The sequence below is a fragment of the Phallusia mammillata genome, chromosome 3 (genome assembly GCF_965637545.1).
Source record: "Phallusia mammillata chromosome 3, kaPhaMamm4.hap1.1, whole genome shotgun sequence".
Lineage (NCBI taxonomy): Eukaryota > Metazoa > Chordata > Ascidiacea > Phlebobranchia > Ascidiidae > Phallusia > Phallusia mammillata.
The window spans coordinates 27,822,624-27,952,017 of record NC_137254.1 but is presented as its reverse complement, the minus strand read 5'-3'; the positions used below and the strand labels follow the sequence as shown (position 1 = coordinate 27,952,017).

Sequence of the window (129,394 nt, the reverse complement as noted above, 5' to 3'; positions counted from 1 at the left end):
TTATCGCGCGGTGTTTTCGTTGCGTTGTGACGTGCTTGCGTTTCATTCTTTTTTCCTTTGTTTATCGTGCACTGTTCTAGTCGCATTCAGTGTTATTTACCCTGATGAAGACGACCTGTATAGGACGTCGAAACGTCGGAATAAAAATACTTTTGCCAGAAGAGCTCTATAGACTTGATACTATGCCTGGCAGCAACAGCTTATTTATTAAATTATTAACTCGGGCACAATAAGCTTAGCCGTACAGGTACAACTTTTGCTAGTTCGTAAAACTCGATAAATCCCAAAATACAGGTTCGTATAAACTATAAACCGATTCGAACCGACAACGTCTTTGTCTAACCCTGGTGTTATATCTGTTTTATTTTCATCCAATTTTAGTTGCTTTTGTCAGTATGCTACAAAACAAGAAAAAGTAATTTTAAACTTCTTGTTTTTCAGCGATCATGGAGGTTGTGGCCTTGTCTTTTTACACAGCGAACATTGATTTAGTTCCCGGGGTCAACTGGGGTTATTCATACATTCTTGGCTGGTGCGCAGTGGTCATGTGTGTCTTCCTTGCTATTGGTTCTGGATTTGTAATCAAAAGATTTCATGTGACTTCTTAATGTGACCGAAGAAAATTCCATGTCATATGATTCAGTTCTGCTATTTAGTTCAATGATAAAGTTTTTGAACGCTGATTTTATGATAACAGAAGACAAAAATGAAATAGATATGTTCCCGGTCTTCAAATAGTGTTATAATTCGGTTTTGGTTTGTTGTAAATTAAAGTTAATTTTGCAGCGTTTCACATTAAATCAACACAATGTTTCTGGCACATAAACGTTACCAGCTCGTAGTAATAATTCGAAATCAAATGTAGTATATAATTCCTTACGTTTTTCATAAAAAAATCTTTGCAATACGAATTTAAAATTTGTTTTTCGTTTCTTTTAAGATGTGTGAATAGATATTCAATTTGTCAATTAAAATTGCCGAAAAGACGTTGGGCGTGCCTTGATTGTATATATGCAATCTATGGAACATTTTAACACTCCAACGCCTTGTTAGCTATATAGTATGTATTTTTTCGGGCAATATTGCGCGGTTCTTGCATGTGTTTGTTAAACAAATTTGCGTTTCATTTCGATCCAAAGTGTAATTATTTATAAGTTCCAATTCCAATCTGTGATTTACGTGTTTGGTTTTCTCATGCTGTATTTTCAACAGTAGAATAATAAATATAATTTCGGTGATGAATAAATAAATAATGACATTTCTGACAGGTACAAGGATAAAAAATGAAAACGGAAAGATTGCTAAAAAGATAACCTGTTTCTTTTAAGATTGAAAATAGTAACCCAACAAGAAAGGTAATCGATTTGCAAACAATGTCCACAACATCACCGTTAGGGGTCGACAAAGCTCTAAGCAGGTTTCGTTTGGTTAACAGACAATTTCAGGGCAGGAACGTGGCCGAATGGCCTGGCGCGCCCGACCCAAATAGAGACTGAAAAACCTGATCGGGATTCGTCCCCGAGAGTGACCTTGTTCGAACCCCGTGAAAAAACAAAACAAAAAAACAGGCAATTTCAACCTAACACAAAATTTGTTGAACAACACGTCGATATTTTATTATTTTTGTCACAACGGTATATTTTTTTTGTCACAACGGTATAGTACATGTTTGTACTGATGATGACAACAGATATTGTCGAAACGTCTACACGATGTATTCTATATACACCACTACCTTGGCAGTAATGTTTATGATTAAACTACTTTTCAAGTCCGTGCATAGTGTTTCTAGGTATATGGCGTGTTTTGACAGTTTTTAAAACATTGTGTGTAATGCCGTAACATTAATACGTACAATTGTATTTCTAAATGTAATCTTTTGTCTCTGATTTATACATTTGCCACATATTAAGCGATAATATCCCAAACTCCTTAGACCAGTTACCCAGATTTTTGAATTTGTGCCTCAACGTTTGTTAAAAACTTTGTGTACTCAATACATTTTACAACATACATAAAGAATTTTACCAGTCCAAATGATTTCCAAGGGATTGTGACTAACTCAGAATGTGCAAACAATAGTAACACGCCCTCTGATCGTTCACAATGTAAACGGGGTACTTGTTAAATACACGGAGTCCGTTGGCGAAGTATCAGTTGAAAATTAATTTAGCCAAAGTTTTAAATTTTAAAAAATTTAAATTTCGTAAAACAAGTGATCAATGGGGAAGTCAATATTCCAAAGTTTTATTTCAAAACTTGCAGCGCATTTGAAAGTTGTAGGTAGAAACATTAAAATACGAACGTAGTCAAATCAATATCAAACTACAAACGCAAAAACAGACACAGCATAAAAAAAGTTTAACATTTACTTTTCTTTGTTCAATTAGGGATCTTTACAAACAATAGTTTTGTTGCCTATCAAAAAGAATCAGTATTAAATACAGGACAAAATGCAGAAAATTGCTTAGGTAGTTTTGACATTCTTTGCTTTTGTGGCCCTTGTGCTTGAAATAATATCTCTGGCAACGGCTGCCTGACTCGTGTCCTCAGTGGATTATATAGGATCATGGGAACATTGCAGTTTGGGCTATTGTTCATCGTTTATCGGAAGTAAGTATGTTGGTTTTGTTAACTTTCATAAAAATGCATGCTAGCTAAGGAATAGATCTTTTTATGGAATGTTGAACATTGTTACATTAACATATGACTACAAACAAAACGTGTTACACGAGCTTTTGAAAGAGCAAACCAAGTGATAACTTACCGAATAAAAGTGAGGTTCCCATTTACTCCCAAAAAGTATTTTCTCATGCACAATTCAAATGTAGTTTTTAGTTAATATTTCATAAACTTAGTTGTATTTTTTGATGGTATTAAAGTACTACAAAGTGGTCAACACGGTGGTCTTACATTTAAATACTTCAATCTCTTTCCATGTAGCTTCTTTGGACGTTTGGTTTCAATGGCCGACACGGATTTTTGCAATAATTTCCACCTTAGCATTGTTGGCGGCCGTAATCCACTGTCTGCGGATTTTGTTTCAAAATATTCCTCTTGATGGTTGGGCAACTGGAAGAGGATTGCCAGGGAGCTTTACTTCGGCAGGTAATGTGACAAAATTAAAGTTAACCTCAGCACAACAATAAAAAATAGAAACAGTTTCAACTCCGGAGAATGGGCCGACATCCATCCATAGACCTCGTGTAAAAATATACTAGTAAAAAGTGAACATACACACGTACAGGGATCAGCCCTTAAGCGTTTATGCAGACCAGCAATCACGGTATACCCATTTTTAAATCATAGTACGTTTTCTAGCCTGTATATTGTCTCATGGGAAATGCTTGTGTGACCGACTTGATTCGGTATAACGTCATTAATAGACCTGGCGTACTAAGATGGTATAAAATGCCATAGTACGTGCTTGGTTTGTTTCTATGATAGTGTAATTTGAAAGACTATCGATTGTGGTAAAATATGTCAATTTAATTAGATATAGGTTCGTATAAAGGTACGTCGATGTTTTTTTTATGTCAGAGGCATTAGCCTAAAAAAATTAACTTAGGTTTTACTATTTGAAAGGTTTAATAACTTGGCCTATAATACGCGATACAAATAGGCTTTCACCTGCGCCATTTAGATTTTAACGCCCCTGTGTTTGTAATAGATAAGTGTTGACGAACTTGGGTAAAATGGGTTTGTTTTCCACTTTGTTAGGCAGGTCCATGGCGCATGAAGTTTTAATAGCAGTTTAGATGACTAAAGATTACATGGTATTATTTTCACTTTCGCTCGATGCAGGAAGCGTCATACAGCTAAAACGAACGTAGTGCCTTTTGCTCGAAAACAACAAGTAACTTTGTTGTATTGTGTGCGGTCTACTAAATATTTCACGGGTTTTCTCGCAAGTGCGATAAAAAAATTGTACCTCAAACATTGATTAATCGGTTGGAGCGTAAATTAATCACGCTCATAAATGTTGTCATGCCATCAGACGGTTGTAACTTGAGTTGTGCCAACGAATACCATGGCACCTACTACTACACGGAAGTTAATATTTGACACAATACCTCGAATGTCTTATCAGTACAAATATTCTAGGTTGATCATTGGTGTTTAAAATTATATTTAAATACCGGACGTCCTTGCATGCTTTGAGACTATGGAGAAAATTCAAAACTTTAGCAGACAAATATTAATTTATTAACTCGGGCATACCAAGATTAACTGTTGCGAGTTCGTAAAAAAAATCACGAAATACAGGTTGGTATAAACTGGTTTGAACCAACTCGTGTGTTCAAGACATAAGTTTTAGTTTCATTTTTATTTATTTTTAGTTGCTTTTGTTAGTAGGCTACAAAACAAAAAAGTAACTTTAAACCTCTTGTTTTACAGCTAGTATGGCGATAGTGTCCTTGTGCTTTTACACTGCGAACATCGATCTAGTTACCGGAGTCACCTGGGGTTATTCCTACATTCTTGGCTGGTGTGCAGTGGTTATGTGTGTCTTCCTTGCCCTTAGTTCAGCATCTATAATTAAAATATTTCAAAATCAACGCAATGTTTCCGGCACATAAACGTCATCTGATCGTAGTAATTTAAAATCAAATGTAGTATACAATTCCTTACGATTTTCATAAAAAATTCTTTGCAATACGAATTTAAAATTTGTTTTTCGTTTCTTTTAAGATGTGGGAATAAATATTCAATTTGTCAATTAAAATTGCCGAAAAGACGTGCCTTGATTATATACTATATAAGTCGTTAATAGGTAAATCGTTGAACACCGAATGTTTGATGCAAATTCAAAAGGGCTACACTCAGTGGTGGAATTCATATTTTTTTGTCAACCGGTTCTATCACAAAAGTCATATTTTTCAGTCGGTTCTGTTACAAAAAGTCCATTGACAGTAACCAGTAATGCTAACCGATTCGCTGAACTCACAAAATTTAGCAACACGGTTCTATAGAACCGGTGCGAACCGACTGAATCCCACCACTGGTTGCACTCTTTTGGGTGGTTGAATTTAAAAACAAATTTAAACACAAATACAACCAACAATGAAACCTTTTGTACACTATAATGCAATGTTTGCTGTTTGCTGTATTTTTACGGGCAATACTGGGCTGTTATTGCATTTGTTTGTTAAACGATTTTGCGCCTAATTTTGTTCCAAAGTGTACTTGTTCAAATGTTCTAATGCCAATCTGTGATTTCCGTGTTTGTTTTTCTTATACTTTATTTTCAACAGTAAGATAATATAATTTCGCTGTTCAATAAAGAAATACTGACATTTCCGACAGGTATAGACATAAAAAAGAATAACGGAAAGATTTTTATGACGGTAACCTGTTTTTTCAAAGATTGAAAATAGTACCCTAACAATAAATGTAATCGATTTGCAAACAATTTCAACAACATTACCGTTAGGGGTCGATAAAGCTCTAAACAGGTGTAGTTTCGTTTGTGGCGAGTTATAACCTAACCCAACCATTCGTCGAATAACACGTCGATATTTTATTGAGTTGAGTTGAGTTTATTTCGCCGGTGATACAATCATAGCAGCACAATTGCGCTAAAATATTCACCAAGCCGGAAATAGCTGCGCAACGTTGGGACGTTATAAAGCGCGACAATTGGTGGAAAGATGATAAACGCGCTGTAGCTACACCGTTACTAAAGGCGTTATGTGGCAGGGACTCACATTATAGAGGGTGGGGTTGGCGCATTGGGATATCAAGACTGGGGCGGCAACGTTCGTGGGACCAGTCAAGTTGGGACCTAACAGCTAACCACCCGTGTTAGGGAACGAGGGTGGGGTTCAACAGGAAAAGAAACCAGCAAAAGAAACCCTGTTGGATAGTTTCCGGCGCCAGAAGCCAGGGTGCAACACAAACACAGTGACGATATAACGTGACAGTTGTACAACATAAAAAATAAAAATAAAAAAGGAAATAAAAACGCCACAAAAAAGTAATTAATTGAAAAAAAAATAAACAGATCAATGCGTCCATAGAATCGTGTGATTTGGAGTATGTAGGAGGATAGATATAGGAGCATTATTTTTATCACAACAGCATATGGCGTTTTTGACAGTTTTTGAAATACTGTGTGTAATGTCGTAACATGAATACGTGCAATACATTTCTAAATGTAATCTTTTGTCTCTGATTTGTACATTTGCCACATTTTAAGCAATAATATCCCAAATCCTTTAGTATCGTTTTGACCAATTACGGATATTTAAAAAAATAATTTTGCCCCAAAACTTTGCGTACTCAATGCATTTTACAATACACGACATACTAAAGAACTTTACCAGTCGAAACTGTTTCCAAGGGAACGGTGCCCAGGAATCGTAACTTAGAATGTGCAAACAATATTAACACGTCCTACGATCGTTCACAATGTAAACGGGGTACTTGTTAAATACTGAGTCCGTAGGCGAATTATGATCAGTTGAAAATTAATTCAGCCAACGACTTCAGGACATTTTTAAAGAAGCATCGTAATAAAAAAAATATTACTTCTAAGCTTAAGTTTATTTAAATTTGGTAAAACAATTGAATTTTACACATGTTTGCGTCATCGTAACTTTAAGTTTAAGGCGTTATTGTGGAAAGAATTGCAATATACAATCCAATTTCCCAAAGTTAGCAGCGATTTGAATATTATAGGTAGACACATTAAAATACGAACGTAGTCAAGTAAAATTGAAACTACAAACGCAGAAAGAGACCTAGCATATAAAAAAGTCTAACATTTACTTGAATTTGTTCAATCAAAGATCTTCTTAAACAACAGTTGTGTTGCCTATATTAAAAAGAATCAGAATTGAATACAAGACAGAATGCTGAATTGTGGTTTCAAAACTTTGACATTCTTTGCTTCCGTGGCTCTTCTGTTTGAAATAATATCCCTGACAACGGCTGTCTGGGTCTGGTCGCCACTTGACTCTAAAGGTTTATGGGAGTATTGCTTTGCTGGTTTTTGTTCATCGTTTATCGGAAGTAAGTATATTGGTTTTGTTAGATTTAAAAATGCAAGTAAAGGAATATTTTAATGGAATGTGTAACAATACTGCCGCACACGACTATGAATAAAACCTTTTACATTAGCTTGTAAACAAGTTTGAATGGAATGTAAACGTGCAGTTTCATGTAAATCATTTAATACAGAACAAACTAAGTCAAATCTTGCTACCTGCTTATTTTCTCCCAAAAATCTTTGATTTTGCATGAGTCAAGTTTATGCTTTTCGGTTATATTTTATACTTGTATTGTTAGTTGTAACTTTTTGATGTTTTCCTGTACCACAAAGTGGTCAACCTATTTGGTTATGGTGGACTTACAGTTAAATACAACAATTATACTTTTCTATGTAGCTTTCCAAGAAGAGTGGTTTCATTGGCCCACAAGGATATTTGCTATAATTGCCACCATATTACTGTTGATTGCCGTAATCCACTGTTTCCGGGTTTTGTTTCTAAATTATTCTCTGGATGCTTGGATTACTGCGAAAGGATTGCCAGGGAGCTTTGCTTTGGCAGGTATTAAAAATAAAAAGAGTTTCAACTTAGGACACTTGACCAACATCTGTCCATAGCTGTTGTAAAAAATATAAGCCTACTGGTTTAAAATGAACATACAAACACATTGGGATGGACCTTAAAGCTCATTTATATATCATATAGTACGTTTTCTAGCCTGTGCCTTAATTTATAGAAATGCTTGGGAGACAAGCTTGATTCGCTTAAAATACTAGTATAAAATACCACTGTAAACCATCACGTGGTCTTAAAGATTTTAGCTTGTGGTAAAAATGACAATTTAATTACATAAAAGTTTACATAAAGGCACGTAGATGTTTTTTAGATGTCAGAAGCATTTGCCGAAAAAACTTAAGTTTCGATGTTGAAAAGTTCAACAACTTGCTTTCTTATACGCCATGCAAATGGGCTTTTACCTGACATTCCGGTATCAACCTGTGTTTACCATAGATGACTGTTGCAGTGGTGGGATTCAATTTTTTTTTACAAAAGTTATATTTTTTAGCGGATTCTGTTACAAAAAGTCCATTGACAGTAATCAGTAATGCTAACTGGTTCGCTGATCTCATAAAATTTTGTGAGATGGTTCTATAAAACAGGTGCGAAACGGCTGAATCTCACTACTGGACTTTTGACGCTGTGTAATAAAGTGGGTGTTTGCTTTAACTTTGTTAGGCAAGTCTATGTCGCATGGAGGTTTAATAGTAGAATAAATGACATAAAGTCACTTGCTTTTAACTATATTTAAACTCAATGCAGTCAGCGTCGCATAGCAAAACCGGACGTAGTGCCTTAACCTCGAAAACAAACAGTGACATTGTTGAATTGTGTGTCGTCTACTAAATATTTTACGGGTTTTCTCGAAAATGAGAGTTTTGTAGGTCAAACATTGTTAAAGTAAATTGGCACTTTAATTGGTCACGCTCTGAATGTTTTCATGGCAACGGAACATAAAAAACTTGTATAGGACGTCGAAACGTCGATTGTTTACAATAAAACTGCTGGATGAGCAATACTTGGTCATAAAAACGTATGTTTTGCTATCGAAACCATGGCACCCATGCTATACGGAAGTTAATGTTAGACACAATACCTCGAATGTCTTATCAGTACAAATATTCTAGGATAATCATTTGTGTTCATAAGTATATTTAAATACCGGACGTCCATGCAAGATTCTAGACTATAGAGAAGTTTCAAAACTTTAGGTGACAGATATAAAATTATTACCTCAGGCCTTAACTGTTGCTAGTTGGTAAGAAATTTCGAGATACATGTTTGTAAAACTGGTTTGAACCGATCAAGTCCATATCGACTCATGGTCAAGTTTATAGAGCTCTTCTGGCAAATGTACTTTTATTCAGACGTTTCGACGTCCTATACAGGTCGTCATCATCAGGGTAAATAACACTGAATGCGACTAGGACGTCGAAACATGGAAATAAAAATACATTTTCCAGAAGAGATCTAAAAACTTGATAGTATGCCTGGTCGCAATAGCATATTTATCTACTCATGGTGTTCAACACATCTGTTCACTTTCATTTTTATTTAACTTCATTGAATTTTTGACAGTACAAGACAAAAAACGCAATCGTAAACTTCTTGTTTTTTCAGCTATCATGGAGATTATCGCCTTGTCCTTTTTCACATCAAACGTGGATCCAATTCTGGATATATTCTATGGGTATTCCTACATTCTTGGCTGGTTGTCAGCGGTTATGTGTATTTTCCTTGCAATTGGCTCTGGACTTACAAAACAAATTAACGCTATCCTCCCGCTCTAAAACATAATCACCTGCATAAGCTTGTGTTTTCTTACATAAATCAGCATGTAGTTTTTTACGTTATTCATAAATTTGAATTAATTTTTTTTGCAATACAAATTTAAAATCTGTATGCGATTTTTTTGTTTCAGTTGAAGATATATGCGAATAAATTTTTAATTTGTCAGTTAATATTGCCGAAAAGAAGCTTGAAGTGCCTTTATACTACATATGTCGTTAATAGGTACATCGTTAAACACCGAATGTTGTAATGAAAATTTAAATGGGCCACATCCTTTTCAGTGGTTGGATTTAAACACAAAAGTTAAACGGTCATAAAAACTTGTTTAAACGGCATTTATCTTCAAACATAAGCTCCACCATTTCTTCTAAATGGTAATAAAGTCGGCTCGCAACGACCGCCATGTTTTCGAGTTGATAAAAAATTAAACTAAAACCGTAGTAGAATCACAGCCCTAACAACACACTTAATTTTTATTGTGACAAATAAAACCTTCACCGTCCAACCTCAAAAGGATAATGTATACAAGCCTAGCAAACAGGCCGAGGTTGCTATGGGTTAAGGAACGATTAAACAAGTTAACGGTCTCACCACACGCAGAACGACTTACTAGAAATAATAAAATAATGTTTGTCGTACCTGACAAAAAGCGACTCACGATAACGAAGTTTTCCGACCGTCCTTGTGTCAAAGAAATGTGAATGTTACCTTTAACCCTTTTCTGGGTTTTAAATGTACAATTTTCAAAGTATAGTTAGCCAGGCCCATTAGATGGTGTTGTACCGAATCAACCGGTCGCCAATCATTCCCATATGGTAGGGCGTAGGCTAGAAAAACCAAGCCTGCGGTGAGATTCGAACCCACGACCGGAGTCTTTCCGAGACTCGCGCGTCTGTATGAACGGATCAAGGCTGACAACAGTTTTGATTTTAGGTTAACCTTAATTCTTCAATGCTTTGATAAATTTTGAAAGCCAAAAACAGTTCCACTGACTTTTAGTATGAAACAAAGTTTATAGAAACGCAAAGCCATTATACGTTCTTAAAAGAACCGATCGTATTGAGAACTTAAACAACAAATGATAGATGAATCAAACGAGATTCCCATGTTTATCTTTCTGTTAGCGCATCGCATTCGAACGTTGGCTCCGCTATACTTCCGTCTTTCGTGTGGTGCCAACGAAAAGGAACGCAAAAGTTATTTCCTCTACGGGCTGAGTAAGCCTTTACTGTGCTGCATTTTCAATACAAAGTCACATGAAAGATTTGAGTCATACGAAAATAACAATGCTTTGTTTGCGATGTGGAAATTATTCACTTACATTGGCGTGGAGGTATTAGGAGGTTTAACAGAATTTACCGAAAATGTACTTTGCAGATTCAAATTTATAAAAACACGACGTCATTCATCCTTATGAATTCAAGATAAACATATTTTCGCCTGTGCGGTCATGTAAAGATAAATGATTTCATGTTTTTATTAATTTGAATCAATAAGCATGGAAGATTTTAGTTTCAAGTTTAAATAACTTGTACATTGCAGTTAGCGAATACAAACGCTTTAGATCAGGGGTGGGCAACCTGCGGCCCTTCTTTAAAGGTTGTGCGGCCCGCAGAGACGCTTGGATTTCAAAAATACTGTCAAACGAGTCCCAATTATTACATATTTTTAAACTCATTAATGCGCCTGATGCTAGTTTTCTGCGACCTGGCAAAATGTGGCTGGAATCAAATACGAATTATACTTGTAGTTTAGCATATTTGGTAAGCAACAAAGCAAAATTACTTTGTGTTATACACAGGTGCGGCCCGCGATCCAACTTTGACATTTGTAATTGGCCCCACAGTAACAAAGGTTGCCCACCCCTGCTTTAGATGAACATTTAATGCATGAAGACTTGGATCCTGAACACAATCAAGGTTAAACATTGTGGTGTTCTGCGCAGTAGATGTCCTTTTTAAGTGGTCTGTCGCACTTTATACAGGGGAAGTTACGTAGAAGAAAATTTCTTTAAAACAATAACCGTGAAGTATTGAAAGGACCTGAGAAATCGAGCCATGTCAGAAAAGACTGAATACGTTCAGTCTGACAATAGCGTGCATTTTCGTACGAAACTCCCATCAACAACTCCAAGTTATATTTAGCAGTGTTCAGTAAAATAGAAAACAAACATTTAAAGCTGATTACGTGCTTGATAAGTAAACTGGACTTTAATTGTAAATCGACATTTTTAAAGACAGAAGTCCACGAAAGAAGCAAAAGTCATATTACGCATTCATAAAGCAAAGGAATTGAAAAGCATTTTTAGCCAAGCTGCAGTCACTATTATGCTTTTTTGTAGTTGTTTACTAAAACTCAGAATAAGGATTTTGGATTTTGTTGAACTGAAACTTTTCCCACAACCATCATGTTAAAAGCTGCCTTGGCATTATTGGCTGCCATTGGCCTTGGAGGCGTGATAATGAACGCTGTTTCCTTGGCAACAGTGCACTGGGTACAACTATCTGTGGATCCTTCCTTTTCTACTGGATTGTGGGAACGTTGTCAGCCCATCTGTCTGCATTACAAACAGAACGGTAGGTGGAATAGAATCTTTAATGAGACATGAATCCCATTTTTTATGGTTTAAAGAAAAGAAAGATTGCACTAACGCTGATGATCTGTCACTCTTCTAAAGCAATTTGATATGTTTAATAAGTAAAGACAGATCCGTCAGTCACCACCCTGTTATACAGGCTGATTCCTGTCGTCTGTTGTGGCATTTCCACTTACACTTGTTATAATTTTTGTAACACTTGTTATAATGTTATAAAGAACACACATCTGTAAATTTCTGAACCAGAGATATCGTTTTATGGCTATGTTAATCTTCATTGCAACTATTTCTATGTGCAGTGGCAGGCTACGTGTGGGCTACTCGTATGTTCATCATCGCTGCCCTTCTAGTAAAGTTCGTCGCTTGTTTGTGTGGGTTCGTGTCGGTCGTTGGGATGTCGATGGCGAGGATGTGCAAAGTCGCCTCCAATCTATTTCTTACAGCAGGTAGCCAACGCACATTATGATTTTTTACTGAATAAGTTAAGAAAGTTTACCCCAAGTCAAACATGGAAAGTTCTATGTAAACATTAGTTATGACTATTAAAGCCAGAAATCAAGGAAGGCTGTTCGGGTCTGGTTTAGAAAAAGTTGGAATAAAAGGGGCTTGATTCGGGACTGTTTTTACTATCAGTCTTATTTGTGCTGCAATTCTACTTTCATGCCTTATTTGGTCTTTGTTTTTGGAAAAAATATGGGTTTGGGCCCTCTTATAACTTGATTCTTATTCTTTCAATGTTATATTGTTTGGTGCACAAATTCCGAAATTTCTAGCTATAGTCAGTAGAAAATAGGCTATGTCAATTTTTTCCCAGCTTTTGATTTTATTGGACGTTTCATCAGGACAAACCAAATTTTCAAATAAAAAGTCAAACTTATTATAGTTATTTAGAATCAATTGATTGAGCAGTATCTGACCCTCTGACAGGCAACATACTTAACGACGATCACTGTTATTGTCCAAGTACAACTCTAAGTTTGGGCGTCATTGCTTGCCAGACCCATATACGCGTACAGTTAGCGCCTTTCCACCTGTGAAGTGGTTTGGGTGTTGGTTTTTAGCCTGTTGATGTTTTATCTTCATTTTATTGTTGCTTTTTTCTCGCTTTTACAGAACTGACGATGCCAATAGGCGAAATATATATTCTTAAACCTTTAACGACTGATTCTGTTTCTCTGGAAACCTGTTTCCATAATTAGTATTATAGTTATTGCAATTGTGCCACAGAGAAATTCTAAACTATGTTTTTTTATCAGCTCTGTTTCAACTTATTGGAATGGCCGTGTTTACGGGGGAGTACACAAAGACGGTGTTTGAAGATTGGGGTTATTCCTTCGCACTGAGCTGGGTCGTGGTGCCAATAGCGTTAATGCTTGGTGTATGCTACAGACTGGTGCATCAAAAAATCGCATAATGATAAAAACATTTCTGTGTGTTATGAGACCATTGCCTTTGTTTTAAGCTTACTTATTGTACAATAGCTTTGTTTCAAGCAGATACTGATACAGTATACATAATTTCCCCCCCATAATACATATTTCACCAATGGTTTCTGACATCGTCAGTATCTTCGACCGAATGCAAACAGGATAAATAATTGTAAATAATTGATGTTGTAACAGTATAGGTTGATTTCAATGCAATTTTGCTTAATTTTGACAGTATTTTACAAGAGACTACATTAGGTGGAATTCATGGCCGATATAGCCTAATATCTGTTTTTGTGCCATAAAACCGTTGTGTTGAATTGTTTTCAGATTTTTTTTTATTTCATGCTGTTGTATTATAAAATGCAACAAAGTGTGTATTTTCTTCATGCATTTCACTGCCAAAGTTGGCGTTTTTGCTCTTGCTATATATTGTAATAAACAAACCCATAAGTTTGTGATCATGTACAGCTAAAATTGAACAAAACAAAGCGAGCAAATTTGGCCAGGAAAATTCTTAACATCACAGTTCCGTCTTTACACGTTCCTGATGAGTCATGCTACGTGGATGACGTTTGCTGGAATTTTGGACCGTGGATTTCATAATGCGCTTGCGACGATTTCGAATTGAGAGTGGAAATTTTAATTTCGTTGACCAAGTCACCACACGATTAACGATCGCAACTGTCCAAGAATCTATGTCATCAGTGATCAAGTATATCAAAACACAAATTCAAAAGCTGAAGTTGAACAAATAACTGGGATTGAAAACAAATATAGGCTATGTTCCATATATCGCTTTATAACACAGTGTAGCTGCAGGGCGTTTAGCTAGCTAGTGTATCCACCAATTGTGCCAATCACTTTTTGGCGCTACATAACGTTTCTAAACGTTGCACAGATATTTCCGGCTTGGTGATTGTTTGGGTGCAACTGTGTTGCTATGTTTTCTTTCACCAAGCGAAATAAATTGAAAAACAAACATATTTAGTAACTGATTCTCTCATTTAAAGTAGATTTTCCATTCTCAGTAAGAAATATGTTCGAATGCATAAAGCTCGTTCAAAAGTGAGTTTTAGACAACTTCGTTATTTCACACGTAAGAAGCACAACTGGTCACGTGTGATAAAAATCGCGCCCCGTACTGCCAATGCATTGGACTCAAGTCATATGATCTCCCAGTTGCTTTACAATGGCTTTTGTGTTTGTTTCCGCGTCATTGTGTTTACGCTTGCAGGTTTTTAGGCATTTAACATCGGACAATGTTTAACTAATACGATAAAGGCGACTGTCGTTACTGAATGCATTTGTGGTTTAGTACAAAACAGAGAATTGTACAGCACCAAACGTTTGATGGTATGTGTTGTCAAGCTTTTGTGCAGTTTGTAACCTACCGATGGGTTAAGTTTAGTTGCAGATTGTGAACTTATTTGTACAAATATGAAATGTAGATGACATATGGCTTGCACATACGGTGACTAAACTACAAATAGTTCGCACTAAAAATTTATGAGTCATACAGTTACAGTTATTTCAGTCAGGGATTCTAATTAATCTGGAAAGTTTAAAGTTACACTTAATGTCAAAACTGATCAGCAGTTTTTGGGAAGATTTCTTATTGAATGGTATCGCTAAAATACTGGCCCGATAAGTCTTTAAACATGTACATCTTTAGAGCGAAACAGAAATCTGTATATAGATCCAATAGTTTCGGTGACATTGGTGAGGCCAGGGTTTTTTAAGTTTTTTTTTTTTTTTTTTTTTTTTTTTCACGGGGTTCGAACCCAGGACTCTCCCGGGGCCGAATCCCGATCAGGTTTTTTATGTCTGTATATGGGTCAGGCGCGCCGGACCATTCGGCCAAGTTTGGTTTGGGTGACCGCTAAGTAGTTTTAAGAGACCGCAAGTGTTTCATTTAAATACCAAAAAATAGCCATATTTGCTTAAACGAATTATTTATTAGGCTACTGGCAAATTTTGGGAAACCGCTGGAGAAATTTGGGGGACCGTTTCGGTCCCCCAAAACACCTTTAAAAAAACACTGCGTGAGGCTATAGCAAGAGTCCATACAGTTATTTCCATCAGGATTTTAGCAGAAAAAATCATGACCAATTGTGGCCGAAAACTGCATGCAAGTTGTTATGGTTTCGTTTGTGCGTGCTGACGTAACCGAAAACTTAAACCGAATAAAGTTATTGCGACTAAACGCACGAACATAAGAAGCAGTTCTCTCGAAAGACTTTCTTTTTAATGACATCACGAAAGTACTAACTCGACATGACTAGAAATCATACGTCCACTCTGAGCTTAGGTTTCAAAGTTAGCAAGTGTATGGTGGCCTATGAGTGCCACCTAAAAAACATGACATTAAAATAGAAAATTAACTTAAAATAGCGAAGTAATTTGAAAACTCAAATGAAAATTCAAATAAAATTGATTTGTGAATTAAAAGTGATTTTTATTTTCAAATCACTTTTCGTTTTACAAATCAATTTTATTTGAATTTTCATTTGAGTTTTCAAATTACTTCGCTATTTTAAGTTAATTTTCTATTTTAATGTCATGTTTTTTAGGTGGCACTCATAGGCCACCATACAAGTGTGATAGCTATATATATGGTTTTAGATGTAAGATATGCACTTAGTGGGTTCGTTTGGGTTTGCGGCTTTGTCAAATCCAGTACACTTACTGGGTTTGCAGGTTTATTTTTTGACACAGCTAATGTCAGTATAAAAGGTCACTAAAGCCAACACATAAAAAATATAAGTTTCAGTCATAAGCTTTTACATGCGGGGTGTTATGATAATTGACATGTCTATTCAATACTTATCCCAGGTGCTTTACAGTCAAACCGATAGTGTTGTAGCGTTGTAGGGTCAAATAACTAAAGGAACGTCGAAGCAATGCAACTGCTGGGGTTGTGTATTGGCAGTTTCGCCATTGCCAACTTGGCCCTCAGTTTAATTGCTTTGCTTACTCATGAATGGATAAAGTTTGCTGACAGTGGAGTTTTACAGCCATGCACAGGTGAGTTAGCAACCAAAAAAACTTTTACGCAACCAAAGCAATACTTTTAGCAGTCAGTTTTCCCTATTTATTTTTACCAGTTTGTTCTCATTATAATTGAACAAATGCCATAATAACTATCCGTTCATCATAACTGTTACAATGTAAATGGACTGCGACATTTGGAGTACCATTCCTTTTGATGTACATCTGAGATAACATATACCCTTTGTAAATTGAATGTGGCAATAATCACATCATGAATGTCTTAGTATTGCGGGCCACAACAAAAACTAATATTTATCCTATTCTGCTGATTTCATGGGCTAAGCTTAGTTGACAACGTTAAAGTCCCTACATTACCGTTTTTTAACTTGTTCTATCTTTTTGCGCAGAAAACCAAACTTACTGTACTGTGAAGGTACTGCTTGCGGGAGGGGCGGCGTTATTGGGTGTTGCAGTTTTGTGTTGTTTACTTTTTATGTGCAGTTACGCCATCACGCGGACAATGAAAGCTGCAGCATCTTCATTTGCCATAGCAGGTAAGCTTATGCGTTGATTTTGGGCCTTGATGTTCAAGGAGGTTATTTAAAATATGCTGTGTCCAAAACAATGGCTTCAATACTTTGTAACACAGAAAATTACCTATGTGTCGTTTTGTTAAATGTTGGCGCATAACTTACAGGGTCAAGGGCTAAAATATCCCAATAAACACTTCACAAGCAAGTTGCCGTATGCAGTGACTTATTTGTTTTGCAAATGCTGTTCATTACTGTTTAGGGGGATCTGAATAAGAAAAAAACTAAGCAAATAAACATAGACAGCAGTATACCATTAAGTTGAAACGCCTTCTCTGCGAAAATACATCAGTTTTACATTACCTATATACACTGATGCATGTCAGCTTAACCACGCATATTATCGACGGAAAACTTGCACACGTTGAATGCATAGTTACGCATCCCCAAGTTGTCTGTTAATGACACACCGGGGCAAACTTCATCAAGCCCTTGTCTTTACTGAAGCTTAAGTTGTAATATGACTGAAAAACCTAATACATTTCATTTTGGTGTTTTTTACAGCGCTTTGCCAAACAGTCGGAATGGCTGTTTATACCGCAAAAACTCACATATACGTTGGAAAGCCGGGGTATTCGTTTATTATTGGTTGGGTATCAATGGGTCTAAGTGTTCTTCTGGTGGTTGCTGCATCTCTGATTGCTCACAGGACTGACAAAATCGAGGCAAGTAAAGTCAAAGGAGTCGACAACCCAAATTACGTTTACGAAGTCAAGACGTGATTCTGTAAATCAAGTGTTGTGTTTTTTGTAGCCACTGTGATTATTCGCTCGCTGTGCAATTATTTTGTGATAAAGAGGGCTTTTATGATTTCATGCCACTTTTGTTGCTTGTATCTTCACATGCTCTTGAAAAACGATTTACTTCTGCTATATGATTACAAATCATGAGTAAAACTGACTACGTTGTTATCTTTGCTGGTTTAGCTGATGTTATTTTCGAATTTTAAAAAAATTAGTATTTAAGGATGTATCTCCTGAGAAGTAATAGTTAATGACAAACATTCTTCAACAGACAGACGTGTTCAGAATCACAAAAGAAGTGTAAAATCACAAAAGAAATGAATGATTCAAGGCAATAAATACTTTGAGCGGAAAATCAATACAAAGCATTCAAATTAGCAGAATTGGCGTATTGATATATAAGAGTACAAGTAGATTAATCAACACATGTCTCCACAAACAGTTACAAGTTAACGAAGAAATTTGTTTGCATTCGTTCCTGTCACCCCTTGAGCTGGATCAAAAACATTAATACTTGACGTTACATCATAAGCTCCCCTTCTTAACAGTTTTCTGGCTTGCCAATAGCGATAGAACATTACACCAGACATGCCAGCGATTACAACGGCAAGTACTATGGTAACAATGTATCCCGGATGTAAACCAGTATCGGCAGCGGGTGTAGGTTGGGACATGGAGCTTGTGGTATTCAAAGACGACATGGTGATGTTATCTGTGTTTGATTCCATTGATGTTATATTGGCAACACTTGGTGCCACGCTTGAAGTATGTGCAGACGCAGAATGTGCGATTATAGTGGAAATAAGTACACCGAAAGAGGATGCCTGGCTGGTTTCGATGTTAGATTGACCTTCAGTTGTTAAATCAACTTCGGTTTCAGATTGCACAGAAGTAGAAGAGACATCTTTTCCAGTCACTCCCTCTGTTATTTCGTCGGCATATGTACTTGGGTTCATGTCCGATTCAAAGACTGAAGTTTCTGTAACACGTGTGTATTCATCCTCATTTGCATAAGTCAAAGTAGTAGTGTCAGAAGCGTAATGTATATTTGAATATGTAGTTGCCCTAGCAGTGCCGTTGTCAGCCGCTAAGGTGTCAACTGTCCCTGCGTGTTTCTCAGTTCCAGGTGTCGTGTCGGTGTCAGCAAGGACGACAGGCATGTCAGTGTCAGAAGTTATTTCCTTTGCCACAGAAGTAGTTTCTTGATCAGAACCGGGTGCAGTTTCTGTTAAGCTCGGTATATTCGTCGAAACCATGTCCACAAAATCAGTATTCAAGTCATGGGTATAAACTGTTGCAGTGGTGCTTTCGAAATCCACCAAAGTGGAAGTTTTCTCTGTGGCAAGCCCATCAATGTCAGCCATTGTATTGGCTTCAGTTTCAGCCTCCAAAACAATCCCCAAACTTGTTGTGTTCGGGTTTACAGTTGCATCCTCTAATACTGATGCATTAGTTGCTTCAATTTTGTTGTCTTCCATTGCAGTTGTAGGTGGAGTTGCATTGTTTGTTTTTAGGTCTATCGCGGAGGCACTGGTTGCCACGTCGTTAAGGAAAGATACGCTTGGGTCCTCGACACTTACTGTAATAACACTGATGTCTGACTCAGTGGAGGAAACAGTGCGTTCATCCGCCATCGAATATGTTTCCGTATTTGCAGAAGAAGATATTATTGTAGAAGTAAGTTCCGCTGAAGAAACATCTTCCATACTTCCTGTAAATACCGAATCAGTAATTGATTTTGAATTTAAAACGGTAGCAGGTGCAATCGTATCTGTTACTACTTCCCCAAATGGTTCTGTAGTCATGTCAACAGCAAAGTCATCAACTCTGTCTCTTGTCATATTTTCACTAGTTGCAAAAACAGTCGCTCCTTCGCTAGTTGATGATACTGATTCATCCGTGGCTAAATCTGTTGCAACGACCATGGTGTTCTCGGTTGTAACACTTTCGGCTGAGTTTAAACTGGTGTCTGTAGTTGATGTTTCATCGGAAATTAAAATCTCTGGGTTTTCTGTTGTCATTATGCTTTCTACGTTTGTCACAGAAGATGCCCCTACCATTGGCGTTGCCGTATGGACTTCGGAAGTTATCGATTCAGTGACAGAAGTAACTGCAACAGAATCCATTGATGTAGAATCTTTCGTTTGGGTCAACGCTTCTTCGATTAAAGTTGCACAACTTGGATCACTACTTACTACATCCAATGAATCTATATCTAAAGCATCAGTATTTGTAACACCGCTTGTATGCGTTTCATCTGTTGGATAGTTTTCTGTATTTGTTATCGTGCCAACTGTATCCACACTCGCCGTAACCAGTGTTGTACCGCCATCTAGTAATGTTGTTTGTTCCTCAGAACCAACTGATACCTCTGCACGCATATTCGTGTTGGGAGTAAGCTCTTCTGCCATTGTGACAACATACCCTACAGTTTCGGGGTTTGAAGTGACCGTATCGGTTAAGCCAGACAAGCGTTCTGTGGTTAAGGATGCATCTTGTAAAGTACTTTGATTTTCTTCTGGTAAGATTGTTTTTACCAAACTTTCTGTGGTAATGTCAGTGGAAATTGTATCCGACGCATCTGTAGTCATTGTAACATCAGAGTCTTTAACTGTGATTGCAAATTCCCCTATACCAGTGGCTGCATATGTGCCTTCTGTTTCCTCAATCGTTGCTTTACTTTCGCTTTCAAAAATCGTTGTTGTAAACCCGCTTTCTTCTTCAACGTTCGCAGTAGCAACAGGCGGAATTTCGGTTATCTCGACCCGGTCTGCCGTAGAGTGACTTGTGTCTTCAATAGTTGTGAGTTCATTGTCAATGGGTGTGGTACTGAATGGTTCTGTACCACTGGACTCATTGTTAAAGGTTCCGTCACTTGTTTCGGGTGGGAAAGACATTAAAGAGGCATGGTCAACGACAGAGTGTTCACTTGTTGCTTCTACAATAATCAATGGTTCAATTGGGTTTGATGTGGCATTAAGTGTTGTACCTTCTGTTGTGCCGTCGTATAGTGTTGCAACAGAAACATGTTCAATCGATTCAGTGGCTGATGGTAGGTTAGTCGTCATACTATCAGTGTCACTTATCATGTCTATAGTGCTTGTGTCGTCCAAGGGTGTAGAATCTGACTGCATTATAACGGATTCTGTGGAAGAATCTTCAGTGTGTTCTGTATGGACGAAAGTCATTGATGTGGTTTCTTCCATTGCAGAAGAAGTTGTCATGGATTCGGAAAAAGTAATCGCTTCATCAGTTGTTGGTTCTATGGATCAAAAATGTTGTCTATTGTGTGTTGAAAGCAAATGCCAACTTTTAATTAAGTCAGAAACCAAATCCAAGCTTATGCCATAACTATCCGAAGCAAACTGATCTCAACCCCCAAAAACATGCATACAGATTTGAAATACTTCAACAAAGCCATCAAAAACTCGGACCAATAGTCATTTCATACCTGAATAGAATGCACTGCAATTTACACCGTCGCCAGTAAAGCCAGCTTGGCAACTACACTGATACGATCCGGGGGAGTTATTACACTGGGCATCCATGTGACAGTTATTGAGCGAGTCTTCTGAACATTCATCAACATCTAAGAAATGTAGAATATGGTGTTGACACGTTTAGTGGCAAATTTGGTGATTACTTGGAACTTACCAGTTACCACGAAGCTCGTATTCACCCCAGAGAAATGTTCAACTAGAATTTTCATGATGTCTTCCAGTGAAAGGCCGCCATAATCCGTAATGTTTATAGTAAGTGTGACAGGCTCTGAGAGCAAAAAAAACGTATCTTAGAAGCATTATTTCGCACCTTCAAGTTTTGCTAGTTTCCTACCTTCTGCTGTACAACCAGCCAGACACAAAGCCAAGGTCACTAACACCGTTACAAAAAGATAAAAACCTGGCATTCTCGACTGTCCCACTGTTCCGGTATATTGTAAAGACAGGTTCCTTATGTGTGTTGGTTTGTAGTGTTTGGACCGGAATCATTACGTTACAAGTAAACAATAAACTCTTGCTTCAGTTATTTTAAGGTGGGCGTCGTGTGACCAATCGATTATTAGTTTAGTGATGGTGCTCGGTGCGGATTAGATTGGTCAAAACAAATTACATGAATTCTACTTGAACAACATCAGTTTCAAGTCACTATATTAAATCCAACTCTTCAAGCCTTTTTCCACACTTGCTTCTGTTTCATAATGGAATCCTAGGTGTTATCACACATAACATAACGAATTGTGAGAGATCAACAAATCTCATCTTCAGTCAACAAATCAACTGTTGTAAACCAATAAATGTTTAATGTAGATCAGATGTTGGCTACTAAATTATCCAGGTACTTGCGTTTGAATGGTAACAGACACAAGTAAGCTGAATTATCGGGAGATTGAAATGAAAAATTCGTGCAGAATACCATGTTTTCTATTGGCATTAATCCTATTCTCTGATATGTTCCACTACATTCGGCTGCTTCAACTGCAGTAGTACAAGGGACAAACCGGTTGGAGCAAAATTAGATGTGCGCAGTTGGGTAACATACACTGATCCGCGAAGGTTTTTTTGTAAGCTGTATGAGCACGTCAAAATATTGGTCGTTGTACCATCCTCAAACCTCTGCTTCTCACTTTAGGCTTTCAGCATCTTGCAAATAAAAACCTGAACAGTACATTCTGCAATGTGATATAAAATTGAGCGAACGGCGGGTGAAAAGATGCAACGAACAAGCTGCTTGTTTATTGAAACGTGAAAAAATAGGGAGAGAAGCCAGAAGAGAAAAACACAAGTAGGCGAACGCACGGCAGCCAAGTGTAAGGCGAAACAACCGAACGCGGCCCGAACACTTTATCGCAGCTACCTGTTCATATACAACACACGGTGCTACGCCTAAATGACCCTATAGAAAACGCTTTGAAGATGAATTTTCCCCGGAGAGGGGGTGATTGTAAGGTAACTAACGATCCTCTCGTACAGAAACCAAACTTATTCATAAAGGCAGCACACACATATATATCCCGGGACTTTTACAATATACAGCTTTCTGTCAGGTTTTCGCTCTCTTGCGCCTCATGTGGCAGTGACGTGGCAGGTGGTTCCTCGCAGATGAACAGACAAGAGGAACTGTTGAAAAAGAACCACCTGAAAAATGCGAAGCAACTACTTTCTTCGGAACGTCATGACCAAAGGGACTTTGACGTTATCTTGGTGGTCTTTTGGACCCAAACTTGGCAGAACCACGGGACAGCCGGTCCACTGACTGGGCATCTCACCGTCCGAAATCAATACGGCGTCTTCGTCATCGCTGGCTACCGATTCTGTTTCACTACCAATGTCCGAATCTAAATCGCTGTAAAAATAGAAATCATCTTTCAGGTTAGGCTTGTGCCTTTTTGGCAGAGCGGCGGCGACCGGTGTGGGATTCGAACCCGCGATGTGTAGTTCGTCTTTGCGAGTTTGGGGATGCGCTTGACGCCGGTACGAATGCGACGACGATACGGATTCGTCGCTGTAGCGTTCTTCATCGCGCGAAAGCAACGACGAAGTACGCGGGCGTTTGCGCGTCGAACCGCTTTCGTGCTTGGACGAACCGCGGTGCCTCGGCGCGGTGTTAGTGTCCACGCTTGAGTGGTGACTAATGGGGCGGAACCGCGTCTCCGGTGATTCCCCATCGTGTTGCGGCCTTGGAGGTTGTACATCCGGGACTACGGGTTTCTTCATCAGCTCCTCGTAGTCAACGTCGTTAAGAGGAAAGTTGCGAGGCTCCCAGATCGGATGCCACTCGCCGCTTTGACGGGAGGACGAGGCTCCTTCGTCAGCGGACGATGCGTGTCGCTCACGGGGTGTCACGATGGCGGAAGGCGAAGTCGTCGTGCTGTCAAAACTCGGTGGTCGAAACTGGTCCGATGATGTTCGTCGAGTTCGGATGCCTAATTTCAACGAGATTTGTAGTTAAAATGCCGATAATTAAGAAATAAAACAGTTTTATTGCTCTAATAACAACTAGATAGACCAAGATAAGGTAGTCAAACGGTGTTCCACCAATAATATGTTAAACGACGCATAGGCAAATAGAAAACAATGTCTTTGACCACAAACTGAAAAATGTCAGCATAGTTCGGCAATAAATTTGTGTTGCAGTTACGTTTGTTCATTTAAGTTCTTCAAATAGCAGGGTGTCAAATACCCTACCAGCAAAAACGAGTAAAAAATGCAAGCAATTTGTTGTAATGTGTTAATAGTCGGGGCACGCAACGCAATAAGCCGATCGATAACACGGGGATTGCAGTTCGGACCCTTTCAGTACGTTCAACTTCATGACACATTGTTGGCCATTGGGTAACCCACCAGCTATCATTGACGGGTTAAGTTCTGGACTTCCAGGAGAGCTCGGATCCGGTGACGTCACGTGAGTCAATGGACTGGAACGAATCGACGGAGGAAAATGGAAAGAGTGGGCAGCGTCCGACAACATATTGGCCCGACTCATTGACCTAAAAAGGCGACAATTCAATAACAATTGGCGTTAGTTTGTATGCTGTCCAATACATACACATGTAGATATGATTTTCTGTACCTTGTGCCGTTCTTTTTGTTCATGCTCCATTCCATATAAGCCATGTACTTTTTCTTCTCCATAATCTCATAGTGATCATGCCTGACACGAAATTCAGCGTCGGTCAGTTCTTCAACGTCGCTGTTAGCTGCACAAGAACAATTAACTTTAATATTTAAGCTGGTTTTACATTGTTGTTTAGCAAAGTTTAACTGACACAATACAACCACTAAAATCTTACATGTCGCACCAAACAAAGCATAGCGTAGTACTTCAACATAACTGGCCAAAATGCATGCACAGATGATGTGTGTAAGTTTATATGGGCACACTACTGTAGTAATCCAAAGAAAAACTGAAATCCTACACACTTTCTTCTAATTGGCAATGTGCTGGTTTGTTAAATTAATGTTTTGTCTTAACCAGGTGCAGCAGTCCTTTGTGGCTTTTTTGGCGTTTCTACATTACTAGATTGAATGTGAGGCATGAAAGGTACACAGTTCTTTGAATAAAACGCTTTCGATTATACTGGTCATAAAACATTACATTCCACTATTTATGGCCAGAAAATAAACAACACCGGAATTTGGAAGATTAACCAGCATTTTACTGTGGATAAATATAGTGTGTAGTATTTACTAGTGTTTGGGGGAATACGGAGGACATAAACTTAAAATTTGAAACGTTTTGCAGCATGCTATGTGATGTAAGCCCAATGGGTCTGTACTAAAAATAGGTTTGTGACAGCTGTAGAATGGCTACGTAAGAAAAAACGTTAAACCGTGCCACGCGTTCCGGTCAGCTTGGCAAATAAGTGAGAAAATTTCGTTTTTAATATAATTTTACCCTTAATGCAATTCAAAAAGTAGAAAATGTGGTCGTTCCATGCAATTTTACCAAGCAAGCTGGATTAAAATACAGCACGTTGAAGGGCTAGCTGACTGGTACAGGATTTTATTTAGTGTTTGCAAATACAACATGAGCCAATAACGGCAGCATATTGCACGCGCACAGTGCTGGGAATATTAACTGCCGGATACAAGAGCGTGGGATGCTATATTACCTTTGCCCGATGAATCGGCCTGTTGTTTTTCGTCGGCGGCTGGTCTCCAACTAATAAAACAAAAAAAAAACACGGTTATGTAACGCAATTTTCATTTTAGGGTGGTTCTATATGCAGTGCTTGTAATACATGGAGAAATTCACCTTACGTAATGTAATAGCCTCATACACACATATTACGAAAAACATTTTTTAGGCGCCCCGTTGGCGCCCATAGAAAAATGTTTCTACTTGTATTGCACTTTGCACTGTACATATATGTTAAAGTTCAATACCTTTAAACCAAACAAAGAGTCACAGAGTTAGGACCAAATAAATGTGTGCGTTAATGAAAGTCGTTAAATGCGTTAATGAAAGCATGTAAGCTCCCCAAAGGGTATAAGGCAAGCGATCAAACTATATTAGTATTACAAACCTATACCCCTACCCCAATAGCCTTAACCGTCGGCAAATTATAAATTGCGCATGGAGTACATTTCTCACTTATTAAAACTTCGTTACCACGTGGCAACATGCGGTGCTTTGTACCACCCCGCAATTCACCATGCCGTCATACAAAGGTTTTATTGCCCACTTTGCGTTGTTCAAACAAGCGTAGTTGGCACTAGATGTGAAACTTCGGCCAAGCTACTACTGTTTCTGGGCGTTCACAGACAGAAAGTTTTTAATCCAAGGCCCTGCTTTAAAGGAGATAGAACAGCATAAAACAAGAGATGACGTTTTAGCATGATATGTCATTTCCACAACTTTACATGCGGTTATTGACGCCTGAAATGACCTTGCACAATTGTTAGCTTTAGTAGTGATTTTAACATTTTTCTTGTGGCCATTCCTTAACGCTATTGATTTTCGTAGGAATAGGTGTCCATATCCCAGGTTATGCCTTGAACAAAGAAACCGAATTTATGTAAAAACATACCCAGGTGTAAGTATTTCCTTGTACTGAAGCTTTTCAATTCGGGTTGTTGTTAATCCGTGTGGGATGACGATATTATTAATGTCGTATGCTTGGTCCGTCTGCCGTTTGCGTTTCAAGAAAGCCTGAAAAATTGCGCAATGTCATGGTGAAAACTCTGATTGATTGAATGTAAGCAGTAACCTACTGAAATCGAGCCTGATTGATTTTTAAAGGCTATTGTATTGACATACATAGTAACTACCATTGTATGAAGAGAACTATCGGCAAATGCATCGTAAGGCTAAAAAGAATAACAGTTGAAAGGGGAAAAATGTATTACAGATATACAGAACACGCAATACGCAACAAATCCAACTAGACATTCGTATGTAGTACTGCGTAACCACTAAAATTTCGTACTGCTTAACCACTAAAACACTAGCTCTAACACCATGTGAAGTTATCGTTAGTTGCGCAAGAAACAAAAAACAGTTGCTGATACTCCATGGTTCTATGCAAAAGCAGTAGAGATATGAAGGGTTTTACTAAAGAACGAAACGCTTTGTTTCAAAGCAGTCAAGGATTAGGTTGACAAACAAACGTGGTCTGACACGAAACTGGTTAAACGGGCGTTACGTCGAAGCGTAAACAAAGTCCTAGTCAAATTTCGCAAGCCTAGAGGCAAAAACAATTGACACTTTTTAATAGGCGACCCTGGTAGACGGCATAAACAAATGTGAAGATCGAAGTAAGCCGCAAACGCCTCTTTCCAAATCATACCATTGCGTTCAAACGAAGATAGCAATAGAAATAGTGGCTATTTTAACTGAACACTTTTTGCACACAATATTTGTCGGTATCGCTGGTGAAAGTTACTTTCAGGGTATGTCTGGCGACTTGTATCGAAGCTGCGTGTAGAAAATAGCCAATGTCCTCACAGATTTAGGACAGATTTAAGCAAGTAGTGTCCATGCTAGTGAGTGTTGTGATTAATGGCGCTTAATTATGAAACGTAGCGTGTCACGAAAATTAGGGGAAGTTGAAAAAATAAACAAACAAATTCGACTCCCGACAACAACGCTAAGGAACGGACCACATCTGCCTTTTAAAAACTTGGTAGCAGAAATACATACAACTGTTACTATAATCGCCAACTTAAACAGTAAATGGCATCATTTCTATGCAAACTTAGCATATCTAAGGCTAAAGCTGTGACCAAATTCGAAGCAAGGTATGGATTTTCGGCATACTTTGAAATATGATAAGCGGGCACATTGTAGGCCTGCGCAGTGCAAACTTTTTTGAAACCTTTACACAGCGTAATTTTGCCAAATGATTAGTGGTCAGAACGTTCTGCTGTTTTGCCTCAAGCAGATTCGCAATATTACGTGCATGACATACTCTTAACAATTGAATATGTCCATAGGATCAGATTCTGATTTGCAGGCGGTTTTCGAAATTTGGACCAGAGTCCACACAAAAAACAAGTCCGAAACCCGGCTAGAACACAAATTTGACAAAAAGCCCGAAAGTTAAGATTTACCAAGGGAAAATTACGATACAAATGCAGCCTTGGGTGATGTCGGGTCCGTTTAAAGTCCGTTTTTCCTAACTGATGCCCAAATCTTAAAAAAGTCAGACCCGACGTACAACTCTAGGTGGGGATTCAAATATTGTAAGTAACGTTAACCCTAATTCGAATTTATGCAAAGTCGCATCAATAATTCCAAGGATCACTGGCTTGCTGCAGTCCCTGTAAAAAGTCCTCACGCAACCTAAAACCAAGTCAGGTCAAAAAAATTAACCGTTCTGTAGTATTTTAACCATTACAGCACTCCACTGATAAAAGAAGCTCTTGTGGGCATGGTTTACTCATACGGTTGTAGTTTTTGTTGGTTTGCAAGAACGCTCAAGGCCCAAAATCATTTCATGATTTGGTCGAATATATACCTGTACTTGCAGGTTGGAATGGGTGTCTTGTGTCGGGGTATTCGCTCCACTACGTAACTGGAAATTCTCAAGATCCGAATCAACCGAATTCATCCTTTGTCTCTTGTGATAATCGGCCATTGTCTAAATAACAAAACGAACAATTACAGCAAAACAGATAATTGTACATAGTGTTGGTAACCAGAAAAAAATAATTTAACCAAATCAAAGTTATGCCTAGGAACACCATACACGGACTTGAAAAGTAATTTATTCACAACTGCCAAGGAACTGGTGTATATACGTCTACATGATGTGTTCTATATAACACAGCAGTTCCTTGGCAGTTATGTTTATGATTAAAGTTATGCCTATCTATGTAATTAGTTACCACATTGATTTTGGAGCTTGATTCGGGATAGCATGATGAAACTTTACAGTTTCTATGCTTACCTGAATGCTACCACGTCGCTTGTGGCTGTCAGCGGTAAAAGAATCGCCCGAACTCAGTCTCTGCATCGAGTTTACCGACTTGATTCTCTCCAAAACAACCGTAGCCGACCGCGACCTGGTCTTAATCTTTTCGGCCAGACTTTCAGCTTTGTTCTTCGAATTTTTACGTTTGTTCCTGAGTTAAGAGACAGGTCATTCAGACTGAGTTACTGAAAAGTCCTTATCAACGTAAAGAGAAAGGATATTTTGGCAAATGTGTTACGCGATGTATGGTTAAGTGGGTGTAACTAGAAATGTTATGTTACTGCGGTGGTAGGAGTTTTTCCACAGCGCGAAAAAGAAAAGAAGTTACGTAACCGAATCCGAATTTGCCAAAAAGACAAAAGGCTTGAATTTTTACATTTGTTGTTGTCGGTCAAATGCACTAAATTACCATGTTAACTATAAAGGGACAAATGGTTTTAATTCCCTAGTAACCCTATGCAATTCGTTGCATTGAAGGTTGTGATTTCAAATGAGGAAGAAATGTATGGATTAGCATATGCTGACGTGGAAGCAATTGAAAACCTCAGTCGCATTTATAACCAAAACAGCTGCTAGTGACGCGCATTCAATGAATAAGTAGGGGTTAGAATTTGGACATACCAAACTCATATTTAAAGTTCAGTGTACAACTATTGACTATATCTTGCTGTAAGTAGCGTTAGTAACGTACACCGAAAGGGGACAGAAACTGGAAAAATATATTTCCTAATCAATACGGTATGTCCGAGTCCGACATATGACGTTGGCAAATGCGCCGGGATTCTTGATCGGTTTTTAGTTCACGACAGTTAGTTGTTCTTTCCATACATATATAAGCTATTACTGCCAGGCTAATATCAAGTTGAAAGAGTTTATAGAGCAAAATACATTTGCCAGAAGTTCTTTCCATACGTTTGTGACAGTTACGACCACTATGATACCGTCCTGCTGTAAGTACCACCAAAAGGGAATAGTAATTGATGAGATACGTTTGATGTTAATTTATATCAATAGGTCTATATATAACACAAGCGGCAAATGCGCCGGAATTCTTTATTGGTTACTGGACTTACTTTTTCTCATGTCGTCTTTCGCGTTTCGTCATCTTTTCGTTGTACCACTTGTGACTGCTTTTCATAAACGACCCAAGTCGCAAGGACAGAGGTATATCTGCGTTAAACAAAACTCGCGTTAGTCATAAAATAGCAGGTTGACTCGTATACTAACTTTTTTTTTAATTCGTTGTCTGACACACGCATTGCAATCCAAATGGCAACGAAAATGCTGGGCCGTTAACGTAAATAGGTCACTTGTCAGAGAAAACAAGAAAGCAGGTTTGGATGTTGGTCATTTGTGCGTAATTTAAGTAGCCGTTTTAAGTTACACGAAAAAGAAAACATTGGAAGACAAGTCAGGTGCATTCAAGGTTACCACAAGATAACAGTAATGGTCATGTTTATGTAAACCAATTCCGAAGTCAAAGAAACATTGTAACACCCAAACAGTTAAAAAATCGTGTGTATGTTCTCTACGCTGGTAGGACATTTTATGAAAAGCAACCGTCAAAAACGGAAAAGTTTGTCCTTGCAACTTAACGCCCTTACCTTCTTCGGTTGAAAGCATCTTGTGGTACGAATGATCGTGTATTGCTGCCTTTGACTGAATGGAATCCTGAGCAATTTCCAGAGGCTTACCGTCACCGCGATGGAAAGGCGTTCGGCGTACAAAATCGTGGCCCATTAAGCGACTGTCGTTGCCCACTGTAGACGGAGCCAGCGACTGAGAAAGAAAAACAATTGTGACGTAAGCAGTGCGTCATAATAGCGTTCGGGTCGACCAGGCACACATCCTTTTCAGTCCATCAAGTGATTGCCCAGTGAAATTCTATTTTAAGCGCGACCAACATGTTGTATTGTAAATAGAATGGTTGGGAAAATACAACTGAAAACAAAGTTTGAAAGTTGTACATCCTCCTAGGGCAGTGGTTCTCAAACTTTTTTGACCGCGACCCAAATCTGAGTATTATGAATATCTCACGACCCAAGCCTTAAACATCAAAATATTTAAATATTATTATTAACGAGACGAACTGCAATTTCGAGGCCACGCCGTCGCCGCATAGGAGTCTGCACAGGTCTAAATGGCTGCAGGCTTAACGAGGTCGATTCGTTTGACAACACTGCATAAAAAAACACACATTGTGGCTTTGCAGCACCATGATCATTGATAGAAGTGAATCCCAAATCTAAAAAGCTTTCTTGTATGAATACTTACTCATCCTTAAACGCTTACTGTTACATCTCCACGTCTAGTTTCGCAAGATTACCTTGTCCTATTATTCCCCGTGCTATGACGTTACAATCGCTGTGCGAGTAACAGTAAAATTGGAAGGCCATTGTCGGTATGTTGTAATGATTGGTTCATTTAGTGTACAACGTGTCAAATGAGGTGACTTTACTACTACATTAAGAAAATTCGTTTATGTTTACTTAATACAGTAATAGTTCGTTTGGGCAGAATTGAATCACTGCAGCGCGACCCATTTTCACTGCAGCGCGACCCACCACTGTCCTAGGGTGCAACATTGAAAATCTCTTGTTGTAAAACCTTAAACAGCAAACACAGCCAACAAATTTTACTATGTAACCACATCAAACACATTCCTAGGAGAAGGTTAATTGTAAAATCAGTTTATTTGCTATTAAGAACAAAATGAGGCTAACAACGGTGTTAAAGGGACTTACCTTGCTAGAAGCTAGCAAAATGTCTCTGGCTTTTACCAACGGTCGAGACTTTACTGATTGACTTAGTGGTCGTGTTCTTGCTGCCACACATGTAGAGTCAACAGGCAATGAGCAAACTGGCATGGAATCCGTCTGAGACCTAAAACAAGAAATGCGTTGAGTTACGAATTGATGTATGTTGACAAACTGACTCTACACAAAAAAACATTGAAACAAGTATAATGTTTAACAACCGTAAAACCTGACAAATCAGTCACAGGAAAAATATGTCATAACTGAAATAGCAAGCTTTGCACATGCAATAGCTAATAAGAATTTGTGGTTTCATAGGTAAAGGTTATAAATTTTTACCTGCTAAATGTCTCTGTTGAGGGCATTGGAGATTGAGCACTCACAGATACAGGAGACAGATTGTCCAGTAAACTAAATAAAACAATAGACATTTTAACTAAACAAGTCACAACAAAATCACAAGGGCTAAACACCAGATATGAAGAACAGATAATGATCATACACCATAAATATATATTTGTAAACAGAGAAAGTAACACTAGTTACGCAAATAACAGTTTTTATTCACACTTGTGTGTTTCTATCAATTCACTTTGCTAAAGAAGTAAGAAATGAGGAAACCAAGTAGTCTTGAGATTTACAGCTCTTACATAAAACTATAAATCCCCTTGTGGGGTAAATTGCATAACCAGTAATAATCCCTTAATGTCAATGCTTGCAATTTGATCTCTTTTCCATCACAACAACCTTAACCTAGTATACACATAATAAAGAAATTGCTTAGGCAATAAAACATACTTAGTAGTTTGCTTATTAATGTTTTGCACCATCTTGCTAACACTACACGGTGATGAAGTTGCTGACGTCAGTTTCAAAGGAGTGTGGTTTGATTCCAAAGTAGAAGCCTGAAAAGTAAGTATTGACTTTGAAGTGGTTTTACACAATTTGTGTAACATAAAAGCTACATTGCTATTAGTTAAGTGTTGCTGTGCGCGAAAATTTTGCCTACCTCTTGGTTTCCTTCAACAAATGATGTTGATACTTGTTGATGACCAAGTAAAACTTCACCCTGTGTACAACATAATTGCACTAAACCTGGTAGCAACATAATAACCAACACTCATTTAAATGTAAAACTAATAATTCGGTAGCAAAAATACAACAAACAGTTATTTTCATATTGTACCAACAACAGTAAACAAAGTAAAAAAATATGCAAAAAAAATTAAGAAGACATTTAACATAATGCTTTGGGACAAAATCAAAATGTTTCAATTTCAAGCAATATCTTGACTGTGGTATAATAAATAGGGATGGTCCGAGCCGAGCCAGAACCCGAGTACTCGGGTGCTCGGCCGAGCAGTTGCACAATCTGACCCGAGCTGTAAATTTGCGTATTCATGCCCTGCTAACATATGTAACTAGTGTTCGAAATGGTTTCTATGAACAAAAACGAATGATTTTTCAAATATATTAGATGGTGGAAAAAACGCGTACTTCATGGGCATGTGCAGCTTGATACACCGCTGATGACGTAAGAAACCTTGTAGAGCTTAAACGTAGAAAGGGGATTTTTTGTGACGTCACAATGCACCGAGCGTGCTCGGCCGAGCACCGAGCATTAATGTAAGATGCTCGGTGCTCGACCAAACAGAACATTTGCAGTTTTGGCACATCCCTAATAATAAACTTAACATACCTTGCTTGATCGAAGTTGTCTATACAACTCGTTGTGGGAACGAATTTTAAACTCAAGATCAGACACTTGTGCTTGAAGCCAAGTCCATCGCTTAGCAACTGATAACCTTTGCTGTAACCAAACTTGTTGTGCAGATGGAGATCTAAAGGAAAAAGTAATATGCCACAACATGTATTGTTTTACCATTACACATTGCATTCATTTGGCCCCCAAAACATGACACAAAACAGTTGTCACAATTGCACAATGGCAGATTGTGGATCAGAAAAAGGTTAATTTTGTCACCATTTTAAAGGTTGCAAAATTTAATAAAGTGATGGGCTTCACACACTTTACAGGAAATATATACAGAAAATATATATATATATACCGGAAATAAAAAATCGTGCATGGATAACAAAAATATGCAATATCTTTACCTGCGTTTATGCTGGTCAGGCTGATGATGTTGGGTAGATTTGTGTTTTAATGTTTTACGACTGGGTATGTATCCTTCTCCAGACTTGTAAACACGTTCAGGTATATCTTCATCCGAACTGCTATCAGTAAGTTCTGGGTCAAAAGATGACTGCACAAAACGTACTTCTTTCCGCAATAATCCTAAAATTTGTGTAAAGAAAGGTAAATATATATCTCATTTCAAGGACAAACAAATGATAAAATGTATCTGCATAAAACCTTCAACAACATTGTATTTGCACATAGAGTAATATCAACATGTAACCCTTAGCTTAAATTGTAACATACCTGATTGTGACTCAGCAGTTTTATGGCACATTTGTTCAGATTTATCCAGGTGAGTGTTTAAACTGTCCACATGGTCATTGCCTGGTTTTGCATGTCCATCCAAACCATCAAAAGAATATTTCCGGTGGTGTTTCCGTCTTTGCAATTTTGCCCTCCAAAAAAACCTTGCTTGGTCTGACAACTGTCCAGGTTTTGTGTTTTTATTTGTTTTACTGTCACTGGTTTCAGTGGCCTTTGAATCACAGCATGTTGCCACTTCCTGTAACTGATTTCTTACTTTCACATTTACGGCAGCACACCTAATTTTATTTAAACGTGTTTGCAAAACCGTAAGGTCGTGCTTTTGGGTAGTGTACCGCCGTAGTACTTCTTTGAATTGCTGTGTTTGTGTTGCATGAATTTTATCCAAATTGGAAATCCTGCTTACAGAAACTTCTTCAGTTTCTTCAAAATTTAGGCTTTTGGCAGAAGAGGAAGACCTGCGCTTTGATTTTACAGAACCCTTTTGCGCACTGTTATCAATTGGCAAACCCTGTGCTCTAGTAAGAGATGCTGCTAGCTCATGCAGAGTGTTTGTTAGTTTTAACGGCAAATTTTGCATATGGTTACCAGTAATGAGACTTTGAGCCAAGCCTTGCATACCAGGCACACTGTTTAGATTTGAAGAAACCATGGAGTCTGGGTCAGTCAAACACGTCTCCTTTATATTCAAAGCTTCCAGTTCAGCGACATAAGCACTATTACACAAGCCATCACGAGAAGCAGCAGTACCAGATGAGTCACTGTTGATTCTTACAACAGAATCACATATATCGCTCAAGACACCCATGACATCCAGTACAGTCCCAGATGCAGTGGTCACATTAGTTTGTTCTTGGCATTGGGATACCAAGGGTTCGTTTGACACAGTGGGTAATAACCTCCCTGATGTTGAAGACAAGTTTGTATCTACTATATCTGTTGTACTTGTTGATGATATCACAGACAGCGGTTGTGTAGATGATTTAGTTTCACAAAGAGTACTATTTAAATTTATATCCATTTGAATACGATCCAAGTCTTCCAGATGTTTATTTTCCATATTATCCTGGTTTTCTAAAGACTTTTTATCTACTTCTTCAGATTTGTGGCAGTTTGTTATTAAACTGGCAGTCAAAGGTTTATGACAGACAGCTTTTAAAGAGTCTGTATTAAAGTCTGTTTTTGTCGAGGTAGTTTCTGGTATAGGTTGTCCAGTGGTTGGTGATGTTTGTCCTGTGTGAAATTTATCACTGTCCACCTGATGGTCAGAACGCCATCCATTTGACTTGTGAACTTCATGGGCAGAATCGCCACTTCCGTTAACCTCCTCAGATGTTACTAACTTTTTGGTGCTTTTACTTTGTATTGCCTTTTTTAAGTCTGAAATCGCAAAACAAAAATTAACTTTTAACATAATAACATAACATCAACTTAACAACAAACTATAACAATTTATTTATCAAAATTGCTCAACACCTAATACGTAGTCATACTAGTCACTTTATACACAAATGCTTCAACAAAAGCTATTGTTATTATCAGTGAAATAATCGAACATAAAGTACAGGAAGCCATTGTTACCTTGCTGTAGAATGGTTATTGAAGACACATAATCACCAGATCCTCCATTTGGTGGGAGTTCTAGCAAGCGATTTGACTGTACAACCTTGTTATCAATCGTATTCACATGGTTTGTGCATTCTTTCATTGGTTGGAGTTCATTTTCATCTTGACGTATCAATTTTGCTGCAGACTCAGCATCATCAATGCTGTGTCCCCCGTTCATCTAGATTGAAAGTGGTAATGATGAAACAAACAATGAACCATGTACTTATTAGATGCAACAAATCACCTTTGCAGTAACAATACCTGTTCATAAATGGTGTTGTTTTCAGTTATGTTAGTCTGTGGTGAATTTGGGGGAAGTTGAAGATACTTGATAGCAGCACTGTTGTTATCGTGGTTACTTGTGTGCAAGGCCGGAGCCATACTATCATCAAAACTTTTGTCCATTCGTCATATCACAAAACTAGCAGCATTTCCTGCATGTAAAAAAGCCAAGTGGAAAATGAAAGACAAACACTAAATTCAGAAACATCAGGGCCATTCAAAAATTTTAAACATCACTGATATTATCATGAAAAACAGTCTTAATCTTAGTATACATACCTGATAGTTTACCGAAGATTTGTCATGCCAAAAATGATTTTTGTTGTAAATAAATACTCAGTTGCGATACAGTTTCAGTTTTGTACAGTTTTTTTTAAAGTTGAGTGTAAAAATCTAACATTCTCATAGTTTCTGGAGAATAAAAAGATAATGTAAACACAACAAATAAATATTTTTTCACTGTTCAGTGGAACAACAATATTTTTTTCGTGAAACGATGCTGATGTATTTAGTTAAACATGCAGATTCTCCAGAAAAGGAAGTTAAAAATTCAAAACGGAATTTAGCAGCAGTATCACACAACATGGCTTCACACACACATGACAATTGCGACCTATATATATAGAGAGGGCAAATCTGAGCCCACACATTGAAAATAACAGCGTAATTTATCGGTAATTTCACGTTGATCTGCCTTAGAGGGTAATTGCAGCCTTCAGGACCGAGGCAATGGCACAATTTGCGCGGGTATTAAACGCAAGACAGAAAACGCACAACGCAAAGGAGGAATATATTGTATGAAGCATTTGCAACTCTATTAAGCCGCCTGACTAGTCAACATTAGAAAAAGCGGTTTGAAGTCTTTTTCGCACGTATGTGCCGAATGGCGATGATAATATGGTGTAACGCACATCACCGGCATAATGTTTATTTGAGGTGCACCCACTACACACAAATACGCTGACACGATAAACGCTTGAATAATTCAGCAATCTGATTCGCCAAGGACACCTGCAATGCGACATACGCACTCTATGTTGACCTTGAAACTCTCAAACCGTTAAGAGTGTTGAGCGCCATATGCAAAACAAGTCCCATCAAAGCGCCAAAAATGCCAAAGCGCAATGTAGGGAGTAAATCGACTTTCAAGCAGAAATGGTCATTGAGGTATATACTATAATGAGTGAGGACTGTCGCACACGCAAGCGTGGCGCAATACCATCAAGCCCTGCCTTTACAATCTTAAAGCATTCGCAACACGTGGTGAATACGATTGCTACTTGCTAGTTTCCAATTTTCTACAAGTCGGAAATAACTGGTTAGTTCAAGCTTGCAAAATGCACATCATTAGAACAAATTTTCGCATCTAACAACTCTAGATAATTCTCGACGAAAATGATTAACTGCTTGTAAATGAAAACAAGCTCTAATTGCAGCCTGACATTAAGCGCCCTGTGTTAGGTACAAACGATGCTTCCAAATTCAAGTTAACAGATAACTGGACTAAATTGGCATTTCCGGACAACACAAGCACATAAGGCTTGAACAAGTTCAGTCAGAAAAAGGTCGTTGAACTGTTTGTGTGTTTAGGTTTAGTTAGTTCATTACATACGAAGCCTGACCTAACAAGGTCTAACAAACACGTACGCATACGCATCATAAATTACTTTACATAACACTGGCTTTATTCCCCAAATACGCACATAGCTCCTCTAAAAAAGCACAACCATGACTATCAACATATAATTTATGCTTTCATGCAAATGAACCAAAACAACAAAGCAGCGTGCTTATACTAACGCCAGTTTTATTCCACTGTTTACCAATCGTTTTATCTATTATACTACCTGATGTCTTAGATTTTAGATCCAATTTATGAAGTACAACATCAATCTTATCATTATAAATAAACACTCATGTTCTCCGATCAGCCTGACTCAGCACAACACTACGAAAAGGATAAAAAGCACATGCTTATTGTTTGGAGTGACCTGTTGCATTAGCGCCCTCTCTCCGAGCGAGAGAGGTCACGTGATCAGCTCACTATGCGAGCCACGTCTCGTGCGGGCCAACACCCCGCGTCCACTCTACATTTTAGCCTCGTTTTGTCGATTTAGCACCTAAAACCACTGCAACTTTACCTCATTATCGTTAACAAATCAGAAAGTCTTCGAATGGCACCTAACAAACAACTACAACTTTGCTTTTAGCCTCAAAACTTCGAAGCAAAACGAACCCTTTCTGCGCGCACACCAGACAGTCCAATAATGGCGACATGAAAACGTTCGCAGCGAGACTGCCTGGTCCTCGTGATCTCACTCAAAGCGCGCCTCTGATTGGTCGGCGCCATTCTTTGTCTGATTTCACTCCCGAATATTTATTCGCAAATTCGCGCATTTTTAATGCAACTGTTGACGTTTGCTTGTAATAATGAGCTTGTATTACCACAATTCAAATTGGTTTAACATTATTTGTTATTTTAAAGCTATTTTGTATTAATATGAAAAAATATCGTTGAACAAAAGTTTGCGACGAGGGAGTGAAATCACCAGCATATCCACGGTTGGTGTGTTTTTGGCGGGTAGTGGGCTGTGAACAGTGTGAAGGAAATATGTATACCCAAATAAAACTTTAAATAACTACATGATAATGAAAAACATTAATAATATAAAAAAATAGCACTACTATCTTTTCATATTTTTTGCTTTTTTATTGTTCATGTAGTTTGTATAGCATTTAATTTTAAATGGATTTTATCTGGACACCTGAACCATATAAAATTTCCACATTCATCAACTTGATTTAGTTCAAATGCTAATCTCTGTATGAATAATACCAAAAGCACTATGATAACTAAACTTTATTTGATTTGTGTTTCTAATGATGTGAAGGGAAATAAAGTAACAACTTACACTATTCAAAGTATTCCATAATTGTCCCTATACTCAAACTGAGGGCTTTAAATTAGTTTTAGAAGCTGTTACATTAAAACATTCTCCAGTTTTATAGTTAAATACTTGTGCAGTTGTGAAATGTTTTCCTACTTTTATTCAAAAAAAGTTTGTTTGGTTACAAAACTTGGACCAGCCCATCTGCACCTAATATAACATAAAATTGGATACATGTTTCATGCAAATTTATTGCATCAGCATCACAAAAAATGAACAAATATAAAGTCTTGTTTTTTTGCAGCAAAGTGGGGAATATAATGCTTTTTAACATTTGATTACATATAAAATAGCAAAGTATTATTGTTTTACAGAATTTGTTGAAAAGTATTTTATTACACAAATAGAGTCATTTAACTTTGCAAATGAAATAATTACAGTTAAATTCATAAAATAAAAAGCTCTACAGTTTGCCATAATACAGATTATTGAATGTGCAAGTTGCTTGGAATTTTATTTCATCAAAAATGCATAGTACCAAGAAGAAATGCATAAAAGTTCGAACAAGAACAGTAATTTTGTTTTCTTGGCAATGAATGAATAGCACCACTGACGTAAAGAAGTCAAAGTAAAAATGCAACCTGTTTTTGCCAACTCTGTAGAATAAGGTAATATAATACTGTACAACATAAACTAAAGCAATAATGGTCACTTTCGGAATTTAAAAACAGTTAATCAGGTATCAGTCGGTCATCAACATATAGGGTGTGAATAATTCCAGATTTTCGGTTGCCACTTGATATTGCTTTGACATAACAGGAATGGTCACCCACTTCAAAGTGTGTTTCTGTCCCTTCGTCAGTAAATTCGCCCTGTGGGGTTTAGTAAATCAGATGACGAATTGTCCCAAAATGCACAAATACAGGCAAAAAGCACCACTTTAGTGTAAAACATTTACAATAAAACCTCTAAAGCAGAAGATGTTAATTTATTTCAAAAACAAAATGAAATCAAGCTGCAATGGAAGACAAATGTAGCAAACTTGTCCTATGAAAATATTTGACATGTGATGTCAAATTTGTGAAGGTGAAAAAGAAGTATACAAGTTTGTCAAGTTACAGATAAATTTTCTTCACAACCAAACAAAGGTAAAGGTATAAATCAGGGCTACTCAAATGGCTGACCGCGGTCCATATCCGGACCTTTGAGGTGTTCGATGTGGACCTTGACGGTCTTTTGATTACGGCAACATTTGTGTGTTAATTAACTAAACAATGCTATGTAGAGGCACTTTTTAAACTGGGGTCGGCATAACGATTGATCGGCAGTCTGCGAGGAGCCTAAAGTCCTGCCAAAATCTTATGTGAGTTCAGATTGTCCAACTATGATGAAAAAATGGTCGATTATTTCACTATACATTTAACAAAGCGGCGGTTGTTTGCACATAATTGTATCTGTGATTTAATAAACTGAATTTTAAATCATTACCTTACAAAGTAATCCTGTAAAAGCAGATAAAATGTATTCTTTATGACGTTGTACCAATACACTCTCACAAGGAATAAAATCACGTTTGGTGCATATCAGTTCAAGATTTCAATTTTGACAGCGATTGTCCACATTAGCTATAACCAAATAGGCTAAGACATGTTACATTTGCATATCTGACAGAAGTGTCCGGACCTTTGGTAATTTTTACCTTTTCTATCTGGACTTTTGACGAAACTAATTGAGTAGCCCTGGTATAAATAATTAAATACTAGTTTATATTCTTACTGCAGTTTCCATCTTTTCACCATTGCACCAAATGTCCATTGTATCTTTTTCTAAAAAGACATCAATAACAAAAATAATATGGACTATTAAATTGTGTTTTTTATTCTGTATTTACCCAAGACTATTCTTGTATCTCGACCACTCAGAACCAATGTCCAAGCCTTGCTGGTTTTGTTCTTGTTCTCAATAAACTTTTTTAAGCTTTTTCCCTGCACTTCTAGTGTGTATTCATATGCAAATCCACTACAGGCATCAATGTTTATGGTGCCTAAACATGTAGCAGTTACTAAAAGTTACAAATACAACTGCACAGTGCACATACCTTTAACTTTTTGTTTCCCAATTGCAAAATCTTCCTTTCCTACCAGTTTAAACATCCATTCCTTGCGAAATATTTCCTTAACGGAACATAATATCAGGATCAATAATGATTTATTTTATCCCTAATCCATTTATAAACATTTTACTTGGTCATCAACATATATTGCTCTTTTTCCTGTTGTGGTGCCATGTTCAAATTCCACTTTGTGCACTCCATCACTCAATGCTATTTCCCAAACAGCAACGAGATCAGGTAAAGGTTTTCGACTTGACATAATTATTGTTACCCGTTTGTCATTGTCATTATTAATTACAAGCAAAAAAACGACGCAAACTTCTTTTAAAAATGCGCTTGTGAAATCAAAACAAACTCTTCGTGCAGCGTCGCGTAACCAATAGCGAACTTTATCCTGCGTCTTTTTTCCTTGACTTCTCTTCAACCAGAGACTTCTCTTCAACCAGAGTAAAAAATAGGGTGAACAAGCATTGCCCGGCCAAGCAGTACATGTTAAATTGTTAACCCAATTCCAAAAACGTTTCTACGTCTACATTTTCGATTCTATAACTTGGCGTTTTAAACTAGTTTTTGTGAGAGTCACAACATTTTGTCCACCCATTCTCCTAAAAATGTGGCTTCTCAAAATTTGCCACTGGCTGTGTAAATTGAAATTCGTTGACACGAAAGCCCACAGGTTCCCACTGACTTTTCGCAATTTCAATTGTTGTACCGATCGACGCGATTTGTACTTCAACTAGCTTCCATATAACAACTACCATATAATCGGACATTCTACGTTCTGATTCCTTTTTTCTGACCAACAAAAGATCTTGTCACGCACGAAAAGAACACACAGCGGTAAGTATTTGTGGATTTATTTGCCATTATTGGCTTCTGTCGGACAACATAAGCCCTAGTTTTTATTATGGCGTGTTCTACTTCGCATAAAATGCAACACAATCGGAACAAAAACAAGAAAAAGGCCACTAAAACAAACTTCCAGAGATACAGTCGAAAATTTCTTTTCTGTACGCATAGTCTGAACCGGAGTTAAGAAGAGGTTGATTAGATGCTAACCACCGTGCGTACATGCAAACAAGCACTCCACAACCCAATACATCTTCCTGCAGTGTTCGGTTTTTGGTTTCTAACGCCACGATTTTTATGTCAAACTTATCCTTCATTAACTTTGTCATGAAGTCCTTCGCCATTTTGACAAGTACGTCGTTGATGTCTAATGACAACTGCATTGGGTCTAAATACATCAGCGTTCGTTTGACAACGTCAACAGCTAGAAGTATCCAGTGAGCTCCTGTTGGGTTCCATGGGACAAATATGTACTTTTTCCCATTAATGGTTTCATCCTGCCATAGCTCAGGCACGGCCATATCCTGTTGCAACAAACTCGAATGCTCCGAAGAGGCGTATAATACATGTTTGTACTCTTGACATAAGGACCATAGGTAGCTGTTAAGAACGTCGTCCACTAGCCACCCTTCCTTAAAGTTCTTATCCGAGAGCAAGACTAACTGTCGCTCTTCTAAATCAAGTTCAGGTTCAAGGCACTTTAATTGGACCAACGAGAGGTAGTGGGGGCCGTTTTTGAGCAGAAGTTGTTCCAATGAGTTCTGCGTTACTTGTTTTATACTCGGCGTAAACTGGGGTTGGAGATTGATCTGTAACTCTGTTGTTCCAATGCCTGACACGTTCTCCTCTACCGCGTAGGTTGCGGGAAAGCTTGAATTGTCCAAAGCCACTTGGTAGAACGGTTCAAGCACCGTTACCTCTTCAGTCGCTTCAACAGGCAAGTTAGGGTCTGACTTTGAAACCTCAAACAAGCTACTGCCTACAAGGTCGATATCTTCACTGTAGTCAGACGCATGGTGTATATCTTGAAGAATGCTTGTCAGTTCGTCGCGGGCTTTAACCAGGTCCGCTTCAGATGTTACACCTTGTATGTTATTTCGAATCCGATTTATAATGCCTGAAATTTGATTTCTTGGGTCAGGCCTTACAGCCTTGGCGCTCATTGCTATCTTCTGGTTGGCAATCTTTTCAACAACCAATGGGTCAAGTGTCATAAGAACTTTCATGTTTAAAGGTGTTTCATTCCCATCAAGTTTCTTGTCAATAAACGCTCTGAAATAATGATTGCGTATGACTTTCAGTGTGGGATGAAACCTTTTGTTTGACAAGGGTGGAGGTTTGGTGTCACGAAAAAGCTCATTGTTGACATAAGAAGATAATCGTTCTTTAATTTCCTGGGCTGAGAAAACCCCTTCATCAACTAAACTGTTAATTTTTGTGATTAAACGAGGGTCCACTGGTTGAGTTACTTCAACAGCCTAAAAAACATATGACATGCAAGTATTCTCTTGATTTTACAGATTTTTTTTAAATAAATGGACCTATCTCAAGGGTCTCAAAAGTATTATATATATATAAAACAAGTGAGTATTCATGTCAATTATATTAATTTTAACACATTTATACATTTATATAATTTAGCACATTAAAGATTATTTATTTGTTCTCTTACAATCATAAGACAATGAAAACAATTTTGGCTCAAAGTGGGAAATTTTGTTTCACAGCTAGGTTAGTATGTATACATACACTAACTTGCATTAAAGAGTATGTATGCAGATTAGTTTTAACTGCAGCACCAAAATTAAATACCTCTCCAACCACATGTCCTGAGTGGGCATTGCTTGATGGAAATGTTACCCAGCAACCATATTCTTTCAACAAGTTTGATTGGTTGCCATTGAGCAGTTCCCTCAACTTTTTACTCCCCTCAGTCTGCTTGGATTTTATCAGCTCATCAATCTGAATTTATTATTGGAATGAGTTTACAGGGATAAAAACAAGGACTTAAACATAGATAATTTGATGCGTTTTAGTATTGTACATACACAGAAGGTGAATTTACCTCATATTCGGGGTATGTCCATATCTCTAAAACACTTATACAAGCCCTGCAGTTTTTCTTAATTGATCCTTCAACCCTGAGGTATTTCCTTTTTCCACCATGGGTTAAAACCTGCAAAAGTTGTTTTATTTAAGTAGAGCACTTTTGTTTCTATTAATATCTGTTGTATATATACCCCATTCTTGAGGGATTTTCTTTTTTCCTTTCTTTCATAATCTCTATCACGACCATGCTGACATTCAAGTTTTGCACTTTGGTCAATAGTGAAGGGTATCCTGGTGTTTGGGTCCCATCGAATACGACTTCTGGTTGGATCTGTTATCAAAAGTTACCAAATTTAAGTACAAACAAATATTGTCATTGAAAATTTCACAGATAAAGATTCAAATTAAAAATCAATTTTGGAATTCTTTAGACCAGTGCTCCGCAACCGGTGTGCCGCAAGACATGCTGGGTGTGCCGCCACTTTTTGTTTTAAATTTGTTTTTGTGTATTTTAACATTATAGCAAATGATACAGTTCACAACACCAAACTAAAGCTACACTACTCACTACACATTCGTGTTTTATTACGTCATAATATACTTTACAGCGGCTTAATGCAGGGTCAGGTGTGGACCCATGAAGGTTTTTGTGCCGCCTGCGAACTAACTTTAGGTGTTTACCTCAAGTGGAATGCCCTGTCAGACCACTGATTTTAAGAAACAAACATTCTTTATCAGTAATGGCTAGAAATGGAAATAGTTTCTCCTATTAAAAATCAGCAATTCCAATTGTTGCGTCAAATTTTTCAATTGTTTCGGCGTGCCATTGTTTTTTTGTATGCCATTGTTTTCATACATAGTAGTTTATTGCACTTGGTATTTTTACTTTGCTACACCGCATTGTTTCTTGTTTATTGCATTACAAATGCTTTATGTACATTATATGGCACAAACGCACAACACTTTCAAGGACATAATATTTTTTGTTCATATTACTTTTACAAAAAAAGTTCCAATAGTACGGCCCTTTACCAACGTAAAAAAATGTTTTTGTCCCTCAAAGAAGTTTAAGACCCCTGGCTTAATGCTTTTTTAGGCTTTCAAAAATTCAAATCGAATTTTTTTGGTTCGGGTGTGCCGCCGAACATTTAAAGCATGTATGGTGTGACGTGCGTGAAAAAGGTTGCGGAGCACTGCTTTAGACAAACTATGACTGTGCACCAAAATGTCCAGTGGGGCAATAAAAAAAAAACAATCACAAAACAGTTGCAGTGGCATTTGCATTTACCATATTTGTGCCGAAACAGTTTGATAAACTTGGTGGATGTTGAAAGTTCAAACTCATTAATAGCTCTCTCAGCTTCTTCTTTTGAGACAAAATACTAGAAAACAAAAACTGGTTGTAAACTTTTCACATTAATAAAAGCTATGGAACATTTATTTGTAATACCTCCACAATATTTGCTGAAGGAGTTACTTTTTTCTCGGAACAAGTTTCCTCTTCAGGGCCACTGTCATATACTTCTATTGTAAGGGACATTTCAGATTTCGTAGTTGTGCGTTTTAAAACGTTTAATCCCTGGCTGATTGGAACCAATGTACTTCAGCGACAAAAAACGACATTTTACCACTGTTTAACAAATTTAACACACAAAAAAGCAAAGATAAGTTAATTTTGAACAAATATAATCATTCCTAAATGTTTTACGCTCTCACAATTATAAGTTCACGATGTATTTTGCAAAAATATTCTTGTCATACTGTACGGTGCAGCATGCGAAACTTGCAAACTCTGATGGTGCGGATGTCAACGAGCTTCCATGATGATTAGCAGCCCAAAGTAATCGATGATTGCTTGATAACCGCCATCGATTTTGGTTGACATGAAAGATAAGAGTAGAAATCTTGCAGTTTTTAATTTAAGCTGTTCACCAAAGTGTTGGATTTTGCTACTTTGAGGAAATACAATTAGATTTGGTGATTTGTAAACTATTATGATAAAAACTGTCAGCTAAACGAAAAGCTGAGCCAAACAGTTTTTTGCAACTGATCTATAGTTTTCGTATTTTAATTTTTTATAGGCTATGTTTACTCGGCAAATTGGCTTGATAGCCATCACATTGCCACCCAAGACTAAAGCTTAAAGGTTAGTCACAGAAACCCCGTAGAGACCAGCAGACCACCCAAGTTTTAATCCCCACTTGCTAATAGAGTAAATGTTTTTTCTTTGCACATGTGCTGCGACTCTATGCTAGCTAGGCCAAAGTTGATGTGAAAGTTACATATAATCTAAAAGCATGTTTTGATGGCATGTTTAAACCGAACTAGAAACGATAGGAAGCATTCAGAATATAGATTGTAAGGCCGAAAAGTTATAAAATACGTTTCTAGCTTTTGTCAGTATGCAAGTTTATTACCTATAAGCAATGGACTAGTTGGTTAATAGAACGAAGATTATTTTACTGGAAAATTTTCACGTTTTGTTGTATCTGTCATATGTCGTTGTTTAGTTTTATGTTTCAGTTTAGAACATTTGGCATCGTCAGCAAAGGCAATCACCGTATTAGTTACATTATGTTTGCAAATCGTCAAAATATCATAGCAGTTTTTTTCCACATTATTATTGACATGTGACAAAACACAGGCTAGTAAATTAGTCGGGTTAATTTTTTTACGGAAATGCATGTTTGTTCACCATGTTTCCGTCACGCTCTTTCCGCGGTCTACCACTGGAATGCTAATCAAGATCTTATCTCAAGCACGAAAAATTTCAGATTTCACTTCGCGTGAAGTTAAAAAAGTGGCACAGGCAACTCGTGCCCTGGGCATGATGTAAGATCATTGCGATTTTTACGGCATCGTTTTGTTGCATGTAAAAAGGTAGACGTGTTTTTTGAATTATAAAGCAGTCTTTTGAGTTCAGGCATCTTGCTAAAGCTTGATTATTGGATATTACGTTGGCTTGAAATTTAGTTACACATTACTTACATGTTGCACCCATTTGGCCGTTAGATTTTTCAAACATGACAGATAAGTATTTGGTTATTCGTTGCATAGAACTGTGGTTGTTTGGTTCGAATATTTTGAACACGAACTTAATGTCTGCATTTAAAACAGGCAGTCGCATACAAGTTTTGTCTTTCCCAGTAAAGCGAGTATTTTAATGATTACCCTTACTGCACGTTACTTTTCATATGATTGCTAAAATGCTAGTTGATTGTGTTTGTGTGTGTTTATTTTGTAAAAATTAGTGCAATGTATTTTTAATGAGTGTAACACGTTTTTCAGTTGACTCGTTCAGGTCGTACCTCGGAAAAATCAATGTATATAATTAACAGATTTGTCAGAACATAATCCCTTTAAGCTATGGACGATTGAAAAGGAGATTACTGGTTTTTCCATATAGGTGCTCATTATGTGTGTAACTTCGGACGAGTCGAAAGGTCATGTAAAAAGCAATTACGCTACATTTTAGCAGACGAAAGTATTGCTACAATAACACATATTAGTATATCAGGAATCTGTTGTATTTAGACGGTGTTGTATTTTGTAAAACAATGAAAATTTAATGCCATGTTTGTGTGTGCTATAGGTATTGTGTAAGGTTTTCCTAAGAAGAGGGTATAAGGTACAAATGATCGAAATAGGACGTTATGATATATATTTAAACCCTGTTTTACTCTTAACCGAAATATACAATTTACTCTTTTCGATTGTCGGTTTTACGGCTGGGTTATTCAGCCGTGTGCAGCAAACAAGAGCATGCAGCATGGTTTTCTTTAGTAGCATATTAGCGCTCAATGTTTGATATTTGCCGTGTTATACAAGTCCATTTTTTCTTTCGTTGTGGATGCATGCTTTCTAGCAGATCATAACCTTGGTTTAAACTTGACTGTAACAGAATAAGATTGTTTTTTTATGTTCATTAAGTATGTGTTTTAAATTTGTTTTGTTTTGAATAGTATAAGCCTGAAGCAAATCAGTCAATCCAAGATTGTAGATTGAGTGAGTAGTAAATTTGTAACAGTGGGAAAGTCCACCACATGAACAACATCAGTAACAGATACAGACTCAGACTTCCGGGGAGAAGAGACTGCTTAAGGCTGGAAGACGTACTCTGTGGCCTTTCGCGCAAACAAGCATGGAGAGTTGGCACCTCGAAATCGACTCTGTTTCTTTTCGTCTCCGTGCGGTTAGCATCAATTCTGTTCGTAAACGGATAGCTCGACTAATATCTGCGAGCACATCTTGATCTGAACGCCTTATTAGGGCCGCGTGTGATGATGATGACCGACTCTTAGAGCTGCGCACTGTTTACCGCTCCATAGCTGTACACAAGCGCTCAAGGCAATGCGTTTGTTTTGGGCAAGGCTTAATTCAGTCAAAGTCGCGCACGAACTGGCCACGCTGCACTAGATTACAGGAAAGAGAGTTCAGGCTTAATAAAGAGCCGACAAAGGACCTATCGGTCGCTCACCGGTCTTGTAGCGAATTAATGTTTAACTGCTACATCGTTCTCGTTGCGACGAAACATGAGCTTACAACAGAATCCCTTGTCAACGCCGTCACGACATTTGCCGCCTTCTATTAGTACTTTACTCATTTGGTATTGTCTTCGCATTGCGTCGAAGGGTCGCATTGCTTATTGTGAGTCGTGTGAACCCGACAGTAGCCTTCTGTCACCAGCCAAACGTAAGTAGCGAGTTCGTGTAAATGAGAAAAGTATTTTTCGGCAGTTGTGCTGTGCGCGTCGCATGCCTCCTTTCGCACAAGACGCCTTGCGCCCGCCGAGCAGTACGCTTTGCTTCTCCAGAAACGATTTCTCCGAAATGCAGGGTCAAGCGCAATGAGCGTTGGGAGCAGGAGTTTAGTTGTCCATTAGTAATCTGCGTTAGTGTGAGATTGCTAAGACGCAGCTAGTTAAGTAGTCAATAACAACATAGTTTGCATGGAGCTGTTTAGTGCCCGCTATGCCCTAGTGTATGTACAGTGAAGCTTTGTTATAACTTACGTATAGTGATAAGCAATCTCAGTGTTTTTTCTGCGAGGGAATATCTCTGGAGAGTTTTATATTGCAGTCAATACAACTTAGCTTGACGGATTACCTTCATATTACCAAAGTGAGAAACATGACATTGTCCGACTATTTGCTTTGTACTTTTGTGTGTCACTTCAGACTAAACCACACGGGATACTAGATAGGCTTATGAAACGTGCAAGTGCTTAGAAAGCGGTTGACGTGGTCATGCATTGCTTAGCTTGGCTCTCGGAACGCGCTGGGCCGGTAAACGAATCAAACGCGGCACTTGAGCTATTTTAACCTATTTGAGATCTTATACATGATGCGTGGCATAGTTTGGAGAAAGGAATCACATTGTCAACGCCTATCCTTATCACCGGCAAACATTGTGTATTTCTGTACAGGAGATTTATGTGTACAAATAAGTTGAATATTTGCATAGGACTGACTGTGCACATTTTCCTGTTGCTCAACATCAATTCTGGTATGTTGCTGCGTGAAACCAACAACGCAATGTCAACAACGGTGGCCTTGGTGGCTGTAGCGTTGATCCTCAGTGGCCAGTGTGTACGTTCCGGTGAAGGTAAGTCTAAAAGCGTCGTTCAATTGGTCGTAATGTCAATTACATTTGCAGAGAAATGCGGGCGCAATAAACACTAACTAACGGACTAATAGGACACCAAATATTCACCGATGTAATGACTGAATAGGCAAGACGACCTGCGTGTTGTAGATGTCACCAATCGCCGTGTTAAACAGTTTGAAGTGCTGTCTGTCAGCCGTATGCCCACAAAGCGTGTTAAGTTCATCCGAGTTTGTCCTAATGCTACTTAAACGTATTCCACCCAACCAAGTAGCCATATCTCTCCAATGACAGAAAATGTTACAACATTGCGTTTAACAACAAACACAATCAACACAGAGAATTTTTATGTTGGCTTACATGTATTTGCGATTGAAGTAAAGTAACATAAGCCTATCTGGAATTGAGGAGCAAAAACCGCAATGTTTAGTAACTTAAATCGTGTCGACAAGACTAATATCACCTGACTAGAACTTACGTCAAGGCTTTCCAGGTTACGCTGTGCGGTTTCGAAAGGCGTCAAGGTGTTTGGATTTTAATCAAATTAGCTACTTTAAAATGGTTATTTGGCTGTTGCAGTATAAAAACAAATCCTGGACCAAAGAGAAGGGCGCCCATGACGTTTTATAAAAGCATTTTGGAGTGCTATGCCGCAATAAGAATTCACTTCATCAAATGACATCATTAAGTGAATTTACGTTGTATAAGTTCATGCGTCAAGGCTGATTCAAGCTGGGACCACTGGCCTATACAAAACATAATTCAAATTAAATTCTCGAACTCCCATAAGAACGCTTTGTGGAAACAGTTCAGTGGTGTTTTGACGCAGTTAATTCGCGCTATCGACACCCGATGCCTGTCAGGAAGTTTTAAGACTTCTATCGTTATTGGCCTCGTCAAAATGAAGACTGACATGATAAGACCACCGTGTTAAACTTTCAGGCCCGATTCGACTGCCCAAAAACATGTTTTTCGTTGGAGCTGCCTCGGTGTGACGTGTGAGAATAATTCCCTCTGTCAATGTTAATAGCTCATGGGGATTGATTCGTTTGTTTATCTCAATTTAATTGAATACAGATCGCGTTGGTAAATTGATTATTTTCAAAATTGACCCTTATTGGCGAAACAGAACATATAATAAACTTATGCAGCTGCAATGTGTTTTGTGTATGACAAAAAACTGGAAAAGTCGTAATGAGCAAAATAATATGTAATTTTTAAAATTTCACAAACCAAAGCACTCATGTTGGAAAGGATTAGCTTTTTATTTAATTTTGTGCAAAGTTAGTAAGGAAAATAAACTGAAAAATCGCTTAATTAAACCGTGCTTGTCTTTGGCTGACTTGGAAAGTTCATAAAAATTCCATTTCGAATACAATCACAAACATTGGGACTTCACGCATTCCGGTCTCCTTAGTCACTGATCCGCCAACATACGCACACAAACTTTCAACATAAATTCTAGGCCCTACATTCATGCGTATGTCTTCACAGAGATGAGTGCCTACTTCGATGGAAGCCTCGGTTGTGCTAGTGATCCGAGTATGCCTGTCACGAGCTTCGACGCTGACAAGCCATGCGACCAGTCATTGAATTGTAGACACGGAGGCATCTGTTGGCGAAGCGAAGATAACGACACAACTGCCACGAGACGAAGGCATGCTTCAAGGATGGGCGTAGGTGAGGTGATAATACGACAAGTCTTTTGCAAGATAAAATATTTGTCACTTGTATAACTTACCAGTGAATTCAACATTAGCAGTGTTTGTAAGGTAAATAAAAACGCCGTAATATTTGCATTTGGTGTAACTCAAATCTTCAACGGTTAGACATTTTTTCTGCAAAGCCAGACGTAATGTTGAAAGTTCGTTGATTATGTAACACAACATGACATTTCAGCTTGATGCAACAAACGTCTTTACGCGGTAACACTGAACTTGTGTTAACACTTTGAAAAGGTTTAAACTTTACTTGTTGATCCAGAAAACGAGGTTTACACATCGCATGTTTGATGTTTCTACTCCATTCTACCCCTCAATAAAACGAAGTCCCGATATAGAACCAACCTCTGAAATATTTTTAAGTTTTTCTGAAGGTTTAAACCTAAATTTCGTTGTATAACTTACTGCGTGACAAAATTAATCAGTAAAGTTCTTAAAACCTAATGTATTTCCATCAAACCAATTGTCTGGACAATCTAAAACAAACGGCAAGTGTTTTATTAAACGTCATAGTGCAAGATGCGATATGTCTAAACACAACGATACTGCTATGACGATAACCCACAGGCGTGAATATTTATTAGTCATGGATCAAGACTTCCAAATAGTGATATTCGGGACCTCATTCAGTTTGTTCTTACTCCTAAACAATACATAGGTAATGGTTTTCGAAATTTCCAAGTACTATATACACACAACCTTTGGTGCAAATACCAGTTGGTCGAAAAATAGATTTGCTTCCTTTTTGGAAAGGACATAATAGTCCTTGCCGACGCCTGTGATGTTTACTTTGTTATTCAAGCATAGAGCGATCGTGGGAACTTTGAATTAAACGGAAATACGCCACCCATGCAGGCTTAAGCCTTATATTTTTAAAATTATGAATGTGAATTAGTCTGCTGTGTACATTCTCCTTTTAATGTTTTTTTTAAATCAAGTTAAGTCAGTGGGGCGTTTTCCAAAGACAATCGCTAAATTTATAAGTGTTCATTTTACGGTTTTGAAAACTGTAACAAAACGTAGTTATAAAAAGCATAGCGTATCGAAGTCCTACAACTCGTTTTTTCGGCTAGGCGACTTTATCATCAATCAGAAAACTGGCTATTACACTTTGCTTCACGCTTACCAACCCATCGGTTAAGATTTAGGACTGTTTATGCAAACATTTCAACCCTTTCTACTTGCGATCGTTGATGCCCATGGCAGGTGTTAGAACTTTGAGTATAATCAGTTTGAATTCTTGCTGTGGGCTAAAGCGTCGTCTTAAAGTTTCAACATTTAAGTTTGTGTCTGAATTTTAACAAATGCAAACAAATGGGATTTAAAACTTGTTTTCACGAACCGTACCTTCCTCAAAAAAAAATCGTAAAGTAAAGCAACGAAGCAATAATTTCGGCTACCAATCGGAAAACCATATTAAGTAATATCGTTCACTATTCAGGTTAAATGCTCTTATCACGTTCACTCCACAAACAAATCCACTTTACAGCAGGTGAATATACGAACTCCGGAAATGTGGTGTTACGCTGTGCACTGGTAAAAATACTACATGTCCTGTTAGTGGCAGTTTGTTTGTTGCTGTTGCGTTAAGTGATTCATGGCATCGGAACTTGCGAGACCACCAGAACTAATATGGGTTGAAATGGGTTTGGGCGTGATGCTATGCATAAAACAGTGTTGTTTGCCAAAATCTGTTTTTCTATTTGAATAAGGTCCAGAAAACACGGAAGTCAATAGTTCCACCATCTGTGCAATTACGTGACGGTCTGTCCCATTTCCGTGTATAGCCAAAAAATTGCAACATATTGTAAGAAATGTCCAACCAACTTGGTGCAGTTGAGTTTAGGGAATGCCTTGCGCGAGTCTTGCCAAATGTGAACTCGGCAATGTTTGTAACTGCTAAAGATTACTGGCAACTGCCCCTCTTGCGATAAGATATCGTCACAAGCCAAACCTTTTTTGTTTCTTTGCATATAATAGCTTTCAGTATTTGTTGTGGTGTTGCATTAGCGCTTTGCGTCCAAGGATACTGTGGCTCTCGCAGCCATTCAATGCATTTTAGTTTTCATTCAAAACAATTTCCATCTTCGTTTAATATAATTTATGTGGTTATTTGCTTCTCAGGTCTATTACTTTTCACCTAATACACCAAAGACCATGGAGTTCTAGCTGTAACAAACCTTAGTTATTAATACGCATTTTTATTATTAGGTATATGTTTTTTAAATGGTACTTTGCTGACCAAGGTGTTTTTTAATCTCTATTCTACCACTGTCTTTGGCACAGTTTTATTAAGTGACCATTTCTAGGCATGCATCTTAGTATTCATTATGTACTGATTTTGAGCGGGAACTGTGCTTCATTGTTAGCAACATCCTTATCCGAGATTTGCCACTAAAAATTGTACGGAATGACGCACGGCAATCAGCCTGTAATTTTCCCCAACCTGGCAAAAATACTATTGATTAAGAAATCTACTTTGGCGTCAGCAGGTGACGTTATAGTTTAAAAATCTTTGCCGGTGATGCCGCAGTTACGTACAAAATAATTAAAAACGTTGCACATTACGTCACGTAACAAGCCCTCAGGACTTTGAAGAACCTAATTAAGGATCTATTTTTGGGTTTGACATCCAAAGTTCCTGGGAGGCAAACGATCTATTTGATAGTAAACAACACGTAGCGAAAGATGTGCATTAGGTCCCTAGGAAATAATATACATCTAAAATTAAGATCACTTCCTTATTCAAATAGAATATATGAAGCATTATTAACATAGTTTACAGACAGATTAACATTAGGTTGGTCCCACGATCTTGATACTTAACACTTGAATGCTGTTGTTACAGAAACGTGCAGATGTACGATGCATTGCGACAGTCACCCAGTTCGTTCGCCAAGTGATCCTGAGTTGAGTTATGTGTGTGGGTCGGATGGGTCAACGTATCGAACTGAATGCCATCTTCGTTTGGCTGCATGCCGTTGTCAGACTGCAATAACTGTGCAGTGGTCTGGCTCCTGTGAAAAGGGTATGTTGTTTAAATCGAAACAAGCTGAAAACTAAAAATTAACTACGGATCATTTGCGCTAAACACGTGCCTTGTTCAATTTCGTGTCAATTGATGCAAAGCCAACTAAGTCCATGTTTTTAATTTGCAAAGCAATAACACGTTTCTTGATATTTTAAGTGCATGGGTAACGAGTGATTTTAAGGCAGTAAACAAGCCTCCTACAAGGGTGGGGTAAAAATTAACACTGCAAATATGCAAATAATGTCCCGATAACAATACCGTGGTGGCATCCAATATACTTAGGACAACTATACATGGACTGTTCCTAAGCATATTGGATGTCACCACGGTATTGATGTCAAGCTTAAACTGCGGAAAGTCCGTGTATAGTGTTCCTAAATGTCCCGATAATATGATAAAGTCATAAGATGGCCTGTGACTGGTTTAACATGTTTGTGCATTAGAGGGAGGCTCGTGGAAAGTGAACATAAGCCTTGTGAAGCACCCACAAAACATTATACGATTATCCGTAATCGTTTTTGCATTTGCGTCGCCTTTGGTTACTTCAAATTCGCATCAATATTTCATGCCTTACCGTTTGCCAAACCGCCGCTAAATGCCTTATTCACCATTAATTCGATTTCGCTTTCGAAATTCGATTCTTGCACTTTTGCTCCGACGCCGGGAAAAACGAGTTAAATTATTCCTTAACGGGCTTTGCTGCTGTAAACACGGAACGAATATTTTGCGAACAAACAGTGTTAAAATTTGTCATCATCTTAATAAACACCTTTAGTACCGAAGAGGGGACATTTGCTAGAACATTTCAATTTTTAAACAGTTGAGATTTCATCATTTTTACCGGTGGTCCTTTTACCTTTGTAAGAACGCAGTAAATCCATTTCGTTATTTTATTAAGCATTTTAAAACAAAATACTATCCAATCCCTAAAATCAAACCTCACGAAGATTTAATCGCATGGAATCACTGCTCCTTTAAAGTTATTTAATTGTACTTTACTTACTTTTAAACATATGCAAAAGTTTCCCAAAGTTTAGGTTCTGCTCTTAGCAAAGTACGAAATTTCACGTAACAAATTTAAAATAGTTTGTGATACGCAAATCGACAAAAAATAACCAATTTTTTTTTCTTGCAGGTCCGCGTTCGCCTCCGCGGGACCTCCCTGGGATTCCCCCTCGGTATGGGTCGGGTGACGGGGGTTCAGTTGATGACGTCTGTGTTGAGGGCGAGACTTGCTTGTACGGGGCGGTTTGTGATGCTGATGCCGAGGATGGGCCGTGCCTCTGCAAGCACGGTAAATGTTTTGTGTTGGTTAGATCGGTTCCGTTAAAGTAACAAACACGCACATAGACCTATACAAAGGCAGAGATAAGGTTCAAGCGGTCTGATTAAGCCTGGTTTGCACTTTTTTGTGTATATTCTGGTTATTTTCGGATTTAGTTTGTAACGAAGTCCATAATTTCAAAAAGTAAGCAGTTTTCAAATTGTATTTCATTTATTTGGAAAATGTATCATTTTTGAAAAGTATGTCGATCTATGAAGAGGCAAATAAGGCTAAAATTGTGCCCAAGAAACAAAATGCGCATTTACAAAACTTTACAACAGAGGGAGTAAGTGCCAAACAAAAATAATTGAAATTCACGCCTGCAATCACATTTAGCAAAAGTTTGGATCCCTTTTTAAATTAAGACCAACGCAGTACTGAATTCCCATTAAAACATAAAGTTAATCATTTTGCTATTTGGAATCATATCACCGGGGCGGTCGTTTTTGTCAGAATCGTTCTGAAAGTGATGTTAGCGGTATATCCGTTGATGTACTTCGGCGAACTGTTGTGGCATCGGTTTCACGTTAGTCCAACAAGCGGCCGGTCTTTGTCACGTTTATCTGCTGATACTTGGCTACATAATCCACGCAGGTTTTAATATCGCGGGTAATAACGTAATTAACCAAAAAAATTCGAGAAAGACATTGAAATTTTTCTAATGAGAATGACCTGCATTGACTTTGGCGTAAATGTATGTCTTGCATTCCAACATTTACTGCAGAGCGCTTGGAAATTTAACAGCAAAATGCTTTAACAATTTCGCATTTATTAATGGCCACAATACTGTAACTTGGAATCCACTTTGAACAAAAAAAATCTTACAGAGTCCAGACACGTTGGCTGTGAATACGTAATAAATATCATTGACATAGGTCTGAAATGCCAATACAAAAAATTCCAATCTGTTTCTAAGTCTTATTTTTTATTATGAGGAGAATCAAGGGTGCAAGAATTTTGTGTTAAACGTCTTGAACCATGTACATTTCTGACACGTTAAATTAATCCTTATAACACTTCTAAGTTTGGAACACTATATACGGATCTGTTCATAAGTTTAATGGTAAAAATAACGGCCCAAATAGACGTAAAAAGCGACATGCTTTATTGTTCAAACGTTTCGGCAAATGATGATCACTGATGATGGCATGAGCATTTGCCGAAACGTTTGAACAATAAAGCATGTCGCTTTTTACGTCTATTTGGGCCGTTATTTTTACCATTAAACTTCTAAGTTATTTTCTAATTCTCCGTAATGGTTTTATTGTAGATTGTCAAGGCACTCGTCCTTATACCGTATGCGGTACGGATCAGCAAAGCTATTACAACGAATGCTATCTGACAGAGGCAGCCTGCCAAGATCAGAAGGGTATCAAACTGGAACACGTGGGAGCGTGCCAGGATCAGCCAAAAGATTTAGCACTTCCAGGTTCGTATATTACTGTGTAACTGGTTATTTGGTGATTTAACCTAAAAGCATGAGTCAAGAGGAAAAGATACTTTTTGATATAGAGTACTAAGTTATGTAACTTTGGATCGGTACATCCAAATCGGTTCATAGTTTGTACAAAGTAAAGTAATCATCTCCGAAATAAAAGAAAATGATGCAGACACTTTGTTTTTAAAATATAAAAATATTGCCATGTTTTTGGTAGAAATCATTTAACAAATAAATAAGTTATTTTCGGAATTTTACATTAGGGCAGGGGTCGGCAACCTTTTAGGCGACGCGTGTCAACTTACTTTTTATTTCCATGTGTTAATGACCTCGCGTGCCAACGTTTTTGCTAAATAATAGTAGTTCGTGCCAGCAGATTTCCATAATAAAGAGAAAGCAGAGTGTTGTTTTCTATGTAAGGCTGAATTTTAAGTCAATGACATGTTAAAAACTGAAAACAAGCAGTGTAACAGTTTAAATTAGTACGTAAATATGAACACGCAAATCGGTTGGCGTGCCATGAAAAACCACCTCGCGAGCGAAACATGGCACGCGTGCCAGGGGTATTGCCGACCCCTGCATTAGGGTATGTCGCTTTTATTGACCGATTGGGCCAATATGTTGATCACTAAAGGCAAAATATACGCACTCTCAGTTTTTCGTCCGTTAAGCACTTCATTTTACTGTGCTCACATTTTGTTTTTCATTTTGTGGTGCCGACACGTTTTAAGGGCGAAACTGATGAACTCAGAGGTAAAATGAGACAAGTGTTTATTGGATGCTGCGAAATTCATTAGTAGCCCCGGGTGTAGCTCTTTCCGTGTTGTTTAAGTTCAAGTTGTTGACCCACAACCATCTTGGTGTTAGACCGTGGTAACATGCCCCAGGTTCAAGGCTATCTCATATTAATTTGGCGTTGTATTTCAAACACTTTAGGGGTTGACTTAAAATTTTAGTTTGCCTTGGATGCTGTTGACGCCGTTGAACCTTAAATATTGTAGGTTTACAGGCTTGTTTTCAAAATATATTGTTTAGATGTTATAAGGATAAAAGTTTTAGCCATTATGGATGTAATATATAGGTCAAGTTTCCCTTATTTACAAACAGAAGTGTTCTGTCAACTGATCTTAAGTGCTAACGTTATACCTTTTAACTTTCCATGAAAGCTATAATCTCAATAAAGCGAGTTTTCAGTGAAATCGACTTTGAGTATTTTGTTGTTTTAAATATTTTACTTTCAACATTCAATCAACTGAATTTGCTTCGTTAAAAAAATATGTGATCAGTGTACAGGTAATACGCCTATTAAATAAACAATGACAACTTTATAAACGAAAATTGAAATATTAACGCTTTATTCATTTTTTTGTAGCGTTTACTTTAATCAAACCTTTCACCTTCCACCTAAACGGAACGTCTAAATCAGCAAATCACGTGTAATTCTGACCGGAAAAACCAGGCCTTACCGCGAATAAATAAGCGCTTTGTCTGTTGGTTTTTAACGACAACTTCGTGACACATCACATCACACAAACATGGGCACGAGGTCCTTAGTCCCAACCGCATACCAGGTGTGCTTTGCCCTGGCATGCTTTACCGACAAGCAACCTGCGTACATCCAACATACAAGCTTATGTAGATATTGGCAACCGCCTTTATTCATGTCATGTTGATTGTATTGTTGTAAGATTCAAATCGAAGGATTGGCGCCACAGAAACGACTGACAAACGTTTACCCTATGCAGTGGTTTGTAACGTGGTCAAACTCGCCAAACCCGTATTGTGTTTTCCTATAGCTTTTTCCAAATCCAGTCTAAACTTCGTGTGCTTGGCACAACGACATGTAATGGCCTTACGCCGACACCGTTGTTTTAATTACTTTGAGACTAGTTTTACTTTGAATCATCTCGGTTTAGTGACTGTTCTCGGTTTAGTTTTGCATTTTTTTGCGTGACCTCAATGTTTTTGCGTAAAACCTGGTCAAGCAATCATCTTTTAGGCATTTGTTGTATGCAAACATAAAACGTATTTTAACATATTTGTCCCTATGTGGCACTCTAAAGCTATGAAATGACCCTGTGACTATAAACGCAAACATGTTTAAAAATATGTTTGAAAATTTCCAAACACCATTGAGTCGCTGCAGCCAAATCCAATACTTTGGGACATGATTTGCAAACACATTTTTTACGGGACTGGATATACAATGATCTGTACACTTGTCTTGGACCTCATTCTATTAACCTACCGGCATAAAATTGGCTGTGGAACTTTTACTTATTGCTGTTATTTTTTTAACAGGCCCTGGAGTCTTGGATAGAGTCTTGTACGGCTCCGGATCAGACACCGACGACACTGAGGTTTCAGGTAAACCGCCGTTATTCTTAGGTTTATTTACCGGCATGCTCCTCCTGCCGAATATGGCGCGCTCATTGGAGATAAACAAGGGCATTTCCTAGCGATTTTTTAAGCTGGCACGTGTGCGCACGGTACTGATGCCACGCAAGTAATGGTATTTAGTTAAGGCCGGAAATTTGGACTACGGTTATCGCAGTAAACAGTTCAAAGTGTCGCCGTATTTAGATGTGCCAATACTTCACAACGTTCACGGTCATAACAAGTAGAGGCCTTCCACGCAAATCGCAGCAATCTGGTCTATGTTTAGTTATTCCGTGTGTGATATGTTATCAGATGCAACGAATAAATAATTGCGGAGAAATGTTGCTCTTCACGGAAAGTAAATTATTGAAATAAAATTGTTTGACATAAATTGTTTCCACACCACGTATATACTTCTGAAACACGTGCATTACTGAGCGGATTAGGGCAAAAAGTAATGCGTAGCCGTGAAAGCCATTTGTTTTTATCAGAATTAAGTAGCTCTGTAAATTCTCTCGGACAATGTATCAAGAATAACTGGCATTATCAACAGTTTTTCAAATTGAATCGCGGTAAAAGACATTTTCTGCATCAGTATATCCTCCAAATTTCATTCGTTAAAACTCGTTTTTAATTTATATTTCTGCAAAATATTTCGCAGAGTCTCCGAGGAATCCGTGCGAGTACATCTTCTGTCTTCATGGAGCTTGCAGACCAATTGGAAACGACGATTTCGAGTGTTCGTGTGATGCTGTATGTGACGAAGGTTAGTTGATAGATATCTCACCAATCGTAACGGTTTTAGACCTTTGATGTTGGGTTTATAGTTGGAACGCCGGTTCAAAAATTTTTTGAAATCCTGCTGGGTTCGAGAAGTCAAGATAGAGATGTAAGTCGGCCTGTACCAGAAGAACAAGCCCGATAAAACGGCGCGATACCGAAATTTTGTTAAAATAAGGCCTGGCGAACTAGGCCCCATCGAAGTTTTTCGCAGAAACGTTTACGACATCTAGGTTAGCGATTGCAATGTTGTATAAGAATCGGTTTCAGGACGGACGTATTTATCCATTGAAATGTATAACTGCCACAGTTTGATATAGCTAGACCCGCGTTAAATAAGCATCAAGTTATGCAGAAGCCATTTTTAAGATAACATTATATAACCTAATGTTTTCACAATGTCTAACCCCTCATCGTAAACAAATCTACAATTTTATCTTAAAACACACAATTTAAACGTTGCTCCATACTTAGCGGTTCAAGAATACATTTTCCAAGTTGTGCAGTTATTTCAAAAACCACTGCCTTATAATTTACATCATCACTGCACCGGTGTGTTTACTAATGCAAACCCAACCAACTTGCTTAACACGCATCATTACCACCTATTCGCCTATATCATGCATCAGCCGCGATCTAACTTAAGATCTAGGGAGCTTGCTTGGACATAATCAGCCGTAAATATCAACTCAGCGTAGGTCATGGTTTTAAACAGCGGTAGAACACACCCTATGTGAGTTTACGTCCGTTGCCAACCGAAAGGTTGTACCATCTAAACAAATTCCTATGGTCGATTTATCACGCTGTAACTTGGTCTAGAAAATATGTCACCACCGCAAGATTTTGATCTGCGTTCATCAGGCTTACTCAGATTTATTAGCACCTGGTACCGAAGTTACAAGGTTTATGTAACAAAATACCGAAAAACGAAAACAAATCAATCTATAATAATAAATCAATAGGCTGTGCCCTTGGGGTAATATGCAACATTGTTACTTTATGTGTGATCGCACACAAATAACGATATTCAATTTGCGTTCTTGTCGACACGTCACAAAGTTGGTCACAGAAATGGTTAAAACCTGATCGGGATTCGTCCCTGGGAGTATCCTGGGTTCGAACCCCGTTAACGACAAAGGGCAATTTTCAGTTCTCGGACTGCCGCCTGATTGTCGAAAAATACAATAAAAACTGGTTTGAAATTTATCAAATGTACTGTAGTGTCAGTTGAGTTACTGAAATTGCGCACTTTAACGTTTAACCCAGTTTGACGTGACCTTTCACCCGGTGACCCTTCTTACAGTTTGGGTGGGTGATAGAAACTATATTACATGAGTGTATATTCAGTGCAAACATTGTGTACACCGATTGATTCTGTTTGGCCTACGGTTTTATACACTGGGTTCTGGATTATACTAGAGAACAGTAATCAGTTTAAAACAGCGGTTATGGGGGTTGGTTTCGCTCTTTATAATATGGCAGTTATCATTTCAATAGTTGGTACATTGCAATTGATTTGACTCTGATCATTTTGTAATTCTTGTTTACTTTTAAATTTGCAGCTGCGTATGCTCTTCAGCAAAACACGCTCTCCAGATTTGGAAAGTCATCCCTACAGGAGGTGTACAAAATAATGCCTGAACTCCAGTCGCGTTTATACGAGGACGAACAAATGAACCTTCTAGACCCGAGCGACGAGCCAACGACGACCACCGTTGCCACGACGACAAGGAATCCAAACACTAGGAGGCGCTTGCCACAACGGACGCCCAAGACCGACAAAATTTTTCGGATACAAATCGACTACATCGGGTTGGACAAGGCGCATTTTGGAAGAAACAGAAACCCGAGACCACAAGCTGATTGGACAAAAACCAACAGAAGAGGTCAAAGACAACGAAGTCGACCAAAGGTAAAATAAAATAGTCGATGATTTGAAATTTTGAAAATTATGTTGCTTGCCAAAATCAGTCGTTCTTAAGTTTAAAGAACATGAACATTGAATGCGTAGCATTTTTAGCTTTTTTAAGCTTGGAGTAATATCCTGAGTCTATAATGTCATCTTTATGGAGATGACATTGTTAATGTCTATATGTAACTTACTTTAAACGCGGAAATGAATCATTGTTACGAATAATTTTTTTTATATCATTGTTACCCAAATTTTTTTTTTTTTAATTATTGTTACCAATAAATTTTTTATACCTTTTTCTCTTCTATGTGTACGAATAAATATAGTAAGTTACCTATAATTCTGCGTTTAAATTCGATTTTTAATATAATTTGTTGTTCCAATGTCTTTTTGTTCTAACGTGTCAAACTTTGTACGCAGCGTCGAAGATCCAGAAGAGGTCGAAACCGTCGCCACAAGAGGTCAGCCTTGTTTTCTCCACCTCGACGACTCAATCTCATATCAGATGTGGTCTGTGGTTCAGACGGAAAAACCTACAAAGATGAGTGCCAGATGAAAGTCCACGCGTGTTACGAAAAGACAACGATCAAGGTTCGGGAAGTACTAGGGTTCTTAGCGGGTGGTCTGTTTTGGCATTTTAAGCAGAATGCTGCTATTTTTTGCAAGACCAAGATAGCATCAGACCTTTAGGAGTGATAATGAATCTCATTAGGCTTTTACTACGTTTAACACTTTTGCCAATGTTTCGACCTTTAGGGGGGCGCTGAGCTTTTTTTCGCTCTGTCTCATTCAGTAACGTAAAATAAGCGTACATTAGCTTTTGTGACCCTGATGGTAAACTCCATTACAAATCGCCCAAGCTTTTAAAACCAAAAATCAAGCCTGCTTATGCATTTAATAATAATAAAAACATAAAGCTTGTCCTACAGTGAAATCCATTTCTACAACTTCTACGCATGTTAAAAAAAGTAAGACACGATAGTGTGGCGCATCAGCAGTGCCGAAATGCTTCTTGGGATGTAAGATTGGTCAAGCCATTACACATAAAGTGTACAACCCAACTTGTAATTTTATATCGTCGTATTTTATAAATCAAGTCGTATTTTTGTAGGTTCGCAAAGTTGGTGTCTGTCCTCTGCTTTACAAGTTTACGGACCCAAATCGTAATTTATCTACAACTGCTAAACCGAGTACCACATCTTCGCCCACGGTGAGTTCTTACTTAATAATTGTTTTACTTTTGGTTTTGATGAGTTACAACACGATTTGGGCAAGAGATACTCGAACTCATGTAAAAATACCTAAAATGGTATCTGCCCAATGCCTGTTTACATGAACAAATTCAATCATTTAGTGGTTCTAAGCACACGACTTGGTGCCCAGCACACTGTGGCTCATGGCCTTTGTGGTGTAAAGTCCTTTGTGGGGTGTCAAGGGAGGGTTACAAAAACATTTTACGTGCATTTCAGTAATTTTGCTTTCTAATAAATTAAAAGGTACTTGTCGGTTTAAGAGTTTGTGTTTGGCGACTTAAGCGACCCTGAATGCTAAAAGTAGCCTACTGTTGTATTGCAATAATATTTAACAAACTTACAAACTCATGAAGCCATCGAAACAATTTACTAGACTTTATTATTACTTTCCAGGTTACGCCGTCAGTCTTTTCCTACGTGACCCTGTCAACAAAAGGCAAAGTTGTGTTGTCAAGCAAAACTACTGTTTCACCCACAACCGAAGCAAAAGAAAATATGGACGTCAGCTCGATTTGGGCGATCGAAAACCAACCACAAGCAATGAAGGAACCTTCCAAATCACCAAACCCTTTACAAAATACGAGCACCAGGAAAAAGACCACTACCACAACAACAGCTGTTGCATCAAAACCTGTTCCTAAAACTAGTAATAACTCCGTTGATCGACCGTCGGTGTTGGAAACGTTACGGAAACCTTGGGTGATCGTTCTTGCAGGTGTTCTACAAGTAACTTTGCTTGTTCTTGTGGGCAGTTTTCTTTATCGTAAGTTTGTGAGGCATTTGCGAAACAATAAGGACAAGAACAATTCGGATGACAAGTCTCCGAGCACTGAAGAGTCGGTTGCCTTTAAATCGTCGAATGCGAACTCGGAAGCATAAGTGTTTTTGTTGCTATTGTTTTATTTTGAGATTTTTGTTAAGTTATTTTCTTTTTGCTCGCGCCTGTTCGCTTGGTTCGAACGATATTGAGAAGTTCCCTGTAAACATCGCCTTTTTATACACTCTTTTATTGATTATGATTTGCGTTTGGAATATAATACTAAGGGGTTTAAATTGTGATTAAAACAAAGACCCAGAAAAACGTGTTAGAATGGTTACATTTTTACCACTAAAAGTCAACTAAAACTTTACAATTAGTTTTTGCCTCTATTCAGTGTCATATTACATCATTACTTTCGATAAAATCTTAGCATCCACTCCAGTTTAAAAGATAAAGCGGTAAAAAATATACACATCCGACGTCAAACTGGTGTTCCATTTTTATTACCTTGTTCGTATGTTAAGATGTTCTCTGTTGGTTACTAATGCTTTTTGAGATTTACCATCGCCTAGTGTTCCTCTTTCGTTGTTTTCTTGTGTTCCCGCGTCAGTGTATTTTCGTAACAATCGCCTTCCTAATACCGCGATATAATCCTAAAAAATCGCTTTTCTTAGATGTTACTTTTGCGCTGAAATGCCATGCGTTTTAAACATGGACGTGTAAAACCTTTATTAACATCGATATTCATTCCTGTTCGTATCATTCCAACGTCCGCTTTTAGTACTTATTGTTTTACAATGGTCCAAAATTATAAAAGTTTGGCTTTAGAAACCCAACTGCTGGCAAATATCATATGCTTGCTATAAAGCTTTTTAATTGTTTCTAATGTACTAGCGGTGTACTATCATTTGCGTTAGTAGATTTTATGTTTGAGTTTTATAAGTATGTTGTGTTATTTCAACAACGTTTAAACATTTTGTAGCAATCGTCTTGAGCAAACCGTGAGGAGTACGTAGTCCCTAACTTTAAACGACAGAAGTTTTATTATATCTTTTAACAAGGTTTTATATATCAATAAGGTATGATACAATTAATCATTTTAGTGACACACATGAAGCTGTAAGTTAGGGGAACGAAACCCAGAGACAATTTTTTGAGACTATTTATTCTTGTCAAATCATCTAAAATGTAGTATATTACAGATTTATTGTAACGTCCCGTGAACGCGCCCCGGTTACAGCGCGGAACGTCACACGAGGAGGGATTGAAACGCGATTCCTAAAGGTCTCCAACACGCAGTCCACACAGATAGGGTGTTTTGTAGATCTTATATTCAAACACTTTCAATGAAGAATGAAGAGGACGGTGGGAGGCGATAGAAACGATCGGAAACGAATAGGAAACGGTTTCTACATAAAGCATGACATTAACATTGCGCTTTAAATGTAGAAATATAACTCAAAGCTTACCAACTGTTATGGTAACCGGAAGAAAATATATAACATGGGCAATCCCAGAAATCACTGTCACACACCTAAATACACAATAAAGCATGAAACCACAATATGCCATTATGACGTCATACACAATGCTTACCAAGCTATGTAGAGCGACAGTGTGGAAAAGTCACGCTTCACGTGAATATCGTACAAGAACGCTGCGTAAACAAATACAACTTAAGCAACTTAAATAAACCCAACTACACGTACAGTACGACTATTAAAAAAGGGGAATGACATTTTAGGTCATTGCAGTTTAGGTCAAGTTCACAGCGGTTAGCAGTCATTATGGTAATTCACAATATTGAGTCATTAAACACATATACACAAAGTGACTCACCAGTAATCGTCAATAAACAGCTTTTTTACAACAACCGACGCAGCACCGTGCTTCACGGAAGTCAGCAACGAAAAGAACTAAACCACGTTGCGTTATCACCAGGGCTGCCAATGAGAATTTTAACAAAACCCAAGACTCACAGTAAAATAACCCAAGAATTTAAATGAAAACCCAAGATTGCAAAATGTAATTAGAAATTCAATTAATTAGTAAATTTACTCGTTTCATTGACAGTTTTTTGACAATTTACAGTCCCGAAATGCAACTTTACAAACAGGAAATGGTCAATGCAAGCAAAGGGAATATTATGTTCAATAAAATATGCAGCAATCGCCAGTTCACTCTTGGCTGTTTGACGATCACGGATCATCATCTGTTTTCTTTTTCATAAAATTAGTAATGTCTAGTCTACAGTATATTTTGCAGCATTAAAACTTCTGTGATGGTTAGCAGTTTTTATGTTTAACGAGCATTGGTTTATTTGCATTTTTAAGTGTATCGATGCTTTCACTGTATACTATCTAGAAAGAATTAGGGTCTAGAAAAGGGAGAAAATAAAAGAGATGATAAAATGGCCTAGTGCAGCTACCCGAAAAACTTTTCTCGTTAAAATAGTTGTTACATATATTTATTCCATCAATAGGACTCAAAACCCAAGAATTGCTATAATTTTCAAATTAAAACCCAAGAACCCAAGACGTCAAGTAAAAACCCAAGATCTTGGGGCAAAACCCAAGCTTTGGCAGCCCTGGTTATCACACAAAACTGGCAGTCGATTGTTACGTCACACAACGCACTAGGTTACAACACAAGTTGTACTAAGGAAATGCGGGAATCTATAGAAATCGGCAATTACTGGCAAATAAGATGTAACATTTATTATACCCTATATAATGGTAAAACCTGTATTTATCAGAAAGGTTACCTAATCTGTAACGTGAAGGTTTAAAATTGTCAGCAAAACCCTCAGTCAGGTCATATTTTAAACATGAGCTTTTAATATTTTTGTTAAAAATGTTTTATTTTTAGTCCCCCAGAGCTGCAGTTAAAGTATGATTTCTTCCCGCTGTTTCGGTCGTTAAGAAATGCGCGATACGAATGTCTTCTGTCAGGCAAAATTTTGGCCATGTCTCGTTCAGAACATTTATTGCTAATCTAATCTAAAACCAAACCATTAATAGAGTTGTCGCCATTAAAGTCGTAATCGTACTGTTTCGACGGGACCGTTTTGACAACCGAAATTGGTTGGGTTTGGTACTTTGATTTTATTGTTGTTTTTAACAAAACCTGTTGATAACCAATACTTTAATATTTGAAAATGTATTAAACTGGTTGTTGACTTGAAAACTAACTTCGTGTGCGTCCGTTTGACTTAAGTGGTTTGTTTTGTTAAAACTGGGTGGTTTTCCACTTGCCAACAATTACATGTGCTTGGGTAGCCATCCAACGGCACTCCAGTTTGTTGGGAGCAACAGGGTACAACCCCATGCATCACCTAGTTTGTGCGATGCCACAACTGGGCATACAGCACAGATGAAACTGGCTCACAATGGCCAAGCAACTGCTTGGGAACCACAGTGAAGTCGGCTCAGTGTCACAGTATCAATGTAAAAGCATGTGAGCCAATGAATGATAAGCTGCAGACAGTGCACACTGTTTCGACCTTTAAGGTCTCATCAGTGCAGCTGGGGACGAGAGATCGGCCGCTGCAGCTTATCATTTATTGGCTCACATGCTTTTACATGTGCTTGTTATTGTATAATATAATTGTAAACAAACAAATGTGGGCTAGTATATGCACTTTCATAGGATTTGAACCACATAGTTGGCATAATTTGGTCTATCCTTTTGTACAATATGACAATTAACCAATAATAAGGAATGAAACATTTATTTTTGCTACATAGTACTGTTAAACTAGGACACAACAATACATATACAGTTTGCATATTTTATTTCAAATACTTGACACATATAAGTTTGTTTATGTCTAATGAAATTACCACACATGAATTGAAATGATACTAAACAACTTAATAGACTAGTCCATACACTTTAGAGACATTAATACAAGGGAAATTTAACTTCAATACCCAGGTACTGAATTACTTTTGTTAATATTTTGTATTTTTCTAATAGGTTTTAAGTGCAAGCATGTCATTTATTTCAGAGATTTAAGACAAATTAGTATGTTGCATTTGCATATATACACAACCATTATGTTTAGAAGACTAAAGCCAGTCCAGAAAGTTTGGAAGTTCAAAGTCAGGGTTAGCAATCCTGTAGGATTTGCGACGCACTTCTTGTGTAATTGCCAGCCAAAACACACGAAGCAAAAATGGTTGTCCTCCAATTTTTGCAATGTCTAAAAAAGGATGCAATAAAATACAAAAAGAAATGGATGAATGGACTTTTAAAGAAGTTAGTGACATGTAAGTCAATTGTAATAATGGTACTTCATGTCAAAAGTGATACTGATATATATATATATATATATGTGTTGTTTTAAGAAAGATAGATGTAGGTAAATGGTTGTTGACAAATATTAAAATTGAAAGATTTTGTCGGGGCAGTTTTATGTTCAACAGCATGCATTTGTATAAACCTGTGGTAAAATGCTGCTTTTTTGAATCAAAAGAATATTATAACATTTTTTGGATCACATGTTCGCTTATTAAGTTCTTCAATATTTTGGGACAGATTAATCAACATCCCTCAGGCCATTACAAGCAAATTTGCATATTTTTAAACTCATATATACAAGCTTTATATAGGGAACAGAAAATCAAAACAACCTAGCTTTAAACTATTTTTTACTAGCTTTCATAAAACCAGCATTAATTGGAGAAATATTGTATAAATAAATGATACAACATTCTGTCACAATTACTACACCTTACATGACAATATACAGTATGTTTCAGTGCAGTAATAATGCCATGTTACCTGTGCATACATCTCCGTCCCCAACAAATCCTGAGTTGCACACACAAATGGATGTACCATTTGAAAAGGTGTAACAGTGACCATCTTCATGGCAGTAAAGACAAGGTTCAAAAACTGTATAAAAACAACATAGAAAAATTTAGGTTTACTAGGTTATGGCACAAGCTTGCTTTAAATGACAAACCAATAGTGGTTTTGTATTATAACTAAACCCAATTAATAGTACTGTGTGGTATTATTGTAATATTACAGACAAATCCAGGCATAAGCATACTGATTAATTAAATAAACTGTTTAATTGCATCGGGATAGGAATCCCAACCAAAGCCATTTCGTTTATAATATCCTCCAATTGATTGCTTATATAAGATTGGAAAATTGATTTGCAATGATCAGAATTTATAACCTGCACAGGGAAACCAGTTAAAAACATACTGGTTAATTAGCAGGAGGGTTGTGTGAACTCGCAAAATGTATTGTGTGCATGGTTAATTGAAAAACGGCTATTAGAGGATATGTAATTAACCAGATTTATCCTGCTACAGAGTTTTTTTTTAGTTGTAGGTACTGTGACAGTTTTAATTGTAGGTGCTGTAGACCAGTGCTCTTCAACCGGTGTGCACGGTGCACCCTAGTGTGCACCAAAATATGCACGGGGTGCAACAGTACGAAAAAAGGTATACAAGGGTCATCACAAACTTTTAATGAACCATTAATATTTGACTTTCAGAATATTAGAAAAAATATGTAGGTTTCAACTGATGTGTAAATGGACCTCTGTATTAAAAAAAAAATGTTGATACTTTCAGTGCAGCTGACGTATATGTACGTCAAGACGTTTTGCGCAGAGTGCGGATTGACATTAATTTAGGTCAAAAATTTTTGATAAAAAATGTGGCTGCCAGTTAATGTACGTCCAGGCCAATCAACCCGCTCCATTTTTCATCGCTTTTTACCTCAGTTTACCTTTTAGATAAACAGGGTGCATGAGTTCGTCACATCAACTTTAAGGGTTCACCAAACCAAAAAAGGTTGAAGAGCACTGCTGTAGACAGTTTGAAACAAAATAAACTATGGCATATAACTTTTTTATGTTTGCAAGTTACTGATGTTTTAGTTGACCTGCTTACAAAGCCCACTAAAAACCTTTTCATGACCTGTTAGCTTTGTGGCAACCCTTTATGGTTAAATGCACATGTATAAATTACGCAGGGGCAGCTATCTTTGCCCCATAGACGTATTTGGGAGCCATTGTGGCATTTAGCATTCGCCTTGAACGCATAACATAGTTGATTGAACTTCAATTTTGTGCAGCTCTGTGCGGACTTCAGACATGGTCTTACCTTGCACGCAAACCCCTTCCTCACGTACGTAGCCTTCTATACACTCGCAGTCGTGCGAACCTGGAGAATTGCGGCACACCTCGTTCTCAGGGCAAAAATAAGGTGTTTCACACTCGTCAATATCTGCAAGGTAAAGTTAACATAGTTTTGGGTGTATTTGTCATTATTGTTTACATGGTTTACATCTGTAAAGGTATCGGATAATGACTTTGTGTGTGTGCGTGATTGCCGAACAACAGTGAGTTGCGTAATTTCTAAAAACACATGCAGTGGAAAGTTTGTAAATGTCTGGATAACACTGTCTGAATACAGTTTACTGTGTTCATAAGTAGATGATTTTTATCAAACCACCCTTCAATTAAGCAAATTTGTCATTCAACCGGTGTGATGCTAAACAAAATGCTAACTTAGTTGTTTTTGAAGTACTTGCATTTTGCTGACGTTTCGCCTACCAGAACGGCAGAGCTACTGTAGAGCAATGACAGAAAATATTGCGAGCACACAGGCGTAAATGCGGCGGAATATGATATAGTAAAAACATACCGTCTGATTATTTTAGGTTGTTTTTAAGGCGTGAATTTAACATAGGAAGCAGCGTTGGTAGCGATGGCCCAAACAGAATTCAGTACCTGTACAAGTAGTGCCATCCCCAGTAAATCCGGAAGCGCAATCACAGCTATAATACCCAGGTGTATTGAAACAAATTGCATCGGAGTGACAAGCGGAAAGTGCTTCGCATTCATCGATATCTGAAATAGAACATAAAATGAACCCATAAGGCCCTAAAATCATGTGTTGATTTTTCTAAGATCATGCGGGAATGTTCTGGCATTTTTAGAGCCAGAAACCGTATAAACAGGGACGTTGTACGTTAAGAATAAAATGTCATAACAGGCAACAACAGAATCAGCCTAAGCTACATTTACTTTTCAAATATCAAAATATACTTGAAGGGCGGCATATAACGTTAAAATGCGTTTTTTTTTCATGAACAGTTTAATTAAACGCGACCCAGTTAAAACATGTAGTTTTCGAGATGTATTGCAAAAAAATATATAAACGTTTTGTCCACGCTACCCATGTGCGTGAATCTGTAGGCATTGATTCATAACCGGTACCGTTGTTAACATCCACTTTAAATCACCAGTCAGTTTTTGCTCCCTCTCCAGTAATTATTATTCCTTAACCCAAATGATTTAGTAACCCGCATTCCTAAAGCTATATTTCGCACCCCCTATGCTTATGAGCAGTTGTGGGATTCAATTTTTTTGTCAGCGGGTTCTACCACAAAAGTCGTATTTTTCAGCCGGTTCTGTTGCGAAAAGTCCATTGACAGTAACCAGTAATGCTAACCGGTTCGCCGATCTCATAAAATTTTGTAATACGGTTCTATAGAACCGGTGCGAACCGGCTGAATCCCACCACTGGTTATGAGCACCCAATCAGTAAAAAATGCCTAGCGATTTAATAGAGAACCTTCGCAATTGATTCCATCGCCTTCATATCCAGAATTGCATGCGCATTCGTAGCTTCCAATCGTGTTGCTGCATGTTGCATCATCGTGGCAGTTGTCCAACTCGAATTCACACTCATTGATATCTGTCAATTGTAATAACACATTAGTTAAGCTTTTTTTTTTATTTCTTTGTTAGATTCATTGCACATTTTTAGCGCGTAAAAAAGTTTCGCCATTGATGTCGATTTAGCAATTTAAAAAATTTAGATGTGTGGGCCTTCAAAGAGCGAAAAACGCATGTGGTTAAGTTCATTGTGGCCGTTTGTTTTTCACAGAAGATTTCTACAATACAAACCATGGTTTGGTAGATTATTCCCCGCTAAATGTAATTTTGTATGAGCTCTTAGTCTAAATCAGTCTTACACGCTTTCACCGGTTTAGAATTTTCTAAATATCCATGTGTGTTTACGACTGTCTCTCAGGACAATAAACAAAAGAGATGGTTCTACCATTGATCTTTCGCTATGTTAAGGTTGTCGTAAGGCCGTTTTGCCGTATTTGTACGTCAAAGAATCGTGCTCTTAAACTACATATTGGTTTTTGTTGTTGTTTCTACAAAAGGCACGCGCGTGTTCAGATAGTTGGTGGTTTGTGTTTTTTTAGCATCCAGAGCAAACAGTTTTTAAGGTTATAGCTACACTAGCTTCGCATCGATGAATCTGTATCAACGCGGCGATCGCCTGTCAGCCATTGTTACGGACACTCGCATGATCGCATGATATATTTCTCGCTTTTTTACTTTCTGGCATATACGACAAATTTTAATAAGATTCTTCACCGATATCTTTTCGGATGAAAAACAAATCAAGTGTCGTAAGTGCCCGATAAATTTAAATGTCCCTAGATAATTTACGTTATTGTCAAATGCACATGAGACGTAATTTAAGTTTACGCTTTACGTACATTTTTATTTGTAACATACCCTTACAAAACATAAAACTTGGTTGTGTTTTTATAATCAATTTGTATAAATGATTTTTAACTTTGCAATTCATACATTACTGTACGTGTTGTTTTAGGTTGTCAAAAAAAAAATTACCTGAACAATTGCTCCCATCTCCTGTATATCCTGGCTTGCATACACAGAAAGTTGCCCCGGAATCCAAGAAACAACCGGCATTTTCGTCACATACTGTCGACGTACATTCGTCGAAGGCTGCCAAGGTACAAATTACAAACTTTGTCGTTCACCACAATGCCGAAAATTTATTCAATGCAACATATGTGCTCGTGTAAAATAAAGAAGGCCGATACTTCCTTTTTATTTATGCCCATACTTACAAATTATACGTTTAAAACGGGACATTTTAAAACTCGCATTCAACGCAATCTACTTGTAAAAGTCTATTTTTAAACTCACATTCAACGCAGATCTACTTGTAAAGAAATTTTCTTTTTACATTACAACAACATAATCTTAGACATCCTTCATTGTTGATCTTGTATCATGCGTAACTTACGGCACCATTTTAGTACCCACCCAGCACATGTGAGAACATTATTCCAAAAGGGGTGTGTGAAAAACAACATTTTTTATAAAAATTGCGTAATTTACCCCATTTCAAACTGCAAAATGTCGATTTAGTTGATATGTGCTCGGTTTCGACAGATTTTGGTTTGATTTAGTCCATTATATATCTTTGCTCAATATGGATATGCAGAAAATTGTGTATATCAGACTTCTACCAGCAACTAACGGTTATTGTCAGTAGCGAAGCGGTATTCTGTAATATTCTTAAGTTTAGCGGTATTCTCATATTTACCTATGCAAAAGAAACCAGGTCCTGTGAAACCGAAGTTACACGTACAATCGTAAGATCCCTCGTTGTTTCTACAAGACGCGTCAGGATGACAACTATCGATTCCCAAGGCGCATTCATCGATATCTAAACATGTAATATGATTAGGTACTTGTTTCCTGGGGTTGACGACTATGATTAGCCTTAGAAATTTCTGTTGCACGTTTATTGCAATGAAAAAATCCTTTTTGTAATTTCACCTAAAAATAAGTGTCCGTATTTTTATTGATAGCGAAACTCGCCCCGGATTTTTGTACACACCACTATAGACCAGGGGTGTGCAACCTGCGGCCCGCGGGCCAAATGCGGCCCTTTATTAAATGTTGTGCGGCCCGCAGAGACCGTTGGATTTCAAATATACTAAGAAACGAGTCCAACTATTATATATTTTTGAGCAAGATTAATGCGCCCGATGCTATTTTTCTGTGACCTGGCAATATGTGGCTAGAATCAAATGCGACTTTAACTTGTAGTAATGCATATTTGGTATGCAACAAAGAAAAATCACCTTGTGTTATACACAGGTGCGGCCCGCGATCTAATTTTGGCCCCACAGCGACAAAGGTTGCACACCCCTGCTCTAGATTGTAGAATACACTCGTAGAATACACACACACACGAATTTTACTTTTTACTATGAATATATTAGTACATGCGTTTGTAGAAAAAGGCTTTACTGACGTTACAACAAATATTCGTGTCGTGTAACTGGATGAAGTCATTTACACTTTTAACTCTGTTACATTTTAGCACAATCCTGGTAGTCAAACCTAACTAAATCTGCAAAGAAAATGTATTTTCTCAGAGATCTGTTTACTAGTCTTTTTTAAATATTAACGGAAAGCCTTAAACTCTTGCGAAACTACATGTGTCATCATTTGGTGGTCACGTGCCTTGCTATATAGATGCAGTGTTCGCGTAAATTTGTCTTGAGTCGTCGGTTCTAATGCTGGAAAACAGTATTACCTGTACATGTTGTAACGCCGTCACCAGTGTAGCCAGTTTCGCATACACATTCAAATGTTCCAGGCACATTGACGCAGGTAGCGCGATCCATGCAGTTGTCTGTTTCATCCGTGCATTCGTCAATATCTGTGCAACAAATTTCCCCTTGAATTTAGAAAAAGGTTGTTTTAACTGTAGTCTGGGGCATGTATCTACTGTGTTTGTCCAAATTTGGTAAATAATCCCTACAAGTTTGCATCCAGGTCTGAAAAGTGGAGTTACCATTTTGCTCGTTTCCTTCCTTGTTGCGCTCTCTTTAGGACACCTGGGTTAGTTTTGTAAGTTATATGTAGTGGTAAATTAAAAACAGCTTAACTTGATGTAGACCAGTGGTTCTTAACCTTTTTTCCTATGTCTTGTCTATGTATCTTTTTGAACACGACATGACACATGAAAGTTTTTCTTTAATAGTCTTTATCGGTGTTAACACTGTATATAACAAAGTTTGTCCAATGTATATTATGTCGTCGATACTTTCTCTTGATAAAATCATTCAGTACACAGGTCAATAACCTGAACGCAGCTTAACTAAGAATGAAAACGGTCAAAGTGGAATAAAACGAAGTCTTGTAGCTTAATCTTTCCGACAAAAAATATTGTTATTTTCAGCCAACAATTGTTTCGAAAATTCTCTTATGATCACAATAATCTTGATTGAACGCTTAATGTGCAAGATCATAGCGTTTTGTGGAACTTTGCAAATATATCTACCTGGACAAATGGTTCCATCGGGAACCAATTCAAGTGGCGCAAAACTCCGAAAACTGGCATCTTTGATGAAACCGTCCGGACAACTGCACTGCGCTCCTCCTCTTGTAACCAAGGTGCAAGTGGCGTAAGGATCGCAAGGCTGATCGTCGCCCTCCAACAAGCAGGGATTTTCAACTGTCAGTATAGTTTAGCACTGTACTAAGCTTACACGGGTATTTAGGTAGAAAATAGTTTGCAATGCATGCAAGGGCTTTGTGATTTTTTGATAAAAGGTATCTGGAAACGTTATATTAGCGTTTTGTTATGCATGGCATGAATGGACGTAATAGATCATAAATTTCAATGTTATTACTGAATGTACTTTATATCTACACAGACGCTATGCGAATTTTGAGTTGTATATCTTATTTATGCAAACAAACATGTCCCCTATCATCTTAGCATTTTTAAACAAATTGTAATTGATGGAGAATAATGTATGAACTTTTCTACAATCCTACCTATTCGGTCGTTTGGCTCTCCATCAAAAAAATCCACCACTAAAGGAACACCAATAGGAGGGTAGGCTAAATATGCTGTGCCGGTCGGGAGTTCAATTCCGCGAAAAACGATGAACGACTCGACAACCACGAATGCTTGCAAAAACAAAAGCGTATTAAAATCAGAATGTGAAGGTGCTACACCAGAGTTGTAAATCGGGTAGGGTTCGGGCCTGGGTTTCTTCACAAAAAACGGGCTTGATTCGGGACCGACTTTACACTCTGTGTCAGAATTTTTTTGAATAAATTTCACTAGCCAAGTAGCCGGTTGCTGGACCTGACCTAATGTCAAACAGCCCTAAAACACCTTGTTCAAGACCAATCGTCTATTGTGTATGTTGTCTTGTCTTTCCTTAGGCTTCAATGTATAGGCCTGTCAATTAAACTTTCGGGCCTAAACGGGCTTTATAAACACGATTCGGGTTCGGGCCGGGTTTCGGGCTTGTACCTTCGGGTTCGGGGTCCAACTTCAAGCCCGTTTACAACTCTAGTTGACACAAAAAATGATGTGCTTAGTTGAATGAACATTTCCAGGTTGATTAAAGTCTAAAATTGTGATGCAGTTTGTCTTCTATGTTTTAAAAAACGTAGTTTGTGTTATAAAATTACCAAGTGAGTGAAGAATTTGATGAATTAATTAACTTAACCTGTTGTACTGCCGAAATTGCGTTAGCATGTGTTTTACATGAGTAAAATGTAAGCATAAAAAAAAGATGTACATTATGCTACATTAAGTGAGCGACATCGCTCATAAAGGGTGTATTGGTCCTTATTTTTGTTTACAGTTACTCTAAACAAGACACAAAATCCAACATAATACATCCTATTTTAAGCGATGTAGGTTATTTCTTTATAGCTTAGCCAAAAAAGTTATGATTTTTTTTTCATTTATTGCGAGAAATGAGTTTAAATTGAAGATTATACTGTATTTTACAGATCACTTACTTGCGTTAGGATCAATTGCCGCAGTTGCCGTCGCCAACATGGCGACAAGAATTACGGATGTTGGCAGCATTTTACCTGTACTGATATCTACTGCTGATGACACAAACAAGTTAGTAACATTTTCGTAAAAAAGATTGCAATTTTTTTTTTAAACCGTACATTACTGCCTTCTACCTCATATATGCTCACATTTTTTTTTCAAGTTCTAACATAATCTATCTTGTGCTAAAATATGAATTTGCCAGCTTAACGGCGCGAACACATAGTTTAGTTAAAGCAACACAACAAACAACAAAAAACTTTATTTCATGTTCTTTGCCGGCGCTGCTGTAGCAAGGCAGACAAAAAACGAACCATATACGTTTTCCAAAACGATAGGATTCAGTTGGCACATAAACAAAGAAGGTTTTTTACTTTGGCACGCCCGAACGGTGTGCCACGCTTTCTTTGTATTCCAAATGAAGTGTAACGACGGCCTAAATGTCTGGTCCTGGCCCAAGTTTCTAGCTTGTTAAGATGGTCACTTTTACCTACTTTGGGGGTCTGTTTTGAATCATTTGTTTTTCATATGTTTTCCTTACAATCGGCTTAAATTAAAACACTTGTTCTCACGTTTTGTATCAGGGAAAAACGCTTGTGGTATTGTGTTGGTTGGAATTTCAGTAAACACTTTAAAACAAATGAACAAAGAAAACACATTTGCTCTTATACACTTTTTTACCAAGCCACACATTATGCTTCTTCAGTGTTTACAATCGGTTGTTGTAATTTGCGCACAATCTATGATACTTTTCATTAAGTATTTTTGCAAACCATAGGAAGTCGATTTTTATAGAACTAACTCGTGGGTTCTATTAATTTTATTAATAGAACTAATTTTATTAATATTTTTTCATTCGGCACATGAAAATATTAGTTCCGCGCATAGCAAGCTGAGGACACTTTGCACTGCTATATAGTTATACTTGGAGTTGTGTTTTGTCATATACACCCACGTCATCAAACTCCAAAACATCACTCTGCAAAAACCAACATTTCTTCGATTCATTTCAAACACTGTTGTGAAAATATAGTCTAGTTTGGGCAAAGGGCGAAACTGACTATAAAAAGTTTAGAAAGCCCAGTTTCACAAAAAATGTGCTTCTCAAGGGTCGACCTTTTTGCGTTCACATACTATGTCGATAACCTTTCGGACATTTATTTTCAAGTGTCGACCTTTCGGAGTTTAGATAAGCATTCATCATTTTTGGAGCATTTCATAGACTTTTGAAAAATGTGTACTGTTAAAGTGGTTTAATTGAAAAAACGAGTACTGTACAATATTGCAAATGTTTTTGTTTGTCATGGCCTAATGTTTTTTAGGCAAATTTTGAACAGTTATTTCATGCACAGCGGTTTAGTTGAAATTATGTAGACATCGTCAAACTGCTTTTTGTGTGATTCTCCTTTTTGTAATGTGCGTGCCGTCAGTTTTTACTTAGTTGCATTTATGTTTGTGATAAGGTGTGTTTGTAGCTGATGGTGTGTTTAACCTGGCCTACTGCGACATTTATGATAAAAATAGTCGTGTTTATTATCAGGTTGCGTGGCAACGCGATCAAAAACACCCATTCCCGTGTCAGCTGTCTTTCAAACTGACTCGCTTGATTCGTTTGCCAAGATAAGTGCCTCGTCACGGATTGGTAAATGATAAAAGCTCCCGGATGTCAGGATGTCAGGATGTCAACCACACCCAGTTTTTTTTCTCGTACTAACGTCATTAATATAAATTAAAGCCTTTGTGAAATTGTCATGTGATATTGAACTTGTACTGACTTCTGTCTGAATAAAGCGTGCTCAACGCGGCTGAACTCTGTGAGAGAACGTGGTTTTAATGTCATCCGTCGCTTGTTTGTTGTTTAATAAACTTTTTGTTCAGTTAGTTGAAGCTAAAAGATTAAAATGCGCTTGTCGAGCTACTATCAAATTTTACTTATACTTGTACGTATATGCAAGTTTCCCCCAAAAAACGTTTTTTGAATAGTCTGTGTTAAAATACATTCAAACTTAGTTTTAGTGCAAATCAAATTTTTATTTTTCCTGCATCAAATTGTTGGTTTGAGTTTTTTTTTGGTTGCCTATTCGTCCTTCACACTGGTTTAATTGCCACGCTGTGATGTGTTATTTGTGTATAAACACGTACTATCATGCTCCAACGACGGACATCAATGTGTGGTTTTCTTTTCTCCCGTGTTGTAACATTGCGAACAAAAATTTTAGGGTGTTAACGCATTGCGTAGTTCTCCCTGACACCCTAAACAGTACAGTCAAGCGTATTACCAGCCATTACTAGAATAATTTTATGCTGGCAAAGACATTGCCCACGCACAAAGAGAGCTCAAGGATCGCCCCCTACGCAAAAGTATTAAGTCACGAACGGGCTTTTGTATTTTTATCCTTCCGCACATTGCGCAACAAACACGTGTTGAAAGACATTCAATTTCTCAATAACCGAAGGCTTTCTCAAAATCCCCAGTACTAAGGACAAAGCTCCACTCGTATCAGCAGAAAAATTCTACGTGGCTTGATGGACGAGAATTCCATACTTTGTCTGTACTGACCAGCTCTTAATCCAACGCAATGTTTGCCGAAGATTTTTGGGCTATTTTGGCTTAAACTCGGGCTTATGGACATTGTATTGATGGCGCCGCAATTTGCGGGAACCCATATGTTTGATGTGGATAACTGGTTGTCAAAATCCTTATCTACACATAAGTCCCGGTTTTATCGAATGCGAGATATTAATTTCTACAGATGAAAGTTTACGCCTTGTTTTGAAGCAGGATTTTGTTTTTGAAGCAGGATCTTGTTTTGAAGCAGTCCATGCCGTTACGCCAGGAGTGTCCAAACTTTTTTATGGTGGTCTATTTTATCAGACGAGTCGCCCCCCGGCCTAACGTTTTTTAGGGAAGTTTTTAACCGTAGAATTAGAACACAAATACATGAGATTAAAGAAATTAGGGGATTTTATTGCGTCAGCACCATGTATACTTCCTTTTTACTGGTAAATAGTTTCGTGGAAAGTTTTATGTAAAGACGCCAGCCGCCACAACCCAAAAATTTAATCCACAGGAGGCCGCATTTGGCCCGCGGGCCGCACTTTGGACAACTAAAGCTATATCTGTGAATACGCATGCCAGTTTACGCCATGTACGTTGTCTTTTTTTCGTGCCTTACGTTGCGTGGTTTGAAATGGCTGTGTGTTATACAGCACCACTGTGCGGCGGAATTTTAAGGTACCTAAGTGTTGGATTACACATGTGGCCCACGCGTTGTTTTTGAAACGACTTATTTTATCAACTTAATCGCCTACGTAATTTATGGAGAACTTTTATTCCGAAAAAATGGCATTTATTGTTTGCTTTATTTCTTTGTTAATAGAGTAATACACACCTGTAGAGTAATACAAGTTGCACTTTTATCGCATCACAATGCACATTGTTACGACCACAATCTTACTCGTGCTTTAAAAGTCAGTGAATATTTCTTGCTTCATTGGGGTACATCTGATATCAGAGGCTTGCGCAAAACGCATTTAGCAGTGAATTATCTCCTGCGCTCTGCAGTGATATAGATTATGCCAAATAGGAAACGAAAAGCAGGTAACGCTAACGGAATATTCAAAGAAAGGTGGACATGTGACTTTAAATCCCCTGTACACGTAATCAGTAATTTCGGACAGCCATATGGCAAACTCGCTTCGCATTGCTACATCGTCCATCTCACCGAATATTGCCAAACTTGTCAAAGAAAAACAGTGCCAAACTTCACACTGAAATGTCGACGTGTAGTAAAAACTTCGTTGACTTTACTATATCTTGGTGTGTTTATTGTTCTTATAATTGTAAAGATCTAAGATTAGAATTTCGGTGTGAGGATTTTAATTAGAAATAATAAGACACCCATTTGTAAGATTACAAATTAGCAGTAAACAGTCAAGTGACCCGCGCAATCATTCGTAGACCACATTTGGCCCTTTTGCTAAAAAGGTTGGACACCCCTGTTTTAAATCTTGCATTTCTCTCCAGACCAGACACTAGTTGAATATATGATGTGCGTATATTTGTAAATCTAACAGATGCGAAAAACATCGACCAAAGCTTAAATCAAGAAAAGTATACAATACGATTTTCGATCAATTTATTATATGTTACATTTTGTTAAATTTAAAGGTTATGTTTGCATGTAACTTATTTAAGTTGATTTAAAAAAAATCCGGCTCAGCATTACCTTGCTAAAGTTTCGAGCCCATTTTGTCTTTGCCTTGCTCGATTTAATTCAAAACTTTGCTTTGTTCGTTCGCACAAACGTCAAAAACCGGCGAAAGAGTACGAAAGCGCTTTGAGAGATATATTCTGGTCATTGAAGCGGCTAATACGTTTCGCTGCATACTTCTTTACAATGGGGTTTTATTGCAATCGCGTTTTAAGTGCAATTAAAGGGCCTTGGATCTTCAAAAACGCAAAAGCGTTTAAAGGTGAAGAGCAAAATTAACTTCTAAAGAAACTTTTGCACCAAAGGCATTACGTAAACCAACTTAAATAAACAGTTCTACCTTAGTTTTAGCAGGGGTGATCATTGTCTGGTTTGTAAATTAAAAAAAATCATTTCTATGTCTGTGTAAAGTTCATTTACATTGATACAATAACATAGATACATATTTGATATATTGCATGTGGTTTTTACATGAGCAGACTTTTGGTAGCAAATCTTCGTCGGTAGATAATAACTGCCAGTACAACAGCCAACAGAACGATAAGAATTGCCAAAGCAACAAGGATATACACCACTGTAATGTCGATGGTTTGCTGGGTTTGAGGTGGTGGTTCAATTGGACCAACGTTGGCTGGATCTGCATAATATATAATAGTTATCAGGGTTGTCATACAAAAGTTTGTATAATTTACCATAGTAAGCAACTTGCTCAAACAAACGCTCTTGCATTTTTAAACCAGTGGTATCCCTACTTTTCCATTTTGTAATTTTATCAAATCTCGTTTATCAAACACCTATATACAAATTACCCGGTTAGAAACTTGAAAATCTTTTGCAATTTTTGCATCCGAAGACCCATATGGACCCATTGGGATAACCACCTTACGGACCCATTGGTTTCACAAACCCCGTTTTTAAAACCACCGCTTAAGACTAGTTGCGATTACTGAACGGATTTAAAAGGCAGCTTGATAAAAAACAAAACGTTTAAAGTTAAACTGCAAACAGGTTATCTGTTAGTTTTGTTTTTTGTTTTAAATGCAAATTATTTTGTTTTTGTAAAATTGCAGTATGCATGATGATATGTGCGGGTTAAATCGTCGTTTCGTTTAACGTGTCCGACAGACCAAAACTTTAGCCAGGGGTCGTTTTAAATTTTCTTTACGGTTTGTTGAACCTTCAGCGATTCAGATTTTTCCATACATTTGGCCCAAGTTGAATTATGAAAATCGAGCCCTCTCTTGACTCCTCTATCAAATTTGCAAGTCTGGCTGGGTTTGGACATGTGTTTGAATAAAATAGGCTTGTTTCGGTCTGACTTCACACTCTATGTCAGTGTTTAAAAAAATAACTACCAGAGTAGCTACCGTATATTTGCTGGACCTTACCCAGTGCCCTACAGCCCTGAAACACCTTGTTCGAGGCCGTTGTCTATTTTTGTCTATTGTGTTTGTTGTCTTGGTCTTTCCTGGTGCATCAATGTACAGGCCTGTCAATTAAACTTTCGGGCCTAAACGGGCTTCTCAAAAACGATTTGGGTTCGGGCCGGGTTTCGGGCCTGTACTTTCGGGTTGGACCGGGTTCGGGCTCCAATTTCGGGCCCGTTTACAACTCTTCCCGCTATTATGATATAACACGTTTTTTTTCTTACCAAAGCATCTTCCAGTGCTGTCGACGTATGATAGATCTGGGCACACGCAGAATTCATTTAGAACGGCATCGGTCACACAAGCACCCTCTCCGCAGTCTTTGTTGCATGCGGCGTCATCTAAGGTTAAATGTAATACAAATTGTAGCAGAAAACAACACAAACAAATGTGCTTGTGAGTTCCGGGACTTTTGTGGTGAATGCTTAGTGACCGGTAAATTCGGTATGGCGCCTTCAATGGGCCTGGCGTACTGTGGTTTATATATAAGTGCGCTGGTCTGCATTGACGCTTCAGGGCTGATTCCAGAATTTATGTTCATCATAACGGAAGTATTTTTAGGTTTTGAACTTAAATATTACTTACTGGGGTCTCGACTGTATGAGAAATCAACACTTCCACTTGTCACCTCATTCGATCTTTTAACTCTGACTTCCACCACAGATCTTCTTCGCTTGGAGCACTGCGCGTCAAATAACAAGCAAAAAATCATTAAAATGTGACATTGGTGTTGTTTATCTGTGTCGTTTTTTTGCACGTGCGATAGAACGTAGCTGCCCTTGTCAAATTTTGTTTTAGTTATAGACCAGTGGTGCTCAAGACCTGTTGCCCCCTTAAAAATGTACTTGAAAAACTCGTTTTGAAATTCAGTGTCAATTTCGGCTTTAAACCGGTCAAATAGAGTAAATTATCACTGTTAAAAAACGGTCCCCCAAATTTCTCTCAGCGGTCAAAATTTGCCAGTAGCCTAATAAATAATTCGTTTAAGCAAATATGGCTATTTTTTGGTATTTAAATGAAACACTTGCGGTCTCTTAAAACTACTTAGCGGTCACCCAAACCAAACCTTAAAAAAAACCTGGGCACAAGTTCAAGTCGTGTTTTAAGGATCTAACAAAACGTTAGTTGCTTTTCGTTGCGTATGAGGTTAGCGAACCGGTTGACATTACTGGTTACTGTCAATGGAATTGCTGTCTATGAGGCGGGTAACAATATGACTTTTGGGATAAAACCGGCTGACAAAAATTGTTAATCCCACCACTGTATATATACTATATAATTAACACTCACGCTAATGGCACAGTTGTTGGTTGCGCCACCAGTTCTAAGACACAATGATAGGGAGGCGCGAAGGGCTGTGTCCGGAGAATCTCTGAAGAAAAATGGCCTTGATTTAACTGTCACGCTGGTTGATTCTCCATTGTTAGGTAAGGATGTCCCGGCCAGGATTCCTGCGTTGGTGCTAGTTGACCTTGCCAGGCAACCGTTTCTACAAAAAAGCGATGAATCATAACAATATTTAGGAACACTATACACGGAATTGAAAAGCAATTAAATCATAAACATACTTGCCAAAGAACTGGTGTATATAAAATACATCATGCAGACGTTTCAACAATCTCTGTTGTCATCGTCAGTTGACTCTATATACACCACTTCTTTGGCAGTTCTGTTTATGAGTACATACTTACATGCACATGTAATTATTGCTTAAAATTCCGTGTTTTATAGAAATTCCAATACGCTAGTTGTCATTTTTTTGAAAGTACTTTTGTTCTTTTTATTTTATTCTTAGGCAGTATAAGATACAACGTATTTGGTATTTGTCGTGTATTGCTATTAACGCAACCTGTCTACGAAAGAAAGCATAATCTATTTTATTTTGTGGGGGCGATATAATCTTTCTGTTTTCTCCATAATTGTGTTTCACCAACTTTCTACCTAACACCTATTTTTTGGCATTAAAGTAGAAAGTATCCAAGCGCCAAAGATAGTCATAAAAGAGTAAAGCAAACAAATAACAACATTTATTTGACAATTTGAAACATTGTCAATTGTTTGTGATTGGGCTTCCTGAGACTATGGTTATAACACGGACAGAAACTTTAGTCATAACGGCCGAGTGATTAAGTAATAATATGAAGTTGCTTCGTGGCAACCCTTTGTTTAAGTTAAACCACCCACAGTCGTTTGTTACAAGATTATTACACTTACTCTATTATGCTGACGCTTAGGCTTGGGTTAGACGCTGGTGATCCGCTTAATCCTTGACAGGCAATCATGACATTCGGTGCTGTTTTCAACGGAGATTCGAACTAATTAAAAATAAACAAATGGCTTGTAATTAACGACTTTAAGCTAGTATATGTAAAAGCAAATTTGATGTTTCGACAAGCTCTACTGGTGTAATAATGTCTTGTGTTACATAAAAAAAAAATTAAAAATTTTTGGCTTTTTTAAACTTGTTTTTAACAAAGAGGTCTTTTTCAATTTCGGTACAAACGCCAAAAGCGCATTTTGTAAATTTGCATTTAAAACGTAGAAAGATAAAAAAGGTTGTTATTAAATCAGCCCTAAATCGGTTGGTATCTAAAATCGATGTGTTGTTTTCGGCAAAAAAACAAAACATCGTTGAGTTCCAATTTAGATCGCCAAAAGCATTACCGTGCAAGTTTACAAAGCTTTTGAAGCAGACCTTTAGTCCTAATTGCATGTCCTTATTAATATAACGTGTAATTGCACCAGTAATAGAAATTCTGCATGGTCTTTAGATTTATAAAGATTTTGTATTTTCCTCAATTGTATACAGGGCCAAAGCTATCCCCCAAAGTTCAAAGGTTTCAATACCCTCATAAACAAGTCATCAGTGGTTCTCAGCGGACGACCGTTAAGAGCGCTGTTTGTAGAGAAAGTGTCATCAGTGAACAAATTGACAGAGAAGTCAACGGACTGCGCCAGTGCCACAAGAATGTTTTCAACGTCTGGGGTCACATCTCTGCGAACACAAAAAGTGAGTAATTCTGTTTTTACAGGTTATCATTCTGCAAAAGTTTTGTTTTTAAACAAATTAAAGAACACACTGCACAACTGCGAGAATACCTTAACTAAAACATCTTTAGTGCGTGAAAAACATAAGTAGGACATCAAAACGAAACGAATTACAGTCGCATCCTTATCAATAATTCTATGCTACCTTAAGATTAATGCTTGCTATACTAAGATGTTACAATATGGCGAATTTTGAGAACAAGCATCTGAAGGTGCTATGTTTCAAGTATTCGTCTGGTTTGTTATTCGCATTCAATATCCGAAGAAGCTTTACTATATGCCGTCTTGAACGTTGAAAAATCCACATCGTTTTGTGTGTTTAGTTTAAAAAGACAACTTTGTGTAAGTACCTTCAACTGTAACATATAATTTCACTTACTCCTGCGTTGAGTTGAACTTGAAAGTGACGTTTGCCGATGACGGCATTGAACACGTGACTTGGTATGTGACGTATTGACCAATGGTGAACGATGCCGAGGCGTTGACATTTGTCAGGTTCCACGATTGATGAACGTGTGTGCTGTTTTCCTATAAGTCACATATAGATCGCGTTACGAGCATAATTGTGTACATCTTATCAGCCTGGTTACTCCGAAAGTTGTGGGAAATGCACGAGAAAGTTTACATTGTGTACAAGCGTTTTGTTTGTCAACATACAGGTATTAAATATTCTGAATATATACACAAACAGCAATATCATAATCCTACTATGGCGTACAACATAACTTACACCAAATTCAAGTCTCTATTCACATGTCACTAACACATACCTACAAAACGTCGCTAGTAAACCACTACTGAAATGTTTGGCGATCTACACACACTGCGTTTGGGACTTACTGTTATTTCAGCACCACATGACCCAGAAAACACTGTAGTTGTTGCCCCCACTGTTCCTGTGCAGGTTCCAAATGTCAGAGCGGTCATGGAAATACCCATGTTTTCAAAGTAACTGTTGACAGCAGTAAGGGTTCCCCCTTCCGTGGTGCAAACAATTGTGTAGGGCTGATCTAAAAGAACAAAGCGATTAATACTTTTGTTTTCAAAAGCGTTTTGGAATTTACTTCAGTTGGAAATATTTAAAAATGTAGAACGGGTGAATACGAGTAAAGGATTTATTTACATGTGTGGTCACTTAAACAAATAGGGATCCAAATTTTCCCAATGTTTTGTGCTTATCTTTGAAGGAAACGTACTACAAATGGTGCCATTTGTGCCACTGGTTGATTGGTCCACGAAAGCGTCTTTGCAGATGCAATTGAAGCTTCCTAACGTGTTGACGCAGTTTGCATTTTCCGAGCAGTCATCGCAGTTGTTGGCGCATTCGTCGAAATCTAAAATAATAAAAAGGTTGCCAACAAAATACAAACCTAGTCAAGCGACATTGCATTGGCTTTATTATGTGTATTGAATTAATATATTGTGAGAGGTTTTTTCATTCTATACTTTCGTACAGTGTTTCGTTTAAAGTTGGATAATGTCGGTTTTATTTTCTAAAAGTTGTTTTTTGGGGAAAAAGTTGCCACTGAAATGCTCTTTTGTTTGATTTCATTTAGTTTTTGCTCAAACAACACAATATCTTTTAGACACAATCAACACAACATTTTTTCTTCTTCACGCAGTTCGAACCCAGGACACTCCCGGGGACGAATCCCGATAAGGGGTTTTTATGTCTGCATTTGGGTCAGGCGCGCCTGACCATTCGGCCAAATTTTAGATTTATGGTTCTTTGAATATTTTTGTTGTTGTTGTCATACCATTTCAAATTAGAAACCGAGGGTTGCACTGACCTGACCCGGTAACGGTACTGGCATTGATTGGAGTGACAATTGAGAATCCAGCCATAATATTAGTAAAGTCGGTTTGATTATGAGTAATATAGTTGAAGTCCAAGTTCACAACGAGCTCCGATGAAGATCCGTTAGTTAGTTTTTCCAAAGTTGAATTTGCTAGGGTGTAGTTGAAGCCAGATCCAGCCGCTACAAACTCGTCGAGAATTAATGAAATCTGGGTAAACAATTTTTGAAAATGTAGTTGTTTGATTGGTATTGGATTGGTTTGATGAAAAATGTTTATTACATTCACACTGTTGCTACTCTTAATCTGGACCCATTTACTTCGTAGTTTTTCTCGTAAAGGACAAAGGTTGCACTTGAGTTTAACGTCTTAAGCATTGATGTTTTGCGTTAACGAATCACTGTTTTACAAACAGACAGAAGCAAATTCAGCGTAAAAAACACTAAAACGGTCGCTGTGTTTTATATTTTTTTGATCTGATTTTAATAACTCTGAATCGTCGCAGTTGCTTTACTGAAAGGAGATTTCATCAATAAAAAAAGATTTTCTAAGAAGCAGACAAGCCAGTGTATCTCACAAAAATAACATTACGTTTCGACAACTTTATCATTCGGCTTCGCATTATGTGGCCAAAAAATTTTAATGAAAATTTCAAGCACTTCCACGAGCAAGCTACCACAGACCAAGATGCAAACCGACAGCAAATGGTTGCGTTGATTTTGATTAAACAGTCCTACCGAATTCGTGATGTCAGCTTGTCTGGAAGTAACGTCGCCATCAACTGACCCAGCAACGGTAAAAAGTGCCCGGTATTGGTATGCGTATGGGCCTGAGGCTTCAGCTGTGGAAAGATGTTAACAAATTTGGATTAACGCGCAGTATGGTATTTGATTAAGGTTTAATATTTACTGCAATTGATTCCGCTTGAAAAAAGGCATAATTTAAGTTTACATTTGTTATCGTATTTTCGGCATTCACAGTTCCGTCAGCTGGTTAGAAATGGAAAATTCACGCTTTTTTCTTTTTCAACTTGATTTTATTTCATTTGCGACTTAACAAATATGGCACCGACAATTACTATGGCGTGCGACCCCCTATGAGCGCAATTTTTCAAATCTAGTGATGGAGACCCCTTTAAATCCACAGTCACTAAATCTACATTTGCATACAAAACTTCACTTGAATGGTTGTGGCTTTCAACACTCAGCGCGGCTTCGAAATGTTATGGATAACTAAAAGCATTCTCATTGTATCGGGCCCACCCCTCTCCGTTTTGCTTGAAAATTCATTACTATTTTGATACATATTGAAAATTTAACTTGCCACCTAAGTGGTCCCTTCATGGATTACAATTTGCTCCTTTTTCATAAAGGCTATAGCGAATAGTAATGTTTTCGTGGGTATGATATGCCTTTTGAAAACGGTGATATGTCGATACACATAATAACAAGACAGTGATAGTTGATATGGCTATATTACAAATTGAAAACAGGTTTCAACGTTTAGTAAAGTTTAGTATATGGCTCCAATTTTTCTTTTGTTTTATACAGTTATAAGGGCATGGAGACGTATGTGCAGAGACATTCTTTCTCATTTAGCAACGTCGGTAGACTTCTAGTAAGCTGCGTTGGTTTCTGCCGCATTTAAGCCACTGTTCGTTTGTGCAATATTCCTTACCACATGCAAAACTTCAGCGAAATTTCTAAAAAACTTTTCTGCAATAAGTTAACATTTAGACGAAGAAAAACTTACCGAACATTCCAAAGTTTCCACAACATATAATCGCGAATGCAATAACGATCATCATCTTGCATTCCATGACTTGAAGTTACAAAGTACTGCACAGTATCTATAACTTAGTACGTAAACAGTGATCTATAAAGTAGAAACTAGTTTAACAAAAGCTTCTGTCCTGTGTTTAAATCTCACGGCATGCTAAATTTTTCTGGTCTTGCTATACGAAAATTCTTTAAAGACGATTACCTTTCTTTTTGCCGGCATCGTGTACTGTCATAGTTATACAACTGTAGGCTTACCGCTGATGTCAGCGCCAACAATCTTTTTAACGTTGAAAATTTATGCAACATAAGCTAGGCTTGGCTTTTCAGCTTGCTGCTCGCAACAAACTAAAGTGCCGCCATGGGCTACATTAGGCCATATGGCCGATCTCCTGTCACCAGCTGCACTGTTAGCTTGAAAAAGTGTGCACTGTCTGCAGCTTATGCAATCTAACAATGGCATATTTACTATGCTTTAAGCTAATGTTACCAGCACCCTGAAAGGTACTTTATCGTCTTTTGTGTCTTTTGCAGTTGTTGGGCAACATAATATCAGGCAAGCGGAAAATTTGTGCGTGAAATTTAACGCCTGAAAAGATCCCCCTTTTCTACGCGAATGAAATTGCTATGTGCATTTGAGATACAACGGTCACGCAGCTTGGTTTTAGCGAGCACGAAGTACTTTCCATATGGCAACGTCAGATTTACCAAATATCCCTAAACAAAACAACTCTTTTTTTATAAATAAACTCCCAAGTTTTTTTGCTGACTACATATCTTTTGCTTGAGGTTTTGGACTGTTTTTATCTATTCTCACAAATTCGCCATACGCTTTTGCGCAGTTGATTTTCTGAGTTTGAACGGTTTATCAGACCTATTTTATCACTTTTGCTTTCTCTTCTGCAAAACGGACAAAGCGTCCTATTTTTCACGCAATGGCTCAGTACCGTAGCTGTTAAAACATTTATTTACTTTATTTGAAAACGGGTTTTCTGCGACCTTTATACCGTAGCCGATTTTTATGTTACTAAATTCTAATGGTTGTTCACGATTTAACGCCGTACATAATTGCTTGCAATATGTTGCTCTGAATTTCGCCTTAATATCGTTGTACTTGTGCCATACGCTTCGGGCGCAAGTCTTTTTCAATTTAGCTTCAACTCCACTCCTTGTAGATTCCTCTCAGAACATCACGTCCCAAACGCAGATGATCAAAAATGGCGCTATTAAATGCATCGACCCCTACACCTTAGCAGAATGCCACTTTAGCATTTCTTAGCCACCGCATTTTTTCTTTGCCCAATTGGTGAAACCCGACACCACGAAAAGTTGCGAAAAAATGACGTATAAGGTGATCCATGTCAAGGGTCAGACACGGTCACGTGTGTCTCGTCTCCAGGCCAATCGCCTTTTGCTATTAGTCTTGATGAACTTTATTGTGCGCTAACATCAATTGTTACATGATTATTACTCTGAAAAACAAGGTTTTTGAAGAAACCATTTGTTTTGGAGTTTTTCATGATAATTTCTCTGATTATGACAAACCGTGTCAAACATTTATTATGCGTTTAAGTTGTTGCAAAAACGTTAAGCGTTGAAATTATTTAGGAACACTATACAACGAGGTAAAAAATAGTGAAGAGAATACATATTTTTGCAGACTTTTTACCAATGTTTGTTGTCGTTAGCAGTACTTCTTATCAACTTAACTAAATGTTAAAGATAGTTTAAACTATAGGGAGAAATAAAACCCACACGTCAGCAAGTATTTGCATGTTACTTTCGGTTTGATTAGTTCTAATTTAATCTATTTTATTATAAATTTTCTACAGTATATTGACGAGCCTTGCCAAAACGGATGTGTGACACTTATTTCGGGTGTCAAAACTTGAACAAAATTACTACATACCAGCATTATATTGCGAAATTCCACCACGTTTTTTAAATATAGACTGCGGTTTATTGTTAAAATTTGCTCAAAATATTGACACTTGGATAATTTTTAATATATATCGCATTTACGGACAAAGTTTGTTACGCCCTGATCCGGTTTTAAATATGAAATTGCATGTTGTGTAAACAAGCCCGATTTCACACATAACTAGTCTATTTTTCATCGCGTGTCCAATTACCATGGGTCAGTCAATGCCGATTGCGGTCCAAAATAACGTCGCACCCTTTTCTCACAGCATTCCAACCACCCTTAATTCAATTTGCTGTCAAGGTCGTGCACCAATCAGGGTTTTAGTTGCTACGACACAAACTCTGGTCGTGGTCGACCGCGTGACGCACTGTCACGTCACTATGGCAACCGGAATAATAGTTCTTTGCACCGCCGCCCGTCTTTGGTTGACCTCGGTTGAGTATACGCGAATCTGGAAACGGTTGGCACGCAAGGATTTTTGAGAGATTAGGAACTGTAAAGGTCAACTGTGCTGTACCCGTCTTTGGCAATATTATTCTTTCTGTTCTTGTCGCCACCATGCTTATGATACGAAGATGGCACTAAGCCGTCGACATTTTAGATTTGTTAAGTTAATTCACACATAAACTTTAGGGCGTTAACCAAATAGAGGGCAAATTCATTCAGAGTTGGAAAGTCGGGCCGGGCTTTTCAGGTCGGGTTCGGGCTTAGGTTTTGTTAAACAAACAGGCTTGATTCGGGCCTGACTTTAAATTCTGTGTCCGTTTTTTTAGATTAAATTACCTTACTAAGTAGGTAGTTGCTGGAATTCACCTAATTCCAAACAGCCCTATAAAACGCCGTTTTTAATTATATGCTATTACGTTTTGTACGATTTTATATAGAGGCCTGTCAATCAAACTTTCGGGCCTAAACTTATAAAAAACGTCTTCTCAAAAACGACTCGGGATCGGGTCGGGCTTTGGGCTCGAATTTTGGACTCGCTTACAAGTTTGAACCAATTACATTCTTTCTACACCCATCCAATAATTTTTTTTAATTTTTTTAATGTGTTTAAAATGGAAAAGACAGATCTACGGAAATGAATTTATGAATTAAAGTTCCGCAAAACAAATTTTAACAGTCAAACCTTTCCTTGGCGTGTTTTGTGGTCCTCGATCCTGCTTTTTTATCTTTACGCTTATTGAGTTTTTGCATTGGTTGTGAAACGCGGGCGCATCATACTTAACAGACATTCAAAACAAGTTTTTATAATGTTTATTTGAATGCTCTTTGTATGTAGTTTTTATTTCAGCATTGCGCGGCATGACTTCATAGTTTTTTATTTGTTAGGAGACGATCTTTTCGTTCAATTTGTTGTTACCTTTGGAAAGATCTTGGTTGATGCGATGTTCGTCAGCACAACGAATGCTACTAATTCTGTAAAAGCTATTGATTTCCGGATCGAATGACATAAATCCATATTTCACGCGCACTAGACCTCAATAAACTGTACTGTATTGAATATATTTCCAAATTCGGCTCCCCCGAGGCGGTTTGTTTAAATAGGATATTTTCGTTTACAAGACCACTGAAGCGGTTTGGGTGGGTAAATCCTACGATCAATTACAAAGCTTTAGATAAACATTTGGTTGCTGACATTTTGATATCGATTTGTCGATGTAGAGTGACTTGTGGTTATTGCGTGTGACTTGGCGAAGTTTTTAACGGACATGTTTTGCGTGGTATGCTTTGATATTTCCACTTTAATCCACATACGGAACACATATCATGTACTGTTCGTGCTCAACACACAACATTAGGCTTCGTATTTTTTTGCATTAAATGCCTCAATCAATTAAAATATTACATGATCAAAATTTTGAATTCCATACAAAAGCGCATAGTGTTATACTGATACATTAACATAACCAAGCAGCAATAGATTACACCGAATTTAAGTGGGTTTCTCGATGAAACATTTAATTAGAAAAAACTTAAAACCAAATTTCTGCGTTTTCGGTCGGATTTCAGAACTTTCAAGATTGCCCGAGGTATTTTCTTTGCTTTAAGGAAAGGTTTGTAAGCCGGGTCAAAATCAAATTGTTAGTTTGTCGTGTTTAATTCAATATCTGAGTAAAGTTCAAATTAGAGTTGTTCAATACACTTCGGAAATGACTGTCGGTTGACAACAGGCTCAAGCCATTCTGGAAGGATCTATCATGACTTGGGCTTGGCCTCATACATGACAACCGTTCGTAACAGCCACTCCCAGTTGTCTTGCACAATAGATTTTTTTTACTTCCTGCTTCTCCTGGTACCTTTTAATGTTCACTTTGTTGCTTTTCATGGGTAAGTACCTTACATTCGTATTGCTGCGGCTGATTCGTGGTCCTTGGGGCTCAACCAAACAATACATAATCGCAAACAGTTTTGAAGATTTTCAGTTTATTAACTTGTTGTTGCGCACATACACGCACCACCCGCTAAATGTTTGCTTATACGTTGCACTACAACTGGCATTGGCCGTACTGGTTTTACGTTTCGGCAAAAATGCTACGGTTATAGGTAATATAATGTTGATTATAGATATTTGACACACGTTTTTTTGCATAAGAAAGTACAAGCCCGTGCTGTATCATGGAAGGCCCATTGCCTTGGCGGGCGAATCACTAACATTCAGCGAGGTAACTTTGGAAATTCGCTCTTTTTTTGCTTCATGTTCATTCTCGTACACCTTGTCAAAATTCAATCAAAGTTACATCGTCAAATGTTGGGTCAACTGGCTTTAAAGGCAAACAGCTTGTTTCCCAGTACCTGACTTGTTTCAGGTACTGGGTAATTCAACAGCAATCGGGCCTTTTCAGAAAAGAAACAAGAGAAAAGAAATATATGAAGAGGTTTAACTGTCTGGTCACAGAGTTTGAAGTAATTTGGCATAAACAGCGTTTCGAAATAAATTGGAAGTGTTAGTGCTTGCGAGTGCGACAAAATTTTACATCTCAAAAATATCGACATTAAAATGTGTGTACATACTAGAATGACTTAGAAGCGACTTTAAAAGGTATTTTAACGGGTTAATACTGGGAATTCCTGCTAGTTAGACGGGCTGGTATTGCTGAAGGCAGGTTATGCTTAGGAACTTTTTGTCGTCAATGGCTTGAAGTCGTGGCCAGCAGCGGACAAAAAATGTAGTAGAGAAGATGCTACGTCTTCTCATCGTCATAGTTATATGCACAGCGAAATTACTTCCGCGAATTTTCTCTTAACAGGTGCTGCAGTTAACAATAGTACGTTGCCTCTACCTTTGCTGAAGCCGCGCTGTGTTTTCGGGCCGTTTAAATAAATGAGAAAGCAGTATTGGTAATAATTTTGAAAGCGCTCTGGGTTATAGTGTGTAATAATATAGAATATTAAAGAAGCATGGCCTGAGTAGACTGTCCAAAAAAACTGCACAACTTCTATTTGCTGATGGCGTTGGTGTTAACGTAGTTTAGTTCATAGTCTTTTCCCGTTCCCTGTTGACGCTTAAACGCAAAGACTGCAATGGCAGCAACTATGAGTAAGATCAGGACAATTGCGAGTCCAACCAAAACCCACAAAGTGGTTCGATCTTCTTCTGGCACTGGTGTTTCAGGCTGGTTTGGATCTTCGGCAACTGTAACATACAAACAGATAATGTTAATCATGAGAAAGGCCACTGTTGAGAAAGTGATTTATTTTGGTCAGGTTTTGTACTGATAATACTGTAGATATTGCAAAGACTTTGTTGGTATTTGAACTTTTTCTTGTGGAAACTTACCACATACACCGCCTGCTGTCTTGATGGTTTGTTGAGTGCAGACACATTGCTGGTTGTTGATAGCATCAAGTACACAGATTCCCAAGCCGCAGTTCCTGTTACAGGCATCCTCTGCAAGAAAGAAAAATTGTTTTAAAATAAAGTAACGCAAAATCTGGAGTAATATAAAAAATGTTACTGTTGGTTAACTATTGCAAAACTAAGATTTCGAAGGTAAGTTACTATTAGGTTTGCCTTTCAAGATATTTTGTTTCGCAAGAGTTGTGTTTTTGAGGCAACAAGGCCGAATAAAACCTTTACCTGGATCTCTTTGGAACGAAGCTTGTACTTCCGCTTCGACATCATCACTTTGCCGTCTTGCTCTAACAACGATGGCGGACCTTCTTCGGCGAGATGGGCACTAAAAGACAAATGCCATACGGTTAAAAATCTCAAAAGCTCAGTACAAGTTTTACTACAAGGGATTGCATTTTGGCAATTCTGTGTGTGTGTGTAGAGGTTAAAGCCAAATCCGAAAATGCACTTTTTCAGAACGCTATGTAACAGCTATTGTGCTGAAAGTGTTGAATGTAGGTTCCTTTTGATGAAGCTTATGACCGCTACAAATCCACTGTTCACAAATGCTACCAACAGTTGCTTAAATCGACATATATAAACCCGTTTAATCGATAATATTTGACACGTACCGAGGTTACACAGCTGGCGCCCCCTGTCTCACGGCACACGACGATGTGAGCTGACATGGTTGTTGTTGTGCTGGAAGAATGGAAATGGGAAGAAAATCCGATATCAATCGCGGGTCCGTTGCCGTTGCGAATCACGTTCAGTGTACTTCGAAGTGGTCGGTTTGCATCTGTTTCAGGAACAGGGCATCCACCGCTGTAAGGGTTTTGCCATTAGGTAATGTCATATGATGCATGCGACATTAGTGTTGTATACTTCACATCAAAAGGTGTTTTGGTATAACATCGTTATGTATACTAATGTACTAGTTATGATGAAATTTAGATCTACATATGAAATCACCTCATCAGATAGGAATCAAAACAGGAATTACTACCCAAATTGGGAAATTTTTTTTAGTACAAAATCATTCTGAAGTGTCTTGCGGGACCGCAATAACACCTTGAATGCAGTTGAAAAATCCTTTTAATGTTTTGCCGCAAACCAATTACTAAGTGTGGTGTAGCATGTGCCAACCTTCTGAGTTTGCGTATTAAAGGCACGTAGCCTGTTGTATGGATGATTTATCGTCTTACCTCATAAGGTCTAGAAAATCGCTGGGGTTAGTTGCTGAAGAAGATCTCAGACTTTGGCATCGGAGTCGAAGGTTTGAGTTAATAGTGGTGGTGGCTTGCATCTACGCAACAAAACACCATGTAGAAAAGTTTTGACTAAAACCAAGTCCGTGCGCTTAGCAGTGTTGCAGCATCGTGAAACTCGTTGTAAGTTATTAATTTAAACATTTTATTTATTTATTTAATTTTTTTGAAAAACCAGCTGCACTGATGAGACCTTATAGGTCGAAACAATCTACACTGCCTGTCGCTTATCATCTATTGGCTTTACACTTATAAGTGTTAAATCATACTATTGTAGGCTGTGTTAATGAGACATTTCTTTTTTAAGAGAACGTTCACGAGCTAACTTTGCGAATCGGCGGGACATTTGTCCTGGATAAAGAACAATTCACAAATATTATACTAAAAAGGTATCCTACCCTAAAGTACAGCTGTACATTGGTTCCAACAGGACCAGATAACTGGCTGTTGAATGCCGAGTCTGTGAAAAACTCTCCAGCGAAGTCAAGGGCCTGAGCCAACGGGCTTTCCTGGTCGGGTCCGACAATGTTTCTGCACAAACAAGTGATTGGATTAGTTGTATCGCAATAATCAAATAATCAGATCATTTAACGCTAATGCTTATTGCTGAAGGCTAACCCCGGGTACTGTTGCAGTAACCCTATGGCTCTTTGGTGACTTAAATTTTATTGGACTAAAAAAATCGTGAAAACATAAAAATGTAGAATGTTTCCGCCCTTTAGAGGTGGACATTGATTGTTCAAGGATGAATTTGCTTGGCCGTTTGTCGTTTTTCAGTAACATTGATGCTTTTAATTGAAGACAGAATGTGATAGAAAAATAACCTTCACTGAATCTAATATTCAGTACGTAACAACTCATAGATGCTCACGATTGCTCAGCTGTGAAGTTGAAAGTAACGTTGGCTGATGTTGGGAACAGGCATGATACCGGGTAGGTGAAGATTGCTCCAACGACAACGGTAGCGTTAGGGTCGTGGTTGGTCAAGTTCCATTGGGTAGAGATGTGTGTTGAGTTCGACTGGAATCAAGTGAAAAAAGAAACCATTCATAATTGAGACTTTTATACGAATCTTTTCGTTAGATTAAAGATGTTAATTTTGCTTTCTGTAATAGCCTATCTAAGTACAGTCGCCCTAGACATGAACATCCATGTCTAACTATCATGTTTTTAACTCACGTCAGTTATTCCGTCGCAACTTCCGCTAAACTTCCAGTAACCAGATCCATCGTCAGTTCCACTGCATGATCCCAATGTTATTGCGGTAACGTTGGTAACACCGCTGTTGGCAAAGAAACTGCTTAGTGCCCAAACTTCCACACGGTCGGAGAAGCAAGTGAAGTTGACTGGTTGAGCTGTAATAAAATTATGAGGTCTTTAGTTTATTTTTCTCATTAGACTTAAGTAGATAGCCGATTGTTTATGGTTTTAGGTAAACTTTCCTTGGTTTTATTTGACAAATGATCGGTTTGCACTTGATTACCTTTTTTTTGCCCGGATGATCATGTTTCTATCTGATAATTTTTGTTGGTGTATGAATGTACGTGTTGCTTTCTTTCTTTGTCACTGTTTGCTAATGTCAAAATACAACTTACTGCAAATAGTTCCGTTAATTCCACTTATTGATTGATCGGCGAAGGAGCTTGGGCATTCGCAAATGAAACTTCCGTTCGTGTTGGTGCAAGTTGCAGACACAGAACAGTTGCCGTAGTTGCCATTCGCGCACTCGTCGAAATCTGCATATGAAACCCATATGTTAAGACCAGGCTCTTAGCTTTAGGGTGTTAACGTCGTTTAATACAATCGTTTAAAGGTTAAACCGAATGTCTGAACGATTTGTATCAAGCTTATTGTTTACGTTTTTGGTAATGCCTAAACCTCTCCGAGTGTTTTTGTTTCGGATTTCGGTTAAATGATATTGTGGTTTATTGGTTGTCGGTTCTTACCGTCACCAGTGAGCATTCCGCTGTCAATCATGATTGCTGATCCTGTGTGGTTTCTTAGCAGAACTGTGAATTCGTCCGCAGAATGAGAAGTTTGATTGAAAGCAAACACCACGATGATTTCACTCGGTGTTCCCATTGTCACTCGTTCAACAGTGACGACAAGAGTTTGGTAGAACAGGGAGGTGTCGTTCACAATTTCGCCAATGAAATCTTCCAGCTAAAGAAATAAATAAGGATAAAAAACCTCATACATACCGATTGAATTCCAATCACGTTTATGTGATTTTGGATACCGACAATTTTTTGGCATGACATACTGTACTACTCACAAGAGTTGTCAGGCAGAACTTACAGAGTTTTCGATAACCATAATTGATGATGATGTCGTCACAGGTGTTGTAACTGAGATTACTGCACGGTAATCGTACTCGTGTTGCGATGCTAAAAAATAATAAGAAAACTTGTTTATTAAAAATAAACCCTTGCTTTATGTTACCAATCTATTATTTCGCATTGTTTTATGGTTTGACTTAGGGAATTTCCTCAACTTAATTCATCAATACCAGACACCGTAATATTATGTTACGTAACCCGTCGTATGGGCGTTGGAGCATGTTTAACACAACTGAAATGGGCAGAAAGGGAAGGTTATTTTTTTTAAATAAATGCGTTAGCATGTAATTAATTCAAGGTAACACTTACCCTGGCAAAAGGTTCCGTTTCCAGTAAATCCGTTGTTACATGCACACGTGAAGCTTCCAGGGTTGTTGGTACAGGTTGCGTTGGCATGACAACCGGAAGCTCCAGCGCATTCGTCAATATCTGCAGGAAACAAGCAACGTGATGTGTTTGTCGATATACCATGTTGTTAAAATTACAAATTAAGTTAATTGTTGTTTTGACAGCGGGGACATTATTCATTACAAAAGACTTTTAAAACGAATTTGTACAAACTTATCCAAAAAATGATTATAATTTGCGTACTTTCTAAGTCAATTTGAAAAACCTGTTACTCGATATAAAGCTGCCTTTCAAAGCAGAAGTCAACCATAACGTAAATTATAGTCACACATTGCTTAAGTTTAAAGTTTGTAGAAATTAATGTTTTTTGCTTACCTGTGCAAGTCATGCCATTGCCCGTGTAGCCAGTCTTGCAAGCGCATGTGAAACCCCCAGGTGTGTTGGTGCACATTGCGTTCGTATTACAAGTGTGAGCTCCAGTCATGCATTCATCAGTGTCTGAGTAAATTGAGTAAACTCTACTTAGATTTCAAATCGTTACTTAGATTGCAGATAAACCTAAAAATGTTTTAGAGTAAACTCTTTTCATGGCTTTGATATTTTGAACTTTATTTCCAGTTTTAAAATAGGTTTATCAGAAATAAAACAAGTAGCTAATCGATGCCGCTTGTTAACCGAACGTGTATCATCTACTTACCAACACATGTCAATGGGTCCATGGTTCCGTTAACTTGGTAACCGCTGTCACAGGTACAAGTATAAGAACCGACGTTGTCAACGCAAGTCCCGTTTGGGCCGCAATCGTATCCGAAATCCGTGCACTCATTAAAATCTGTAATGTAGAATTGTTTCGCGTTAATTTAAAGTTTAAACAAACAATTTGAATTTGCTTTTTTTAAAAGTTTTTTACTCACACCAATTAAACCGAAGCACGTTGACATAAAACCTGCTTACCAAAGGTTATTAAAACTCACCACGTCAATTTAATTTAATGAAAATAACGGCCCAAATAGACGTTAAAAGCGACATGCTTTATTGTTCAAACGTTTCGGCAAATGCCCATGCCATCATCAGTGATATCACTGTTTAAAGAAAACGTAACGTTTGCCGGTGTTTAAAACGTCGTTTGGTTTGGGAAATTCTAGGTAGGTCTAATGGTCTATCTTGATTCGTTTCTGCGTTTTGTAATTCCAAATCTGTTGCATTTCAGTTATCTTCCTTTTCCGTTTGCCTTTTGTTTATCAATGGCTAAGCAAACTATTGTTGTTGATTTTTAGCCTTACCTACGCATGCCACTCCATTCCCAGTGAATCCAGCATTACAAGTGCAAGTGAAAGATGGATCGGTGTTCGTGCAAGTAGCATTGCCATGACAGTTGTTCAATGTGGCGTTGGCACATTCGTCAATATCTAAAATGAAAAAAACAAATAGTTCATACTTTGATGACTTATGTCAACAAAAGTGGCAAACGCTCTACTTACCAACGCAAACCAGAGCTGAATTAAGTTCGTAATCTGTATTGCAGGTACATGTGTAGGTTCCAGGCATGTTGGTGCATGAAGCAGTTTGTGGACCGCATACTGTAGTGTTTCCAGCACATTCGTCAATATCTGGAAAATATCAATAAGCACTTACATCGCGGTTAATATTTGTGATTTTTCGTGCTTTGTTTAAATATCCAATCATATTTTTTAGTAGAAAATACGCGTCTCAATTAATTTGTGAAATATTTCTCGTGCTTTTTCAAATTTGTTGTAATAAGGTCTACTAAGTTAGTTATTAAAAGCGTTTAGGTATATTTTTTTCACACGGCGTCATTTTCTTCATTAAAAAAAAACCGCATTTATCTTACCCGTGCATGTTGTTCCTGATGGCACGAGTGCAGTGGTAAACGTGGATGTGCTCATGTCGTCATAACCGGAATTACATGTGCATTGCACCATTGAGGTGTCAAGATTGGTGCAAGTGGCGTTGGTGTCGCAAGGGTGGAGTGTCGTAGAGCAAACGTCGGTAACTGTAATAATTTCGTTTTGGATTAATATACATGCCTCAGTAGTAAAAGGTGACGTGCTAAATGATTTACAAACTTAGTAATTGCTCCTATCACCTACTTCCGTTGCACAAGGTGACTGCACAGTATTTTGCAATTTTTTTTATATTATGAGTTCAGAGTGAAAAATGTTTTGGTTCCATTTAAGCAAAAAAGATACTCACAGTTTGCGCCGTCTCCAGTAGCCAGAATGGCGCCCAGCGCATTCATGGCGATTGTAGAGTTTACGTAGGTTATAGTTTCAACAGTTTCGGTTATAATGCTTCCTCCGAGACCATCCGGTACGCTTCGTGTGAGGTTGTACACAACGATAACTGCAAAAAATAATTATGGCGAAGTGAAGTTAAGCTTCAAAACTAGTTAATACATTCGCGCTTCAAAACTAGTTAATATGTAACAAAGCATTTTATAACTTAAACCTACTTGAGGTGTTATTTACATAAAACCGCACTCGCACATTAAATTAGGAATAACAATACCAAACATGCTTACCCGCATTAGTGTCAATCTGAGCTGAGACGCAGCTAATCAAGGCTGCGCCGAACAAGGCGAGAAAAATCGCAGACTTCATAACGTTTGTTGAGCTTTTTTTGTTGTGTTTCAGTTTTAATTCAAAAATAATTCGCACTTAGTTAATGTTTTCAGCGTTAAGCAGCACTCTGGAAAAAATAATTTTTTGAACAAACATGAAAATCTACTTATTTCCGTATGATTTTAAGTATAGAAGTACAAATCCGTAATGATTATATATAAACGTTAACATATTGCGGTTGTTAAAAACAATATCTTAACCATAAATCATGTAATACATACTCTTCGCAAACGATACTACTTCAGAACATCTTGTCAAATTCTATTACAACTATTCATGATAAGTTAGTATAAAACGAACAAATCATTTGTTCCAAAAGTATTTGCCGTATACTTTCACGTTTAACACGTTTAGAAGTTTTCATACAAACACCCGAAAAACATTATCCGCTAATACAAAGACGTGGTCGGCCAAAACTCTTTTCGAGAACGACTATATTCCATTTCGCTTTTCTTAGTTCCACAGCAGGCAACTTTCCAATCTGTGATCAATTCTAGGTTTTCCTTGCTCTTTTATAGGCTAAAGCGCTTGCGTCATAACCTCGCGAAGCCGCTCCTTTATGTTCTATTTTCTCCAAATCCACGAAGAAGGGTAGGAACTACGCCCGTCCTTTTGCGTGCGGACGATTGCGCAAAATATTTTTTCCCTGATACGCCAGCCCACCTTTGTGGGACAAATGTTAAGTTTTTTGTTCAACCAGAAGAATTTGATAAACCAATTCTCACAACCAACAGCAACTTGTTAGAAATTTTTTTTTCGGGCAGGAAAACACTTGGTTGTAAAATGGTTGTATATTGGCGCTCAAAAAAGTCCTTGCTCGGTTTAATATTTAAGCTGACCATTTGTGCTGAAGTCTTTTTCCCCTTGATGATGCTAGAGTAATTTGGCGGGTGCGTGGCTAACAATTGACTAAAAAATATTTTTTGCATTGACGTAATTTGAGGGCGAAAGTCAATGGTTTAATAAGAGTATACTACCGTCGTGATCGCAATTAGACCGCTTTAAGCATTTCACGTTAGGAGACTTTTTCACCGGATTTTGGATTGAAGATGTAACAATTTTCTGTGATTTGGGGTAGAAAGGAATATCATTCACATCGTCTGAAATTTTTTGATTACATTCTGTAAAGTAGTCGCGTGAAGAGGTGGTTTGCAGGAATTTCGTATTCTTTAGATACAAAGAGTCATCATAGGTAACCCGCTTTTAAAATCGTTGACTTGAAATAAACTTCATGTTACTTGAAAGTTGTGTTGTTTCAAATGTTATTTGTAATATTTTTAAAAAATGTTTTTTGTTTTCGCCTAATGTACGGTGGGTTTTGATCCATAGTTATCTTTTAACGTAGATAATCGTTTGCCACCAATTGTCTAATTTCACAGCACATTTCTCGTCATGACACAGACGCTTTTCCCTTTTACTTGGCAACGGTGCGTAGCAACCACGCCTTCCCGTCTACGAAATACGTCATTACCAAACGATGTTACGCAACGCTTTTTTGGAACCTCTGGATTGGACGGGTTAGGTCGAAAATCTGTGTTCTAAGTTTAGCTCTCTTTGACGTTTTTTCCGTCGTACACTCACCTATCGTACGTATGTGTTTTATTTGGAAATGTTGTTGAAATATTGCTGATGATACAAATTCAAGGTGTGGACTAATCCACAAAGGTCATAACCTAAAACACAATCGTAATTTGTTTCTCAGGAAGAGTTGCAACTGGCGTAACTTAAAAGTGTTGGCTTTGCATTTCAATGCTTCATTTGCCGATGACAGCAATATTACAGCATCTCGACTTTTGGATTTTTGATTTATCTTCTCTTAATGTAATGAGATGTTGTGTGGTCGCTGAGTAGTTGCGCTTTTACTTGTTGTGCAGTTTACGCATCTCTGCATATGTGTAGCACCTATTAAGGCGCTTGGGCTTGACAAGAAGCTTGCGGAAAGCAACTTAAACAGGGTTCTTTTACCATGAGTGCGTAAACACAGTTGTGTGACGGTAAAGGTCACTGCTTTTCTATGAAACGTGCAATTGCGATACACTCACGAAAAAAGGCCACTTTAATGAGTTGGCAACACCTGAAATGTGAAATGGAACCATTACGTGTTAATGTACACTTGCTGTTTGTTGGCTATGTTTGTCGACGACCATCAATTTTACCACTTTTTTATAGTTTAAGCTTTGGCAGATGGAAAACTTCTTGTCGCAATGAACCTTCCACATAAACAACCTGGCTTCCTCAGGAAAGGAAATGCTTACACATCATGCGGCATTAAAAGGCATCAACTCAACCCTTCAAGTAAATACCAATGTTCCTACCATAACGAACTGTATTTTCAAACCGTTGAGCGATCCATGTTGATATATTTTACTGCGGTATGTTGTGGCTGGAATTGAACAATAGGAAAAGCTCCACTAGATCTACTAGTACCATACAAAGCAGAGTGGCATTAGTACGGGCGTTTTACGTACAAAGCGTTGAAATGTAAACAGTCGCTTGGATGACCAGACAATGGTTACCATGCATCGTTCTGGTGGCTTTTAACGGGCCAATCTATCTACTGGCACTGAGCTGTGGTAGGAATGTTCCTCAGTGATCCTGTGATTGTTGAGTCTTTTTGTCTTTCAGTGGCCGTAGCGGTTGTAAGGGAAACTGAAATTGTTCGCGTTTCCATAGATTCGTCCATGAATTTAAGTTCCCCCAAACCCATAGCTAAACATATTTTTTATATATTTTGAACTGTGTTCGTTTGGTTGTTTTCAACCCATTGTAAACCATTTGTCTTAATCCTGTTTAAACTGTTTGTTGGCCTGTGGGGTTGGTGTACAAATGCTCGTGTAAACATTTTTCAGAAACATATCACTTACGTTTTACTATTTTGATAATATATCTTAGGTTTTCTGACCATAAGCTGTCACCTTTGTAGTTCATAGATATTAACAAAATTATATTATTTTGGTTTCGAATATGTGAGCAAACGAAAGGCTACTTAAGACAACAATATTGTAAGAGTATGCGGTGGGCTAGAGATCTTAAGAATCCGTCTTATATCAACATGCAGAATTCTCCACGCAACTATGACATATTTAAATTGGTGATTGGCGAAAAGGATACTGACTAAGAAAGTGGCAAAAGTTCCATACATACATGTCGAAATATACTATTTATTACCGGGAAAGGCACCTTCACGGCTTTCCGTCACATCTTAGGTCACAACACGTCAAATCACTTTTACACAAATCCACAAAAATAATTTCTGTGTTGCCACGTCATAGGCAGCCTGTAGCCATAACAGACGTCATTGATCTACAAGCGCAACGCCGACGTTCTCGTGGTGTTGCGGTTATACATTCAATGGGTTATTGTAGCTAGTGGGCTATTAACCTCTTGCGAGGGTTTTCAATGGCAATGCACATGTAAAAGTGTCAGAGCGTATGGCATCTACTAAGGTCGATTATAAAGTGTGTATATATTGATAATGCGGTTATATGAGTAACATGTATGCATATATGTGGATAATACGGTTACATGGGTGAATATGCGATTATATGGGATACAAAAGTAATGGGAAACGGCTCCCAACGTCAAATAACCAGAGTAAATATAAGAATATATAAGATATAACAAACACTACACCGCTACAATTTAATAAAGTCGTAAAAACAAAAAACGAAAGCATAGTACGGTTTTATGTTACTGAGAAAGTAATGTATATATTTGTGGGTAAATAAATTATAAGTGTACTGGTTTATATTGTTCTGCGAGCGGTTTCTGTTGCTGTTAATTTACTCTGTGAGTTTAAACATCGCAATACAGTATCAACTGGAATCGTGCAAACTAATAACGGTTAATTTTGCCATTGTTGTTTTCAAATAACATTTTATGAGAGATTATTGCGTTTTTGCTTGTCTTTGTGCGAAACCACTAAGCTTTGTGAGATTACATTTGGTATGAACTATTAGACTTGCTCCTTTTCCTGAACATATATGCCCCTATGAGGAACGCGAAAAGTACAACGAGCAAAATGGCCAAGCCCACTAAAATCCACATGGTTGTTCGATCTTCAAATGCAATTGTTGGTGTATTGTCGTCGTCTGCGGCAAAACACAGTAATTGATTTTTTGAATTTACGACCCGAAAATATTTTCACAACTGAGTATGGCCTAAGCCAGGCATGTTTCAATATGTTTAATGCTGATCAAGACAAATTTAACACTACCTCACTATACGCTTCTACTTTACAAAATTAAAACAGCTTTTCCAATTATTGTTTGTTGCCATATAATTTAATATCCTTAAGTTTAGTTACTTTTTTAGGGTCAACGAGTGTAAACCTAAAGGCGCAGTTCCGGGTCCGTTTTAGAGATTTCGCTTTTTATTTTATTGTCTTACATAACCGCACCGAAAATATAAAAATCAAAAGATCGTACGTCGTACCTTCGTCATCTGGGACACATATCCCATCCTTTTTACTGGAGTCATCAAAACAAACGCAATGTTGTTCCCGAAGTGCATCGTAGACACAAACACCGTTCCCACATTCTTTCACGCATTCGTCCTCTGTAGTAAATATGATTTTAAATGTTAGTTATGTAGCGTTTCTAAGTGTTAACCCCACAAGAAAGTTCTCAGCAATTCAGAGTTGGAGTTGTTGTTCAAATTCGCAAACTGTATTGCGTTTGATTACAGATTAATTTTGGCGTTCAAATTTTTTGTCAAGCATTATTTCAAAATTGGCTCGATGCATCAGCTTGGCTTCGACAGCTTGATCTCAGTATGAAGGTCACTGTGAAGCCTTGCGTCCAAGTCTCACTGTACGCGATAGCTCAACAGAGAAAGTTCTTAGCCATTGTTGTCGTTATTTTGTTGTTGTTGTTGTTTAAATTAAACTGCACTGCAAACTGTATTGCGTTTAATTACAGAGCATTTGTGGCGTTCGATTTTTTATGGATTGAGGGAGTTTTTTTGGGTTTTCTATTAATTTCGTACCTGGGTCCCGCAAAAATGTTCCTTCGGATACGACGTTGGTTTCTTCACTCTGGCGTCTAACCCGTACTTCCACAATTGATCGCTTTCTTTTCACGCACTGAAACAAAGACGATGTTTACTTTAACTAAAGTAATGATTAAAATCAATCTCGCATTTTTTGCATTTATGTGAAGACTCGTGTTTTGCAACATACTGTTAATCCAACTTCGTATAAAAAATGAACATATTCATACTGGAATCAGCCCTGATACTCAGTTGGTAGAGCGCGCGTCGCGAAAAGACTTCTGTCGTGGGTTCGAATCCCACCGCAGGCTAGATTTTTCTAGCCTGTGCCTTGTCATATAGAAATGCTTGGGAGATCGGCTGATTCGGTATAACGCCTTTAATAGGCCTGGCGTACTATGAGTTAGTACAAAACAATGTTGGCTTTCGAAGAACAAAATCTATGAGGCCTATTTGTACAAATCAGTAAAAGATTTTTAATTGAATTTTACTTTGATTAAGTTTCCTTAGCGTCGATGTTGACTCTTTCCCCTGTTTTTTTTAAGTACTTTGGCAGGGATGAATTCAAATTAGCGTTAAAATTGTTTTTGATGAAAATTAATTGCAATCTTGACCCTGCTACCATTCGCAGTAACCACACAAGAAATGACTTAAGTCAAGAATGCCTGTTCGTTTCACCCCTTTTAACAGTAATAAACATACGTCCTTGTTTTTTGCCAAACAATTCATGTCAACATACCGATGGTCTGCAGATTTGACCTCCAAGTTCACTACACAGTTCAAGATGAGCCCGTAGAACGGTGCCCGCACTGCCTCGGTGGAAGAAACTTTGGAAATTAAACCTCGCATCGATGTCCACACCGCTGCGCTCGACGTTAAAACGATCCAGAATTCGGCTGTTGTCGATTGTTCGGGTTCCATGACACCGGTTTCTATGGCAACAGGTAATATTAAAATGAACAAAACAGTTTTTTTTGTTGGTCAGTCGGAATTACTTGTCCCTGTTTGTGTGGAATAAGTCAGATAAAAAGACAACACAAAAAATTTTTCATCGATTTTTTTCTTCGTAAACATACCATAATCGTTTCTCATAATTATATTACGTGCGTTTTGGTTTAAATGCTGTTTTCCAAAAAAAAAATACAAACAAATTGACGTCATTTTTTAGATAATGACACCATCAATTTTTTTGAACATTTCTAAATTTTTATACACAACAACTTTCCCAAAGAAAGTTATAGGCTATCTCTCACCGATTTTCTTGAAACTCTATAAAGTACGACCATGTCTAAACGTTAAATTTAAAGAAAAAGAATTCAGCAGTTATAGGGTTAAGGTTATTATTCTATGTAGGTACAATACTAATTTTTGCATCACGTGAACCTTACCTCATGAGATTAATTGTTTTTGATGGGTCGTTTATTGGTTCGGCGGACAATTCAACCAGAACCGTTTTGAGACTCGGCGGAACCTGTTGGGTTGTGGTGATCTGTGACATAACAAAAGGTATAAATCACTTCTGTGTAAATTCTCTAGAACGGCAACCTTTTTTTACTGCGGACCGTTTTTGAAATTGAAATGTTATCGCGTACTGGCCTTCATAAAACTACAAATATTTAGCGATGAAACGCCTCAATTAGTTTATGATCCCCGGGATTCATGGGCAAAATGCTTCAAAGCATTTACCCTGAAAAAGTATACGGCCCAGTAACGAACTCGACGTGGACCGGGTAAAATGATGCCCATTTCTCTAAATGTTAGGTATCTAAATCTTTCTTATTCTTGTTAAATCAAGCTGTGATTTTCGAATCAGCAACGAACCTGGCAAAACAACCTTGTATCGGTTTTCACTGGCCCATTTATTTCGTTAGTTAAACTTCGGTCGTGATAGAACTTCATGGCGAGGTCAGGAGGGTTAGTGACTGACTGTCCGTCCGTATCTTCGAAAATCGTTCTGCAAATTATAATTATAACTTTTTGTGACATGTTGCAGCAATTAATATTTGTCTCTCGTTTTGGGATTTCACAAAGGATCAGTTAAACTACTACCGAAGTAGTCTTTAAATGATTTAAAAGACTGCTTTGTTTCAAAATGGTGTTTTTCTTAACAGCAAAAAAGAATGTTTGTTAGTGGTAGATTTTTTAAACAAAGTATACAAAACAACTATTATTGGCTATGTCAAAACATACGTTAAAAAAATTATTGAAGCAGACTTGTCTTGATTAACATACAAATCTTTACGTTGTTTCCCAATATATTCTTTTTCTCGAATTCTGAACTAGAATATACATTGTCTTAAACCCATTAATTGAGGTTTATGTTTTGCTTTAGGATTTTGTATCTTTGACGTTTACTCAAAAGTTAACTTACTTGAGATCAGTTGTAAAGTTGCCAGATACGTTCTGAAACTTGTTGAAAACACAAGTTATGTTGTATGAGATATCTGCATTTGTTTTCCACGATGAGTTGTGTTGGCTTTGAAGCAGCCAATGGTGCCGAAGATGAGTGGTATTGTCCTGCGTGTAGTGTTAGAGTTAAGCTAGTGGGCCAGCCAAATGTTGTTTATTTGCGTGTGTTTTTGGCTTAGTGAGATTGGTACAAGGCCCCTTCATAGAGTTACCATTGGAATTGTGTGTATTCTTTGCCGCTATCCTTATCCGTTGTTATAAAAGTCTGCAAATTTTGTGATATAAATCATGTTCAAACTAAGGTATTTTTTCGAAACTCAAGGGTCTGCGGCTGATGAGTTTATTCCAGCGAAAAACACATGTTACCACGCAGAGGTGTTTCCAGAATAGTACCTTTCCACCCATCGCTACAATGCTCGATGGATAAAAATACACGCAAGTTTACCTTACCTTTGAATGCTAGTTATAAATGTGTTAATAAATTCATGGCAATTGCCACTTACCGATGCAGAGAGGTTACAACCGGCGCTGCTATACATCCAATAGTCGCCGCTTACGGAAACCGCCGGGCAATTTTCAAGCAGAAGTTCAGTTTCGTTCGTTACTTGTCTTGCAGTGAAGTAAGGAGCAAAAGCCCAAACTTCCACTCTGTCCGAAAAACATGTGTAGTTCACCGGCAAGTCTAATGAGAACAAAATTGTGTCAAGGTTAAACTCAGAGGTCATGTATTTTTGCGCTACGTTATGCATATACGTGATGAAAGAATGATTCATTTTTCTATAATGTTGACTGTTAAACTAAACGGATATTACGTTTACCTTATCACATCTTCATAAACGATTTGCTAAGATTACATGTTAATTTACGTTGAAATCAATTTTTCAAAAACGCCCGCTGCCTCCAACAATATCTAATGTTAGGTAGGGGATGTACCGTTTGCCAAATAGATTAGAAACCAACCACTATTAGAGTCATTTCCGCTTTTACATGACTATTTACCGCAAATTGTTCCGTTGACTCCACTTGTGGAACGGTCGTATCGAGAATCCAAACACTCGCATGTAAAGGTTCCGTTCATGTTCGTGCACGTTGAGAAGGTGGAGCAATTGCTATACCCGGTGGTGCATTCGTTGTAATCTGAAAATATGTGCAATGATAGCCGAGCGTTGAAGATGTGCAAGCGATTTTAAAGTGGAGATCGACCTTTCTAACATAGGACAGGTACAACACGCAATAGCATTGTTATTAATGCTGCCTGGGGGTTTTAACCATAAACTTGCTGTTAAAACACAGGTTTAGTGCGGAATTGGTAATAGTTTCCAACAGTTATACAAAAATGTCACTAGCTTTTTCGTTACACACAATGGACGGACTTACTATAGTATGGAGATTCCAATATTTGTTTTTAGTATACAACTCTTTATGAGCCTGACGACAGTGTACTAATAACATACCGTTCAATGATATCACGGCGTTCGAATCGATCGTTAGCGAAGTTGAGTAACTAGAGAGGATAGCGGTAAAATCGTCGCGAGTTTTGTCCGTGTCGTTGAAACAGAACACGGCAATGATTTCTGTATTGACTCCAGCAGCTATCGCACTTTCAAATGTGACGCTGACAGATGAGTAGTTAAGGGTTGTATTCATTACTATTTCTCCAATAATGTCAAGTAGCTGAAATGAAATAGAATGGTTTTGATTTAATTTTCTTGATTTTGGTAACGCTATTTAAAACATGTTTTTATTACACTGTAAGCTATGATAGAATGCACATGTTGGTTATCGAAGTACGTTAGTCGAAAAATGGCTTAACGTTGTTCTTAGAACACTCGTAAAGTTCAACAATTAAAAATGTGGTTTTAATCTCATACTTATAAGTAGCTTTCGACGGCGGTTGATGAGCATTGTGGCCTTTTGTGAAAAACTTTTAATTGGCCTTTTGTGAAAAACTTTTAATTGACCTTGCTGTAATATTGCAGTGAAATTTAAACCGATTGATTTTTCTCAAGATCAATTAACTTTCTGGATAAAACTTTCATGGTTTGAACCTATTCAGTTGGTAAAATTACCCTTTAGTACAGGGGTGGGCAACCTGCGGCCCGCGGGCCAAATGGATTTCAAACTTACTGACAAACGAGCCCTGCGACTGGGAAATATGCGGCTAGAATCAAATGCGAATTTTACTTGTAGTTGAGCATATTTGGTAAGCAACAAAGTAAAATCACCTTATGTTATACAAAGGTGCGGCCCGCGATCTAATCATCGCAATTGTATTTGCCCCCACAGTGACAAAGGTTGCCCACCCCTGCTTTAGCATAACTAAATTAACCTTTAGCATAACTAAAGACTTTTGTTACCTCGGATTCTGTTGCTGCTGCTGGTGGAGTCGATGAACCGGAAATTGTAAACACGGCTCGATAGCAGTAGTTTTGTGTTACAGCTAAAATAAAGACGCACTTAATAAAGTTTATCAAACCACTTCACTGTGCAACAGGCGGTTTTAGCGAAATGTGTCATATTAAAGTTCTTCATTATAGTTTTGCGTGAAAGCTAAAATAAAAGTCCGCATACACAACATAGATTTTGCCACTTGGTCGTATTGGAGGCGGCTTTAAAGATAACTCCAAGTACCGTTACATGTTATTTGCTACTGAAGTTTAACCACAGTCTTGTCAACTGGAAACGTTTTGAAATACCTACCATTACACGTTACACCGTTACCGGCGAACCCGGTATTGCATGTGCAAGTGAATGATCCAGCCGTGTTACTGCATGTTGCATCTGTATCACAGTTGTCTGTTGCTAATGCACATTCATCGTTGTCTGTTGAAGCAACCACAGTTAAACTAAATCTTTGCCCCAGTTTAATTTAATCTTTAAACTAATAAACATCTAACATTGAGTAGTTACAACCTTTTGTTGTCCGAATTTTCTTTCACGATTTGAAAACCATGCGTTTAGGCACAGATAAACAAGCATAAGCGAATTTCATCTCTATCAGCGAATATGTTGTTGTCGAAAATAATTTTTATCTGGACTTAATTTTGTTTAGATAAACCTGAGTTGGCGAAGGTTACCTCTCAAAGTCTAAAATTAAGAGATTTGACTTCTTTTGTGAAATCAGACAGAGATATTTTACAGACGTTACCAAAATAACCCTTTTTGTAACGGTTAAAACGAGAATATTTGATTTTTAAAAGCGTTTTTGTCTAAAAACATTGTATTGCATACATGTAAACATGCCACAGGACAAAACTTGAAACTTGGTAACACTTGTCTTAGTATGAGTTGTGTTGAAATTTACCTGTGCACGTCATTCCACTTCCAGTGTATCCCGGGTTACAAGCACAAGTGAAACTTCCTACAGTGTTCGTACAAGCGGCGTTGGCATCGCATGGTGTGCCAGTCGTACATTCGTCTACATCTGTAAAATGCGGAGATGAATTTAAAGCAGGGGTGTGCAACCTTCGTTACTGTGGGGCCAAATACATTACCATGATTAGATCGTGGGCCGCTCATGTGTTTAACTCAAGGTGATTTTCTTTTGTTGCTTATCACATATGCTTAACTACAAGTAAAATTGGCACGTGATTCTAGCCACATATTGTCTGGTCGCAGAAAAATAGCATCGGGCGCATTAATCTTCTCGGGCGTTTGATTTACGAACTTCTAAACTTTTTTAGTGCTTGTATGAAATAAAAAACGTTTTAAACAGGTTTCGGGAATGAACTTTCGTATTCGGCATGTACGTTCATAACAGGTTACGACTCTACTACCTTCAACCAAGCTAGGTATGAGCACGCATGGGTATTTGCTACTGACTGTGACAAGCGTTTTTACGTTTTTTCGTACTAGTATCATCAAAGAAACCATCCCACCGGCTACTTGTAAATATTGAATTTGACATGCTTCCCTAACATTAAAAGCACATTCAGAAATATTTATGGGATATATATTCTCTTATTCCCTTAAAAAAACGAAATACGACACAGCCTTACACCTAAGTTGGAACACAAATGGTCCGTATTGTTATACGCATTTGGAGTTTAAGAAACGCTGATCTTCTAGTTTTATTTGAAACCAACTGGTAAAGTGAAGAGATTTTTACTTACCCACACAGTCAATGGGATCGACTGATGTGTCCATCATATAACCTGTGTTACAAGTACATGTGTAGGAACCGATGTTGTTTACACATGTTCCCAATCCGCCACATGTGTATGTAGTTGTGTTTGCACACTCATCCACATCTGATAATATAATATCGTGTTACCATGCTTCACAGGTACAACATGCAACATATATGTTCATCAATAGCACCCTGTGTCACAGGCCTTTCAACATCTATTTTAACCTAAAGGAACATCTAAAAACTTTTTCAAAATTTAACGTTGTTTTCGCCGTGCATTGCTGTGCATATTGCTTTAGTCAAAACACGCCATATTGCTTTTGTCTTGGTTATCACTCTAGTCTTAAGTTCAAAAATTCGCTAATTCATTTTGACAGTGTAAAGGCGAGTTAAATCGCTCGTTGTTACGAAAACAGGTATCAGTCTAACTGGAATAGTTATTCTTCTTATAAATCCGTTGCAACCTATGAATATATCTTCCTATCACTTACCCGTGCAACTGACGCCGTCGCCTGCATATCCAGGGTTACAGGTACATGTAAAGTTACCAACAGTGTCCCCACACATTGCGTTGGCGTCGCAGTTGTGAGTTCCCGTCGTGCATTCGTCAAGATCTGTGATTCATATTTGACATAAGCGATACTTATAACTGTTTGATTTTTTTCCAATACCCACAGTTGCGTTTGTTTGTATTGTTTAAAAACCTATTTAAACACTAAATATGTAGAGTTAGGTGAAGTTTGTTATACCATGGATGGTCAAAACCGATTCAGATCGTTATTTGATGCTTGGTTCCATCCATATAATATGTGAACTTAAAATGCTCTTATATCATAAAGTTATTTGGTTAACGGTGCATGAGATAAGCGCTGGAAACGTACTTTCACAAAGTGCTGACGTCGATGAGAAACTGTAGCCAGTGTTGCAATCGCAAAAGAATGAACCGACGTTGTTTGTGCAGTTGAATGTTTCAGCTCCGCAAATGGTTGCGTTTGTGGGTGTGCATTCATCGATATCTGCATGTAAGGGTCGTATAATACTTATACGCAAATATTTTTGACTCGAAATGTCGACTGCCATTTTTGCACAGTGCGACAAAGAACTGAACTCTGCTGTGAAAAGGTTCTCGACTCATCTGTGGACACTTTAATACTTTCAAAGTTCTCCAAAAAGCATCTATCTTATGCTTACCCGTGCATGCCGTTCCAGGTGGAACAAGCGGTGTAGCATGTGGCGGATAACTTGTTGTACTGGAGTCACTGTAACCGGTCATGCACGAGCATTCGGCGATTGAATCTCCAAGCACCAGGCAGTTTGCTGTCCCGCTGGCACAGGGATTGTTAGTTGCACAAACGTCAGGTACTATGGAAATTATAAATGTCCGCTTTAGCAAAACTCATATTCTAAATTTAAAGATAGCACCACCCAGCATATTGTTTAATAGATAAAGACTAAAACATTAACCTTTTTTTTCTTTTTTTTTACCTAAAGCTAGAAACTTCCATTAATGGTAAAGTTGCTAGAGGTCATTTTTTGTGGAAGTACACTTTAGTGAAAAAAATTTGCTTACAGCGTGTTGAAGAATTTAAAGATCAAACATATGTACCTTAAAAGAATTTTGGTAACCTTGTTTAAAAATAAAACTCTACTGTAAAAATTGTAACTTTACTCAGTAGTGACTACTCAATTATTTGCGTGCTTACTGATAATGTTGGTGGCAGTCATTTTAAGAAAGGTAACAGAAGTATTTGCCGATGTGCTGTCCGTCTCCGCCTCCACATTCGTTGTTATCGTTGTCATCAATACACCTCCAACTGGACGTGTATCGTTTACTTGGTAAACGACGAAAACTGAAACGAACAAAACATACGCGTTGATTCTTCGCTGGCCTTTATGCAAAATACCCAAGTAAAGTTTTTGCTCTTAAAGTTGGGAAACCCTTGGAAAATCGTATTTTTTTGTAACTTAAACAAAAAAGTAATTTTTGAGTTTGCCTGTTGTTGTTTGTTCTACCAGATTCATGCGTATTTGTTCAAGAGTTTAACGGTGAAAATAACGGCCCAAACATTGGTAAAAGCAACATGCTTTATTTTTCAAACGTTTCGGCAAAACTCTCATGCCATTATTAGTGATATCAATGCGTATTTGTTCTTTGAAAGGTCGAAACTTGTTGCTGCAGTTACTAAATAAATCGCCCCACGTTTCAACTCAACGTTAATTCCTGGGCTCTTTCCCAGCCCTTTCTATCTTCAACACATTTTTTAGTTTGTGCAGTTAAAAAGACTTTTGGGTAAACCACCAAAAATAGTTTTGTTCATCCAGGGTTTATAACCAGTGCTAAAAAAACGCTTTCGCCCTGAGAGGTTACAATTTTTTGGGGAACAAACGTTTTGTTTTTTGCTACGTTTCACTAGAAAAAACAGTGTTGTTTCAACCCCCCGATGTGTTTCAACCACACTAACGATGTGTTCTAAGCACACTGCAGGTATGTTGTTACCGGGATAATCGATGTGTATTCTCTTAACAACACTCCACACATGACGGACAACACGTCAGGTGGTCCAGGTGATTAGTTTCAAGTCTGGAAACACAGAACAACACTACACTTGACAACGCTTAGTGTGTCCTGTGTTGTATACGACTTCAAAATTCGCGTGTTGTTACAATAACCGTTTTTTCTAAAGGCTCTCACCTGATCCTGCATCAATTGCAGCAACTTTGTAGACCGTCGCTGCTACAAGAATAGTGAGAAATAAAAAAACGCGCATCATCTTGTTTTCAGTCGTTGGACTTCGTTTATTTATATATTATTTGTTGTTGCGCTAATCAACAGTCACTTGTCCTGAAATGTAAAAACACATATGTGATAAAATAAGTTGCTCCGGAGAAAAAAATTCAAAATTTGATGCATAACATATAACCTGTGTAAAAAACAAACAAATCCTTTATAAATTAAACATGTCAATTAATTGTTTTGTTATGTGACAGACGTTTTTTTGGAACACTTCTATTTTAACGAGATAATAAATAAAAAATCTACAAATTTTTCGATTAAAGAGGTTAGTTTAATTAGAAATATTCATCAGTTTGAGTATTTTGTTTGTTATTTTGTTTTTAACAGATTACAATTTTTACCAAAAAGTTTTTTTAATAAAACCATTTTAAAATTAAAATCAATAGACGCATTAAGCTTTTAAATTTGCCAAGATTCTTTTATGTCTTTGTAAAATTACGCGCAATAGTCTCCTAAAGCAGCTAGTTTTATCTTTCCAAACTATGCCGCAATCCATTTGCTTTTACCGCTCTAGCCACCCGGGGCGACTTTTACTAATTGCTCTGAAGAACGAACCCTCCGCTCGTTATATACTCAGATGTTGGAATTTCGCCAAGCCCACCTGCACAACTACAAAGCGATCCCGTTTTTTGCGAGCGATTGCTGCTACGTATTGTAGCTGCAAAATTACAAGCAGATAAATAGGTGTGTGTATTTTGCGCAATCCGTATTATACAACGGGGGTAGGGTGAACAACAATATATGATTGACCGTCTTTGGTCTCCCCCGCACTCTTCAAAAGATGCTTTTCTTGAACGATCTATGATTGACTTCTTTGCCTAACCCGATTCAATGCGTTTAAAATTAGCGTCGAACTAGTTTCGACATCAATAAAGTGGCATTAACGTCAACACAAAGGATTGAATGGCTTAAATGTGCAACGTCTCAATAGGATTTTTTGATTTTTACTTTGGTTAGGTGCGGTTTCGTGTCTTTGTGTGTTGACGTCAAGAAAATTTGTTGCGTTTTACGGTAAAAACCCGACAACAATTAAAAGAACGATAAGGAAAAAACATTCGGTTTTGCTTTAGTGATTTTATTCCAAAGAACTCTTTCCTGAAATATCATAAAATTTTGATGTTTAAAATTTTATTAAACAATTTAATTTCTTGCTTGTTTAATTTTTTTCCAAAAAAATCTCAAAATAAAAATATGAAAGCTATGTTTTCACCTAAAAGTGTTTTCTATTTTAATTTGTTACTTAGTGTATCAAATATATTGATAGTATTTGTTTTTAACCATTCCCATTTAAGTTATTGCATCGGCATTATTATTCGTTTTCTGATTGACGTGTTTACACGTGAGCTTTTCTTTCGTGTTTCGATTTGCCCTGCCTAGTCCATTCACCGTTCCGCTTTCCAACAAAACTAAATCTGGAAACATTTCCGGCAATCCCGGGCGTGATTTTACTTCATTGAGCTATTCACCTAAGGTTGATTGACAGAGAAAATGCCATCATGTTATCACATCACAATTGCATTGGCGCTTTTGGGTCGACTTTGATGGAATCGCTTTTGCTTTGAACCAGAGATGTAAGTCTCTTTGGCTCGGGTTCGGGCTTATGCTGGAACAAATCGGGCTGGATTTGGACCTGCCTTCATACTCATTTGTGCCGCGATTTGATCTGCTTTTGGACCTAATTTTATTCGGGCTTGTTCTTTTGGGTTCAGGTAGGCTTACCGGTATAACTTTGCCTAAAACTCACAACCGAGTTTATCCTAGTTCACGTGTGGAGACATTTCATGGCAGTTGTTCCACAGCACCTAAACATTAGCTTATAAATTGTTGTGTCTCAGTATGTGTTGATCACGTAACTATTTTTTGCTTTTGGAAAATAGCTGTCAGTTATTTAAACGTCATGTGTTCCTGTTCTAATTTTGGTTTTGATCGGTTTTATTTTTGCTTCATAACGGTAATTTGGATGGAATAATTAGAGCGCTTGTTATTTTGAAGGTCTTGTAATGTGAACAGTATGAGAAATAACAAAACGTGCGTTTCTGTATAAGACGTTTTCGGTTGTGTGTTTCAGCTTACATTAACAGTTGTGATTAAGTATCTTTTAGGGTCTACCTTATGTGTAACATAAATACTTATTTACATTTGGTCATTACACGATGCAAGGATTATGTAGGTTTTTGCGTAGAAAAAAATATCAAGTTCTAAAACAAAACATGCGGCTGGTGACATTTACCATTCCTCGTTAAATGAATGTGCTATACCTGATGCCAGAGATTACCTGTTTCAAAGGGCAAAACGATTCAACCGTTCATGTAAATGACCGTGCGTGGGGTTTGGTTGAGTAGATTACGTTTTCCGTCCGTCCCTGTGAACAACTGAGGTTCCACATGATTGGTACGAGCTTTGCAAACTGGATTTATAGCATGCTTCATAACGTATCGGGAATAAACAGCTTTTCATTTTCTTATAGGATAAATGTATCTAATGTTCGTGCTAACTTTGATTTTGCTATCCCATTGTTAGTTAACGTTAGCAAATTTTTGAAACGTATGCTGCGTACTGCGTTTCTTCTGAATAACTGTTGAGTGATGTATTTTGATAGTAACGTTAGAACAAATAGATTTACGGATGAAAAGGAGTTTGTAAAGAACCAAATTGTCATGATACGATTTACATATCTCAACGTTGACCTGTTATGCAGCGTTGCCGAAATCGTTTTTTTATGTCATCACAAGGCGTATGCTACTACGATGATCGTTATTATCTTGTGACTATTTTCCTTAGTGTACTTGTACCTGTCAGATGAGTAAAAACGAACTGAGGATTGCGTTTTTCGAATTCTTACGCGTTTGCGCCATAACAAGAAAATACGCCAACCCTAAATAGCAAACGGAACCGTTTGTAGCTATTTCGCCAGCCCATGTCGCACCCGCGGCAAATCAACGCCCCGTTTTACTTCCTCTCAACCGCAAAAACCTTTGTGGCTGAAATTAATCCGTGACCACATATAGAACGGTTCATTTCCATAGGATGCCCCGCATGTAAGGGTTTCCTGTACCGCTGTGTTAGACCTGTCCTGCCCCTTTCTATTTGGGGTTAACATTGTTGAGCGAAAAGCGTTTACCCCTTTGGGGATATTGACTCGTTTTGGGTGCGACTAGGTCGCAATATTGATGTTATTGGCGTCATTTGCTTTAGGGTCTTAACCATGCGCAGCCAATCCGTTTTTATCCTATGGGTGAAATTGAAAGCTTGCTTTCATGTCAATAGAATTACGTCCATTTGTGCAATAAGGGATTGGCACAGCTTTTGTGCTACAAAGATTTTTTTCTTTAGAATGCAATAGCAATGATCTTAACCTCTTGCGCAATGGAAGCCGTTGGAGTTTCGCAATAAAATATTTTTTTCCTATATTATGGTTGAACATTTCAAACAAACCCCTTTTCTTGGTATAGCGCTTATTGACGACATTGGCACTAATGCAAAATAAAGTTCAGTTGGATGAGTATGTGTTTCTCTGCTAAGTTTAAATTTTTTTCCGAGTCAAACAGGACTGGGTGTCGTGACAGAACAGCTCGTCAATTTCTTGTCGCCAATTGTGCGTGATTTATTTTCAAAATTTTCAACATCATTTATGCTACAAAAGGTAACGTTAACGAGATATTCCCAAAACCCAAAAAACTGTCTAATGCAAAGCTCTTGCGTTTCTGGGTTAAGCAAACATTGGTTTGAGTTAAGCCTTTTTTGGCTGGGATCAGTTTGCTGGAAAGCACGATTCCAGGACGTATCCATAGCTGGAACAACAACAACGTATTGTCTGCCATTCCGTTGACCAGGTGCCCCTGAATAGCTTTGATCCAACAAAACACGTTTCCTTGTGGCTTGTCATAACATTGCGGGTGGCCATATGTCGGGAAATATGGAAAATTTAAGGCACAAAGCTGTAAAGACGATGATATCCGAGTAAGGATTCAAGGTTTTGAAGGTGTGCACCGCTTTTAAAAAACAAAAAGCATAGTTGTTTTGTGTGCAAGGCCCTAATATGGTGGTATCATGTTTGAATTGTGTACAGAAGTATCAAAGGATGCAAATACTTCAAGTTTCTGGCCTCTAACAAGCACAACGATCTTCTTGTTTCCAAATATGCGTTTGTACACTTATATTACTGAGAGAGATATGCGGACAAACATTTACCCTTCATCCCACTTAGGACTTTGATTGATCCCTGGACGAGCCTTCTGTAATAAAATCGTATACCGGTCGCTATCTTGGTCAATATTATAGGCTTTGGGTTTCGCAGACCGATCGTCGCCATATCGAACCTGTTTCAACAGGGACTTGTCGTTGTGAAGAGAAGAAACGCATATTGTCTTGAGAATTGCTTCTTAGCGTTCCGCTACATTCCTCTGCGCACCCGCGAAGTTGCTTTGGGGTGAAAATATCCTTTACGAGTGTTTATTGGACACTTGAGTTTTGACACAACATTGTACAAAAATGTTTTGTCTGTAAGTTATGATAAAGGGTGTTGCACAAACACCTTGTGCCGAACAATGAAAGCGACTTTAATCTGCAATTAACTGCTTATGTTTGTAAATTCGCGCGATGTCTTTGACGGAATAGAACGATGGTACCTTTAACCCACCGTCACAGCCCTCTGAACATTCAAATTGATTTTGGACGTCAAATAATACTTTGACAACACTGTTTTTTTAACATTTTCGTTCCAAAAAAATTGTTACCCATGAGCTGGTAGAGTAAATGTCAGTGTAATGTTGTTCGAAATTACAGGCGTTCTATGAATTGCACGTACAAGGATCTCTATATAGCCATATAATTACACTTGTTTACTAGCGAAACATGTATTTGCAGAATGGTATTTTTCCTGGCCACCCTCCTGCTAAACGTCATGCACTCTTTTACGTTATATACGTCACGCATTCCAAAAGAGGGTCTTGTGGTTAGAGCTTCGTCAGATGGCGGTCAAATGCGTTTGTTCGCACCCTGGGGGAAATAGACAACGAATTTGTCATCTCTTACAATGCCATGTGCGGCGCGCGTCAACGTGTGCTGACGAAAGAAGGCGACCACACGTGTGACGTAGCACAGGGGATATGGGTGACCGCCGGCGTAAAAACAGGACGCCCAGCCCCGAACTATTCACGGCCCAGGTCCCATAGTATAACTGGGTGCGCCTTTATTCGTTATCAGCCAGACATTCCGGCCTTCGATAGGGCGACTAACGGAGAAAGGCTTTATTATATAGAGAAAAAAGAGGCTGCTAATGTCGATAGACGTTCAGGGCCCCTCTGTCACGCATATGTGGCTATTCCTGGATGACACAAAGCGGCTAACGGATCGCACATGCACGGCTGCTTGACATGAATGCCATTGAGCAATTGTTTAAGCAGCTCAAAACCTCGCTAACGACATTAAGGGCGTTCTCCTTTATTGACCGAGGCAGTGTTTTGGCGTGGTATTGGCCACACCGCTGTAATCGCCTTGTCAACTTGCGAAAGCCCTGCACATGGTTGTCGAAGTGGAACAGTTGTCATAGGGCCGGTTCATACGCATTGTGGTGTTGTGCAACTTGAAAACATCGGGCGGGATCTGTTTGCCTGCTTGGCGCCGATTTTTTGCTGATAACAGTAGGACAATGGTTGGATTATGAGAGCTTGTTGTACTGTTCTGCGTGTGGGATTGACTCGCATTTATCGCATGATTGTGCAATGTCAGCAAACCTTTGTTCCCTGTCCGGCGTTAAAGCATCCTTGATTTAGAAGTGGGTTTGTCGTGTGATGAAGATTAGGATATCTTTGTGTGAGGTCAAACATAGCCAAACCGGGTTTCTCAGTGTTTACGCTACAGCACATGGGTCGCCTTGTAAGTTTAATTATTTAAAACCACAAAAAAATCGTTTCAACAAACCAATGTTAATAAGGTATATATTGGCATGGCAACGTTTTGCTACATCAATTTTGCAAATATTTTTTATCATTATATTACAATAAATTGACCGTTATGAAATAGTCTTTTCTTCTTGCGGAATTGTATATAGCATCGCCGGAAGACAAAACATTGTACTTTATTGCAAAAACAGAACAACCATTTCCACAAATAAAAGCCAGCTGTTACGAATCATTTCAAATCGCTCTATTGTCCAGCAAAGGAACGTCGGCGCCTCTAGTGGATGTTTAAAACTAATACCTAACGACATCGTTTATAGTTTTCTTTTCAGCTATAAACTTGATTAATGTATACTTGCAACGACTTGACATTTGAAATTGCCATTACCCAAGAACTAATATAGCGTGCAAAATCCTTGTCACGCTTAGCTTAATCTGCATGACATCCAGAACATTGCATGTTCCCTATCATGATCCTTATTCCCGTCCCACAAAAGATGGCAAACTTTTCATCAGCCGTTCCAATTGAATCGCTGCGTTTGTCGAGCTCCAGTTTTGACGAGCCCCACCCAATAACGCTGAAAGAGCACCCCCTTTACACGAGCCCCACAAAAGGGTAACACACCGACAACATTATGGTTGCTAACGGCAACCAGAGAGGGGTTAGGCAGTGACGCAATTCCGTAGCCAGAATCTTTTTTCAACAGCAGTGCTCCATATGATTGCACCATCTACTCTTGTGTTATATGTTGCACCATTCATGACTCGTTGAAAAAAGGCACAAAAACACCTTGTCAAGTTTGAAGCGCAAACCGGTATGAAAAAAAACAGTGTTTCATACCGGAACGGAACGGAACGTTATACCGGAACGAAATAAATATTTTTTGGCTCAAATACTGGAACGAAATACCGAAATAAAAAATATTCAAAATACCGGAAAGGAACGAAATACCGTTAAGTTTTATTCCGGTATTTCGTTCTGGACATTTGACATGACACAATTGCTCAAAAATTTCGCGCCGTTAGGCTATAATAAAAATTGAAGCTCCTACAATTTACATCCGTTTGACCATCATTGACAAATGGTATGTGACGTAACAACTACCGACAATAATTATTGTGTGTTGCAACTTTCTTCCTTTTTTCGCTTAATAGTTGCAAAGACCACAAAGAAATGTTCGTTTGTTAATACCGAAAAGTACCGTTATAAATTTATTTCGGTCAGACCGGAACGAAATTAAAATATAGGTCCAGAACGAAATAACGAAATAAATAATTTGCTCAGAACGAATAACGTTATTTAGTTTCGTTCCGTTCCGGTATGAAACACTGAAAAAAACTGACTGGATTTCATCAGTTTTTGTTTAAGTCGTCGTTACATTTACTTAATCAATCGCTGGAGACTTTTTTCAAATAAAAAAAATGAATAATTTATTTAAACTTTGGTTAAAAAGAAACATGGACTTAACTTGGCAAAAATTCTTGAATTAAAAAAGGCAGTTTCACGATAGAAAAAACACAAAATCAGCTAATGTCTGTTATTCTAATCGCAATTGTCCGATTGGGAACTTCTCATTAAGTTGCATTAAAACCGCAATTCATATGATGTAAGTAATTACGACATGTGAAAATCATTTCTTTTAAGGGTTATTTCGTGTTGATTGCCCGACGAAAAATATTGACTGCGGAAATAGCACTCGCGTGATTGTTTCGTAACAGGTCAGGATCGTGTAAGAGCGATTTCGAATTCCAGATTTATAAATATCGCTTGGCATTTTGTCCACCTTGATACAAAATTCCTGATCTCACTTCGTTCTGGTTTCCCTATCTCTGTCGAATACTTGACCCGCATCGGGCGTGGCTCTCACAAGTTACAATGCGTCACAAGAAGAATTCTTTGCGTCAGGCCAAATGTCAGACTGTTGCGAAATTACGTTTTAAAATCCTTTTGTAAACCTTTACAAATGACCCTTGATTTATGAGTTTTGATAATAGACCGTAAACTGAAGGGTGTTATCATACGCTTTTGTGATAAAATTAATATGTGTTTTGTTGGTAAATTCTCTTTCTAACATTGATAAGGTGTTTTATTACACTGTGCTGGTATTTGAGAGGGCGTTACTTCCTGAAGGTGCGCAAAGTATTCATTTAATCTTTAACGTGCGTGGGTGAAATGATCCAAGCGTTAACTTAGATTTAACTTTCGCTTTCTAACTAAACGTACGTATTGCCACTAAAACGTAACACAGCTTTGAATTTCTCTGGATGAAACTTACTTTTAATGGACCTTTTTAATGTGGTTATCTTCACGAGATAAAGGATATTACCCTTAAAATTTTTGGACTCCTTTAAAAAGAAAATATGTTTCTGATGGTGAGGTATACGTACTGATACGCAATATTTTTAAGGTAATAAGAAATACAAAAGGCAAGTATTAAATCGCGGTTAGTTTTACAAAAACAGAAGTTTATAAGTCCGTCGCCGCCATTTCCTAATAGCCTTCATACCAAATATAGTTGTACATAAAACACAAATGATGGGACAAAAAATAGACGGACAAATGGTGTTCCGGCTATCAATTGGTTTGGATGTACTGCACCTGTGTTTTTTGGCAACTGTTGAAATATTGACTCCAAAAATTGCCTTAACGACCCAATGGGCACACGACCCTACTGTCACGTGATTTTCTCATCGCCTTTGCGCTTCATGTGATGTGCAAGATGGCCGTTGCGGGTACTTGACAACTCGATTGCCGTTCAATCGTTTTCTCAATACTTTTTCACCATGTTCAGCTCCCATGTTGACACACTAAACAATGGAAATGGAGTTAAAAGAGTTCTGTCCTCATTTAAGTGCATTTAACGCCGATTTAGGCCCGAACAAAACTTGTCAATGGGACAATTCTTCGGAAAAAAGATGTGCGCTTTGTATAGAAACGTGTTTTTGCAGAAAAATAAATAGGAAAAGGGCCGTGTGCAGAACTCCTTTAGTTTTAATGGAAACACGCAAAAAATGAAGGAAGTTGAAATCCTTACCTGTACACGAGGTTGTCGAGTTTTTTATTTGAATTTATGCAACAAATGTCTAAAAAACATTCCTTGTCCAAATTATAAAAACAATTAAACATTATTGTTACAAATATTTAATATTATTAAAAACTGCCGCACTCAGTTGTCAAAGGCCCCAATTTCGTCAAATTAAATTTTGATGGCTAGGGAATTGCGCGTCATATGTGAAGGATTTAAACTGTGTACACGCGCGTAAACATATTCTAGAATACTGCTGTACCAAAAACTAACAAAAATGCATCAAGTACCCAATTTTGAGTTATTAACCTGTTACTGTTGTCATAATATTATAGCCACCTAACAAAAGTTTAAAGCTCTTGAGCAGTGTTATCAACCACGTATCTTAGGGCCGGTTGCGGCTCCAAACTACCTATTTTGCGGCCTTCACCATAACTCAGAAAATCACCTAAGATTATAGATTAATATTACCATGAAAGTCAAAAAATCACTGTTTTAAAATTTATTATTTATAAAAGTTTACAATGCGGCATATTTCAATCAATTCGTAAGCGAGAATAATTAGGCTAGGTGCAAAGGTAATCGTTGTATTGTGTCGCATATGCCAGATTCAGTATATATTCTTTCTGAGAATGTGTTAATAACACAAAGTAGCCATTCAGATTCTTGTTGTTTGCTGTATTCTTTTTAATTCGTTTTTGGCGGCTCCTTGCACACTTGAAAACTATCGTTTGGCCCCGACAATAAAAAAGGTTGAGAACCACTGCTCTTGAGAGTAATTGTGCGTGACTTTGGTTTGTCACATGTTTGTGTTTGGGACCTGGCAACCGCCCGAGTTTAAGGTCAATGTCTGGCTTTATGTTACGGTAACTTTAACACACTAAACATGTTGAACTACTTTTACAAAGTTTTTACAACGCCTTCAATGGCCCTGGCGTACTGTGAAGATAATTTTGAGCGATTTTTTGTTATATTTAGGCTTTGTGTTTTTTTTTGTGACATTTAATTGAACAACTGTGCGTTATAAACTGAAAACAGACCTGTGTCTGTATTTGGAATTTTCGTGTGAAATTAATTTTAAAATAACTACCCAATACAATCTGACACTTCTGTGTGACGTGAATTTCTTTGGGTTGACGCATATGCAACGTATATAACAGGCAGTTAATAGTCACGCCGTTCCAGACCTGTTATTTCGCACGTACACTTTTGCTGGTGGTTGATTATATGTGCGAAAACGTACTACAACAAACCACATACAAATACAGCTTTCTCCTGAACGAAACTTTTATTCAACACCTAATAACCTTTTCCATGAACATTCCGTCATACGTAGCCCCTTTAGAAGCATCCGGCGTTTTGGGGTGGACAATAACAATACTTTGCAGTGGGCGTTAGGCTATGCTAATGACAGTGTTTAGTACTCGACGCTCTTATTATCTTCCAAGCCGGTATTACTTTCTCATTTCATTTGTAATTCCACTTTCTTGCCGTTTGACTGGGAAACTGTATAGCTATCTCAAAGGGTTTAAGCCCCGTTACCAATTTCTAACAGCCAACGTACGTTTGTTGGAAAAGAATGATTTGGTTTTTCCATTGTCTTCAGTTAACCGTTGATAATAACACCTCGAATTTGGGGCGGAATTTACCTTGAAACTCTTGCCGTTATTCTTTCCCACAAAAGCAAACTACCCATTTTGTTGCTTCAATGAGCAAGTTGCCGGGTTTCAAACCAATTTTTGGACAAGTTTTTTTTGGACTTTTGGATAATATGAGTACCGGGACTTTCCTATAAAGCATATTTTGCTTCTATGCGTTGCTTGATGTCATTGTTACCCATGCAGTCAACAATTGCTTGTGAAAAAGCTATTGTAGAATGTAGATCCAACTCAATTTCCAGGCGGTTCGAAGGTTTTTAACGGTCTTGAAAGGCTGTATCAAATATATTTTTTTTTCACGGGGTTCGAATCCATGACAGTCCCGGGGACGAATCCCGATCAGATTTTTTATGACTCTATATGGGTCAGGCGCGCCGGACCATTCGGCCATATTTGCTTGTTTTTTTTTCACGGGGTTCGAACCCAGGACACTCCCGGTGACGAATCTCGATCACGTTTTTTTTTAGTCTGTACATGGGTCAGGGGCGGCGGACCATTCGGCCAAGTTCCTGCCCCATATTTGCTTGTTTTGTTTTTGTTGAACAAAACGTCCGAACAGCTCCCACTAGCGTTTGTAAAACTTTGTAATATCATGAAGCCCATTTATGAAGACACAGGTCTTGTAAAATTGTAATCATACGGAATGATGTAAAAAACCTTTTCAGATTACACCGAGTATTTTGTAATTGTTTTTTTAACTGTTGTTCTCAGTGCTTGGCAATAAAACCATAAAATGCCACACGGTTTAAGTTAATAATATGTGAACGTGATATATTTTGATATGCAGGTGGTCCTTCTGCCCTGCGGGGTTGGGTATGAAAGCCTTTTGTTCCATCTCAAAGGCATAACATGGGCGTTGGTTGTAAAATGTTAAAAAAACAACTTGATTCCGTGAAGTTAACCTTTTTTAACGAAACAAAAGAGCTCTGGACCGTTAAAACGTTGGGGCAAATTAAAAGCGTTATCGCTCTTTACCAAAATTTCAACACCTAATCCGAAATTACAGACTACAATGAAACAAAAAAAAACGTTTAGTCATTATTACCATTGCTTGTTTAGTTCTGCCCGTTAAAAGCTAAAAAACATTTTATTTGCGACATAATACCCCGGATATTACATTGACGAGCCACACCCCATGCCTGCGTTTAGTGATCCCTCACAGAACTAAAAACATCGTGGGCGAGCTGAACTGAGTGAAATCTTACAATAACACGGTTAAGATGCAGAGAACGCAATCTAATAGGGCCCATTGCGGCTGGTTGAACACGTGGTCAGGAGTCTTGCAACCCACGCAAAATGACTGACACGCGATCGGTGGAGAAAATGTCCCACGCAAATTCCATGTCAAAACCGAATTAGTTTTTCTTCTAATTCATAGAGATAAAGTTGAGACTTGAGAGTAGGTTTTTGAGACTTTTCTTTCGGCGTTCTTGGTATTCGCGACTTATTCGGGGTTTTTGTTTTTCATGGCAAACCATTGCTCTAATTTTGAACGGTCTCCAGCACCTACTAGCAAACGACTTGGTGTTGTATAAAATGCTTAGCCATCTCTTTGTTGAAAAAATCCATTATTTGTAGAACATCCAACAAACACTAATATATTACAGGTATACACACTGAAAAATTAACAGGGGACTCAGAATATTTTTCGACATGTTGGCATGTCGACAGAATTGCATAAATCCTGAGATCGTAAGTGCGTGATATTTTAGATCCCTTTCAAAAATTAACTTGTGTTAAGAAGATAAGCGTAAACCTACAAAAAATAGTACCTGATTTTTTTGTGGAGTGTGCACTCGCTGTTGCCGCTGAGATGGCCGAGAGGTTAGCTCAACCACCCTGTGTTCAGAAGGTTGTGGGTTCTAATCCAGCCTCGGCCTGTTGTATTTTCCTATACAAGAAACTTAAGTGGTTTTGCTCCAAACCAGTGAAACCGGTGGGTTGAACTATTTTAAGTTATCAACTCTCTTATTAAAGTCAAAAACAAACAAAAAATGCGTCCACGGACTTAATAAACAGGCGCCTCGATGCCGGAGTCATTTATCCCGTTTCCATGGCCGTCGGTCTGATCGGACTTGTTTCAAATTGTGTTCCGATCGGCCGAACAGCAAAAACGTTACTTTTGGCGAAAACAATAATTACATGCAATAAGTTAATAACTTTATCCTAGAATTAGTTTTTAAGGCTTCGATAATAACTACACATTCACACAACTGTTTGAAACCAGACATCGACAACAACAATCCAAACAAACAAAAAGTTCCGATCGAACCTCCTTGCGAGGAGGTCCGCTAAAACGCGGACGAAAAAAGCGGAATCGTCCGATCGGACCAACGGCCATGGAAACGGGATAATTGTGAACAGGCCCGAAACAAACAAACTTTTTATAACATTCTCATAAAATGATCTTGCGCAACAGAATACGACTTCTGCAAACGTCGTTAAACGCCCGTAGTCGAGAAACTGTTGACAAAGGCAGATTGTAAAAGTTATATTTATGGTCTCAAACCTTGGCTTTAAAATCGATTTTTCCATAATAAAAAATCTTAATCATCCACATGTTTTAACGCATGTTTTTTAGTTTCTAACTTGTGCGTGCCATTAAAAACGAAATATACATCAAAGTGCTGTTTTGAATGCAGCGTCACCCACGGGAGGTCGTGGTTTGTTTTTTCAACTGCTAGAGGGCACTGTAAACCGATTTTTTTATTTGATTTGAACCCTGATCGGGATTCGTCCCCGGGAGTGTCCTGAGTGTCAAAGCCGTGAAAAAAATTGGCCTAAGGGTCCAGAGCGCCCGACCCATATACAACGATTCTTCCTCGGGAGCGTCGTGGGTTCGAACCCCGTTAAACATTGTTGTGATACATTATTCTATGACCTACTCACAGTTATTGCCTTGGGGCCTGATCAACTCGATTTATGATATTTTGGCAGATGAGCGTTACAGCCGGCTTTGTTGTGCCAAAGGAGAGCGATGCCAGGCACACAAACCAACACGTATTTAATGTTATGCAAACCCTACGAGGCTATCCAAACATACCACATGATAAACGCAAACAGTTTCTCGTCAGCCGAAAGTTTATGATTGCGAAGCTTTTTGCCGAACCAACTTTAAGCGTTCCATTGGTAGCACGGTTTTGTATTAGGTTTTGTTTCTTGTGTGTGTGAACGAAATGCATTTTGCTCTTCTTGTTGGCTTTGTTTTGGTTATTGCTTATCCAGCTTGTGGAGCTTCCATTGAAAAGGCAACTCAACATAAACTGTTGCTTGTGTCATTTGACGGATTTAGGTATTGGTTAGGATTTGCATATTGCATCAAATATTTTTCTGTGCTCGAAAATTACCTGTTTTAAAGAAATCTAAA

The 129,394-nt window shown here is 37.9% G+C and overlaps 9 protein-coding genes and 3 long non-coding RNA genes across 14 annotated transcripts; 4 read left to right on the top strand and 8 right to left on the bottom strand.

Moving 5' to 3' along the window:
* The first annotated feature begins 7 nt into the window (after positions 1-7).
* On the top strand, positions 8-688 carry LOC145218885 (uncharacterized). The gene is made up of 2 exons (XR_013857774.1): positions 8-294; positions 442-688. It is a non-coding gene; the product is annotated as an uncharacterized LOC145218885 (long non-coding RNA).
* A 15,236-nt stretch (positions 689-15,924) lies between these two features.
* Positions 15,925-17,848, top strand: LOC145217416 (uncharacterized). Its single transcript, XM_080084678.1, has 3 exons — positions 15,925-16,391; positions 16,766-16,912; positions 17,453-17,848. The coding sequence occupies exons 1-3, from the start codon at positions 16,268-16,270 to the stop codon at positions 17,668-17,670; spliced, it is 489 nt and encodes a 162-aa protein (XP_079940804.1). The 5' UTR covers positions 15,925-16,267; the 3' UTR covers positions 17,671-17,848.
* A 76-nt stretch (positions 17,849-17,924) lies between these two features.
* Positions 17,925-22,324, bottom strand: LOC145217413 (uncharacterized). Its single transcript, XM_080084674.1, has 4 exons — positions 21,526-22,324; positions 21,346-21,459; positions 21,143-21,280; positions 17,925-20,953 (listed from the first exon to the last, which is right to left on the bottom strand). Exons 1-4 carry the CDS (start codon positions 21,596-21,598, stop codon positions 18,141-18,143), a joined length of 3,138 nt encoding a protein of 1,045 aa, XP_079940800.1. The 5' UTR covers positions 21,599-22,324; the 3' UTR covers positions 17,925-18,140.
* A 70-nt stretch (positions 22,325-22,394) lies between these two features.
* On the bottom strand, positions 22,395-36,151 carry LOC145217411 (uncharacterized). 2 transcript variants are annotated; one of them, XM_080084672.1, is made up of 19 exons: positions 35,999-36,151; positions 35,699-35,871; positions 35,411-35,615; positions 33,809-35,209; positions 33,481-33,661; positions 33,062-33,203; positions 32,372-32,431; positions 32,161-32,267; positions 31,702-31,773; positions 31,351-31,489; positions 30,211-30,385; positions 29,680-29,776; positions 28,583-28,757; positions 28,151-28,273; positions 26,222-26,343; positions 25,304-25,353; positions 24,262-24,388; positions 24,033-24,178; positions 22,395-23,614 (listed from the first exon to the last, which is right to left on the bottom strand). In XM_080084672.1, exons 2-19 carry the CDS (start codon positions 35,840-35,842, stop codon positions 22,845-22,847), a joined length of 4,236 nt encoding a protein of 1,411 aa, XP_079940798.1. In that variant the 5' UTR covers positions 35,843-35,871; positions 35,999-36,151; the 3' UTR covers positions 22,395-22,844. The 2 variants fall into 2 exon arrangements, with proteins under 2 accessions (XP_079940798.1, XP_079940799.1); XM_080084673.1 differs by lacking the exon at positions 35,999-36,151 and having other exon boundaries at positions 35,682-35,749.
* A 2,687-nt stretch (positions 36,152-38,838) lies between these two features.
* LOC145217415 (fas apoptotic inhibitory molecule 1-like) lies at positions 38,839-41,443 on the bottom strand. Its single transcript, XM_080084676.1, has 5 exons — positions 40,851-41,443; positions 40,706-40,781; positions 40,499-40,651; positions 40,384-40,433; positions 38,839-39,479 (listed from the first exon to the last, which is right to left on the bottom strand). Exons 1-5 carry the CDS (start codon positions 40,977-40,979, stop codon positions 39,339-39,341), a joined length of 549 nt encoding a protein of 182 aa, XP_079940802.1. The 5' UTR covers positions 40,980-41,443; the 3' UTR covers positions 38,839-39,338.
* A 118-nt stretch (positions 41,444-41,561) lies between these two features.
* On the bottom strand, positions 41,562-45,276 carry LOC145217414 (uncharacterized). The gene is made up of 6 exons (XM_080084675.1): positions 45,069-45,276; positions 44,907-45,000; positions 43,810-43,949; positions 43,635-43,745; positions 43,382-43,531; positions 41,562-43,047 (listed from the first exon to the last, which is right to left on the bottom strand). The coding sequence occupies exons 1-6, from the start codon at positions 45,156-45,158 to the stop codon at positions 41,689-41,691; spliced, it is 1,944 nt and encodes a 647-aa protein (XP_079940801.1). The 5' UTR covers positions 45,159-45,276; the 3' UTR covers positions 41,562-41,688.
* A 3,770-nt stretch (positions 45,277-49,046) lies between these two features.
* LOC145220057 (uncharacterized) lies at positions 49,047-64,800 on the top strand. The gene is made up of 11 exons (XM_080087355.1): positions 49,047-49,221; positions 50,716-50,901; positions 53,791-53,970; positions 55,109-55,267; positions 56,568-56,726; positions 59,037-59,102; positions 59,776-59,880; positions 61,457-61,806; positions 62,227-62,397; positions 62,918-63,016; positions 63,453-64,800. The coding sequence occupies exons 1-11, from the start codon at positions 49,050-49,052 to the stop codon at positions 63,936-63,938; spliced, it is 2,133 nt and encodes a 710-aa protein (XP_079943481.1). The 5' UTR covers positions 49,047-49,049; the 3' UTR covers positions 63,939-64,800.
* Positions 64,801-65,130: 330 nt separating this feature from the next.
* On the bottom strand, positions 65,131-65,665 carry LOC145218733 (uncharacterized). The gene is made up of 2 exons (XR_013857715.1): positions 65,289-65,665; positions 65,131-65,228 (listed from the first exon to the last, which is right to left on the bottom strand). It is a non-coding gene; the product is annotated as an uncharacterized LOC145218733 (long non-coding RNA).
* Positions 65,666-67,958: 2,293 nt separating this feature from the next.
* Positions 67,959-70,003, bottom strand: LOC145218811 (uncharacterized). Its single transcript, XR_013857749.1, has 3 exons — positions 69,948-70,003; positions 68,605-68,718; positions 67,959-68,023 (listed from the first exon to the last, which is right to left on the bottom strand). It is a non-coding gene; the product is annotated as an uncharacterized LOC145218811 (long non-coding RNA).
* LOC145218810 (uncharacterized) lies at positions 67,997-85,005 on the top strand. 2 transcript variants are annotated; one of them, XM_080086216.1, is made up of 5 exons: positions 67,997-68,090; positions 69,919-70,077; positions 72,483-72,627; positions 76,454-76,571; positions 84,953-85,005. In XM_080086216.1, exons 1-4 carry the CDS (start codon positions 67,997-67,999, stop codon positions 76,557-76,559), a joined length of 504 nt encoding a protein of 167 aa, XP_079942342.1. In that variant the 3' UTR covers positions 76,560-76,571; positions 84,953-85,005. The 2 variants fall into 2 exon arrangements, with proteins under 2 accessions (XP_079942342.1, XP_079942341.1); XM_080086215.1 differs by lacking the exon at positions 84,953-85,005 and adding an exon at positions 78,043-79,894.
* On the bottom strand, positions 80,599-88,855 carry LOC145218809 (uncharacterized). The gene is made up of 12 exons (XM_080086214.1): positions 88,741-88,855; positions 87,726-87,829; positions 86,982-87,198; positions 86,388-86,525; positions 86,032-86,201; positions 85,571-85,719; positions 84,991-85,138; positions 84,358-84,458; positions 83,434-83,632; positions 82,729-82,825; positions 82,368-82,484; positions 80,599-81,353 (listed from the first exon to the last, which is right to left on the bottom strand). The coding sequence occupies exons 1-12, from the start codon at positions 88,805-88,807 to the stop codon at positions 81,184-81,186; spliced, it is 1,677 nt and encodes a 558-aa protein (XP_079942340.1). The 5' UTR covers positions 88,808-88,855; the 3' UTR covers positions 80,599-81,183.
* Positions 88,856-93,100: 4,245 nt separating this feature from the next.
* Positions 93,101-98,556, bottom strand: LOC145219236 (uncharacterized). The gene is made up of 12 exons (XM_080086626.1): positions 98,442-98,556; positions 98,092-98,180; positions 97,740-97,956; positions 97,389-97,529; positions 96,973-97,148; positions 96,665-96,813; positions 96,192-96,324; positions 95,731-95,831; positions 95,158-95,350; positions 94,772-94,871; positions 94,472-94,582; positions 93,101-94,327 (listed from the first exon to the last, which is right to left on the bottom strand). Exons 2-12 carry the CDS (start codon positions 98,107-98,109, stop codon positions 94,131-94,133), a joined length of 1,536 nt encoding a protein of 511 aa, XP_079942752.1. The 5' UTR covers positions 98,110-98,180; positions 98,442-98,556; the 3' UTR covers positions 93,101-94,130.
* Between the last annotated feature and the right edge of the window lie 30,838 nt (positions 98,557-129,394).

Coding starts and splice junctions, on each gene's coding strand:
- LOC145217416 (XM_080084678.1), top strand. CDS start 16,268: ATGCAACTGCTGGGGTTGTGTATTGGCAGTTTCGCCATTGCCAACTTG. Junction 16,392..16,765: donor AGTTTTACAGCCATGCACAG/GTGAGTTAGCAA, acceptor CTTTTTGCGCAG/AAAACCAAACTTACTGTACT. Junction 16,913..17,452: donor ATCTTCATTTGCCATAGCAG/GTAAGCTTATGC, acceptor TGTTTTTTACAG/CGCTTTGCCAAACAGTCGGA.
- LOC145217413 (XM_080084674.1), bottom strand. CDS start 21,598: ATGCCAGGTTTTTATCTTTTTGTAACGGTGTTAGTGACCTTGGCTTTG. Junction 21,281..21,345: donor TACGAGCTTCGTGGTAACTG/GTAAGTTCCAAG, acceptor TACATTTCTTAG/ATGTTGATGAATGTTCAGAA. Junction 20,954..21,142: donor TTGCAGTGCATTCTATTCAG/GTATGAAATGAC, acceptor TTTGATCCATAG/AACCAACAACTGATGAAGCG.
- LOC145217411 (XM_080084672.1), bottom strand. CDS start 35,842: ATGGACAAAAGTTTTGATGATAGTATGGCTCCGGCCTTGCACACAAGT. Junction 32,268..32,371: donor TTGTTGAAGGAAACCAAGAG/GTAGGCAAAATT, acceptor CTTACTTTTCAG/GCTTCTACTTTGGAATCAAA. Junction 26,344..28,150: donor ATTCCAACCTGCAAGTACAG/GTATATATTCGA, acceptor GCAATTTTTCAG/GCTTTCTTGAAACGCAAACG.
- LOC145217415 (XM_080084676.1), bottom strand. CDS start 40,979: ATGTCAAGTCGAAAACCTTTACCTGATCTCGTTGCTGTTTGGGAAATA. Junction 40,782..40,850: donor CAATATATGTTGATGACCAA/GTAAAATGTTTA, acceptor TGTTCCGTTAAG/GAAATATTTCGCAAGGAATG. Junction 39,480..40,383: donor GTGAAAAGATGGAAACTGCA/GTAAGAATATAA, acceptor TAAACCCCACAG/GGCGAATTTACTGACGAAGG.
- LOC145217414 (XM_080084675.1), bottom strand. CDS start 45,158: ATGTCCCTTACAATAGAAGTATATGACAGTGGCCCTGAAGAGGAAACT. Junction 45,001..45,068: donor CTTCAGCAAATATTGTGGAG/GTATTACAAATA, acceptor TTTGTTTTCTAG/TATTTTGTCTCAAAAGAAGA. Junction 43,746..43,809: donor GAAAATCCCTCAAGAATGGG/GTATATATACAA, acceptor CAACTTTTGCAG/GTTTTAACCCATGGTGGAAA.
- LOC145220057 (XM_080087355.1), top strand. CDS start 49,050: ATGTGTACAAATAAGTTGAATATTTGCATAGGACTGACTGTGCACATT. Junction 53,971..55,108: donor GTCTGGCTCCTGTGAAAAGG/GTATGTTGTTTA, acceptor TTTTTCTTGCAG/GTCCGCGTTCGCCTCCGCGG. Junction 59,881..61,456: donor TGATGCTGTATGTGACGAAG/GTTAGTTGATAG, acceptor TTAAATTTGCAG/CTGCGTATGCTCTTCAGCAA.
- LOC145218810 (XM_080086216.1), top strand. CDS start 67,997: ATGGTTGTCCTCCAATTTTTGCAATGTCTAAAAAAGGATGCAATAAAA. Junction 68,091..69,918: donor TTTAAAGAAGTTAGTGACAT/GTAAGTCAATTG, acceptor AATTTTGTGCAG/CTCTGTGCGGACTTCAGACA. Junction 72,628..76,453: donor ATTCGTCGAAGGCTGCCAAG/GTACAAATTACA, acceptor TGTATTTTACAG/ATCACTTACTTGCGTTAGGA.
- LOC145218809 (XM_080086214.1), bottom strand. CDS start 88,807: ATGGAATGCAAGATGATGATCGTTATTGCATTCGCGATTATATGTTGT. Junction 86,526..86,981: donor CAGTACCGTTACCGGGTCAG/GTCAGTGCAACC, acceptor TTATTATTTTAG/ATTTCGACGAATGCGCCAAC. Junction 85,720..86,031: donor CATGTGGTGCTGAAATAACA/GTAAGTCCCAAA, acceptor TGTGACTTATAG/GAAAACAGCACACACGTTCA.
- LOC145219236 (XM_080086626.1), bottom strand. Junction 96,325..96,664: donor AACTTCACAGCTGAGCAATC/GTGAGCATCTAT, acceptor TTGTTTGTGCAG/AAACATTGTCGGACCCGACC. Junction 95,351..95,730: donor GATTTTCTAGACCTTATGAG/GTAAGACGATAA, acceptor AAACCCTTACAG/CGGTGGATGCCCTGTTCCTG.